Consider the following 144,179-nt stretch of genomic DNA (forward strand, 5'->3'; position numbering starts at 1 on the left):
TGGGGTGTGTTGTCTCGCTCCCCGGTTGTTCCTTTCAATTTATTCGAACACGAATATGGGACCATCCAGTCCACTGGACGCCACCTTGCAGCACGCCCTGTCCACTCCAGCTGCCTGCCTCCGCTCCTCCCACTGGTCTGCTCAAATGTTTCTACTTTAATTAACTTCTTGGTTGTCAGACTTCCATACAGTCTGATTTTTTAAAATAAGAAACTTTAAAACTACTTTGATAAACTTATGGGTAAATGTGGACGCTTAGGGCATAGATGAGAAAATTAATAAAAAAATGAAGACATAGCTAAATTGTTCCACATTTCAGGAATTTAGTGTATTTGATAAAGAATGAAGATAGGAAGGGATAGAAGGGAACTTTGAAGAACAGGAATAACTGATATGCACAATTAACTGTTTCCATTATTTAAATATAATACCCTCTAGTAGCCAGCAGAGTAATGGCCATCAAAGATGTCCACATAATAATCCAAGCACTTGAAAATAAATTACTTTCCATGGCAAAAGGAACTTAGTAGGTGTGATAAAGTTAAGAATTTTGAGATCGAGCGATTATCCTGGATTTCCAGGTAAGTCCAATGTAATCACAAGGCTTGTAAGTGAAAGGGGCAGGGGCAGGAGGGTCAGAGTCAGAGAAAGATTTGAATATGCCACGCTGTTGGTTCTGAAGACAGAGGAAAGGCCACCCTGTAGGAATGCAGGCAGCCTCTGGAAGCTGGAAAAGGCGAAGGAATAGATTCTCCCTAGAGCTTTCAAAAGGAATGCGCCTCTGCCGATACCTTGACTTGAGTCCAGTGAGACTCACGATAGACTTCTGACTTCCAGAATTCTAAAATAATAAATGTGAAAAAATAATAATAAATGTTTGTGGATATAAGCCACCAAGTTTGTGTCCATTTGTTGCAGTATCAATAGGAAACCAGGACACTCTCCATTCACATTATCTAAGTGACCAATGTCCTTAACAAGACTGTGAGTGGAAATCATGAAAAGAATTTGAGTCCTACAAGTAGGTCAATGGCTTTGAATACCTCAAAGTCACTTTTCATGACTTTCAGGGGTGGAAGAGGGACCTTTTCAGGAGGGTGAGGTGACCCATCGACTGAACTCGAAGTGGATCTTGGGAATGTCACACAGCCACCTCTGTCCCCTTGACATTTTCAGAAATCTTACAAGCCAGCACTTGCTTCATCGGTTTTGGAATGGAGAATTAAACCAATCTTGCCCAAATCTTAGGTGTCTTGGGTTGAGATTGAGAAGGAAGCCAAGCAGTACCTATCAGATTTTGATTCCATGCATGTGTAATGGGGCATTAAAGCAAACACTTTCTTTCTCTTATGAAATTCTAGTTTTAAATAATAATATACTTACATCTTAATATTCAAAACAAAATAAGAAACATTCAAAAGACTCTCACCCTGTTTACCTCCACCCCTTTCTCTTCTGATCAATTCGGAGCCATTTTCATTCATTCCTTGTTCTTATTCCAGTGTTTATGTAAAGCTGCATAAATATTTCCATTTCCCCTCTTTCTTACACAAAAGATAGCACACCATATGCATTATCCTCCACCTTGCTTTCCTCATTAAAACAGTACACCTTAGACAATTCTCTGTATCGATGTATAGAGGTCTCCCTCGTTCCTTTTTTACAGCTGCGTGGTATTCCACTGTGTGCATGGGAGTATCATAGTTTAACTTGTTTCCTCCTGAGAGGCATCTGAGTGGTGTTGGGAATTTTGCTATTATAAAGTATGTCCCAGTGAGTAACGCTGAACATGAGTCATTTGGGACATGCGCAGGGGGACCCTCAGACTAGGTCCCACAAGGGAGATTGCTGGTTTGAAGGACAAAGGCACCTTGACGAAGGCAATGTAAATATGGCCAGATTCCCCTCTACTGAAGTTAGGTCATTCTGTGCTCTCACTAACAATGACTGAGTGCCTGTGTCCCCACAGCCTCAAAAAAGGGCTGTGTCATTAAACTTCTAGATTTCCCCCACATTGACTGCTGAAAAATGATCTCTCCCTAATTTGCATTTTTCTTAAAAGCGAGGTTGAGCATCTTTTCTCACGTTTAAGAGCCATTTGCATTTCTTTCTGTGAACTCTATTTTCATATCCTTTGACCCCAAATTGGACCCATTTTGCTTTGTCTTGACCAATGTTCTAAAAAACCGAGAAGAAAATAATCGGTTGCAAATATTCCCATATTCTAAAATGACAGACCCTTAACCCAATACCCGGGATGTGGTTTACATTGAAAAGGCCGAAAGAAGTTCTTTAGAGAAAGCTGTTGGCATGCTGAGCCCTTTTTCCCTCCCCCCCCACCATGGTCAGGGTACAGGGTCTTCCTCAGTGCAATCCTGGAGAACGGAGCCCAAGGGGTCCTCCACTTAGAGAACTTGACTTGTGTCCCCTAAAGCTACAGCAGACATGGTGGCCTGACATCTGATTCCAGGACGAAGAAACTCACATGTCAAGAAGCTGAGGACGTCAGGCCAACAAAAAGTGGGAATCATGTTGTAGCCAGCCACACTTCCACCGAGGGAAGGACAAAGGGTGTGATGAGTAAGAAAACTGGTCTGTGACTGGAGCTATTCAGGAGGCAATTGGCCACTGGCATGGCAAGTGTCTGGGGGTTCCCATGGGTCAGGCAGATACCCTAGAAAATAGCACCATGAGAGGAGCCATCCTGGCGAGAAAACACCAGTAAGGACAGCAATAGAGGCTGTGGGATGCGTTTTCATGAGCAGAAGCTGAAGGAGTGACTGAGGATAACAAAATATAACACAGGGTAACGAAATATAAAATATAAGACATACACAACAAAAAGTAAGCATAAATTACCTTGCAAGTTGAAGACTAGAATATTCTGGACACACACACATGAAAACTGAAATGGAAACACATATCATGTTTTGGGATAGGAACACTCTTTATTCAACACACCCTCAAGAAATATATTAAGATTTTTTTAGGGAAACTTCACCAAACAATTCTTTAGTTTATGCGTAATAAATATGTACACATTAATAAATGCATGATAAAAGCTGAGAACACTCTGAGAGTTAACAGAAAAAAGAAATAACTTACTTTTACTTGGTATTAAAAAACTCTATTTCACAATTACAGCAGGTGTTACTGACACAGAAATAGATCAGTAAAACAGAAAGGAAAGCTCAGAAATAGACTCTAGTGTCTAATTTAGTATATGATTCAAATCACTAAGGGGAAAACTAAGTCAATGAATATTCATAGGACAACGGGCTGAGCTACTTAGCAATAATAATTCAAAAATTCCCACAACCCCATTCCTTATACTAAAATAAACTTCAGGTGGATTAAAGATTTACACTTCTTTTAAACCTCTGCATTTTATTTCTTACTTTGAGATTGGAAGTTCTGAGCATGGCACCAAGGACAAAAACCGTAAGGAAGAGACTGATACATCTGACAATGCAGATGTAAAGTGTTTATGTGGCAATGTATGATACAAACAAGGGGAGGGAAATGACACAGCTAAGAGTGAAAATTACTATGCCACCAAGGGCTTTTTCAAATCAGTAAAAGGCAAAAATGCCAAGTACTGAGAAAAAAAGGCAATTCACCAAGACAGAATTAGACACGACCAATCAACATGCAAAATCATCAGAGAAGTGCAAACAAGACACTGACACATCAGTTTTCACCTACCCGATTGGTGCAGATTAAAGATATCAGAAATACCCAGTTGGACTGGAGCTTTCTGCAGGTGAGAGTGTAAACTTGTACAAACTTCCCATGAGATTTCTGACAATAAACAGTAAATCTAAAATGTAAACAGTGGTTTTCATTATGACAGTTTCACCTCTAGGAGTTTAGCCTAAGTAATAACTTGCATGCGATTATGCAGAACTGTGTAAGGACAGTCAATGTCTGGAAACACTCTAAATGTACAATAGTGTGGTGATTAGATGAATTATGGTACAAACTTTCAATGCAATCATTATACCATGAAAAATGTGTCCAGGGTATGTTGATGAATCAGAGAAGCATAGCACACAACTATATGCATAGTTTGTCCCCATTTTGGAAAAAAAGGAAAGAAGGAAGGGGGGAGGAAAAGGTGTGCCAGAGTGTGGGTGTGGATACAGCTGCACACACGCGCATCACCAAGCGATTCACCCTCTTTCTTTCTGAAGGAATGAGCATGCACTCCTTTTTATTGGATATGCTTCATGGCGTCACCAGCCCACAAGCTTGGGGACAGGAAAAGCCACACCCCTGTTCCTCTCCCACTTCCTCTGGGTTTTTCTTAGACAAATACAGGGTCTGGCACAAATAATGCCTTTTTATTACAAAACCTTTTATTACAAAATCATAAGCATATAATTCTGTAACACGATAATATCACACTTAAGCACACCATATGACACTGTAGGTGAAATGTTCAATCAAAATCTAAAAATTATCACACCCACACTCAACCAGATGTTACTTCTGCTGGACCCTACAGAATGAAAACATAGAAGGAGGTTTAGAAAATCAGAATGTGAGCTTAGCAATAAAAAAGGAGCACTTCGAATTCTTAGATTTTTATTTATTTTCTTTAAAATTAACTTCATTCAAAGTTAGTATGGAATTTCAAGATCTTTACTTCGGCTCTGGTCTTAAGCACCCAGGTGCAAGTTCAGGTCTTGAGTCAGAGGGGGACTATGACCTATTTCCCCTAATTAACCTCCATCCGCTGTTTGGCGGTTTGTGATAGGGGGAAGTGCTTTATAGTGAAGAGACAGGTATAAAATGACATGTGCTATAGCACAGTAAAGGCACTAGTTAATATACATAGATAAATGGATAGGTAGATAGATAGACAGACAGACAGATAGACAGGATATGTAAAGGCCTGACGCTCGCAAGAACCAAAGGGCTGTCTAAACATCAGCTCAAGGCCTGTCAAATCCCAGGAACGGGAACTAGACTTGCAGCTAGAAGCCCTAGCCCCCGATTCAAGTCACGTATCTGTCTGAGCCCCTTTCCCCCCTCTAAAGTGGGGAAACGGCCACCCTGTCATTCCCACTGCACCCCACAGAACTGCTGTGAGAATGAAATGAAAGAACACGCACAAACAAAAACGGTGGTGGAGAGAAATAAAAACCATGGACACACACAATCACACCCACAACCGGCCAGGGAACAACCTGCTCCATATCTGGGCAACCCCCCCGATTTTGATTCCCCGCCGAGAAGGGAGCTAAGACTGGATCTTAGTCCTCACGTCTGCACACTGTCCCCAGGGCAGCTGTCTCCGTCCCCGCCTCAGGACCTGGCTTTAGTTTACTGGCACTCGCTGCCTGCCTCTGGGTGCAGCCTGACCTGTCCTCTGACAGAAGGACCCACGTGCTCCCAGGAAGACCACGGTTAGTCCCCCGACACGCCCTCCCCGCTTCACCAGAAATACACTTGGAAAGAAACAAAACGGTATGGTGGTAAAGCTACCAGGTAAATTTAGGAAAATTAAAGCTGCCTTTGTATTTACGAGAAAATCATTAGGACAGATGGCAGAAAACTAGCACATCCTTTTTGCAAATGCTCAGCCCCTGCTTCTGTTAAGGGTTAACACTGAGTGACTCTGTGTTACCGTTTGAAACACTCAGAAGAAGTGACAAAGACCATGTTTCTTCTATTTTAGTACTTTTGCATGAACTGTTTTGTATTTCCACACTGCATCCAAAAGTACATGTTACCTAATATTTTACTTAATAGTCAAGTTATTTTAACTAGACATTTTTGATGCTGAGCAAGTGGGATTTCTTTTCTCTTTTTTTAATGACAGTTATGCTAAGTTTCCATGTGGACAACTGTAGCTTATGTGGCAGTTAATCCCAGAGCTGCAAATTAGGGAGAGCACAGCTATGGAAACATCTGGTGTTTATGAACTGGTAAAAAAAAAAAATTAAAAAGGAGGAGGAGGAATAGCAGGAGGAGGGGAGGGGAAGGCCTAGAGTCTCTCCTGGGATGGAGGAGGCTTTGAGGAAAACCCTAGCTCATCAGAGATCCTGCCGTGCACTATTACCATAATGCAGAATGAGCCCAAATTTAACTCGAGCCGTGAAAATAGTATGAGTTGGAATTGTTGCACATAGACATGAAAGGTAGAAAGCTATTCGTAGTAGTCTTTTGTGAGCTCTACTCTATAATTCACTTGAGATGAGAGCAAGAATGGTTCTAAATGTCCATCCTAAGTGGTAGTCTGAGGTAGTGTACTTCAGAGGACAAAGGACAATTATTCCTTATACTGCCTAATAGGGACAGGGGCCAGGGCCTGACAGCTGGCGTTGAGCCCCCAAGTGGCAGGGTATTACTTCCACCTCTCTGACTCTTCCCAATTGAATGGATGTGTTTTGGGCTGAAACCCAAAGTTCATGGACAAGTTTCCGCCTGTTCCTATCGTCTCCTCCTCTGCTTAGGAGCCCAGGATCCTCAAATCAGCCCCTCCCCAGTGCCCCACCCACCATGGAGGAAAGGCTGTCCCTCTTCCTCAGGACCACAACATTGCCCGATCCTGGGACCACGTTCTTATATGTGCGCCCGGAGGTTGTACAATACGACTGTGCTCCTGTCGCCTCCCCCGAGCTTTTTCTTCTCCAGGCCTAGGAAGGGCGGGAGGAGGAGAAACTGTACTTAGAGAAATCACAAGCCTCTGCCTTTCTTTTTCATTTGCTACTGAGCCTTGCAGTTACACTGTCGGGTAGGAAGGAAAGTTCAAGAATACTCATTTGGGCTTTAAAAGTCAAAGCTACTGCACTGCATCTGCAAATGCAACACGGTGACAGGCGGCCCAGGACGGCTGACGACTAACGGGTCAGGGGTCATGAGAGGGCACAGTCATAGTTACCAAGGCTGCAGATGAAAGGACTGATCGTGTCACCCACATTGTTCTTCTGTCCCTGTAAACACTTGGGTTCTACAATGGGCTGAGATGGTTTCAGCCCCCTGTTACCACACGGCCACTGAATCTAATGGGAGGCATAGGGCGTTTTTTACCAGACCCTCATTAATAAGAAAATTAACCAAGGCTATTATAAATATTCATATGCCAGAGAAGAAGTGTCTAAATTCAAAGACAAGTTTTACTGGGATGAACACTTACAGCTTTTGAATACTTTAGGCTGGCGGAACTGTACCAAACAGATGTGGCAGGGAACCTACTGGAGTGACCAGGCTGGTATATTTTCTAACTAGCTGTCAAATAATTTTAGAAAAAGGGCTGCCTCTAAAGTGTTTGACAATTTTGCCTGTGTCAATGACCACTATCTTTTTCAATGCCCTCCTTCATAAAGTCAAATTTGAACCGAAACTTCAGTCTATCTCATTGCTTATTGTAAGAGAATAGATTCCAAAGTATTTAACAGAGATGCTACAAAGTAAGACTCAGAGACCCTCTTGCATTCAACGTCCAGAGGAGCTGTCTCTCAGGCATCACTCAGAAGACGATGCAGGCCCAGCCCACGTGATCAGCAGCCCACAGTCAATATTCCATTGTATATCAAGGGTCTCAAGTTCATAGGCACAGGACTGGTCATGCAGCAGGGAAGACATCAGCAATTCCTGAGTTTTCTCCTTTTGGGGGGTTCCACAGAGACAGCCCCATCTTGAATCCAGGAATAGGGCCAAGCGGGGAACAAGGAAAGTCTGCAGGCCCCGCCACACACCTGGGTAGAAGGTGCTATGTGCAGGCACCTGAGAAGCTGTCATACCATCTGCCCGACAGCAGTGCATCTGCCACACGTAGCAGCCTTTTGCAATCTAGACACGGAGGAGGAAAAGAGAGGCCATTGACACACTTTGGTTTTCCCGCAATGCATCCCTCAGAGTAACCTATGCCCATTCATGAGAAGCTGCACGAGAGATCAGCCATGATGACTCTGTGAGTGGCCAGGGCCGCCATCACCGACCCTGCTCCTCTCCCGAGACAGGAGTGCATCCCCCCAACCCTAAGGTGCAGTGACTCATGCCTTCACCTGCTGAGTGTCCGCTGAGCCCCCCACCCGCATCACTTTGACCCTCCTGGATCCCAGCTGTTCTTCCTGACTCCGACCCCATCCCCCACCGCTCCACTCACTTCTCAAAAACAGTCTCACATACCACACTGCTAAGAAGGAGAGGAATGCGAGGACAATCACAACGGCCATGGAGCCCAGCCCAACGCCTGCCATCTGCTGCAGCGTGAGCGGCGAATCTGTGGGACAAAACCACACACTGAGAGGTGCACAGCCACCTGGGCTCGCTCTGTTTTAACCCCGAGCTTGGCCCCATTCAACACACCACCCCCCAAATGCCCAGAGTGCCTCTTGCCCTCTGGGTTTGCCCTGAGGATGTAGGGCCTCAGTGCAACTCAGCTCCAGGCTATTTCTAAAAAAGGAAGCATAAGAGCAGGAAACATTCAGGGTGCATGGAGTGAAAAAACTGATCTTGCCCAATGTACAAACGCTGTACAAACGGTCTTCTCTCAAGTCAATTACACTTGATTGACTTTTATGGGCAGTTTTCCTTTGCACTGAGGGAGAAGTCATTCTGACATCACTTGAATTTTCTCCTTGAAAAATGACAGTTAGCTCTAGTAGGTGAATATAGCAAACAAACCCTCTCTGTTGGACAGTTATCTGTCATTTTCCCTACACATCAGCAAGAGTGGCACCTTCTAGCTCTGCCCAGCACGGTACCATGAGGATAAAATGCAAAAATTGATGGAAAAGACCTTTGAAAGACATAAATACTTCTATTTGGAATGCATCACATGCCAACTGCAGGAGATCCCTGGTTATAAATGTGAACATACCCACATGTGAGTTGCACATTTGGGCCCAGTGACTGAATCAGAGTATCATGCTCTAAACCAATGGTCTTGCTTTAATTTGCAAACACTTACTTAGCATGTACCATGTGTCAGGCACTGTTCTAATAACCTTTCTTAAGCACCCAGTGGGTACTCTAATGATAGGAACAGGTATAATAATAATAATATTACACCAAGTACCATTATTATTATTGCCACGTTCCAGTTAAGGAACTGAGGCATAGAATGGTTAAGCAACTTGCCCAGGGTCATCCAGCTAGCAAAGGACAAAGCCAGAATTCCAACCCAAACTGTCTGCCTCCAGAGTCTTTGCTTTTGACCACAGCACCATGCCTTCCCCCGGAGTATCTGACTGCTCTGTCTGCAGCAGAGTGGGCCCCTCCGGCCTACAAGTCAGGGATGCAGGCCCTGACCTTTGCTCCATAGGCCAACGGGGATGGGGCCTCGGGCTGCAGTTGTTCAAATTCCTCTTTGGAAGAATAAAAGTCTGTGTGACATGGTGTCTTCCCAGACACTGAAGAGATATTAAGAGCTGACTCTGTAGGCATAAAATTAAAAATAAAAATATCACCAAGGCCTGGAATAGATGTAAGAAAGTGACACCACATCCAAATTGGACAGATGATTTACTGGGCTGTCACTGTTGAAATATCCAATTATTGCATTATTGTGTACCTCCTTCTACTAATGCCCCAGGGATGTGCTTAGCCTAGCCCTTGAATAATCTAGCACTGCTTTGGAACAGCTGAAAACAGCAAGCAAGGATCTGTTCACCAGGAAAGGCAAGGGGCTTGAGAGGAAAAACAGTAGCCCCTTGACTGGAGATCCCCCAAACTCATCACATGACTTGTTTCCTGGCAGTGAATGAGGCACGCTTGAGAGTAGTTCAAGGTACGTAACGTTTTCATCATGTAATCTGCACTGTTCGATACGGAAGTCACTAACCATCGTGTGGATATTTAAATCTAATTAATCAAATTAATACGTTTCTTTGTCATACTATTTTAAACACTTAATTTCTAGTACACATTTAAGAAAAGACAAGTGGACTAGTGGCTCTAAAGTGTGGCAGAACGGTTAAAGAGAAGAAGAGATAGAAATCCTGTCCGTGGAGCAAATTTAAAAGCTTCAGGACAAAGGGGTGAGAGCTCCGGCCAAGATGGAGTGATAGGTAGAAACGTTTCGCTTCCTCGCACAACCAAAAGAAGGATAACAACCAATTTAAAATAAAAAAACCACCCAGAACAGCTAGAAAATCAAACTGCATGGAAGGCCCACAACCAAGGAGTTAAGGAAACATTCCTCCAGGCTGGTAGAAGGAGCAGGACTGGCAGCCGCATGGAGGAGAGGACCCGCAGCAAGGCGGCAGACCACGTGGGCCAGGCAGGGGTCGGTGGACCCCAGTGGTCCAACATTTGGGCGGGGATAAGTGAAGAAGAACAAGTGGGGAGTGAGACAGACCGCGAAACCCAGAGTTTCAGCACAGGAAATTAAAGACTCAAAACCTCTGGGTATAAGAACCTGTGGAAATTGCACTGGTGGAAGAAACTCCCAGTCTCGTAGAAGGGTCCACTAGAGAGACGCACAGGGTCCTAGAACCCACTTACCTGGGAATCAGCACTTGAGGACACAATCTGCTTGTGGTAAGTGAGGGAAGTGACGGAATGTGGGGTAAGAGCTGAACAAGCGCTTTGTTCCCTCTCGGACCCCTCCCCCCAACACAGCGCCACAACGTACTGACGTGGGTCGCCCAGCCCTAGTGAACACCTAAGGCTCCACCCCTTATAAAGTAACAGGTGTGCCCAGACAAAGAAAGATGATCTAAATGAAAGAACAGATCAAAACTCCAGAAAAAGAACTAAGCAATGAAGAGATGGACAACCTATAGGATCCAGAGTTCAAAAAACTGGTCATCAGATGCTCAAAAAAATGATTGAATTAGTCTTCAAAATAAAGGAAGAAACTAAGGCTATACAAAGTGAAATAAAGGAAAATACATAAGGAACCAATAGTGAAGGAAAGGAAATCTGGACTCAAATCAACAATTTGGAACAAAAGGAAGAAATAAACATTCAACCAGAACAGAATGAAGAAACAAGAATTCAAAAAAATGAGGAGAAGCTTAGGAACCTCGGGGACAGCTTTAAATATTTCAACAGCTGAAACACAGGGATGTCAGAAGATGAAAAAGAGCAAGAAATTGAAAACTTATTTGAAAAAATAATGAAGGAGAACTTCCCCAGTCTGGCAAAAGAAACAGACATGGAAGCCCAGGAAGCACAAAGAGTCCCAAAGAAGTTAGACCCAAGGAGGTCACACCAGGACATATCATAATTAAACACCCAAGATTAAAGAGAAGGAGAGAATCTTAAAAGCAGCAAGAGAAAAGGAGACGGTTACCTACAAAGGAGTTCCCATAAGGCTAGCAAATTATTTCTCAAAAGAAACCTTGCAGGTAAGAAGGGGCTAGAAAGTCATGAAAGTATTCAAAGTCATGAAAAGCATGGAACCTACATCCGAGAGGACTCTATGCAGCAAAGATATCATGTAGAATGGAAGGGCAGATAAAGTGCTTCCCAGATAAGGTAAAGAAAAGAAGTTCACCATCACCAAGGCTTTATCATATGAAATTTTAAAGGGACTTATCTAAGAAATAGAACATCAAAAATATGAATGTAAAATGACAACAAACTCACAAGTATCAACAACCAAACATAAAAAAACAAGCTAAGCAAACAACTAGAACAGGAACAGAATCACAGAAATGGAGACGACATAGAGGGTTATCAGTGTGCAGGGGTGTGGGGAGAATGGGTGGAAAAGCGACAGGAAATAAGAAGTATAATTGGTAGGTACAAAATAGACAGGGGGAGGTTAAAAATAGTATAGGAAATGGAGAAGCCAAAGAACTTATATGTATGACCCACGGACATGAACTGAGGTGGGTGGGGAATTCTGGAGGGTGGTGCAGGGGTGCAAGGAGGAGGAATATAAAGAGGAGAAAAAAATAGGACAGCCATAATAGCATAACCAATACAATATACTTTAAACCAATAAAATATTATCCACAAAGAAAAAAGAAAAGCTTCAGGAAGAAGATGGCACTTCATCTTGAAGAACAGGTGAGTTTTCAGTAAAGCACAGGGTAGTGCAGGTAGAAGTAAGCATGTCGTCATATGAGCAAAGACACTAAGGAGAAAAGGCAGAGGCCATGTCCAGCAAAGAGGTGGTGGACAAGTTTACTCGGACAAGAATGAGAGGTGCAGTTACAAAGGTACATTGGTGTCGTACTGAGGCCTCGAAACAGGATTAAAAAGTAATGCACAGCCCTGGCTGGTGTAGCTCAGTGAATTGAGCACAGGCCTGCGAACCAGAGGATCGCGGTTCAATTCCCAGTCAGGGCACATGCCTGGGTTGCAGGCCGGTTCCCTGCAGGCCAACTCCCAGCAGGGGACGCACAAAAGAAACATACATTGATGTTTCTCTCCCTTTCCCCTTCCCCTCTAAAGGTAAATAAATAAATAAATTTTAAAAAATTATTTTAAAAAAAAGTAATGCAGAATTGTGGAAAACGGTCACAGGAAATACTAAAATCAGAGAGGCATGCCCAAGGTCTAAAATGTGGGCTGAAAGAGAAAAAGTGGTCACTGACTCAGAGGTTTCCGCCTATGGCTGAAGAATGTTCCCTGATTATAGTTTATTATCATTTCACACGTATCAAATGACCTCACTTTGTGACTCAAGAAATCACAGGCTCATAGCACTTTGTGGCTGGAAGGGATCTCAGGGATCTCTGAAAAGGGCAGTGAGAATCAGCCAAGTTAAATACAATTTCAAAGATATTCGGCTGATTAGTAGCAGATCTCGGGCAAGAGAACCCAAACCTTTGCATTTCCCATCAAACTGACCACTGTTTCCCTGGTAATCACCACGAAGCTCGCTCAGGGTCACTTTGCAAAAGGTAAACACCACCATTCATGACAGGGCAAGGTCAAGAATGGGGCCGTTGCTTGGGGTGAGTGGAATGGAACAATTTCTCTTATTCATAGAAGAAACTGCCAGAGGTTCGTACACAGCCCAGGTTAATTATGTACATAGGAAAATACATGCTAGAATTCCCTTCAGAATTCTGACATAACCATGGGTGTTCTGTTACCTCCACAGCTTTCCAGGAGTTTGACTTCAAGGGCTCGAACTTGCTCTCAATGTTGGTTCTTAATTTGGAGGAAAAGACACTTAGATATTTCCAAGGCAAAATCCTTCCTGTTTAACTTAATCACAGTAGAATGTGGCCAGCTCTTTGGCCACTTCTGTCCAGTCTGAGTGTCTGTCAATCACGCCAAACCATTGCCAAAAGCAGTGAAACCTGGAAGCGACTGTTTCTGTGCCTGCCCGGGACACTCGCACAGCCCCATTCTTCTGAAAAAGCGACTCTTTTCTTTGTGGCAATTCCGTTCTCACCCTTTGAGCTTTGGGAAACAGACTGGCAGAAAAATTTCCCTACGCTGGAATGTATGGTTATTTCTTACGCCCTCATTAAACCCAAGAAAGGGCGCTTAGCCTGTGTGCACACGGAAAGGTAACAGCACACAGCTCTGTCAGGAGGGGTGCTCACATACTATGCCAAGTGAGTAAGTCAGACAAAGAAAGAAAAACACTATATGACCTCACTTATATGCGGAACCCAACAAGGGTGAACTCATCAAAATAGAGAAGAGAATGGTAGGGGCTAAGGGGTCAGGGAAATGGAGAGATGTTGATGTAAGGGGACAAACTTCCTCCTATAAGATGAATAAGTTCTGAGGATCTACTGACTACCATGAACAATCTTGTATTATAAACGGGAAGGTTGCTATTAGAGTAGATCTTAAATGTTCTCCCTCTCTCACACACACACTTACACACTCACATGCACATAAATATAATGAGATGTTGGTGGTGTTAAGTAACCTTATTGGGGTGATCATTTCACAATATACATGTATACCAAATGACCACAGTGTATATCTCAAACATACACAATGCCACCCTAACTATACGCCAGTTCTATCTCAATGGAGCTAGAAATACGAGAGAGGAGAGAAACCCTGGCAGCCTAACAATACGTCATCAAAGATGGCTGGTGGTCAGGTAATGCGCCTTCCCAACTAAAAAATCAAGTCCTCCACCCTTGATGAAATTGAAGTGAATAGAGATAAAAAAAGAGGGGAAATAGACTTAGGGCATACGCAGACAAAAGAAAGAAGCCTAATAACCCAGGTCCCTCTCAAACATTTCCTGCTAAGCACCCTGTACTCAAAAGGTAAGGAATCCCCCAAGGCAACATGCCATTTACTGGAATCCTCCTGGAAGCCAAGTTGTATCACGTCTTCCTCACCACCCCAGCCTATTGTTTCATGCTGCTCTGAGTAAGGGAAGGACTGTTAGGGGTTAAACTGAGACTGCAAGCTAAGGGCAGAATTCCTTGGGCTGTTGCTGGGACTCATAAACCACAAGGAAAAGGTCCAGATTCAAAGGTCATAAACTTGACAAGATTTCTGATGTTAGCTACACACTAACAGAATTCTGGGAATCAAATCCTCTGGCTGGCTGCCTTTTGGCTTAAAGAAAGGCACCGCTAGGGAAATCCCAGGCCGGAAACCAAGGATGGGCATTGCTCAATCCCCAAGGCAATTCCCCTGCGGGGAGAGCTGTGTGTGGTATGGGGAGCAGAAAGTTTAAACTGTACAGCCCTCACAAAGCTCCTCCTGGCTCAGGTGTGGCTTTGGGGGAAAGGGACAAGGGGACTCTCCCCTGCGGCAGAAAGACCAAGGCGGCTCGTCTGCCTGGCCAAGGGACCCAGTCTGCCAGGGAAGGGGAGGCTTGCTTTCCTTGGCCGGCATGATGTGGTCATTGTTACAGGATCCCTGACCAGTGCACTGTATTTTATCTCCCTCTTAATTATTATTTATTTATCTTTAGAGGGGAAGGGAAGGAGAGAGGGAGAGAAATATCAATGTGTGGTTGCCTCTTCTGCGTCCCCTGCCAGGAACTGGCCTGGGTGCAGGCATGTGCCCTGACTAGGAATCGAACCACGACCCTTTGGTTCGCAGGCCCACGCACAATCCACTGAGCTACACCAGCCAGGGCTCTTCCTCCTTTCTAAGTGAGAGCACTTAGTGTTTTTCTCTTCAGATTATGTACTGTGGTTTGAGAATGGCTGAAGTAGTCACGGATTACTCAACAGACCATGAGAAGCACATCTGGATTAGATCAAGAGGAATGGACCATGCCCAGGAATCTTGGTTTGGAACTAGGTGTAGTAACAGACCCATCTCTGAGTTATCTTCCACCGGGGTTCCATTTTTAGTTATATGGAGGGCAATTCCATTTTCTTACTGGACGGTATCTTTCTTAATAGTATATACGTATGTGCGTGCACATGCTAAGCAGCCAAATGGTGGAAAGTAGGGGAATGTTGCAGCTCTTTGTTTCGGCCTGCCAACATGTCTTTCTGTCCTCTTTTTCCTGGTGGGGATCATGTCCCCCGCTCACCAAGACCCTGGTGGGGCTGTCAGTCACATTGGCCAGCCTCCAACTGGCCATATGAATAAGCCCCAAACCCAAGGAGAGTAGGTCATAGTACCCCATCGCCTATTAACAGTGATGCATCCAACAGATAGTCACGGAACCTACGAGAAAAGACTCTTTCCCTGAATCGAAAACACTTTGTTTCTACTCAGGTTGCTAAGCTGGGGCAGCTGCTACGCTCCCTCCCCAAGATATGGCTTAGCATCAAAGAAAATGAGGCCCACTCACACTTAGAAGCAGAGCAGAGATAAGAAACAGAGAGGGAGAACCCCACTCATGGCGTCAAGTCCAAAGTCCCAGTTCCTGGGGCCCTGGGAATGCTGCTCTTGTAGGGATTCCATAAGCTCCCAGCCCCCAACCCCCATCCTTTTCAGCTGTGGCTTTGCTTAAGCTAATACGAGATGGGTTCCTGTCACCTGTGATCATCTCAAAAGAAATCTCATTAACATAACTTGAGGCTGCAGATTGGCCATAGAAATGAGGGTAGCACTTGAGGCAGAAAATGGTTTTACCTTTCACCTGAGCCCAAACTGCACAGGAGCATCTTCTCACCTACAAAGGAAAACAAAGGAACATGCTTAACTAGACGGCACATGCTGCCGGCTGACATAGCGCACGTCAGCCCCCCGAGTTTCAGGGGTTGAGCCCTTAATTTGGACAACATCTCCAACATCTCGTCTAGCTCCCACATGTTACGACTTAGCCATAGGATCACCAAGTGACCAGTGGACTGGCAAGGGACCCCAGGGCACTTCCACGGATCTCAGGATCACATGCTGCCGGGCACCAACACACAGCTCTGAGAAACTGGCATCTGCTGCCTGGAAAATGGTGTTGAAAAAAATTCTGAGGACCCATCCAGGTTCAGCAGGAAGCTTTGAGGCATGTGATAGACAAGGTTAATGAGAATGCCCGACACAGAGGAATACTTCACCTATCTAGGTAATACTTGGCTGGTTACCACATTTCCCAAAAATGTAGCCAAGAACCAGGAAGAAAGCAAAAAACACATACGAAAGCTCATCCGTGGTCGGAGAGACTCACGGGAATGGAATGCCTTCTCTTCTCCCCCACTGTTGTTATTTTACACACACTTGTCAGTTAGGAATGCTGAGATTACTGCCTATGATAAAACGCAGCAAAATATTCCCCAGAGGAAACTGAATAGCAGGGATTAGAAAACGATTTTCCAACTTCAGTTGAGATTCTCTTTCAAGTGACAACTTTGGGCATTTTTATTTTATTTAAAAAAATAACACAAAACATTGACACTGAAAAATTCTGGGGAAAGTTTAAAATGCCTATAAGGTTTTGACGGTGACAAAATTTTGCCCGATGCTAAGGGCATCGAGTCCATCTGATGAAAGATAAAATGTAAGAGTAACCAGTGAAGGACGTATTGCGGGACAATGGAGAAGGAAAAAAGGCCACAGCCAGCAAGGCAGTTACTNGGAAGGGAAGGAGAGAGGGAGAGAAATATCGATGTATGGTTGCCTTTCGTGTGTCCCCTGCTGGGAGTTGGCTTGCAGGGAACTGGCCTGCAACCCAGGCATGTGCCCTGACTGGGAATCGAACCACGATCGTCTGAGTCGCAGGCCCGCGCTCAATCCACTGAGCTACACCAGCCAGGGCTAAAATGCCTATAAGGTTTTGACGGTGACAAAATTTTGCCTGATGCTAAGGGCATCGAGTCCATCTGATGAAAGATAAAATGTAAGAGTAACCAGTGAAGGACGTATTGCGGGACAATGGAGAAGGCAAAAAGGCCACAGCCAGCAAGGCAGTTACTGGGGAACAGTGTGCATTAAAAGAGAGAAACTGGCAGGGACGGGTGAAGAAGAGAGCTCATGAAAATGAAGTGCCTTGATGAGACCTGTATTTTATAAAACCCAATCTGGCAGGAGTACGGAGAAAGGTGATAGGCAGAACAAGGGACAGGAAGATGAGTTAGAAAACTGACACTCAGACAAGAGAGGCCGAAGGCTAAACAATGCTAATGAAGAAAGGGAAGTGATTTTAAAGAGCATTAAGGTGATACAACTGGCATAATATGATGATGGACTGGATAAGAAGATAAGAAAAAGGGAGAGGACAATTATTCTCCCATTTCTGTCTTAGCAACTGGGAGCACGGTAATACTATTCATTGGGACAGAGGCACAAAGGCGGGGAATGAAGGACTTGGAAAACTCGCACTTCCTGTTTCAAATCTTACTTACAAAGCTACAGTAATCAAAACATTGTGGGTTCTTGGGAAGAAAACATAGAGGAAAAGCTTCATGAAATTGGCTTGGGCAGTGATTTCTTGGACACGACACCAAAGGCATGGGCCCCCCCAAAAATTGCACTTTATAAAAATCAAGAATTTCTGTGTCTCAAAACACAGTATCAAAACATTAAAAACTCGACCTACAGAGAGAACAAAAATATTTTCAAATCATATATCTCATAAGGGATTAATATCCAGAATATCGGAGCTCCTAACAACCCCATGAAGAAACAATTCAATTAAAAATGGATAAAAGACTTAACCATTTTTCCAAAGAAGATATACAAATTGTCAAAAGCATATGAAAAGATACTTAACATCACTAATCGTCAGGGAAATGCAAACCCAAACCACAATGAGACAGCACCTCGCATCCATTAGGACGGCACTATCAACCGCAAACAGCAAGTGTAGGAGACGGACAGGGAGAAAATGACAGCCGTGTGAACCCTTGGTGGGAATGTAAAAGGATGCAGCTGCTGTGGAAAACAGCAGGGCAGTTCCTCAAAAAAAATTTTTTTAATGGAAGTACCATATGATGCAAAAATTCCACTTCTGGGTATACACCAAAGTGTTCTGAAAGCAGGGACTCGAAAGCATATTCGCACACCCACGCTCATGGCAGTGTTATTCATAACAGCCAGTAAATGGAAGCAACCCAAGTGTCCATCCACAGAGGAGTGAGTAAGCAAGGTGCGGCTTTCTCATCCAATGGCATATTTTCAGCCTTAAAAAGGAAGGAAATTCTGACACATGCACACCATGGATGAACCTTGGAGACATTATGTTAAGTGAAATACGACAATCACACAAAAAGACAGATACGGTAGGATTCCACTTCTACGAGGAACCTGGAGAAGGCAGGTTCACAGAGACAGGAAACACAAGGGGAGGGCGTCGCTGGGGGACAGGGGTTGTTTACTGGCTAGAGAGTTTTGCAAGATGAAGAGAGTTCTAGAGATCGGCTGCAGAGCAATATAAATGTACTTACGACTACTGAAATGTGTACTTAACATTCTTAAGATGGTAAATCTTATGTTACGTGTATTTTACCACAACTAAAAATAAATCGCCACTCCAACGTTCTGGAATTGGATGGGTGTAATGGTTGCACAACCTCGTGAACACGCCACAAAGCCATAGACTTGTGCGCTTCAAATGGGTAAATGACATGGCGTGTGAATTGTATCTCAATAATGCCATTTTAAAAAGAAAAATAAATAAATCACTACTGATTTTAAGATGACTGTAACACTAATGTATCTGAAACCCAGGGGGGAACTAATTGCAATTCGAGTAGTACACAAGTCCACATAAACATTCTTTGCGAAGCCCCTCCATGCCCTTCGGCATCCCAAAGGACAAGCACACGCTCTACTCAGCCGTATGAAAAAGAGGGGACAGTGACGTCACAGGACAGTTTCCCATACGCTGGAATTTTTATCACGGCCTCCCATTTTATTCCCTCTGTCAGAGACTGAATGTTTAATGCCCCCCAGAATTCACAGGTGGAGCCCTAAGCCCAATGTGATGATACTTAGCGGCAGGGCCTTGAGAGGTAATTAAGTTGATGCGAGGGCATGAGTGTGGGGGCCCCACGATGGGATTAGCAGCCCCCTAAGACCAGGAAGCCCCCAGAGCTCACTCACTCCTCCTCACAGGAGGACACGGCAAGACGACAGCTGTCTGCAAGCCTGGAAGAGAGCCCTCATCAGGCAACCGAAGTGGCCTTAACCTTGGACTTCCCAGTCTCCAGAACCAGGAGAAATACGTGTCTGTTGTTGAAGCCACCCGGTCTATGGTAATGTCTAACGGCAGCCACGCCCAGTCTGAGACTCTTCCAGACCAAAGTCTCAACCTGCGACGGCAGCTCTCTGACAACCCCTAGGCGGTACTCAGACTGTACCTCCAGTGCTGTGTCTATGCCATCCAGGACCTCCAGGTGGTTCTCCAGCAAGAAGCCCTTGTCTCAGCCATAAACACCTTCTGAACAAGTTGAGGGCAATATATTCTGGGCTTTCCCCTTCTAATTCTTACTGCCTATAAACTGCCTTACTGCCTAAAAATTCTTCCTATATTACTGCCATAAAATACTATCGGACAGACCTTTTTGCTACTTGGACAAAGGGAAGGAGAGAGGGAGAGAAATATCAATGTGTGGTTGCCTCTCGTACGTCCCCTTCTGGGACCTGGCCTGCAACCCAGACATGTGCCCTGACTGGGAATCGAACCGCAATCGTGTGGTTCGCAGGCCCGCACTCAATCCACTGAGCTACACCAGCCAGGGCTACCTGGGCATTTTCTAAAAAGTAAACACTAGTTTAACATCAAACATGATAATGGCACATTAGACTGTGTCCTATACAGAATTTAATAGAGTGTTTCAGTTTTAAATATGTGATGAACCTCATACTCGAAATGGCTCGAATTCATCAGTCAAGAGATGCTTCTATTTTGTCAATACACTCTTTCTGGTTTCAATGACCAGTCCACACGAATTTCCACAAAACTCACAGAGTTCTCCTAGGGCAACCATCACAATGTTTATTCCAGAAGATCTTCCATCCCTGACTGACTGATCGAGCTCTTGCTAACCTACTTGTCCAGCTCATTATATTTACTTATTATGTGATGAGCATTAGGTTCAATGTTTCCGGAAAGGAAACTGCTGGAAGAACACAGCCCTGCTAAGGACAGCGGAGAGGGGGCCTATTCACCAACCACGGAAGTAATGGCAACTAGGGACTGAGCTGAATCTGCCCCTCTCCCCTGTTTTCGGGAGAATGAGGGGAGGCAGCAGCCTGGCTAGAGGACGGGGAAGTGACAGAGAGATCTAGAGATGCCTCTCCAACTTGGGTTTCAGCAGGATTCACTAGAATGAGGGCATCTGCGGAGCTCAAGAGGAAGAACCCAAACCAGGTCAGCCCCAGGGCAGGTCCATCCCGGTCCCCCAGAAGTTCAGACCATCACCCTCCAGGAAGGTGTCGTCTGTCTTTCCCCTCTCTATAAAGGCAAAGGACTCAACACATTCCTATGGTTATTGCATGCAGTGTCCACCTCGAATGATGGAAAAACAAATATTCAAATGTTTGAATTTCATGTGAAAACAGAGAATTTTAAGATCTTTTAAAGAAATGTACCTCGTTCCATTCGCTTATGATTCGTAATATAATGCAATAATCATGCCCTATTTTCAAGGGTGCATTATAATATTTCCCATAATACAGCCTGTCTCCAACAGATATCTCCATGGCCTCCTCTGGAACAGCTCTGGCCAGTAGTTCTGCAGCCACGTATCCATTGGCACCAGAAGCATTGCTAAAGAACGAGGCAGCCCCTTGAGAATCACAGGAAAACGTGCTTTGGAGAGCCAGGGGAACCACTAACACCTGATAGGAACTGGAAGGAAAAAGAAAATGTCTATCAGACTCTTGCACATGAGACTCATTCATTCACTTACTCATATTTATTGAGTGGTTACAATGAGATGAGCACTTTTCTAAGCACTGGAGATACAATACTGGACCAAAAGAAAAAAAAGCCCTTGACCATGTGGGATTGAATCTGACAGCTCCGGCAACAAGGAACTCCAGTTTGAAACCTACAGTGTTATTGTCAGATGACCAGGGGAGGGATGTCTTTGAGTTCTGGCTGCTGGTGCCAAAGACATCCTCTTCTCAACGTGCGTGAGAGAAGTTGTCACGCACGTTGCTGTCTGCCCTGGGCATGCATGCATGCCATGATGTTGGTCTAATCAGTGGTTTTCAGGTGGGCAAATAAAGCCCAGCTGTGGAAAGGGTTTAGCAGTCACATGGAGGCTGGCTGCCCACAGGAGTTAATGTACTAAGCCTACAGAAAGGTTCCAGGAGGTCACATGGTAGCCTAACACGGAACTCATGTGATTGACATTCCCCGCAGTTCACAGAGCGATACTGAAGTTCATGTGAGATCAATGAGAGGCAAGGAGTGCAAGGTCAATCCACTCTGACGACACTCTGAAATAGCCAGAAGGGCAAAATGTCACATGTATGTTGTGAAACTGTTCCCTAACTGCGGACACAGACACGCATTGGCAGTCGGGTATCATTTTGTCATGTGTTTTCTTATTTATCCCACCACACAGAAAACCTGTCAGTGAAAGGAAGCTGAAGAGTACAATTTCCCTTTTATCGAGCGTGAACCAAGCCTTCCTTTTTATCACCATCTACTCAGGACATTGCTCCTGCCTCTGGTACAGTCATTGTTTGGACATCTGCTTTCTCAATCAGGCTCGATAGCAGGAGTCTGAGTGATTCACTCCCATACCTTTGCAAGTCCTTACACAGGCCTTTGGCTGTGACCTACTCCCCACTAATGTTTCCTGAGTTAAAGCTTCAGCAAAGAGGAAAACTATGCATCAATACAAGGTGTGTTTAGGGGGATTTCCAAAGCTCATTCGGCCACATAACTCTGTTTTGCCAGCAAATGTACCTTTCCTGTTCCCCACACCTAATGTTTGCTAAAGGCCCACGAGTCACTGGGTTAAGCACAGGTTGCCCCCACAGCCTGTGTTGGACTCGGGACGTGTCCATTCTCAGCATCATAGGTGTGCTTGGGGCCCTGATTTCTACAAAGTCTGGGTTCACTTTCAGCAAAGGTTTTCTAGGAAAGGGACAAAGTAAAGCCTGCAGGACAATGAGTTGTCACTGCCACCACCAGTAAACATTTACTAAGCACCCACTGCCTATAAGGGATGACCTGTAACAACATACTTTCCTGGGGACTCGAAGGTGTCCCTATGATCCATGGCTGTGGAGAAGAAAGTAAACGTTGCCACAGCCCCATCCTGTCCATAAGAATGTCTTCAAACCCCTCTCATCTTTTCAGGTATGCGGTGGTGTTCAAGTGCAAAGCCAAGGCTCACCTGAACTATGTGACTATGTATATCACGCACAAAAGGCACTATTCACCTGGCAGGGAGCAGTCTCCCCAATTAGTGAGATAATCACCCGAACTGCTGGATGCTTATACAGATTTCTAGCCCCCATTCCAGACCCACTGAATCCAAACCTCTCAGAGTGGACTCTGAGACTTTGTTTTGCTGATAAAGCAGCCCAGTGAGTCCTGTCATCTTGCAAGTGTGGGAGACACCATCATTGAGAGAGCCCAGGAACAGGCCCTCATCCACCGAAGTTCACCAATCGAAGGACGAAAGCCTCGGTCCAGGGCCCCTGCTTCACTGTGTGCCCCAGGCCACTGTCCCTTATCAATAATGCACAAAGCCAGACTCATGCCTGCCTCACACACTGGCCACGCTGCTACCCCCAGTTCAAATCAGAGACAGTAGACAGGCCGAGAAAACCACCCCACCTGCCTGCTGGTAACTAGCCCTGATGATGTTTTAGGGAAGCAGAAGGATGTTCTAGAAGGACTTTTCCCCTCTTTCTCACCACCAGCCTCCCCTGAATGACTCACAGACGTCCACTTCCTGTTTTGGAGGCTCTGGTTCGCATAAGCCCCAAGGGCTGACAGTCATGGGGCTTTTCTTTTTGCCCTAGGTCATTACTTGGCCCAAGTAACCCCTGTGCGCTTGCAAATCCGCTCAGGAAGTGACATCACACCTTCTGTTCTCTTTATAGCAACAGAATCACAATGCATTCCAGACACTTGTCAGGAATCAAGAAACAACAATTTAGGCAATATTCATTCCTGGAAAAACCTTTGAGCATTTGCTGAACTTAAACTAATGGAAAGATCAAGAAACCCCCCCAAAAAAAACCCAAGTTTCATTATAAACGGACACACAGAGAATATCTCCACATGTTCTTTTTACAATATCTCACACTTGGTTCCACCTTGACTGCACTGAAGGGTTGTCAGACTGGTGGGGTCAAGAGAAACGAGGCAAGGGCAGTTAGGTCGCTGTTGCTGCCTCGACTTAACTCCCGTCAGCAAGCTGCTCGTCTCTACAGGCAAACCTCTCTTTTCCTCTCTAAAAAAGGGAATAATTCTGCTTTTGTAATTCCACCAGGACCTTTGTAAATAAAGTGCTTAAATTGAACAGGGCGTCATCCTCCAAAATACTACTCCCCACCCTGCTATCCTGCCCCTGTCTGGGATCCGAGGAGCAGTCATGAACTCCGTGGGATTTTGCCCAAAATTCAATATGTGAATGAAGTCAACGAATTATCCAAATGACCACTTCAGAAGCCACCTTCCCTTAAATAAAGGAAAATATATTCTGTGCTGGGGAAATGGGATGATGCTCCTGACCCACCGTCACTACCAGAAACATGTGGAGATAGATGGGAGCGTGAAGGATCACATCTGGCATGTCACAGACGCCAATGAGCAAAGACAAGGATTTGAGTTCCAGAGCTAAAGCCGCCCAAATGCTGGTCTCTGGTTCTTTAGAAGTCTCTCTCTTTGCTCAGAAAGGTGCTGGTTGGAATTAAGGGTTCGGTCTGTGCCCAACTCTCCAAGGGCTACCACCCAAAGATTCCAAACCACTCCATGAGGATTCTTGGGCAACCGTGGAAAAGGGGCAGTGACTGACCTGATAGGCCCATTGCTCTCCTTGGCCTTCCTCAATTTCAAGCGTGGGAGGGGCCCTCCATGTACGGTGAAAAAATCTACTTCCGGAAGGGGAGGCTCTGCAAACATGGAAAAGAAGAAAAGAGGATGATAGGATGAGTAAAAGCCCAAAGGTGGTCCTTGTGGGGCCATCAAAAGGAAGGTTTTCATGTAAGAAGTGATGAGCATATTCCGATACACACTGCACTGGAGACGGGTCTCGAAAACATGATGCTGAATGAAATAAGCCGGACACAAAAGAACAAATGTTGTATGATTCCACTTACATGAAATATCTATGATAGGCAAATTCATAGACACAGGAAATAGGTTCGAGGTTGCCAAGGATTGAGGGGGTGGGTAAGGAATATGGAATTACTGCTTAATGGTCAGCAGAGTTTCAGTTTGGGGTGGTCAAAACATCTTAGAAATAGATCATGGTGGTAACACTGTAAATGTACTTAATGCCAATAAATCATATACTGAAAAATAGATTAAATGCTGCCTTTTCAAAAAATACGTTTTATTAATTATGCTATTACAGTTGTCCCGATTTTTCCCCTTTGCCCTCCTTCCCCCAGTACCCACATTCCCACCAGCAATCCTCTCCCCCTTAATTCATGTCCATGGGTCATGCATTTAAGTTCTTTGGCTTCTCCATTTCCTATACTGTTCTTAACATCCCCCTGTCTATTTTGTACCTACCAGTTTGTACTTCTTAATCCCTGCACCTTTTCCCCAATTCTCCCCATTCCCCCTCCCAGCTGATAACTGTCTACACAATCTCCAATTCTGTGTTTCTGTTCCTGTTCTGCTTGTTTGCTTAGTTTGTTTTTTAGATTCAGTTGTTGATAGTTGTGAATTTGTTGCCATTTTCATATTCATAGTTTTGATCTTCTTCTTTTTCATATAGAATGCCCTTTAGCATTTCATATAATAATGGCTTGGTGAGGATGAACTCCTTTAGTTTTACCTTATCTGGGAAGCTTTTTTACACTTACCTGCTCTTCAATTCTAAATGGTAGCTTTGCTGGACACAGTAATCTATGCTTTTTGTCACTTTGAATACTTCTTGCCAGTCCCTTCTAGCCTGCAAAGTTTCTTTTCAGAAATCAGCTGAAAGTCTTATAGGAACTACTTTGTAGATAATGCTCTGCTTTTCTCTTGCTGCTTTTGAGATCTCTTTTCCCTTTGGTGTTTTAATGATGATACGTATCAGTGTGGTCCTCTTTGTTTGGGAATCTCTGTTTCCTGGACTTGCATGTCAATTTTCTTCACCAAATTAGGGAAGTTTTCTTTCATTATTTTTTCAAATAAGTTTTCAATTTCTTGCTCTTCCTCTTATCCTTCTGGCATCCCTATGATCTGGATGTTGGCATGTTTGGAGATGTCCCACACTCTTCTTATACTATCCTTCTTCTTTTTGAATTCTTGTTTCTTTTTTTTGTTCTGGTTGAATATTTAATTCTCTTTCTCAGGATCTAGGTGAGAAGAGCCCGGGTTCCGAGGCAAGTGTGGCCCTGAGGATGGAGGAGGCGCAGAGATGCGAGAGCCTCTTGGGACAGAGGCGGACCGGAACATGGAGGAAGACGAGGAAGGGGAAGGAATCTGGGCTTTGGTTTCAGCAACTGAGCCGGTGGTGATAACTTCTGTCAAGGTCTGGGGGACGAGTTCAGAAGCAGCGCACTACTAGGTGTGAGGTGTGAAGTGCTTGTTGACCTGTCTGATAGACAGCTGGAAATATTTTGTGCTGGCTGAAACATCTGTTTAGTTTTTTTCTATAAAGTAAAAGACACATTTTTCACTTTCACCAATAACTTTATTGATTCGGATATTTTGACTATGTGGACTATCTCCCTCTATTGGCTTCTAGTGGGTAGAGCCCAGGGGGTGCTGCTAAACGTCTTCCAGTGCATGAGACAGCCCCACAGCAGAGAATGGTTTGGCCAAAATGTTAACAGTACCAAGAAACTTCACAAACCACATCTGACATGTTAGATCCGTCACAGCACCTTGTCCCTATACTGCACAAATCTTTTTTAGTATTTCAGTTGCATTTGTACCTTTCTTGAAATAATAAAGCATAATATGCTGAAAATATTGTATATTTTCTTCCATGTTCACTATTAAAATGGCTGCAAAGAAATTTACCAATTGTGATTTTTTTAATACATACTGATATGACAGCTGTCACAATACAGTCCAACAAAGTTGATTCCAATGAAGTTAAAAACAGTTAAGTGTTACTAGAGCCACCTTATGGGGGGGAAAACATACAAACTTTTTGATCTTTGAAGCTAAGCAGGGTCGGCCCTGGTTAGTACTTGGATGGGAGACCAAATGAACTTTTTGGCCAACCCACTTCATGTGAACGCCTCTCAGCCTCTTGGCTAAGACCAAGTGTAGAAATACAGGTCCAGAGCTCAGGAGCACACTGCGGGTTGATGGGCGGTCAGTCATCAGGAGAAGAGGCTACGGTCGCTGGGGGACCACGTAAATGCCTCTGAGAAAAGTTGAGGGCCCGGAGCAAACCACTGAGCACTGCGGATGTCTAAGACAACGAGGGAGAGGGAGAGCCCCCTGTAGCTTTTGTTAAACAGCACAAATCTGGAATTTCTTCCAAAGTCACTCAGGTATAGTTGCACAGATTATACATTAAACCTATGGGATTGGCAGGGACCCTAGGAGGACCTGGAATGGCCCTTGCTTACGGTCAAGGCCTCACACAAAGGTGCTGAAGGTCTTTGCCATTTCCACAGGTGTGCACAAAGAGTCTGAACGGACACGCCTGAGTAGGAGCGACGCCAGGGTGCTGCGGTGAGGATGGGGAGAGGGAAGGGAGTTTGAGAAGCTCCTACCCCACGCCCAACAGGAATGTGCTCCTTCCAGTCTGCGTACTGCTGCCCCCAGCCCTCCACGCTGTCGCCAAAATGCCCTTTCCTTTGCGGTGTTGCGTTCATTTTGTTGTGACAGCAAAGTGGTTTTCATCGCGTGGTTCCTGTTTTCTGCCCAGAGGGAGATTAACTGTTCACTCTTTCTGTCTGTGTACCCTCTTCGGGCCCTTTCAAAGTATTCCGCTGTTGAATCTCTTCTCTGAGATGAACAACTCTAGCTCCACTAATCTCTTGGTTAACCTTCTAAAACCACTTCGTTTCTCAACACCCTCAATGGCGGCAGAAGAACGTGCTCTCCCAGCCCAGCGAGGGTGGCCCCATGGCCCCCGCGGGAAGCCACCCCGTGCTGGGCCGCTCTGTCCTGGAGGAGCTGCTCCATCTCCTGGGTTCTCCACGTGCCACTGCCAGCCGGTTGATCCAGTCGCCAGGCGACTTCTCCACTATTCTCTGCCCCGCCTGCTCCAGGCCTTCCCTACCTTAGATTTTAAACACTCTACTTTACCCCTCTACGGTAAAGCATGAACTTCATTAGGCTCATCTTAGCCACATGTCAAAGTTAAATAACTTTAACTGCTGTATTTTCCAAGGTCTTCTTTCCCGTCCCCCCAACCGCTGTCCTTGGCAGATCTCTCCTGCCTTCCCTTCACCTCATGGCTGATTCAAAACGCATCAGACTCAAGGCAAGAAGTAGGCCGTGTCAGGAGAGTGTAGTTCGTTCAGCCTGGGCATGGAAGATAAGGAAGACCCAGAAGGGGACCCTCCCTATCATTCTTGGGTGCTGGCAACATCCATACTCTCCTAGAAGCAAGTGACAAAGGAAGATATGGGGACTGCCATGTGAGAAAATTTTGAAGAGTGTGAAGAAAAAAAAAGAAAGGAGAACTTGTCCTAACAATATTAAATGTATTATAAAATTACAAAAATTGAGATTTCAGTCAAGACGGAGGCGTGAGTAAACATGCCTTGCCTCTGTGCACAACAACAGCAAAAAGTCCAACTAGACTACCAAACCAGTATCACCCAGAATTTCAGAAAATTGAGCCATGTGGAAGTCCAACGACCAAGGATTTAAAGAAGCCACATTCATCCAGATGAGTGGGAGGGGTGGAAGGGCGGGGAGGTGGAGAAGCATAAAGGGGCGTGGAGACAATCTCATGTGGTGGATAAAAATCAGGAGGGATACCTCAGGAGCGAGGGATCCTGGACCCAGACCATACCAACCAGCCCAGGGTTCCAGCACCAGGAAGATAAGCCCCATAACTTCCGGCTATAAAAACCAGTGGGGGCTGGGGCAATGGAAGAAACTGAGGGGTCCTCAAGAGACTCCTATTAAAGGGCCCGCAACAGACTTAGGACTCACGCACACCCACCCCCTCTAAGCTTCAGCACCAGGCAACAGCTGGAAGAACACCAGTGGCGTATGGGGAGAAAGGGCAAGTACCAGGAGACAGCTTCCTCCCGCACAAAACTCCAGAAGCCAGGCAGGGGCACTGTCCCCTCTGGGAGCACTCCCCTGCATAGAGCAACAGAGCAGTGACCTGGGTTGCCCCGTCCGGGATATTACCTAAGGCTCTGTCCCATACAACTTAACAGGCATGCTTTTCTACAATAGGCCATGCTACTAAGACAGGGAGTCAAAGCAGCTCTACCTTATACACAGAAACAAACACAGGGAGGCCGCCAAGTTGGGGAGACAAAGAAATATGGCCCAAATGAAAGAAAAGAATAAAACTCCAGAAAAAGAACTAAACAAAATGGAGATAAGCAACTTCGTAGATGTAGAGTTCAAAACAATGGTTATCAGGATGCTCCAGAAACTCATTGGGTGCTTCAATGGCATTAAAAAGACCCAGAGAGAAATGAAGGTTTCATTAAGTGAAATAAAGAAAAATATACAGGCAACCAATACTGGAGGGAATGAAGTTGAGAATCAAATCAACAATTTGGAACACAAGAAAGGAAAAAGCATTCAATCAGAACAGCAGGAAGAAAAAAAGAATTATATACATATATAAAAAAAACAAGGCTAGGCTTAGGAACCTTTGGGACATCTTTAAACATACCAACATTGGAATCATGGAGGTACTACAAGGAGAAGAGGAAGAGCAAGAAATTGGAAATCTATTTGAAAAAATAGTGAAAGAAAACTTCCCTAATTTGGTGAAGGAAACAGACATACAAGTCCAGGTAGCCCAGAGTGTCCCAAACAAGATGGACTCAAAGAGGACCACACCAATACACATCATAATTAAAATGCAAAAGGTTAAAGATAAACAGAGAATCTTAAAAGTAGCAAGAGAAAAGAGAATTACCTACAAAGGAGTTCCCATAAGACTCTCAGCTGACCTCAAAAGAAACTGCAGGCTAGAAGGGACTGGCAAGAAGTATTCAAAGTGATGAAAAGCAAGGACCTACAACCTAGATTACTGTATTACTATAGATTACTGCAAAGCTACCATTTAGAATTGAAGAGCAAGTAAAGTGCTTCCCAGATAAGGTAAAACTAAAGGAGTTCATCCTCACCAAGCCATTATTATATGAAATGCTAAAGGGCATTCTATATGAAAAAGAAGAAGATCAAAACTATGAATATGAAAATGGCAACAAATTCACAACTATCAACAACTGAATCTAAAAAACAAACTAAGCAAACAAGCAGAACAGGAACAGAAACACAGAATTGAAGATGGTGTGGACAGTTATCAGCTGGGAGAGGGAATGGGGAGAATTGGGGAAAAGGTGCAGGGATTAAGAAGTAAAAACTGGTAGGTACAAAATAGACAGGGGGATGTTAAGAACAATATAGGTAATAGAATAGCCAAAGAACATGCATGAACATCAACTACGGGAGGGAATGGGTGTAGCAGGTGGAGGGGGGCGAAGGGGAAAATTGGGACAACTGTAATAGCATAATCGATTAAAGATACTTTAAAAATTACAGTAATTGAAAGAGTAAGGTATAAGCACAGGACAGGCAAAGGTATGGAAGATGCTAGAACAATCTAGAAAGTGTCCCAAACAACTGAAAACTTGTTTTAAAACATAGAAAGAGACCCAAATAAATAAACGAACACATTGTATTTGACATGAACAGTCTTCCCAGAGGTGACCGTGAGCTGGCTGATCATTTTTGGAGAAAGGGGCTACTACCAGGTGAATATAGCCTTATACTGTACATCCGAACAAACTCCAAATGGATCTAAGATTACACACGAAAAACAAATCTATTAGGGAGCATCAGAAAATAAGAATTAAGTTGATTTCAGGGTGGGGCAGGCTTTTCTTGGCAGGGTCAGAGGCAGAAACCATAAAGGAATCAATAAAATTGATTACATCAAATTTTAAAATGTCTAAATGTCAAAAAGGATATTAAAAAGAAAATTAAAGTGTGAATATGCTGCAGGTTGTGACAGGTAGAAAAAAGATTAGTATCGCTGTGTAGGCAAACTGTTAACATCAGTAAGAAAAAAGAGGCAATGTAAATGCGAATGTGTTTAAAATTCCTCTAAAATCCTCCAAAAGGGACTAAAAGAACCAAAAACAGAAGAAAAATGTATCTGCACCAAAACCAAACCAGAGTCCCAATTTTATACTGTAAACTGCAAGTAAATGCAAGGAATTAATGCACTTAAATAAATATACCATGGTGGCTCTTTTCTAAGCCTGGGCACCATCCCCAGCAGATCCTGCCACCACTCAAGGCCAGTTCAGTAGACGCTGATGGCAGTAGGGAACACCAGTAGCTCAGGCTGCAAGTCATCAGCCGTCACAAGGCTGGCTACATCTCCCCCGTCGATAAGGTTAAGAGACTCGGCCTCCCAGGAAGAAGGGACGATCTTCTATTCATCGTTCTATCTCCTTCGGCACTTAGCCTGGCTCTCTGTCCATAAACAGTCAATAAACATTCGCTGAATTAAATACAGTTGCAGCATGCCCCTCCCCTCCCTCTACGCCACACACAAACCCTGGTTCGGGGTTTCTAGGACTTTCCATCGGTCAGATTTAGTTTCGTGTTAAGACATTCAGAGGGAAGATTCCATTCACTTTTCTTCGGGGAAATCAGTTCCTTCCTTTTCCAAGGCCAAATCCCATCCTTGCTCCACATGTCTAGTAAAACTCTCAAGTTCACCAGTTTTCGGGGACAAAGCCACATCTTCACAACCAGACACTCCCCTTCACAATGAATACTCTTCTGACATAAAGACACTTTCCAACCCTGGCCGGGTAGCTTAGTCAGTTAGAGCATCATCCTGATATGCCAAGGTTGAAGGTTCAGTCCCCAGTCATGCCACATACAAGAAGCAACCGATGAGTGAATAAATAAGAGTAACAACAAGTTGATGTTTCTCTCTCCCCCTCTCTCTCTCTCTTTCTCCCCCCAATTCCTCCCTGTCCCCTTTCTTTGTCTTTCTGAAAATCAAAATCAATCAATAAAAAAAAAACTTAGAAACAGGCTACTGGACAGATTTCCATCTCCCCGCCCCTCTCATGAGCACCCTCTTCCGTTTTCCCAGCAGCACTTGCCTCTGCCCTTCAACATTTCTAGAACTCCCCGTGGAAGTCAGCAATAGTGCAAAGGGCTCGTTTTCACCCGCTTCCCACAACTAAGATTTAGTTTAATGTGAGACCCTGAGAGGGAAAATTCATTCACTTTTCTTCTGGGAAATTAGCAGATGCATTTCCCGGCCCAAATCCCTTGCCTAACATTTCTGGTAAAATTCAGAAGTTCACAATTTAACTCAAATAAAGCTACCTCTCAGGCAGCCAGGTGTTCCTCCTCACGTCAACATATAGGATTGCCTTTTTTTCCTTTTCTATAAAAGGGAAGGCGCTTTTCATTTTACCCTTTCATGAGGTCTTAACTTGAATTTTTAGACTTTTTTTAAAACCGCAAATTCTTTACAGTAAGGTAAGATTTGGAAAATATGCTCTCACAAACTCAACGAATTTAAGCAGCTCAACAGTGCTCCCTGGTGGCCACAAGCACAAACAGATTGCTTAAGCTACAGAAAAGTAGAAATCGTCACACCAAGATGAAACTCTCTTCCCCCAACTCAAAGAGTATTAAATGCTCATTTGACTCAGCAGTTCAAACCATCCAAACACAACAAAGACCAGAGAGTAAGAGACTGCACAGCTATTCATTTGAGTAAGTCGCATGGGAAGGAATGCCCGAAAACTTAAACATTACTTTTCTTCCCAGCCCCCGAAATGTGCTGAATTTTTTTAGGAGGGTAGCTCTAAAACTTTCCTTAACCAACCACGCATCTCCTCAAGACCAGCACCACCCACTGGCCAGTTCTGGGTTGTCCCTCTATTCACGCATCACAAAAATACTTTAATGCTGTGCTGTGTTAGCATTGCCCTTGCATGTTGGGGATTCAAAGCAGGACACGGACTAAAACCTCTCCTATGTTGGTAGAGGAGAAAGAAGGTAAACATGTACATGTTAAGAAACAGTTTCTGGAAACACATTCTATGAAGAAATTCAAGCAGGGTAAACGGATAGAGAGTGATGGGGTGGTAATGGGGAGGTTAGTTACCAAAGGATGGGCAGGAGGTCTCTCCAAGGTTATAGCATTTTAGCGGAGTCCTGAATGACTACCCTGTAAAGAAACCATGCACAGAAAGTATCCACGAGGAGAAAGCAGACTTGGATTTTATGCTGTCCTAACAGAACAGAAACTCACTGGACAGTTTCAAGCTATCCAATGACACGTTCCATATACATTTTTTAAAAGATTGCTCTGACTCTGGTGAAATTTAAGACTAGGTGGAGCGGGGAGGTGATAGGCACCTGTGCAAGCAGAAAAGGCCGGTTAGAAGGCTACTGCAGAGTCCAAGCAAGAGGCTGCGGGCTTGGATTACGTTGCTAGTGATGAAGGCAAAAGTGAGGAGAACTGGTTGGATTCAGAACACATCTCAGAAACAAGCCAATGGGGCTTGTTGATGAACTAGAACTTGCTGGGAGGGGCAGAATCAATCATGACTCTCCTTTGGCCCGAGCAGTTGGTAAGTAAGAATGCCAATGACCAAGACAGGTCACTGGATGGGAGAGGAAGGAAGTGAGAAAGCAAAAGCTCTGTCGGATTTGCCTGTTAGACGCTCTATAGAATGTGTTTAGGAGAGGAGTGGAATACAAGACTGGAACTCAGAGGAGACATAGGGACTAAGATGCATATTTGAGAATACTCAGCATATGCTAATATTTATAGCCATGAGACTGGTAGAGATCACCTAGGCAGAAGGAGTTGATAACAAAGAGAAAGGAAGAGAAAAGGCTGGGGGGCTATAGAGCCAAGGGTTCGGGGTAAAGGGTGGTGCACCCATAAAAGTAGATGGAGCTAGTTTCTTCCTTCTCGTGACTTTGGGTGACATTGGTCTTCCCTTAATTTTTAAAAATGTAATGTTAGGTTGTTTAATGGGATTTTTCTTGCTTCTCGAGATAGGCCCTTGATGACTCAAACTTCCCTCTTATTATCACTGCTTTTGCCGCATCCCCAAAGCTTTCTTGTATCAAATTGCCATTCTCATTTGTCTCTATGCATCTTTTGAGTTCTCCTTTTATTTTTTTCTCTGACCCAGTCGTTCTTTAGTAGTCTATTGTTTATTCTCCACATATTTGTGTCCTTTCCTGCTTTCTTTTCACATTTGATTTCCAATTTCAAAGCACTGTGGTTGGAGGATGTGCTTGGTGTGATTTCCGTCTTCTTGAATTTGGTGAGTCTAGTTTCATGTCCCAGCACATACGATCTGCCCTTGAGACTGTTCCATGTGCACTGGGGAAGAATGAGTAACCTGGTATTCTGGGATGAGAAGGTCTATAAGTGCCGACCATGCCTATTTCGTCTAATGTGTCACTGAAGGCTGGTGTTTCCTTATTAATCTTCTGTTTAGATGAACTATCCACAGCTGTCAATGGGATTTAGGTCACCTACTATAACTGTGTCTTTGCCAGTTTCTCCTTTTCGTTCTTTAGGTAGTTGCTGTATATAGTCTGGTGCTCCCTGAGTGCATACCTATTGACGAGTGTTATGTCTTCTCGATGATTTGTCACCTTCATCATTATGGAATGTCCATCTTTGTCCCTTGTTACTTTTTAATCTTGACATCTATTTTTTCAGATATGAGTGCAGCTGCACTCACTTTTCTCTGGATGCCATTGGCTTGGAGAATCATTTTCTACCCTTTCACTTTAAGTCTGTATTTGTCTTTGCAGCTAAGATGTGTCTCGAAAGCAGCATAGGGTTGGGTTTTGTTTTTTGATCCAACCTGCTACTCAGTGCCTAATAGATGATTGGATAAAGAAGATATAGTATATATGCACCACAGAATACTACTAAGTCACAAGAAAAGATGAAATACTGCCAATTACAATAATATAGATGGATCGTAAGAGTATTGTGCTTAGCATAATCAGTCAGATATAATCAGTCAGATGGAAAAAGTCAAGAACCATGATTTCACTCATATTTGGGATATAAAACTGAAAGCTACAAGTGAACAAACAAGGCAGACAAACAAACAAACAAAATCTCCCAGACACAGACAATAGTATGGTAGTTAGCAGGGGCAAGAGGGGTGGGAGGGAGGTAGTGAAGGGTAAACGGGGTCAAATAGATGGTGACATAGGGAGTTTTGACTTTGGGTGGTAAATATACAATGCAATTTACAGATGATGTGTTACGGAATTGTACACTTGAAACCTATATACCCTGTTAACCAATGTCACCCCAGTAAATGTAATAATTTTTTGAAATTTTTTAAAAATTTAATTTTTTTATGTTTATGTTTATTTTTTTATTTAATTCTTATTCAAGTACAGTTTTCTGTTTTATATTCCCAGCCCTGCCCCCCCAGTGCTCCCCACCTCCCTCCCATTTCCACCCCCCACCTTAGTTATTATTGTCCATGTGTCCTTTATACTTATTCATGTGAGTCCTTCCCCTTTTCCCCTGTGATTCTCTCCCCTCTCCCCTCTGGACCCGGTCAGCCTGTTCCATATTTGAGTGTCATTGGTCATATTTTGCTTGTTTGTTTGTTTTGTTGTTGTTGTAAATGTAATAATTTTTTAAGTAGATGGAGCTACCAAAGAAGATTGAGAAGGAATAGCCAGACAGGTAGGAGAAACCAAATGCCAAGATAAAAGGTATTCTAAGGAGAGAAATGTCAGATGCTGTAGGGGAAAAAAAAAGGTAAGAATGAAATTGGCCAGTGGATTCTACAAGATGGAGACCCTTTCAGCAAACCAGTGAAGGGAAAAGCTTCCAAATCGGAGCCATTTAAAGGGAGAACAGAGGTAAGGATGTGGAGCCTGCACAATGGACATTTCTCTCTGTGAAGTGGGGCTGAGAGAAGACAAAGGAGCCGGAGAAAATAAGGGATCAAAGGAAGTGTGTTTATTTTTCTTTGCTTTCATTCGAAAGGGAGACCTTACAACCTTCTTGTGCAGTGTCAAGACTAACTATACTGGAAAGAAGTGATGATTAAGCGAGAAGGGACGGGATCCAAGGCACCCGTCTGGGGAGCAGGGCAAGCGAGAAGACCAAACGCATGGCTCCGCATACAGGGCGCAAAGGGAAACCTGGGAGCGGCGAGTCCTCGCCTGATCACTTCTAATTTACTTCTCGGTGAAATAAAAAAGAAGAAGCTAATGTTCTGCTCAGAGTATGTGGAAGGAAGGGTAGCCCAGATGTGAGAGAGACAAGAAAATGAGTGGAAAGGGAACCTGCTAGGGGCCGGAGTGAGACTGCCAAGAGTTTTTCCCTGACCTAAAACTATTTTTTATCCTCACCTGAGGATATGGTCATTGATATTAGACAGAGATGGAGAGAAAGAGAGAGAGACATCCGTGGGAAGAAAAAATCATCCATCAGTTGCCTCCCAAATTCCCCCCAACTGGGGGTCAAACCCGCAACCCAGATACGTGCCCTGAATGGGGCTAGAACCTACAACCTTTTGGTATACTGTGCAGGTGCCAAACACAAGGCCAGCAGGCCGAATCCGGCCCGGCACCTTGTTTCTACCTGGCAGCAGCACAGAGCTCCTTGCCCCTAGTTAAAGAGTAGTTACATGTATACAGTCCTAAAATTACATTTGGCCCTCTGAAGGCAACCACCAGGCTGATGGGGCCCCTGATGAAAATGAGTTTGTCGCCCCTGGCGTAGAGGATGATGGGGGATGATGCTCCAACCAACTGAGTCACCCAGCCAGGGCTGAGAAAACTAGTCTTAAGGCACTTGCAACAGAAACACAAATATGTTGCTGAGAAACAATAGGAACAGTAATAGGAAAAATTCTTTTTAAGTATGAAATTTTTTTTAAGATTTTATTTATTTATTTATCTTTAGAGGGGAAGGAGAGAGGGAGAGAAACATCAATGTATGGTTGCCTTTTGTGCATCCCCTGCTGGGAGTTGGCCTGCAGGGAACTGGCCTGCAACCCAGGCATGTGCCCTGACTGAGAATTGAACCGCGATCCTCTGGTTCGGCAGCCCGCGCTCAATCCACTGAGCTACACCAGCCAGGGCTTAAGTATGAAATATTTTTAATAGTCCAAATATCCAGAAGGAATTCAACCAAGGTTCATGTACACATTGCCCACAGTGTAACCGATGATAACATTTGGTTTCAGATATCTTTGTAAGAAATAAAACAGCCGCCATGGCAGGCCCCTTCCCATCCCTCTCCAATTCCATGGCCTTCTTCCTCTCTTTCTTAAAGTTCATTATAGAATGATAAAAAGGAACAGTGTTCCTCTTTCTCCAGCTCCATGGTGACTTCGTTCATCCAAGGGCCTTTATTTGAGCCTTACCTGTTATCTGGGTTGTCAGAGAGATGACCACGGGACGTGCAGAAGACAACGCCTGAATGCTGACGCTGTAGTTGGTACCTGGACGCAGGTCCAAGCACATCTCCGGAGCCTGGCTCCTGGTAGTGACATTAAAGGTGATTTCATGGGCAAATTCCTTCTGATACCACCTCTGGCCCTGAATGTGGAGCTGAAACACAGAAAAGTTCACGAGGTGAACTATTAGCTTGACAGACTTGGAACGCCTAGATCCTCACCTTTCTCATGAACTCTCTTGCTGTTGACTCTAAAGTGCCTTCAGAAAGTGAAATACAGCCCTGACTGATGTGGCTCAGTGGATAGAGCACTGGCCTGCAAACCAAAAGATCACTGGTTTGATTCCCAGTCAGGGCACATGCCTGGGTTGTGGGCAAGGTCCCTGGTTGAAGGCATGTGAGAGGCAACCCATGGATGTTTCTCTCCCTTCCTTTCCCTCTCTCTAAAAACAAATAAACAAAATCTTTAAAAAAAGAAAAAACAACATGGGCTTTGGGGGTCAGACCGACATGCCCTCTGACCCCTGCCCGACTACATCACCAGCTGGGTGACCTTGAGCAAGTCAGTTAAAAAACAAAAAGTGAAATACAACAGTAAGTAGAGATTAGAGTTACAATACCCTATACATTATAGTCATAATATTATCAGTATGCTAAATATAGTTTTATAACAAATGCACAAAAGATTGAGAACCCAATTATGGCAATATGCAGGCCCAATGTGAAAATCTATTGGCAAAATTTTAGGAGCAAGGCCAAAGGACAGTTTCCTAGGAAAAACAGTAAGATCTGAACCAAGGCTTCTCCAAAGCAGGCCGTGGATTAGAATACTCTAAACTGGTCTGGTGAAACCTGGACAGGGCTTTCCCCCTCTGCCCGTCCCCTTCTGACCTTCCTTACACCTTCCCGCAACATCCCAGTGCCTGGGCCAGTAAACGCGCACTTCTCTCTATTTAATTCCTTCTAATACCAGCTCACCCCATGGGATTTCCCTTTCTTGCTGACAACCACGTCTAGCCCCAGAGCTCCCCTAGACTCTCCAGACAATACGTCGAGACCCTCGTTGGGGACATTGGTGTGGAGAGACACAGACCAAAGCCTCTGGATCCCTCCACGGATCCTGCCGGGACACCAGGCCGTGCGCACCGAAAACCCTCTCCTGGCTTTCTCGCCAGTCCCCGGGGTCTCTGTTGTCAAAAATGCAGCAGAAGTGCCCCTTTGATTGCTTCTGGTTGTACCTGTCACTGTGATTCTTCTACGGATAATGGCAGCTATATACGTTGATGTTTAGGTATGTTGATATTTTTCAAACCTCCCGCACAGCCAATACCCATGAATAGAGAAACTGTCAGCAACTTACTAAATACATTTCCTCTATACCAGCTATCTTCATATTTCTCCATCGCAAGCAGGTCTCATTAAATACTGAAATGTTACTGATGGTCTGTTTCACTGCAGGGAGAAAAGAATGAGCAATCAATACAAATCTACTATCTTTTCATTAAAAGTTTTCCAAGGATAAGCATTTTCACCTGGGACAATGTTGGCGGTATTTTAATTTACAAATCAGTGGTGGGAGCACGGCTTCTACTTCTATCGTTACGTAAACTCGGTGCTAATGAAAGATTTAGGGTTACAAGATGCCCAACTGAAGCATCCCTCTTAAAAATCATTTCAGTCTATTTATGCACTACAAACTCCTTTGGTTTACTAAGTTCATTCCTTTGGTTTACCCCAAGTCAAGACGGCAACTCACTGTACCTGCCTTGGACAATGTCACTTATACAAATAAGCATCAGTCTGAAATTCTGAGTGGAGGGAAACGTTTTGGCACAAAGTTGAGAATCGCTCCACTCCAATCGCTCGGCGGGACTGAGTACTCCTGTCTCAGGCAGTCAGGCTATTCGTGACGGGAAGCGGGAAGGGTTACCTCTGTCTGTGCTTCCTCATCTCTTATGGCCGGAACCTCTGCTCCGTCTCATGGTAATCCAGCTAAAGGTTATTTCAGATCTGGTATGGTGTTATGTAGAGGCACAGCCCCCCCCCCCCAAAACACACACACAAGGTTTTTAAAATAAAGCCTATTTTCAAACCTCTGATATCAGAGGTTTACTGCCTTCCACAATTACCTTTGTCCCTAAACTGGAACTAGTAGGACGGGCTTGCTAAGAAGTGTCATAGGAACAGTGATGATTACTAAGTGAGAAATAACTTGAACAGCACGAAGGGAAAGAAGGGAGGGAGAAAGAAGAGGGGAGGGGAGGGGAAGAAAGATCGATTCATGGGAGCCAAGCCAGGCCTGACGGGTTCCTACAAACGAAGCCAAGTTGGTTGATGTGAGAGTCTTTTATGGATTGGGCAGCTCTGCCCAAATAAAACCTGTTCCGCAGGTTACTTGCTCGACTCTAACTGTTGTTAAGATAAAGTAAGAAAGCATGGATGAGTCAGGATAACCTGACCTCACTCCTGGGTACAGGTGGTTTTGGAGACCAGCGGCAGTGGTGCAAGGAACCCCACACCGATGAAACTTCATGAAAAGGAAGTAACTCCAATACTATTCAAATAGCTCCAGACCTTTCCGTATAAGAAGGTGAGTGTCCCAGTTCATTCAGTACGACGAGATACCCACATGCCCAAAGTGTACAAGGATGGCACAACCAATCATTAAACCACACTGGGCTAAACTCACTTATTAAATACAAGAAATCCAAAATAAAATATGAGCCAATAGAAGTCAGCAGTACATTCAAACAACAATACATCGTGATCAGGGGGCTTTCTTCCAGGAATACAGAGATGATCGTTATTGGGAAAGCTATTCATAGAGTGAAAGAGAAAAACCATGGGGTTATTTTTATCATTACAATGACTAGTAATATCCATTCTTGACTAACAATCTTAGTAAACTAGGATTTAATTTCATAGAAACACCTTAATTTTAAAGAGTGTTTATTAGAAACTACTAGGCTTATAAAACACACTCCATAAAACAACAGAAAAATTCCTAGTGAAGTTAAGAGCAATACAAGGATGCATGGTCTCATAGCTATCACTTAGCATTAGTCAGAGGACTTTAGACAATCAGAAAGAGGCAAGAAGAAAAAGAGCTCTAAATACCAGTAAGAAAAAGACCAAATGATGCAATTGCCAGTAAGTCTAAGAGAATCAACTGAAAAACAAATGTGAAATGGCTTGAAGACAGAAAAACAAATACAAATAATAGGAGTTTGGCAAGCTGTACCCACACACAAGAACACAGAAAAACTCATAGTTTTCTATGTAGCTGCAAGAACAAGCATGGAGAGCTGAATAATGTGCCCCCATGCCCAGGTGTCCTCATCCTGGCATCCTGGCCCCTGGCATCTGTGACCAGGCTGCATCGCAGGACAAAGGACTTTGTAAATGTAATTAAGACGGGGAGATGGTCTGGATTAGCCAGAGGAGCCCACGGTAGTACAAGCATCCTTGTCAGAGGCAGACAGTCAGGGTTAGAGATTTAAGGACAAAAGCAGAGGTTAAACTGACGAGCTTGAAAGAGAACAGGACCACCAGCCCAGGAATGCCCGCAGGCTCTAGAAGCTGCAAAGAGCAAAGAAACAGATTCTCCCCTCAAGCCCCCAGAATGAACATAAGCCTGCTGACATCTTAATTTTAACCCAGTGAAACTGATCCAGACTTCTGGCCTCCAGAATTATAAAATAATACATTCATCTTGTTGTAAGCCACTAAATCTGCAGTTAGTTGTCATACCAGCCACCGAAAAGTAACACACCAAATAAAGGACAATAGAAAAATTAAATGACCCATATTCATAAGAAAGGACACCGTGAACACACTTCCAATACCTAGAAATAAATCTAACTAGAAATGTCCAACACTTACATTAAGATTTAAAAACAATTTTTTCCCTGAAGGACATAAAGGAAAACAATAAAGAGAGAAATGCCACATGCATAAATGGGAAGACTCACAAATGAAAAGACATCAGTTCTCCACTAATTAATCTACAAATGTAATGCATTGTACTTCCAATGGCGGTGTGGCCCTCTTGGAATGTGATAAGTTTACACATCTATTCTTTGGATGCACAGGGAGGGGAATAAAACAACATGAAACCAATGTGGTCATCAGAACTGCAAGACAAAGAACACTACAAACTTTAAATTACTCTTTAAGGAAACAAAAATTAATGCCAAATTCCAGCAAAGCTCTCTCCCAATCTACCACATCCCATTCTAGAGAGTGAGGAGAGTTCTAGAAGAGACATGTGAAAGGGAAGAGACAAACAAAGGACCCCTGAATGGGCTGGAAATCTTATTCCAAGAAAGAGAAATTCTACCCTAACTGTGAAAGCACTGAAAAAGAGACCTGGTACAGCGAGGACTAATGGCAGACGGACAAGGAAGGAAAAGCCTGCGGGATCCCAGGCAGGAGTATGAGGCAGGCACTGCCTCTGGGAGAGAGGAGTGAACGGACCACTCAAGAGACTGAGTGGTTACAGGAAGAAGGGGGGGGAATGCAAGATCCCACAAAGCAAAAAAGAATGCCAAATAGGAGGAGAACACACAAATTCATCCCGCCCTCACCAAAAAGCAATACTATGGGAACTACAGAAACTAAAGAACTTGTGACACATGGACATGAATGAAACGGGGGGAATGGCGGCGGAGGGGTGTGCAAGGTGGAGGGGAGTGAAGGGGGGGAATGGGACAACTGTAATGGCAAAATCAATAAAATGTATATTTTTAAAAAGCAATAAACATATTCTTTAAAGGACGTGCACTTCATTCAAGAAGTGTCCAGAAGAGGGCACTCTTAACCTAGAAATCTTATTGATCCTCCTAAATTACCAACTCCGTCTGTGGAATTAACAGACATTAGAAAGAAAAAATATATATAATCAAAGCATTTCAGCTTGTGAAAAACTCCACATTGTTAAAAAAATAAACCCACATACTAGAAAAAATGTGTAACTGAAATAAATATCCCCAAACAAGCATTGGGGATATGAAGAAAACACCTTGAGTGAGAAATTCAAAAACTAAGAACAGAAATGGATAAAAAGTGGGGAAGAAAAAACCAAAAGTGACTGAATTCAGGAAAGAAACAAAAGGAAAAGACTAATTAATATCAGAAATAAAGTCGAAATGCCGTGGTGCCCAAAGTAGGGCAGATTAGAAGAAAATTTTAATAAGAGGCATTGGAGAAACACAGGAAGAAAAAACCAAAAAGACTTAAAATGAGAGTAAACAGAAGTAAAAACTATTTTAAAGTGCTTGAAATGGGACACAAAGATCCAACATGTGTATAATTAAAGTCTCTAAAGAAGAAAAACACTGAAATAGTTAACATTTCAAATTATAATCCAATATAACTTTACAAAAATTAGAAATATAAATACTAAAAGGGCCTACAAGATAACTGAGAAAACTCATCTAGAACAACCAATTCAAGTAAAACTATTAGACTCTAAAGATAAAGAAAAATCCTCAGCATCTTCATTCAAGTAAATAAATAAGATCCAACAGAAAAAAGGGGGGGGGGGCTGCATCAGACTTCTCAAAAGCTAAGTAAAAAGCAAGGTAATAATAGAACTGAATTTTAAGGAAACTCCAGTCAAGCAAGTGTGAACCAAGATTTTTATATCCAGCCACACTATCTCCCATGTGTTGAGGCCACAGGGAAGTGTGAAACACGCAAGAACTCAGGGAATGTTGTTCTCCAGAGGAGTCTATGAGCAGCTGAGCTTTGTCCAAGGGGCAACTTAGGGGAAGTACATAGAAAGAGAGAAAACTATAAATGAATATAACTTGTGAACATTGGAGCATAAATACTCTAAAGAAAGTATTAGGGAACAGAATCCAAACCATGACGAAACACCGTATGGCCACACAGGATTTAGTTCTGGAAGAGAGACAGGCAGGGAAGGCAGAAGAATGAGACAACAAGGGCGAGAACTCTGAAATTATACCAAATTAAAAAGTTACAAGGGAATACAATTTAAAAACAACACCTTGTAGTTAGCTTTTTTTAATGTCATATTAATGGATGGTTAAGACTAAGAAGTAGTCATCTTTCCTCCAATTTCAGCCTGGGAAATAGCCACTGGAGCCTCTCCGTCTGTGTACCTGAGACCCTGCCGGGGGGGATTCTACAGCAGGGATGGGTCTCAGGTTGAAGTAGATCGAGTGCAGTGGAATTATCACAGACTCAAACGCTAAGCAGTCACAAAGGTGTGTGCCTAGAACCCTCTGTTCCTGGAAAGATTTGCCCAGTCTCTGAAAAACGAATGAAATTCTTTCACATACCAGGTTTTAGTCTTGCAAAGAAGAAGAGATTAGGAGACAATAAAATAAAGGAAATAACATCAAAGAGAAGGAAATTTGAGCTCCTATTGGCCCTGCTCAGAAACCATGACAAGGAAAAGGGGGATATACCCAAATACGACCCCTCTAAAGAGACTAGAAAAGACAGGAATATTTACTGGGTCTGAGGAAGTGGCTCCAAATGGCCAAAGAGAAGAAGAATAGGACTATATTAAAAAACAGACTAAAATGACTCTCCTCCCAAAGGTGCCCAGGTTCAGGCATTATTCTATCAAGAAGGGTCCTCTTAAAGTTTTCGGTAGGGAACCCCAAATGAGCATTAATGGGGAATCCTCAAAGTGGCATTGTGACACTATGTAGTTACAGAAAATGTGGACATTTTAAAAAGAGAAATATTTGAAAAATCAGTGTAGACTTCTTGAAGCATCATCAAATTAGTTTCAAGGTGACATTGTTCTTTTTTTTTTTAATTGTTGTTCAAGTACAGTTGTCTCCACTACATTGTTCTTGTAGAGGGAAGAGCAGGTAGAGACGAGGCTAGAAGGAAGCCTGGGAAATGCAGGGAGGGAGACCTTGAAGAGAAAGTGCAGAAAAACCGAGCTGTATTAAAATAATAGGGAATCCGGGGAGGGATGGCAATTACCCGGCCCAGGCCTGGGTTAGAGGCTGAATGGAATAGAAATAGACACCTCCTAATGAAAGTAAAATGGGCGGGATTTATTCGAACACTGGATGATCTGGGTGGATCCAGAACTCTCTGGTATCGTTTTCTCTCTTTCTGCAGAGAGCTAGCTCACCAGCAGAATCCAAAGTAACACGCTAGGAGAACCAAAATCTAAGTGTGAAAACAAAAAGCAAATGTAGGGAAGGAAAGTATTACAGTCTAGCAAAACATATGAGCCAGGGACTAAAGAAGGAACAGAAACCACTAGGATGGAAGTTTGTGCGCTGAAAGCTCCGCCCACAGGACAGCAGAGGGAAGTGGACCACCGGTGCCCTATCTCTGCTGCAGAGAAGGACGCAGTGGCAGGAAGGAACGCTCCAGTTCTCTGCCAGTTCTCTGCCGAAGCACAGGCCCTTCAAGTCTTAGAAATGCAGTTCTTAGAAAAGGTGTGGCTTGGGCACTTCCTGATTCATTAGACCCGTGAAAGCAGAAGTTCCAGAAACTTAACAACAGCTCAAGGATCAGCTGGGGGTAATTGTCCAGGGGAGACAAATGGGAAACCTCCAAACCAGGCAGCAGGACTCACTGGCGAGGCGCTCCATAAAGTGATTCCTGGGGTCTTTCTGGAAACAGAGGAAAGAAGAGGAAAGAAGAGAAAATTGGGACTGTGACAGGGGCCTGTGAGGGGCCACGTCACTTGAAGAGATTCCTGCTCTTACTACTATATTGGGGGGTACCCTGCCCACAAAGGAAGGAGGCTCTTTCACTAAAGAGATAAAGATCACTCTGGCTGGAGTAGCTCAGTGGATTGAGCGCGGGCCTACGAACCAAAGGATCGTGGTTCGATTCCCAGTCAGGGCACATGCCTGGGTTGCAGGCCAGTTCCCAGCAGGGCACTCACAAGAGGCAACCATATACTGATATTTCTCTTCCCCTCTCCTTCCCTTCCCCTCTAAATTTAAATAAATAAAATCTTTTTTAAAAAAAGATAAAGATCATCTGCGATGGGGGAGGGTGGGTAGAAACAGGGTGCAAAGGAGAAAAGAAAATGAAAAGGTTCTAACGACTTGGGATGGGCACCAAGAAAGATCTGGAGCCAACACTGCCAAGTTCTAAAATTTCCAAGGAAAGTGAATTTCCCTCCTTTCTTTGTGGGTGGGGTACCCCACAATAAATGGGAAGCCAAGTGCCAGACTGAATCCAAGTAACCCCATTAAAAGAGATTTCCTGAATTAGGTCTCAATTCACAGGTGGTGGGCTCCAGACTGCTGGGTAACTTACAGAGGCTGAGATATCACAGGAGCCAGAACCCCTGTGGGGAAGGCGACAGGTCGTAAGTTTCAGGCACCCTGAACTCCAGACAAAGTCGGTAGTTTGTTAGAACTTAGAACTGAAGTCTCTTGGCTCCCAGCATTCCCTATGCTCCTCCACATTGCACAATTCACGTATCTCACTTGTTGTCCTGAGCTACAAAACAGAAGGGCACACACACCCACCTGCTGGTGCAGTTGTAATCGTCACCTGCACTGAGTGCGGTTCGGGAGATCCCCACAGGGTGATGTTTGCTGTATAATCGGCTGCTGGGTACAGGTCTAAACACACGACCGAAGCTCGTTCCCCCGTTGTGAAGTTAAATGATACTGCGTGATAAAAATCACTCAGATACCTTCTTCGGCCCACAATTTTAAACTGTCATGAGATTAAAAGAAATGGTTGCATTACATTTTCTGTTGGTTTGCAGATATCTAGATTAGAAGCAAAACAAAGATAGAGCAAGAAGGTTCCTTCTGTTTGTCCTCACACTTATATTTGAGTAGAGTATGTTATAGCAGAGTTCTATCTAATACAACAGCAAGCTAAACGGGGGAAGGACCTTACAAAGCTGCCCTACCTATTCTATGCAACTTCCCCCTCAAACAACTGCAGACTGAGCTTCACATGTATAACTTCATCCCAGACGAACAGATGGTAATCGGCATTGGGGCTACTGGGCAAGACTATTTTAAATTCTGTTCATTCCTAAGGATTTCTTAGATAAGCCTCAGGGAACAGTTTTTAAACTTTACGAGAACTACTGCAAACTGTGCATCCGAAGTAGCCGTGCCGTGGTCCGCACTTCACTTGCTCTTTCAGCTGAGCTCTGCTGTAAGAGAGCTTTTGGGCTGTGGAGTCATCATCCACTGTTAACTCGATCCATTGCTGACTCAAGTGGCCGGTACGATGTGGGGATTTATACGGGCAAATATATCTGCTGGTCCCAGAAGTAATATGAGCAGCCCTCGATTGATCGGTGTGCTTTTAGCTAAATGTCCGTGTGTTCACTGCTTCCTCTGATGCTTATGCCATCCGGTGTCCTGCCCCCTCCCTCCTCATCACGGGCATTGTCCCACAGTCACCCAGGACCCTGACACAGGACTCACTGGGAAACTCCACTCTCCCCCAATTTCTAGCATTTTCTCGGGTAATTTAAAGTACCCTAAACATAAGCCATCAGCACCTGGCCTCAGCGTCCCTTGAGCTCAATACTATGAAGTCCTTCCACTCCACTTAAATGGAGATCCATGGCCACACCCTAACTAGACTGTCATCAGCGGCGTTGGTCCACCAAGACCTCGCATCCCCTATTCTCACTCCCTTTAGACATGATCTTTCTCAAGAAAACCCCCAACTTTTCCTCACTTAAGATTTTCTACCAATATTCTTCCACCCCCATCCTCGTCTTCCCCACCTATCTCAGCCATCATCTTTTGTCACATCGACCATTTTCTTCCCCAATACCCTCAATGCCTTTGCCCTTTGTTCTCAATTTCACCCATTTGAAAAAACTGAAAATTCTGGGTCTGCCCAGACGTTGGACTTCCTCACATGTGCATTCAGACTGCTGACATCTGCCTGAGAAAATCTCACTACTCTGCAGCCTGCGTTTCTACAGCCGTTCTCATCCTCAACTTCATATGGTTCAGTCTACACATGACAACAGCAAACATGCCTCCTAGTTGTAGGCTTTGAATCTGCTCTATGTCTTATTTTACAATATAGTCCTTTTATTTAGCAATATATCATCTTTTTTTTCTGTCATCAATTCATTTGGTAGATATAGTGCCTATTACTTGCCAGCCAGAGTATACAGTGTTGGGTCTACAATGGCAAATACGTTCCTAACCTAAAGAAACTCACAAATAAGTATCCAGGCAAATAAAACACCCAGAGATGAGTGTGATGATACAGGCAGCTGTAGGAGCACCCAGGAGGGACACCTGACCCTCCTCTTTGGGGATCAGGGAAGCCTTCCCCATCTTAACTGGTGACTGAAGGAGAAATCAGCACTAACCAGGAGGGCTAGGGATGTAGAAGGTCAGAGCAGGAACAACGGTGTGGGGAGCAGGAACAGCGTCTCAGGGAGCAGGTCAGTGAAGGCTTTCCACTGGGCAATGGCTGCGCCGAGCCTCGAAGCACAGGTGGGAGTTGGCCCGGCGGGTTCAGGGAGGGAGGGAAGAGGACTGCAGGAAGGAGGGTCACACATGGGAAGACGCACATGAAAGAAAGTGCAAGGAGCTTGTCAGGCAGTCCCAAGATTATAGAACAGATGAGGCCTAAAGAAATGGATCTAGGAGTCTAAGCATAGAGATAATTAAGGAAGGCAAGAGCTTGGGTTAGATGCCCAAAGAGGGTACAGGATATAAAGAGAACAGGCAAGGGACAGCCCCAAGGGTCATCAGATTTAAGGGACAGGCAGAGAGGAAGGGAATCCTAGGAAGGAGACTGAGTGGAGTGAAGCCAGCAGGAGAAAGAATAATACTGGTCAAGAGCAGCACAATGGTGTCCGGTGTGAAGTAGATGTCTGTGTAGTGTTCTATCAGACGGAGGTATGAGTATTTATTTACACGAATTCCTATGGATGAACATTTGTTTCCAATTATTACTAATGATTCAGAGAACAGCTTAATTTCCCTGTACATGCCTGAACAATTCATTATAGTACACTTCTGAAAGTCATAGATAGACACTAACTAATACCGAATGCCTGTGCCAGAAGGGATGCCAATTCAAGCCCGACAGCTGTGTGTAACAGAGCTCTCTCCAAGTGTGTAGAGGAATCACAGCATCTCGTGGTTTAATTATTTTTGTTTACTAGTGAGACATAATGTGGTCATGTATGTTTTAGAAATATGTATATTCTCTTTGCAAACTGCCTTTGAATGTTCGATTTTTTTCTGGCTTTGTTAAGAGTGTTTCATGTTACTTAAATTTTTCTTTGTCTAATATGTTTTCTCTTTTTTAAAAGAGTTTATTTATTTTTAGAGAGGGGAAGGAAGGGAGAAAGAGAGGAAGAGAAAGGTCGAGAGCTCATACCTGCTGGGGACCTGGCCCACAACCCAGGCATGTGCCCTGACTGGGAATCGAACCGGCAATCTTTCAGTTTGCAGGCCAGCACTCAATCCACTGAGCCACATCAGCTGGGGCTTTTTTCCCCCTTTATCATGCTTTATTCATTGTAATACAAAAGCAATATTATCAATGTAACTCTTTAATCATTTTAGTGCAGAATGAACAATCATTTCTTTTTTACTTAAGTTTAACATTCATATTATATACATGAGAATTTTTAAGAAATGAGTAGAGAATATTGGAATACATTTTCCAATGAATGATGTCTATTTTTTGTTCTAGTTCTGGAGATTTATTGGTCTTCTATATGAAATCATTTACTGGCTTCTCTTGAGATCAACAGTCAGTAATCGGTCACCTAGTAAGTAAGAACTGCACTGAAATAACAGTAGGGAACTAGGAAGGAAAAGTGGACATTTGTAATTTTCAGCTGCCCTTCAGTCCTCCAGTACCTCTATACAGATGTCAAAATTAGATGAAAACTCAAAAGGACACAGGGCTTTTCATGATGTGGCCACTGCTTGTATTTTTGCCTCATCTCTTCCCACTTCTCTGTTCCCAGACAGTCACACTATCTATTACTCAGTTTGCGACTCTACATGCCCGCTGTGCCCTCCTTCACCCTCACCCCACCTCTTTTATCTGGTTAATTCCTACTAATTCTCTGTGATTGAACACTCACTTTACTTCCTATTTTTTAAAAACTGTACCTGGACATGCACACATACACATGATATCCTACTCTATTTATTTACTTTTTATCAAAGCGCTCATTGTACCATAGTGTAATTGTTTACTTGTATACCGATACTGGTTTGAATCAGAACTTCTATGTCCTAATACATGACACATTTTTGTCGGATGGTTACTTAATTACTTAATTTTAACTTAATACTTACTCAGTCTACTCTCTGACATGATTTGCTAGGCACTGAAAATAGGACACAAAAATAACAAATCTTGGTTCCTTCCTGAACTCACTCAAATTTGACTTGAGATTTGGGATGTTTAAAAAGTTGAGTTAAAAAAGAAAATTTTACCCTCTGTGGCAGTGTGGATGGACCTGGAGAACATTATGCTAAGTGAAATAAGCCAGTCAGAAAAAGACAAATACCATACGATTTCCCTCATATGTGGAATCTAATGAACAAACTGAACTAACAAGGAAAATGAGAACAGACTCATAGACGGAGAGCAGGCTGACAGCTGGGTGGGGAGAGAAGAGAGGGGAGGAGGGACTGAGCAAAAAGGAAAAAGGACTCATGGACCTGGGCAACAGGGTGGTGACTGCTGAGGGGAGGGTGACATAAGGGGACTAAATGGTAATGGGAAAAAATACAATAAAGAGTATATTTAACATATAAAAATAAAAAGTCAAGTTAAATGAGGACCAACAGCCATGCAATGAGTTTCTTAAAAACCCACATCCCACTGTGACTTTGATGACAAAATAAGCTGCAATTCCTAAATGCACTAATAAAATTATAACACGTGTGAAATACCAGACAGGGGAAACGATAGCGAGTCACCAAATACAGTGCCTTCCTTCAGTTCAGTCCCTCACTTGCATCCACCTCACATCTCACAGTCACCTCCAGAAACAAAAATTGAGCTGTCTAGAAGTTCACTGCAGAAGTGTTTCTACATACGTTGACTCCTCACTTGGAGAGCACAAATTTTTAAATGACACGATTCTTTAATAAATAACATAAGAGATCTTCTTACTTGGTACATTTGGTCTGATCCAACTTTCCTAGAATGCCTGTTTAATTTCAAGCAAGCTTCATTAAATATTGAGATATTGAAAATTCCATCGTCTTCTAAGAGATCGTCTTCTGCAAGACAAGAGAGGACACATGGGAAGGTGGCATCATCTTGGCAAACACGGCATGGCCAAGTACAATGGAAACGCTGACATCTCAAGAGTGCCAGTAGGGTGTTTCACAGCAAGGCCACTGCATCTGGCTTCAGGGCCTGGCTCAACAACCTCCTAACTGCATGACCTGAGCCACATCACTTAACCCTCTGAACCTCCATCTCCTAATCTGTGAAACCAAGTCATCCAGTTTGCCTTTCTGACATGACAGGCTGTTGAGAGTATCAAACGAAATAATGCATATTTAAAAAGTACTGTAAACTAATAAAGCTGTGATATTTTTGGAAAGTTAATCTCATCACTTCAGTAAAATGGCATGTTATCTATAGGGGTATAAATAGCCGGAAAACTCGGCAAACAGGAAAACAGTGGATGAAGGCAAAGACCACCGAGCAGAACTCTCAGAGCCAGTGCATTCACCTAGAAGACCACCAGCGAGTAGTCTGTCCTCACAGCAGAGAGCAGCCCAGGAGAGCTGCTCAGGCGGGCTCTAGGCAATGAAACAATCAGCAACAGACTGATTTCAACCACTGCGCAGCCAAAAGTAATTTCACGCCTCGTGTAGTCCAATGCATTCGTCAATGTTCTGTTTTATTAATGTAACCACAAAGACGAGGTTTGTGAGTAATGAGTAGAGAACTCGCAGAGTCCCTCAGTGCCACGGCTGGAATTTGAGGAGAAGCAAGTTCCCTAAACAAACAAGCTATATGTTTTCTACAGATGAGAAAAAGTTTCCACATCTATCGGAGGGAAGCTTTTTATAACTACCTTTTATGTCCGTTTCTCCCGCGGAGTCTCTGCTGCCTGAGGAGAAATAAGAACAACAGCAAATTACTCTGTTCAAAGTCAGAACTGCCCGCAGAATTGTAACTATTACTGACACATGCCGCACAAGGCAATGAGCTGGGGGAAAATAGCCTCGGCTAGACCTGGAAATGTAAAAATATGGTTACGGAAGAGAATCCAAAGGCCTGTCGCATGTGCTCTCCTCAACCTTCACAACTTTTATTTTAAAGATTTCATAAGGGCATCTGAAACAAAAACTGCCACATTATGCAAATGATTTTGAGGCGTGTCGAGCGTGCATGTGGTATTCAGGAACACCGCACATGGTCTGTGTACACAACAGAACGCGAAAGCAGGCCTACTGTCTGCACACTTCCCGTCTCCGTGATTTCCCCACTTACAGCCATTCTAACCTGAATTCAGGGGGTGACGGCAACGTGCAGGAGGGCATCTGGTCCCCACTTCCACCCCCAATCCAGACAGAAGTGCTGAGAATAGTAAAAATGGGTCAAAATTTGCATCTGAGTTGGAAAGGAGGGTCGGTTGCCACCCCCGAGGCAGAGACACAATGACGTTTCAGCTCAGCACCGTGTGGAAGGGAGCTGGGCAGGAAGGAGCAAGCCGAGAGCTCCTGGGCAGCATGTCTTCCAAGCAGAGGAGCATGGTCTCGGAGTCTTAAAGTTTCAAAGGACAGACCTAAAGGAGGGCTCGTGTCTACAGAGGTGGAGGCTGGAAGCCAGGACAGGCCACAGAGCAATAAAGTGACAAATACCCCATCTGCAGCCATTTACCCCAGTCGTTCCCAATCCCAACTGCACATCAGAATTACCCAGACACAGCAGATCTCAAGTAAAGCTTGGACATCTGTGTTTTGTTTAATGCACCAAGCAATCCGATAGGCAGCCAGGGTAAAAAGTGTATGTGCTACTACCAATAATAACAGTCCTATTTCAGCCCACTGGAGATCTTCTAAGGGGAGGCCGAAGGACCTGGAGGTTTCATCAGCCTGAGCTGGCAACAGGAGAGACTCGGTCCTTGTCTGTCTTCATAGGCTATAACACCACCGTGAAGCCAGGCAATGCCGAGCTGGCCTGGTAGCAACAATGTTGCTGATCAAGAGAGCAAAGTGCTCAGAAATAAAGCTCAGGCCAACAGCTTTCCCACCGCTGCTCTCCAAAAGACACTAGATCATCCAAGTTACACTAAATCCTTCAAGCTGAAATCTGAAGTAACTGTACTAATATTATCCAATAAAAAGAGCAAAGGTAACGGCGTCCATTTTGTTATAAAAAAAAATCACACCTAAATGAAAGCTTTATGTTCTAAGAATAAGTAATCTAGAAGGAGGGGAGGGGAGCCCATAAAATGATTCTACAAAGAACAAGAGGGAGATTATGCTTAGGAGGCAAAGAATGAACATACTTTTAGGAGAAAATACTGAGCAAAATCAGGCAATATGTATCATATACTTTCAGTTAAAAAAAAAAGAAGTAAGATGGATTCAAACAGATAAAGGGTGAGATGATAAGAGAAAGCAACAGCAGAGAGGAAATTGGTTCAGAGAGGCAGAAATAAAAAGGAAACCAAATGCAATAAAGAACCAACAGAAAATGAAAGTGCAACAAGGAAACGTAAAGTGCATTAGAAATGAGAGAGGTCAGACATGCCAGTGCATGTACGCACGAATGTGTACAGAGAGCAAACGTGCCACCTCCTCGTAGAAGACAGAGGAAGAGGACAAAGACATGAATACAAGACAAGAGAAAAGGAAAGACCAATGCCAAGAAGAAATCCCACACAGGGGTGTCTGAAGAGCCAGAAGAACACTTCTTACAAGACAATAATTAGAGATTTCATGAAGGGAAATGCCCCTAATGTATAGATAGACCAAATTCTGAAGATCAAAAAAATTCACAAAGTACTGAGACAACTTAGTAAAAAAAAAAACAAAAAAAACGTATCAGCCACGACTGAAGTTTCATGAGAGAAGGGATTTGTGTTTCATTCACTATTGAACTCCCAATACCTAAAACAATGTCAAATGTGGAGTTGGTGATCAATAAACATGTTTCATTGTTGGGAACCGCCCTGCCTGGTTTCAGGAGCTGTAACCCCCCCATGGCTAAGGCTGAGTGAGCGACCTTCGGACCAGAAGCCACTAAGGAGACAGAGCTTATCTCCCTGGCAGGGGTGCTGCTTCTGCTCCTTTTACTTCATTCATAACTGGCCCCCAATGCTTGGTCGGTTAGCCAATGATGCGTAAGATTCCCCAAGGAGGGAACAACCTAAGACAGGCATGATCATGGGGAGGCCCCAGGAAAGGACTAGGGGGGGCTATAGCAAAAGGGGGTGATGGACCCTGGCCCCTCAGCTTTGAGTCCTCATTCTGTCTGTGAGAAGCTCCTAATCTCTTGGCTGCCTTACTTCCCTTGCCTGACTTAAGCCTGAAACAATGCTGGAGGTAGGTGCTGGAAAGGGCGGGTTCCCTAGGGCCATCAGGCCTAAGAAAGAATCCTGTGGCCCTGGCTGGTGTAGCTCAGTGGATTGAGCGCGGGCCTGCGAACCACAGGATCTCGGTTCAATTTCCAGTCAGGGCACATGCCTGGGTTGCAGGACAGTTCCCAGTTCCCGGCAGTGGACGCATGAGAGGCAACCATACATTGATATTTCTCTCCCTCTCTCCTTCCCTTCCCCTCTTAAGATAAATAAAATTTGGAAAAAAAAAAGAAAGAATCATGTGAAAAAAACCCTGCATAAAATCCTGTGAAACTTGCTTTGTTTAGAATGCTCTTAATTAAATGATAAGGGTCTAAGCAGGAAGTGAGTTTGTTCCTCAAAGTTTTATGGCTCTTTAGCTCTCTGACCCTGATTCGAAACAGGCCCTCAGAGTTCTCTGTATGTTATCTATTGCTTGGTCCTTACTGCCTGGCAATGATTAATGAGCCTCAGCTGTATTCCTATGTAAAATGAACCCAATAAAAGCCCACTGAGGAGGAGGCTCTTGGCCCTTCTCCTTTGAGAGATCGGCCACCTTTCCTCTCCAAGCAGATCATGTCTTGGTAGACTTATTCTCATCCTCAGGGGACAGGGGGCTCTGTGGGCAAAGCTCCCCCACATCTCACATGTATGAATAAGTGATTAAAGGCTTGACTTTCACACATCCAGAAAGTCTCTATGATACCCAGGCTGAAAAAGCAGATTATCTACATGGGATTTTTAAAATCACAGCTTCTTCAAACTCCTCTTTCAAAACTTCAAAGTCCCACAGTCAATGTGAAATGCCTTCAGAATTCTGACAACAACAGTTATGGCCCAAGAATTTTATTTTTAGGCAAGCTCTCATGCACCTGTGAAGACAAAATAAAGACATTTTCCAAAAATCATGGGCTCAGAAAGTACCCCAATCCTCAGTGAGCAGATGACAAAAATCACAGGGCAGAGAGGGGAAAACTTCGGTATGAAACTTTGGCATGCAGGAAACATTGAGACTATTAAAATGAACACTTGTTTAAATAATGGTTAAAAATCTTGTTGTTAATCAAGATACAAATGAGCTCTTTAAAGATGTAATACATGTCAAAATTAATTAGAAATAAGCTGGCCATAAAATGCCCTGTTAAAACAATAAGAGAAGTGAGAGGGGCAGAAAGAAAAGGAAGGAAAGAACACTAATTCCCACATCTTATTGAAGGAGAGGTTAGCGCTGTTTCAGTCTTAACACTGGTAATCAGAGAAATACATATTCAGGCAGGATTATGTTTGTCTTTTAAAATGTATTGCAGAATAAAAACAAAATGTATACTGTCTGAATCACTGAAAAAGCAGCTCTGTGCAGCAAAAAGAAAGCAATGGACAAAATAAAGTAGCATGAAAACAAGTAAAAGAACATAGGATGACAGAAGGAAAATTGTATCACAAACAACACTAAGGTAAATTGCTTAATGGACCCACAAAAGAATAACACTTTTCTCCAACAGGCTTCTCAACATACAGTCCCCTGGCGTGCGTCTCCTGCACTGTTATCCAGGGAGCTTTTTAGGAGAACAAACTGGGGGGAAGGCATGTCATGCAAATGAAAACACAAAGAAATCAAGGAAGCCAGGATTACAAACCAAAGTATAACTCAGGGCAAAAAATATTAAAGAGGACAAAGCAAGTCATCTGTGACTAGCAAAAGTTACAATCTACAATTAAGGTATCAGTCGTGAACATGACTATCATAACACCAAAAGCTGTGCAACAAACCACTTAGAGTTTCTAAGAGAAATTGAGGAAAATGGCAATGCAAGTATGGAAAAAAAACAACAAAATAAAATTTTAAAAAACCCTCAGAGGTCCTAGAAAATCTTACCAGAGTTCATTGAAGACTAGATTGACTCTACCTATAATCTCTCTACTCTCCAGCACCAACCGTAAAATTACAAAAATTGGCCAAGAGTAAGCCCCCCTAAAATGTCAATAAATCCACCAAGAGAATACCAAAATGTAATTAAACTAGAAATAACAACAAAGTGTTAATGTCTAAAAAATGCGAGTTGTATAACACATAATTTATCCTTCCATCAATGGGAAAATCAAAATAGCAATTAGTTAATGCTTTGAAAGTAAGGATAAAGAGAACATGTATTAACACACTCATAAACAATTCTTCAATCAAAGGAAAGATCAGAATACCAATTACATCATGCCTTAAACGTGAGAACAAAGGGAACAGGTACCCATTCATACCTAAAGAATTCTGCCCATGCTCAAATTCAGAAGGAAAAAAGAAGCATTAAAGTCTTTTATTATTAAACAGGAAAGGCTGGAAATAAGTTGAATTACGCATTCAACTCAAGAGCTTAGTGATAGAACAATATAACCAACTTAAGAGAAACAGGAAGAATAAAATAATAAAAATAAGGGAGAAATTAGCCCTGGCTGGTGTGGCTCAGTGGATTGAGCACTGGCCTGCAAAACGAAGGGTTGTTGGTTCAATTCCCAGTCAGGGTGTGCAAAAGGCAACTGCACATTGATGTTTCTCTCCCTTTCTCCCTTCCTTCCTCTCTGTCTAAAATAAATAAGCAAAATCTTTAAAAAAAAATAAGGGATAAATTAATGAGGTACAAAAAAGAAAACCAATTAAAAAACCCATGAGTTTATTCTTTGGGGGAAAAGAACATTAGTAAAACAGACAACCTGAGATAAACTAATCAATTTTTAAGAGAGAAAACAACAAAATGAAGAATAAGAATACCCTGGGATGATAGGACCCATAACTCCAGAGGAGTTGTAAACAAATATTCCATATGACATTCTGGCAATATATTTTAAATCTCAACAAAATGGTCACTTTTTAAGGAAAATATAAATTATAAAAATTCACTCAAGAAAATGAAAGAAACATGAACAGACCAAAAGTAATCATAGAAGAAACTGACAAAGTTATTAAAAAATTATCTTCGCAAAGGGGTGAGATTTAAATGATCTCATGAGCAAATGTGTCCAACTTTAAAGGAAGGAAATAATTCAAAAATTATATAAATTCTCCAAGAGAGTTGATATAAAAAAAATGGGAAAGTTCCCAATTCATTTTTAAGAGAACTGGCATAATCCTGAAAATAAAATCAATAGTTAGGTATGCAGGACCCAGAAAAAAATGATTAATCTTTACAAAAGTGCATATATCAAGAGGGAAGACAAAACCCAAGGAGATAATGAGTAAATGTGGAAATGTACCTTGTTTCCCATTGGGGTGGCTCAGTCAAAATCCCCAATTCTCACTAGATTGATTTGCAAATTTAATCCAATTTCTCTTAAAATTTCAGACAGAAGAAAGCGGTCTGGAGACACTAAACATCTCAGCCATGGTCACCCACTCTTCATGGCTGAGTTAAGATGCAAAAACAGGTCTGTCTGACCCCAAAGGCTATGCTTTCCCCATGGAAATAAACTTGAAGTAATGAGATATTAATCAAAACAGCTGACCCTGAACAGCAAACTATCATTCTGACTGAACAGTGAAAGATGACTTTGAAGACCTGGGACGAGCTTTTTAAAAAGACAGAATCCTAATAAATCCATAGCAATTTATTATTCATTTTTTACAAGCTTCTCTAACTTAGTTTTAGTTTTAACTAAAGTTTTATAAGTTTTATAATGATAAAACTTACATTAGTTTTATAATGTCTTTCCTTACATAGTATTTACTTAGAAAAAAATCACTTGGTTTTGTTCATATACAAGTACCCAGGGACCTAATTCGTGTAATTTCGCAGTTGGCTTCACATTGTTCAGATTGGCAGTCTTTCCTGGGATCTCTACCCAATCTGCGTCACTTCCGGTTCCCAGAGGCAGCAGTAACTGAGGGTGGAGGTACATTCTCTTAAGTAAGAACTATCTCAACTCCCCTCCAATAAAAAATGACCCCAGTGGTTTCTTAAGGTTTGCTTATAAAATATTTAATTAGTCCTAACACTCTATAACCAGAACTATTTCTAAAAACATTATAATTCTCGCAATGTTATAAAAATCCATGTGATAACTATGTGCAATGAGGTTTATTACTGCTTCTCAAAGCTCCTTCCTGCCAATTCTTCTTAATTCACCTTCCTGCATCCTCGGACTGCCTACTCCTACCCACTCACCCCTTGTCAACTTGCTCTCTCAGCCCTGATCAGTCCTGGGGTCGCTTCCCATTCTAGATATGAAGCCGCTGGGTCACTGTCCCTGGCTCCTCCTCTCCTGGGCAAGAGCAAGAGATGCCTTTGGTGTTTCCTACAGAAGCTGAGTAGCTACCCTCTGGGGCACACCCTCAGAGACAGCTACACTCTCATCTAACATTGCTCTCTTTCAAATGTCTTCTTATCAGACGCCCTGGAGGAGAACCAATACATTCGGCCTGGCACCCAGAGGATAGGAATCTCACCTAGGCATTCTCCTTGCTGCAGATCTCAGAGAGCAACTATGAACACTCCTGCCCAGCTGATGCTGAAGCGCACTGCCGCTCCCCGCCCCCCCCCCCCCCAGCAGCCTGGGCGTAGCGTTTTCTAGAAGGGAAAGAGGCTTTGGCTCCACCCACCTGCTGTCTGGAACCCAATGCGGGCTGGCACAGAGCGTCTGGGAGGGGCAGTGGAAATGCTCACGGTGTAGTTGGTGCCTTGATACAGATCGAGGCACACTTCTGGGCTCCTGCTGTCTGTGGTCAGGTTGACTGTCTCCTCGTGAATGGATTCCACAGGGTCCACCTGGTGTCCTACTACATGTATCTGTGCCAGGGGAAAAGATAAGAGAATCCACCGGGACTACGGTTAAAACAACCAAGGGGTACTTTGTGGTGCTGGGTCCTCTTTTCCTACGATTCCCTTTACACTGCACTGCTTACCCAGGGAAGATTAATAAGGGAAACCTCTGCCATCGGGTGTTTGATGATGACGTGTGATCAGCCTATAGTGATCAATAAACCCTAAGAAGTGACATAAAACGAGGAGCCCCTCTGGGGAGTGACATACAAGTGCTTGGAAATAAGTCTGGATACCAAATGTAAAGACATCTCCACACATACACCCTGTCGAGTGACAAATATATTGAGCACAAAATGTAAAGTAAAAGACTCCAGATATCTTTATAAATCTGCTCATTTTTTAAAGGATGATGGGATTTGGAAAGCAATTACATTGAGAGGCTCTTCCGGAAGCGAGTCCCTCACCTGGTATTCCCCTGAGTCACCACTTCTGCCCTAGCAGGAAAATAGTAGATCATGTTACTCACCTCATACACAGTCGTGGAGTTTATTCTTCCTGGGTTTATTTGCCACCTCACACAGGTGTTATTAAACACTGACAGAGCATTAATTTCTGTAATTATTTCTAAAACAGAAAAAAGAGATAGTCCGCTCACAAGATGCATCGATGGGCTTTGGAAAAATCCTAACGGTGACCGCATTGCAGGGCAGGGCTTCCGTTACCCGCCCAGCTAGGATCTCTGCTGCTCACGGTTCATGCTCTAATTCAGAGACCGAGTCCGGCAATTCCAGCTACCCCAGGCCCATCACCACGTTTATCTTCATCACAAATGAGCCTGGCTTGCTGGGAAAGGAAAGAGTCCTGCCTGAGCACGTATGGCTAAGTCCGACCTGTGGTTGGTCTGACAGGCCACTGGATGCCACTGGCGTTCCACCATGTGGGAGGGAAGGAGGCCCCAGGCTGTGCCCTGAACCTCCCCTGCAGCCCAACAGCTAAGATCTGCTCTGGCCCCTCATGCCTCTGGCTGACAGAGTGCTCAGATTTTCAGGTCACTGCTCTTCCTCAGAGGGAAACCACGTGCATCACCCCTCTCGACCCTTCCTCAGGGCAGGTTGGAGTAAATAGAATGAATTTTCACAGGGTCCCTGGATACTCTAGGGACTCCTTGCACCAAAGCTACTTAATCTTGACCTAGCAGGAAGCTACTGATTTCTTCGAGTTGTTTGGCTTCTTTTAAATATTCTGCATGTTTCATGTAACAAATCCAGCAATGTGGGAAACTGTGTTAGGGTCTCGGTTCTCTGAGGTAACACAGTTTCCAATGGGCCCAGTTAACCACCTAGGAAGTTGTTCAGATGGGAAGAGAGCAAGGATTTAGCTTTTTAACCTCTTTAAAATCATACTCCCTGCGAATAAATAAAACTATCTCTATTAGTAGATGACCTAATCTTGTCTATGAATCAATCCTAAGGAATTCACACACAAAAATAACCATCCCTAAGAAAGGAATTCAGCAGGGCTGCAGGATAGGTCAGTGTATAGAAATCAATCATGTTTCTGGTCACTAACAAGGAATAATCCAAAAATAAAATCAAGAAAATCTTTCCCTGACTGGTGTGGCTCAGTGGGTTGAGTGTCATCCTGAAAACTGAAAGGTCACGGGTTCGATTCCCAGTCAGGGGGGCATGCCTGGGTTGTGGGCCGGGTCACCATTTGGGGGTGTGCAAGAGGCAACTGATTGATGGTTTTCTTGCACCTCAGTGTTTTTTCTCTCTTTCTCTCTCCCTTCCCCTCTCCCGAAAAGTAAATAAAAATAAAATATTTTAAGAAAAAAGAAATAAAACAATTTTATTTACAACGGCATCAAAAAAGAGTAAAATTTCCTACAGGTAGAAGCTTCCCTACTTTCATTTCTGGAGAAGGGAATCCTCATTTCGGCAAACAGGAATATTTCCCACCCAGTCAGGCACCCCTCACAGAGTCTTCAGAATCTCTTGGCCTCACCTGTTTCTGGTTCCATGCCTACACAGGCCTTGACTACGTGGGTGAGTGTTGTCTCTCACCTGGGGCTCCCCTGCTGGGGTACCCACACCCAAGCACCTGCTACCTGGAAGTGCAAGGGAATTAATGCCCCTTGGGGACAGGAGATGGGAGTCAATCTTCCCTTGTCTTTCTTTTCCCTGAAGGACAATCCTACAAAGACCTCTCAGGGTGCAAACAGAGCAATCACTTGCACTTAATGGACCCGATGCAACAAGGGTTGGCCCTTTACGTGGGCTCCTCTCCCTTCCCTGCTTCCTGAGACATCATTCCCTGTTGTATACACATAAACAGAAGCTCTCGGCCTCAGGCTCACTTTTCCGGAAATCCCAAGGAAAGACTGTCATCAAGAAGAATGAGAAACTGTAATTGAAAAAATGTTTTTCTTAATTAAGAAAGAAAATGGCTTTCCTCAACTCAGCTCCTATCCATCTCTTCTAATAAATCTCTTCTCAGTCTCCAAGCGGGAAAGGGGGCCTGCGCCCACAGGTGCCCGTAGGGTTGCCTTGTTCATCTTGTACTCAGAAGCAAAGCCGCCTTTAGATAAACCCTGGTCTACTGATCTCCTTGCCCACAGAAGATTCTACATCTTCACTCAATCAGCCCATCAGCAGCATTACAGACATTCTACGTCTCATGTCACCTGGTCTTGAATAAGCCCAGACCAGCTATAGGTAAGCGAGAACAAACGGAGGCAGAGACTAGAACGCAGGCAGAGTCATGGAGAGGCACTGGAGGACCACCCACGGCGGTCCAAAGCACTCCTGGGTCGCTACAGCAATCCTTCTCCCCAGAGCACAGGGAATGTGCAGTTATGGACATGGGCGCCCTAAGAGATGCAAAGATTCTACCCACTGACTCTCCTGGGGAGCACAAAGATGATGCTGCCACCAGTCTCGTGTCAGCCTAAGGAGGACCCAAACGTTCCTGGCCTCTTCCTTCTCCACCACCCTTCAAAACTCTGGAGCTCTGGACTCCTAGACTCACCCACGCATCCCTCTGACACCAACTCACCCCCTGGCCTAGAAGGAAAAGGAAACACCCCACCCTTCACCTTCTCTCTGAGTTGCCAGTAACGCAAATTTCCTTTTCACTCGGGACCTGTCTGCCACCCAAGCAGAGATTAGGAAGGAGACACAAACGTTGCCTGTCTTGTCTTTCCTTTCTGCTCACTCACTATGACTCTGCGAGTGACACCTCAGAAATGCCATCTGCCTCCAGCCTGTGTCATGCTCTCTGCACAGATGAGACCCAGATCTGACTATAGGGTGTCAGATCCTCCATCTCAAGGAGCAGCTCACAAAGTTTCATTACTTTTTTCTCCCAGGTGCCTACAGATGAGCTTGCAAGACTTTTTAATAAACATATCAGACATTAAACATTCACGTTCATAGTGCCTTTAAAAGAGAGATGAGTTGCCCCTGGGCCAGGGTGGCTCAGTTAGTTGGGCATCCTCCCACACGCCAAAAGGTCCCCGGTTTGATTCCTGATCGGGGCACGTGCCTGGGCTGGAGGTCGTTCCCCAGTCAGGGTGCCTATGGAAGGCAGCCAATCGATGTTTCTCGCTCACATCAATGTTTCTCTCCCTTCCCCTCTCCCTAAAATCAATCAATCAATCAATCAATTAAAAGAGATGGTTTGGGAGGCTATGTCCTAATTCCAATACCAAAACATGAAAACATTTCCAGCAGTTCTCTGGAATTTACTCCAGAGCTCTTTATTCACCATTAACTGAACGTCCACTGAATGCCAAGCAGCTCCCTGTGCGAGGCACTGGGCTGTGATGATGACCGGAACATAAGTCCTTTTCTCAGGAACGTGCCGCCTGATGGAGGGAGCACATATATATACAAGCAGGTAAATTACAGCTCAGTAAGTATAAAAGCAAAGCTACAAACAAGTACCGCAGGGTATAGCAAAAGAACTCATCAACGGTCCCCAAAGGACCCAGGGAAGCTGGCTTCACTGACAGCATGAACTTAATGCATGAATGGCTGAAGAGGAGGGAAGACGTCTACACAGACAGACCAGCAAGTCCAAGGCTTAGAATGGTAAAGGCTGGGGCATATCCGGAGTGGGTACAGAGCAGTGTCACGTGACTGAGGAAGGGGAAAAGTGGGAAGTGAGGTTGCAGAGAGAGAACAAAGTCAGACTGGGCAGGACCTTGATAATAGCTCAATATGTGAAGACTGATTAGTAGGTCTTTAGAGACTTGATCTCATCTTTACCGCAGTCATAAGAAGCAGTAACAAAATCAGTAATGAGAGAACATTTACAGAGTTATTACCACACACCAGTTACTATGTATAATGTATCATTTCTTGAATCTTCAAAATAGCCCCATGAGCTTGCTCCTACTGTGTCCATTTTTTGGACCTGAGGCTCAGAGAAGTTAAGTAACCTGCCAAGGGTCACACAGCTTAGTAAGCAGTCAAATCAGGACTCAAATCCAGACCTGCCTGACTCCAGAGCCTTTGCATTGAAGCGGTTATTCAGCAAACATGTGAAAAGATGAAATCAGGGCACTGCACTCAAAATCATAAAACAATTATGATGCAACAGGAATTGAGAAATAGAGGAGCAAGAGGAATTGAGAAATAAGGAACAGCGAGGGATCTCAGCTTACTGCTGGTCTTTGAACTTGAGAGTCTCAATGGATTGTCTTTTACTGCTCTCATAATAAATATAGGAGGAAGCTGACCAAGAAAGAGGCTAATGAATTGTGTGTAGGGCATGCTAAGTGTGAGTTCTCAACAGACTATCTATGTGAAAACAGTCTTGAAAGTCATGCATGCGTAGATAGCAGCTGGAGCCCTGGGTCCTGGTGTAAAATCCAGGATGTAAAGTGGCCCAATGACAGAACACCAGGAAACACAGGCAGCAAAAGGGAAACCAGAGGAGAGCGAGCGATGCAGAAGAGAGGTAAGAGGCGGGCTGAGGGAGCGTGATGCGTAGGGAGTCAAGGAAAGAAGATTTAAAGATGTGTCTGCTTCCCCCAAAGCTCTCCCCCTTCTTTCCCACCACAACCTCCTCCCCTTGCACGGGAGGGGGGCCTGGAGCGCCCCACAAAGGCCACGGGGGCAGGTTCTCTCTCTTTCTTCTTTCATACAGCTCCTTCCTCTCTGACAGAGTGATACAGTGTCATGACAACATCGGAAGTTGACTCTGGGTAGAGAGGTAGGGAGACCAGGCCTGTGGCCTGTCCGGTTGTAGGACATTCAGACATCTCCTGCCGAAAAAAAAAGGCCCCGCAGCACGCGCTTGGTCTCTGCACTCAAGGTGGGGGAACAAGGCCTCAGTGGGTGATAAAGTACCTTCACGTTGCTTCGATTCTGTCTGTGGGGGCGGGGGGGGACATAAATGTACATGTGTATAAAGTTATGCATTTTAGTATTCTATTAGCATCCAGTATTCTCTGGGTTACTTTTCACATTGGTAACTCATTAACTTTGTCATTGCTTATCGAATGCCTATCTTTCCTGAATGTAAGCTCAGTGACGACAAAGACTGGGTTTATCTCTTGGACCTAATACAGTGCCTTGGACATAGATATTTAAAAATATTTATTATTTGATTGATTGCTTGAATGGGTGGGGGAAGAGACAGATGACGAGCAATGCTGAGTGTTGTACCAAGGCGAAGGAGAGCGAGGAGTGAAAGTCCAACCTGAACTTGGCCACTGGGTGATCATTAGTAACCCTGGTGAAAAAGCTCATCCAGTGAAGTGGGGTTGTCAGACTCCTGGTTTTCCTCCAGGAAGCTGAGAACAACAGAAAGGGCAGGGAGGGAACGGAGACAGTGAGGAGAGGCTGCTCTTCCAGGAGCTCCACTGGGGGGGGGGGGGCTGGGCTAGTGGGGGGGGGGGGGTGGGGCTGGGCTAGTGCGCTCTCTCTGCTCCCAGTTTGAGATCCTTTTTCTTTATTCAGGACCCAAATTGTCAAGCTCCACAGCATTTCTGATTGAAAACAGTCTCTGATTTCAAATGGAACACACCTGATCTTCCAAGAAGACTCATAAACTACCTCCGAGGGCAATTCCCAAACAGGGGTCATAAAACAGACAGATTTTCACAAGGCATCATCATTACAATGAGAGTATGGCTTCCCGAGGTGACTACTTTGAATAAATGCATTTTTGAATAAATTAAATGGTAGCAGTTCTGCTGTGTTTACTTTCTTTTTTTTAAAGTCTTTAGAGTCACATAAAATAAGTAGAATGAGCACAGCTCAGAGTAGTGATTTCCTAAAATGCATTATATACGTCAGGATGATTTTTGGTTGGGTTGAAATAAATTTTTATGGTTGTTTTGTATTCACTTTTGTATATATTAGAAAACATTGACCTAGTTCAAAGTCATGCGATCACATATATTACAAAGTGCCCTTGATCAAAAATTTTTAATTTTAATTTTAAATATAAGTTGTTTTTAAAAATTATTGAACAAATAATAGTTCTGTCTGTCAGGTTGGTATTCAAATAACTCACACTTGGAAAACACTGGCATAGGAGAGACAGCACGGGCTTTCATGCCTCACAGACCTGAGTTCAAACCCCATCTCTGCCCCTTCCTAGTTACCGAAGGACCCTGTGAAAGCTGTTTTAACCTTCATGGGTCTCAGTTCACGCATCTATGAAATGAAAATAGCAACCCTTAACTTCACAGGGTTTTCGTGAGGACAAAATGAAATCAAGCAATAAGGCCTCAGCAGAACTCTGGGGGTGTAAGCTGGCGCGCCCTCAGTGGCGGCCATAATGCTCGAGGACCCAAACATTATTGCGCATATTTAAACAAACCCCAGCCACGTGGCTATTTATATAAATGAAGCCATTTATCCTGGCTGACCTTTCTTTTCCATCTGAAACGTGTGGGGCTGCAAGTGAGCATCACTGGGTCGAAGAGGAGAGAAGAGGACACGCAACAAAACAGAACAAAAACGAGGAGCAGAGGTAGCCACTAGGAGGCCTGGAGGACACGGTGCTGGGTCAGGTTAGGGGCTCAGCAAGGGTCGAAGTCTGTGTTCCAACAGAGACATTGCCCTTCTGAGAGCATCGAAGGGGCAAGCGTCAGCCTTATAATTATTAACTCAGACTCTAAACATAAAATGCCAAATGACCTGTGCAGAAAATGAAAGCCAGGGACACAGTCTTATCAAGAATGAATCAACCTCTTTGATCTTGAGGGAAACCAACTCGCTGAACACCAAGCGTCTACCTGGGTTTTTCCAGACACTAGTCACCTAATTCTCAGCTGTCTGGAGTTTCCAGTCCGAACCGGCCTTAAGAAAAAAAAAAAGTCTAATGCCTTGCTGGAGTTCACGCTCCATGAAAAACAGGCGCAGATGCATGTGACTATGCCAGAGAAACTGGGGCTCCCAGAGCATTTTTAACTAAAAAAACAACCCAGGTAAAATGAAAGTAAATGATTCCACCCAATTTGGAACTAAACGTTTATGGATAAAAAGGGGTAAATGGAATGAACACAGAAAACAGAGGTAGAAGGCATTTAGAGATTAGGCAGGAAAGTGGAAGATGTGGGGGGGCAGGGCAACCCAAACGTGGACACTGAGGAAGGTGAACACAAAATACACAAGAGGCAGCTATGGCAGAAGGGGAGGCGTGAAGAAGTGGGTGAAAACAAGGCAAAGAAAAGTAGGGGCAGCTGAGCAAGAGCCACGGTAATCGGCATCTCTCCCGGCCTCCCCACCCAGTGATCCTGTGCAGGGCGCTATGAATTAATCAGCATGGAAATGACCCCCTTTATCTGCGGAAATTGAATTTAGCTGCCAATCTTGATGGAGGGCCTAGAGGCCTCCTCACAGAAAGATAACAGCTCTCAGGGAGAATGCCTTGTCTCCCCTTAAATCAAAGCTTGCACAAGCCCATGGAAACAGCTGCAGCTGGAGCCACAGACTCTGTGAGAGGTGGCAGGCTGAGGACGGTAATTATAATTAGCAGTTACATAACATGTTTGTTCTTCAAAGTGCTCTACAAGCATCGGCTAATTAATAGCTTACTATGCCCCATGCAGATCCACTGGTTTTTCATGTAGTGACTAATCTCTGTACCTCCATTGAATGCTGAATGGTGGAGGCAGAACAGCTTGGGTGACGAAGCCAATGGCTGGGTCCAGAAGATATGTCCAGCTCTCTTACCACGTGACTGCCTACATAGCTCTGGCCCAGGAGCACGTCCCCCAATGTGCATCCAGCATCCCACGAGGCAGCTGCCTTACTTTCTCCAAATAACTCTCACAGGTGCTGTTAGAGATGCAGTAAGAGGTTGGAGTGACCACCCGTCTGGTCTGGTCCGACATGGCATTAGCTCTTCTCAATTTCCCCAGTTATTACGACTGGAAACCTGGGGCTCTTGTCATCAGTTACGGGTTTGTCTTTGCCTTCTGTGAAGGCTGGGAAAGTCAATGAGCCCTCTGTAGAGTCTCTGGCTTCCCTCTCCGCGTCTGCCCTTTGTTGTTCCTACGGTTGCAGTCTCCAGCCTGCATCTTCCTGCACTGGTGGCAGGGGTGACTGAATGGGGAACTGCAGGCACAAACAGGGCTTCAGCAGCAGAGCTGAGTTCTCCATCTACACCAGGCATGAATGTTTTACCCAAGGATTTCTAGGGGTCCATAAACACCTCGAATCTGTAAAACATTATATGTATGTGTTTGTGTGTGTGTGGGGGGGGTGCATTTCTTTGGAGAAAAGCCTATTTATCCAATTGCCCTGTAAATCCCAAGAAGGTAATGTCTAGCAAAGTACTTCATACACAATGTATGCTCCATAGATATCTACTGAATGAATTGATAGATTCCACCAAATTCATATCCACAAAGTACTTATGGACCATTGCTCTATGGACAATCACCAGCAGCCCACATGTTTTGCTTGCTCTGAGAACTTGGATTGGCAAGACCCAAGACATCCTACCATAATTCTGCCAGAAGTCAAACCAGACACCCAGACGGAAACTCCCCTGAGATTTCACTCTTCAGTGCTCTGTCTCTGGAGCCAAGATAGTCAACATCTAGAAATACACTCCCAGAGCCAGACAACCATTTGTCACACGGCCAACCAACCATCACCACGGATGCTAAGAACCATCGCCTTCTCCCACCTTGTTTCTTGGAGGCCCCGGTGTGAAGTAAGGTGCGTGGAAGTGCATGTTTCTTACTCACGAGATCGTCTTTGAGCAAGGTGAATAATTTCAGTCAAAGGCCTAACCCTTGCACAGTGCTTTCAACTTCCCAGAATGTTCCCCAAAGCTTATCTCATTTGATTCCCCCTCAATAACTCTTTAAAGTAGGGAAAGTAGACTTTATTTTTCTGCTTTTAGAGATGAGGAAACTGAGGTTTAGAGGGAATAATGCCTTACCAGATGACACACAGCTTAATATATGGCTTTGCTAGGATTTGAACCAAAGTCTCAAAACCCCTTTTCACCAGTAATTCTGTTTTGGGTTATACGAGTATGTCCCAAAGAACTGAAAGAAAGGTCTCGAAGAGACATTTTCACACCCACGTGTCTGCATAGCAGACTATTCGCAATAGCCACGAGATGGGAGCCACACCAGGGTCCCTCAGTGGGTGAGTGGGTAAACACACTGTAGTATATACATAAATGGCATACTGTTCAGCCTTTTAAAAAAAAGGCAAACCCACCATTATGACAGCATGGATGGACCCGGAGTACATTAAGCTACGTGAGAAAAGCCAGTCACAGAAGAACAAATATGACACAGTCTCACTTCTATGAGATAACTAAATTAGTCAAACTCAGAAACAGAAAGCAGGATGGTGGCGCCAGGGCCCGTAGGGAGGGGGAAGCAGGGGGTTATTGTTTAAGGGGTACAGAGTTTCCCTTCCAGCCGATGAAAAAGTTCTAGAGATCTGTTGCACAACATTGTGAACATACTTAATCCTTAAACATGGCTAAGTAAATTTTATGTTGTATGTACTTCGCCACATTTAAAAATGAAAATGAGTATTGTTTTTCACTACTGTATTCAAGTCCAGTGGAACACACCTCCCTTCTTCACGCCTCCCCTTCTGCCACTGAGTATTCGGTTTTTCACTACTCCAACATTTCTCTGAAAAGCTGCCAACACAGGTCGAGGTTAGGACTTTAAAGTACGGGGCCCCGAGAAAATGGCTCATAGAGAAAAATCCCTGGGCCAGCCAAGCAGAGGAGACAGGAATCACTGTGATTTAAGGTGAGCTTCAGAAGTTGGCAGCCTAAAATTCTCCATCCAACCTACTTTCCCAATCCACCCTATACATTTTCAGGATTCAGCTGACAAACTTAAAGCCAGGTGCCCACCCAGGGAGGTGGCACTGCCCGGTGCAGCCCTCGGAGCCTGAGGCAGCCATGGAACAGCCTCAGGTCATGGGCTCCCACGGGCTCTTTGCTGGCAGGAAACAGGAGCCCCGCAGAAAAAAATTCTCTACCTGTGCATGTCAGACTGCTCTCTCTCCAGCTGCCTTTGTCCATGCACATGGAAGTGACCTTTCCTCCAGGGCCCTCAAAGGCCCTCTGGGCAGACAGAGTGAGCCACCTGCTCAGGCTGGAGCTGTGGTCCCCACTGGAGCACGTGCTGCGCTCCTGGAGGGAGGCCACCACGGATCTGGAATCTGTGCGGGGGAGGCAGCGCAGCACTCGTGACCCCGCATTCTAGGTCTACAGTTCAGATTTTGGAAATAAACATAAAGTAATGATGGAAGCCACTCATGTGGGGAATGAGCAAACACTAATCCCCCCAAACCATCCAACTGCAGGTATAAAAAGTAAGATTGTTCAGAAGTGAAGACAGCAGGTATGTCTGACTTGAATGAAATGTACAAACGCCATACATAAACACATTCCAATTACGAGATTTACAGTATAAAGAATTCCTTGGTCAATAAAATCATCAATCTCGGGCTTCTTTTAAGTATTAAGACTTTCTGTTACATTTTACCAGGCACCTTCAGATCATTAACTCCTGAGTAGATTATAATGCAATTGTAGTTTTCTTGCCAAATGAATATTAAATGATATATATACAGAATCTCTGAACTTTTTAAAGCAAATTAACAGGGAAACTACATGAGAAGGATTATGCCATTACCATTTTAGGCCCAGACAAATGCTACTTAACATAAGAGTAAAAGAAAGTCTTTTTCAGATATTCTACAATTGAAAAAAATCCATGTGTATCTTTTCTGAGAAAACTTTCAAAGCTGACAATATAAAAAAGTTAATAACTTGAAAGTAAAATTCCAAATTATTTTAACAAAATCTGAGCAGTGAGGAGAGTGGGAGAAATAAAACATGCTACATTTCTCATGCAGTAGTGGGAAGCTCGTGATACAATTTTATTCAAGAAAGCATAATAAATACAAAATACAAAATATGATGGTCATAATAATTCCGAAGATAATCAAGAGTCCCACTTATATGTATATATAGAAAGAAAAAAATGACTTTTGGCATTCATCCTGAGTTTTAGTTTCCCCCTCCACATGAGTAAAGCCAAGAAAATTAAGCATTCTTGACATCTAGGATTTTAAAACATAAGTCCATTTATTGAAATAAAGCATTCAAAATAGAGAAATATGGTCTGTTTCTAACTCCTCATCCGTCATTTTTACCCTTAGAAATAGGTGGCTTCTCTCTCTCCCTCTCTCGGCTTCTCTTAAATGAACCTCTGACACAGAATTGGTGGGTGTAATGGAATCGCACTCTTCTCCATCCCACAGGGATACTTGGTCTGCTGCAGAACCCCAGAGCCATTTCCCTGAGGGAGGCAGGGTTTCATCTACTGTCATTGGAGTTATCGTAGGACCCTCAATACAAAAGCTCAACCCACCTGCCCAGGCGCTTGGCTCTGAGATTTTTAAGAAAAAGCTAGCCAGTGCAGATTCAAATCATCAGCAGTCACGGCACCAGAATGCTCATCTCATAAACCCTCCAACCCTATCTACCTCTCAAGTCCCTTTTCATAGATGTTTACCGGACACAAGACCCCTTGGCCATCACCGTGTTTTCCCAGCATCAAACCTTTAGAGATTCACTGGCCCCAAACATTCCAGGATAAGTATGTTTGTGTGTAAATGAGCAAGCAACAGAACAGGTGGTTAATGTTCCATAAGACTGCCCGGTCAATGTTGACATCTAAAACATCTCCTAGTTTAAGCCAGGGTTTAGTTACAGCGGGAAGTAGATGGAGCATCAGTGAAGAGATTAAGGGTATAGGTTTAAATAGGTTTATGGACCTCGAAGCTGCAATTCTAAACAGCACATTGGAGATGTGTGGGAGAAAACGCAGTGACAAATCATGGGACTAGGTGAGAAACACAGACACTAAAGGGATAATAAGAGTACAGAAGATAACTAAACTGACTTCCATCTTGGACATGACCAAGAATAATGGAAGGCACGGTGGCTTTAGTCGGGACTGCAAGATTTTTAAAAATTCATTACCAAAATATTGATTTGGGGGTTGACGAGAGACCAATGGCCTGGGCTCTCAGGACTAAGGTTCAGAGACTCGGGTAGGTGCCCAGTGGTCGGCGACCTGGACCCATGTCTGTGTGAGTCCTCATCACAGAGCGTTCCTAACTCGCAGCCCTTCGTTGGCAGGAGATACTTAGAGAAGATCCTGGTGTGGCTTGGATTAAACGCATGGCTCTAAACAATAGCCATGCATCTGAATCACCTGGGGAGCTTTCGTGAGACACAGGTTGGAGTCTCACTTCCCTCGCCTACAACCCCACCCCCACACAGATAACTCTTCTGCGTCTGCGGTACTGAGTTAAGTTCTCGGCAACCACATTCCTACGAAGCTCCATGTTTGAGAGTCTAAATTAAATACCGGTATAAATGACTACTATTTTTTATCACATGCCTCCCAGTAGGACCCTAAGTACAAATCACTACTACTCACAGTAACCCTCCATGCTGGGAATTATTTTCCCCATTTTACAGGTGAAATGGCTCAGCAAGGCTGAGTCACATGGAGAGTTACTTATGACCAGGAGGTCAATCCACATCTGTCAGTTCCTTCTCCTCCACCCACAGCCTCTAAAGAGCCATCCATCTGAGCAAACCCTGCAGCGTCTGCCCCCCTCACCTCAGCTTACTGCCCTCTGCCTTGCTCACACTCTTTCTCACCCAGGTAGTTTCAAATCTTAAGATTAAAAAAAAAAAAGAAGCCCTGGCTGGTGTAGCTCAGTGGATTGAGCATGGGCCTTGGAACCAAACCACCGCGGCTCGATTCCCAGTCAGGGCACATGCCTGGGTTGTGGGCCAGTTCCCAGCAGGGGATGCACGAGAGGCAACCATACACTGATATTTCTCTCCCTCTGTCCTTCCCTTCCCCTCTAAAGATAAATAAATAAAATATTTAAACAAATAAATTAAAGCAGCTGAATGCCCTTGGAGGACCTTAAGCAAGCAAGTAAGAGAATCAGATACAGGTTTTTTAAAGGCCATTTGGACTGTTGGGTGGAGAAGGATGGGAGTAGAAGGAGATCAGTTAGGGTCTGCAGCAACAGTCCAAACGAGAGAGGGCGGGGTCTCACGGGGCCTTGAGAGGCACTGGTGGGGATGGAAAGAGGATGCATTTGAGGCGTGTTCGGGAAGCAGAACAGCATCCTTGGCGATGGACTGGATGTGAGGAGGAAAGAAGAGATAGAATCAGGAATAATTATCCATCCCATTCATTTGATCTTTATTTCCTGCTTATGGCTTTAGTGTCTTTTTATAAACATAAAAAGATTTTTTGTCTTCCCAAATATACAGGCAGTTTGTAAAGCAGAGAATCTTATAATCTCTTGCACCCCACAATGTCTACTTAAAATAGTTTTTCACAATTAATTCACTGGCAGCTTGCTGCTACTTTATCACTGCTACTTTGTTATGACAGCAGCCCCTGACAAAGAAAATAGACATCAGATTTGTAACAATAAGAACGAGACACAGACACATTACCTTTACGTTAGTTATCCAACAGAGGGAACTCACACCTACCAAAAACCAAGTAGATGAAAGGTTAAAAAAAAAAAGACTCACGAAAACCAGTATCAGTCTTGTACCAGGTAATTTTGAGAAAGTTATTCAAAACCACACAATGTAGACGTATTTTTTCCTGTAGTTTACAGATATGAAAACTAGAGATCTTAAGCACTTAAGTCACATTGAAAAGTCACACTACAAATAGAACTAGGGTTTGCAGGACCCCAAAGTCCAGATCCATTAAATCGGGGCAGCCTCCGGAGGAAGGGGCCCACTCTAGGCCCTGACTAGGGCTGACCTGACCAGTGAGCTGATACCTCGGGAGAAAAGGCTGCAGGAAGGAACATTTGAATCAGTCTGGAAGGGTTCTGTGACAACTCCCTCGGCCCAATTTTGTCTCGAAGAAGCTGTCAAGAGCAACAGAGCTGTTGGAAGCGGACTTCCCCTGCAGTGGTGTGACCCCCTGAAGCTGTCTTGGTGCTGATGTCTAACCCCATAACAGGGGTGTGTGGCCTGTGTCTGGCCTGGAACAGAACCCCGTCCCAGATATTGCCAACACCCTTAAGAGAGATGGCAGACACTGCCGCTTTGTCTCAGGCCAGAAAGTACCCAAGAAAACAGGTGGCTCCTATTTAAAAAATCCTAAAAAACCCAACAGAGGCTGCATGAGGTAATGAAAATAGAGTTTGACATGAAAAGCCCAAAGCCCACATGATCACAAGGAAACAGACCATTTAAAAACAGTTTCCATCCAAAGGAAAGAAAAAAATAAGCAGCCCAAATTTTGTGCTGCATATGCATAGGAGTGTTCATTAAAGCACACATTTCTCTGGCTAATTACATTATTAAGTAACAAAGTTTGGGTCTGTGGCAGGAATACAGCCCACTAATTATCAGCATGGCTGGGATTTTTTTCCTTACTATCCTATTATCTGTGATTTTATTCAGATAATCAGCTTCAAAACAGGTCTCCCTGGGGGGGGAAAATGTGCTGTGCTGGTTTCAAGGACCACATTTATACTGTGCTTTTATTTCCTATCTCAAAGGTAAAAATGTGTTTGTCCACACTGGCAGCTTTAACATTCTACCCAAGAAAATGTCCCAAGCAGGAAATCTGTTGAGGGAAAGCTATAGGCGATGATGGGCACGTCTACCCCAAAACTCACTGTCACCAGATGTCATCCACATTGGCTGCCGCTTCTCATACACATCAGCCCAGTACGTGACTGGTGGCAGAACTAACGTGGTAATCAAAGGCTTGATCTCAGACTGTTTTAGAGACCAGTCAATGCCAGGCTGAGGAAGAAAAAGAAAAGAAAAAGGCCAGGAAGGTCTATGAATTGAGGCAGACATTTGCCACCTGCTGGGGGCATGAATGAGAGACCTATTCCACATGTTGATACTGACACCCCCCCCCCAAAAAAAAACAGAGAAATAAACTCCTACCAGATGAAAAGCTCTGGTGAAAGAAGAGAAACGAGTGTGAAGGCTGAAGAAAATCACATTAAAGTCAGTTTTCATCGTTAGGGCACAACGGTAGAAGTAGGTCTCGAACCTTCTCAAATCAGAAGCTCATGGATCTCCTGGGAGTTAGGGTAAAGTGTGGGGTGCGAGCGTCCGAGGAGCCCAGGCAGGAGGACTCCAGGATCCGCGGTTTACTTGCCTCCTGGATCGGACCATTCGGCGCTCACACCTACACTGCCTCCGTTTATTTCATTGGTAAAAATGTCCTCTTCTTGCACTCATGGCAAGCTCTTTGTGGGCCGTGTCTATATCTGATATTTTTTAAAAAGTCCCCTGTCATCATGTGAGTAATTAATATTATGATGAACATTAATCTTTACGATGTCTATATGTTAAAAATATGGCCCGTGGAGTGGGTCAAAGTGTAACTTTATGACACAGTTTCGTGCATTTTATAGCATGTCCCGAATTTGGCCAAATAGAGTTTGACTCTCATTCCAGGATCCCTTGTGCACTAAATTACATGTATGACCGGCCTGGGGGCCAAAGTCTAACATCTCGACCTGTGGCAAGTTGAATTTAGAAAATGTCATTGTAACTGTCACAGGAAAGCGGGAGGAGGGCTTCAGTAGTCCTCCAAGCACGTTCTCAAGAGTAGCTTATTAACCACTGAAACTAAGCTAATGAGCATCTTAGCACCAAAAAGCGCGCTTGCCTTAGGCAGTGAAAAGACATTTTTTTTGATGTACTTTGTATTCTAACGTCTCCCACAAACTTTAGTCTCCACGAACAATACATTTCCGCCAGCTAGAGAAAGCTCATTCTGAGAAAAAAAGAAAAATTTCCATGACACGTGACAATATTTTTTGTCAACAAATAGTACCTGGTATGGAAACAGCTAGAATCTCAACGCTCCAGACACCGCAGAGGAGGTGAGAGCAGCAGGTAAAAGCATGAATGCTGGGGAGAAAAAGTTTAGCAGCATGCCTCTCGTAAGGGGCTTGCGTTTGCAGGCGTGATCATGGGTTTTGATAACTGTGAACTGCATATGAACCTTCCTTTTAAAAAAACAATAAAGTTCTTCATTTTAATGTTCTACTTGTCAACGGACTATCTGAAGAAAAAAATAATTCATCAGGCAAGGTGAAAGCTGAAGAATGTTTGACCCTCCCACTTTATGGAAGGACACTGCAGAAAGATCTTAAATTTGGGGTAGAAACTTGATCGCCTGCCGCTCCTCGTTAGATTGGGACTCTCTCGTTGTGACAGCTGACCCCAACGCAGCGTCCGCAGCAGCATCTGAGCCAGGCAACGGGAGTGGCCCGTGCAGTGTAGCAGCCCAGTTAACCCCGTCTACAAACAGAAACTGGAGCTTAGAGGAGTGTAGACGCGGGCACGTGACTAGCAGGTGGCTCAGCCTAAATTCACACAAGTCGGTCTCATCGTCTTATAAACCAGTGTCATCATTCACGCTGCACACTCAGATGACTCCCTCCATTTGTAAATGACATAGTTTTATGGCCTGTACTTGGCAAGAAGGTAACACAAGAGAGCATGCAGCAAGTCGATAACAGGTTTCTTTTGAATGTTTTAAAAGATTGGTGTAGAGTAAGGTGTCAGAAAAATCTATTTCAAATAAGCAACCCCTCCCATCGCTTGGCACACAGAGGACACGGACCCGCCTCAACCACGGTGGAACCACGAGTCGATCGCTCTTCCCCGCTAAGCCCAGACACACCTCAGAGTGCTCTTCACGTTGCCAATACAAATTCAGAGGAAGCAGTGTGCGTGACGGACTCATCTGCCACACCTCGCCCGACCGCACTCACGTGCGTTCCTACTATGTCAAAAACTTGTCAAACCCTTCCCAACTCTGTAGAGACGAGATTGGGCTCCACTAAGAAAATCTCAAAAGACGAAGAGTTGACTGGGCGACAACAGATACCCTTCAGGGTGGATCCCAGGCTGCACTGCGCAGGAGGCCATGTCCGGACCAGTGTCCCCCTCCTTCCCAGACCCTCCAGCCTTTCACGGTTGCCTTCCGTCTCCAGGGCTCACCGGGGGCTGCTTCTGCATGGAACGTGCCTGCCAGGAATGGGCTTTGGGTCCTCATACTGAAACCTTAACTAGTGACTTAAGGTAAGTCACATCCCCGCTCTGGTTCTTAATGGAAAATAATATCCATTACTAGTCGTGAGTAGAATATTTGTAAAATGGGAAATAATAGCAACCTATGAACCACCTCAGAAGGCATTCCTAAAGATCAAAGGAGACAATGTTTATGGAAATCTTGTAAACCTTAAAGTGCTAGACACCTCTAGAAAATCAGGCTCTGCTACTAGTAATCTTCAGAAAGCACATCCCACCCTTGTTAACCAACTCAGAGGTGAAACTCTGCCTCTTCAAGTCAGCCCACAGTGCGCCCATCCCCTGAGGGCCGTGGGCATGGCTGCTGGGAACCAGGAGTTGGCCCCGAGGCCCTGTCCCCAGTTTACTGAACACAAAGATGCCCTGCCCTGTGAGCAGCAAGCATGGAGATCCAGAAGGCAAAGTACAACGGTACAGAATCAGGAAAGATGTGAAATTTGAGGGGGGAAACAAAATGAGAGGCCAGGGTTTCAGCGAGGCTCAGTGGCAGGATAAACCGAGGCGGCAGTTCAGGAGCCAGTACCACAATGTCTGCCTTTGCCCAGGGCACCTTCTGAGGGGGGGGGGGGCTCAGGATGTGTCCACAGGCCTCAGGTACGCCAGGCCCTGTGTGGGGCACTGGAAAGGTCATACTGAAGAAGACAACATCATCACTGAGCTGCCAGATGCCCAGTCCACATGTACGGGCGATGGATATAAACCACAAAAACAATTGTAATACGCTTACACCCTGCATACTAAGAAAGAGAACAATGTCAGAGGTAACATGTGGGCTGAAAACTGAAAGATGTGAAGGATGCCAAGAACAGAGAGACTGCATCAACAGATGAAGGAACAAACAGAATGTACAACAGAACATCGTTCAGCCTTAAAAAGGAATGAACCCCGAAGACAACGGTAAGCCGAATAAACCAGACATATTGTATGAGTCCCCATATACAAGGTACCTGAGCTATAAATTCATGGAGACAAGGAGTAGAATAGAAATCACCAGGGGCTAGAGGGAGACAGGAACCATGATACGTATTTAACGAGCAGCACGGAGTTTTGTTCAGGGTGACACAAACATTCTGAAAGTGGGTACTGGCCATCGCTGCCCAACACTGTGAATGCCCTTACTGCCACTGAACTGCACACTTCTAACTAGCTACAGTGTTACACTATGTGTATTCAACCACAATAAAACAGTTTTTAAGGGGGTTGGTAAGCATTTCAAGTAGAGGGGAAATCACATACAGCTAGGAAGAGCTCGAAGTGTCGGTTGAGAGTGATGGGAGATGGACCCGGTGGAGAAGCCAAAAAGGCTGAACCCCTGTTGGCTTCCATGGTCATGGTTAGGAGCCATTTCAATGTTTTTAGATGGGTTTTAAGCAAGGAGAGAAGATAATCCAATTTATGTTTCGAGAGGTTTTGTTCTGGCTGCCGTGGGGAGAATGGGCAGAGGAGGCAGGTGTCGAAGTGGATTCTGACAGGGACGGTCACATGAGTCACACCGCTGATAAGAATCCCCAGCTGCAAAGGAAGTTACAGCCCCATCCGGCAGGAGAGCATATCCAGAAAGCAGACGTTCCTGGAATCGGCCCACCGGTGTGCCCACACTGCAAACCGCTCCTCCTCACTGAACTCTCACCCAGGAGGCAAACGGCCCCTCTTCCAGGTGACCACCCCATGTCCCCATCGGAACTCTCTCAGTCTGTGCCTCTCTTCTCCCAGAAACGCCGGTGCTCACCCTTCTGTAATAGGGGCTGCCTTTTCTCTCCTCCCAGACACCAGGCTTTCTCAGTCACAGGACCTGCCCTACACAACATAAGACCCGGACTCTGGGTCAGTTGTTGACGATAACAATGTTCAAGTGATTCCCTCACCTTGCTCCTGGCTTGGTTAAATTTTCTAAAACTTGTAACTTGCATCTTTTGTGAAAATTAAAAAAAAACAATAATAACAATAACAAGATAATAGGAAATGCGAGGTAGAGATACTATGTTTTCCAGAGGGTTGATGGAAACGTGTGGCTGATACTTCTGCAAAGTCCTACCTACGTCGTCGGGAGAGGGGACTGCAGCAGCCTTTCGGCCCTGCTTCCAGCTCTGAGGCCCGCAGAGTTGGGGCGCCCACGTCACAGGCCCCCAGCAGAGCCATCAAGGTGACGGTAACTGGAAGAACGTGAACAGTACCTCCGCTGGCGGGGAAGTCTGTCCTAACACGCGTTGCCATCTGAAACTCACAGCTGCTCCCTTCACACGGACCTGCCCCTCCGCAGCATCCAAGTTCACAGTTTGCTTGTGTTCTTCGTGGAATTCCCAATTCCTGTGGCTTTATAACTCTGAGCTAAAAATACAGTGCTGGCTGGCACACAGCCCAGATTCTGGAGGCCCAAAGAAGACGGAAGGATAAATAAGAAGGGGTGTGCTTTTGAGAGGAGCAGGCACAGCCCTGGGAAGCGGTGGCCATGTGGTGCCGTGCGGGAGGTGGAGGCGGGTGTCAGCAGGCACAGAGCAGTTATTAGAGGAGGGAAGAAAGAAGTGAAGATCTTCGAAACAGCAGGTCTCTGGGGGGCATAACATGCACTCTCTAACCTTCACCACTCTCAGTCCAGAAATCCGGAGGGAAATCCAATTTTCCAAGTCATACAAACTGTCATCGATGGGGTTTCCTATGTCAATCCTCAGGGAGTTCTCTGAAATACGTTACGACACATTGTGATCTAACTTCTGAATTCTAACCGATCCACTGAAAGATAATGTTAGAACGAAAATATACTTTTAGAACTTCTTAGCCCCTGGGAGAATAATTAACTATTGAAATGTGTTTAGAGTTGGAAGTCATAAATCAGAATAGCAAAAGGATTAACTCAGCCAAGCACATCGCTGAGGTTTCTTAGTTATACAACAAATTCAATGAAAACCGAGTTTTTTTTTCTCCTTCGTTCAAAAAATGGAAACAGCTTTGTTATATGTTAAAAACCCCTTCAATACAGAAAGTATATAAAATATAAAACCCTTCCAGGACCCCTCCCAGTGACAATGACCACTGCTAACGTTTCGGTGTACAGCTCTCTACGCTGCTTCGTGAGCCTCCCTGAAGTACTTCCAAAGTCAGATAGTATCATCCATACTTTCAACTCAGCAATATACTATGAACACTTACCTGTGTCGAGAAATATTCTTTTTCAATGTAACTTTTATTGACTATCTAATATTCCGTGTTATGTATGTGCCGTAATTTATTTAACCAATCTCCTATTGATAAACGTTTGGGATTATTTCCAATATTTCACTATTATAAATAATGATAAAGAAATAGAACTTCATAAAAAATTAAAAGCATGAGTGCTTTATATTTCTCTCTACAAGTAAATTCAAAAATCTGGATAAAATAGATGATTTTTAAGAATATGTAAATTATCCAAATGAATGCCAAAAAAAGGATTACAAAACTTAAATGGCTATTAAGTGTAGAATTTATAAATTTCAAAAAAAAAATTGGCTACCTCTCCAAAAGTACCACATCCAGGTAGTTTTTCAGACGAAATCTCCCAAATCTTTTAAAATTCTATTCATATTATTTTAGAGAAAAGGAAAAGAAAGAAATTCTCTCACATTCTTTTTTTAATTCAGAATAACCTTAATACGAAACCCATATAGATGACAAAGAATAGAAAATAGCCTAATCTCATTTATGAATATCAGTATAAGAATTCTAAGTAAAATTTCACAAATATAATCTACATTAAAAAAATAAAACACAAAAAAAACCAGAAGAACCCATTCCAGCAGTTACTATGGATCATTCAAGAGATCTAATCACATAACTCCTCGTATGACTGCTTAAAAGGAGAGAAAATATATACAATCACCTTAATACATGCCTGAAAGACATGTAAAAAATAACATTTCTGATTTTTAAAAGCCCTAGTAAAATGAGAACAAATGAATGCTTCCTTTAGTTTATGTATATATAAGCAAAAACTAGTAAATATGGTAATAAGCGAAGAGGGAAAAAGCCAAAAGTAGAAAACAACTCCAATGGCCAAGACCTGGAAGCAACCAAACTGTTTCCTGCACAGAGAACTGGATAAAGAGTATGAGGTGCATACACACAGTGGACTACTTCTCGGCCATAAGAAAAGATGCAACACTGGCATTTGCAACGACATGGCTGGACCTTGAGAATATCACGCTAAGTGAAATAAGTCAGTTGGAAAGAGCTAAGAAGCATATGACTTCACTCATACGTAGGATGTTAAACAAACTCAAAGGCACAGACAACACAGTGGAAGCTACGGCGGCGAAGGAGCGTGGGGGCGGGGAAGGGTAAAGGAAGCCAAATACATGGTGATGGGAGATGATCTGACTTTGGATGGTGGACACATAATGCAATAGACAGGTCGTGTACCACAGACATGTACACTGCAAACCTACATAATCATGTTAACCAATGTCACCCCAATACATTTAATTTCTTAAAAGAGGACTTTTTTCCCAAACAACGACTAACTCTATAATTTCAAAAAGAGAAAACAAACCAAAACCCAACCTGATCATAAAAATAGAAGCAGTGCGCCAATGTGATGAAGAACACAACCTCTGAAACGAGAATGCCCGCACCACTCTTCGGACGACCTTGAACAAAGTAACGTCTGCGCACCTCAGTTTTCTCGCGCGGACCCTGTCAGGACTGAATGAGTCAATACATAAGTGCTGAGAACAGCGCCAGGCACTTGGTGCTGTGGCAGTGTACATAAGAACACAAGTAGATATATATATAACATCGAAAGCCAAGTTCATGAATGAATAATGAAACCCTGAAACCATTGCCATGAAAGTCGGGAATAAGACAAGAATATTCAAAGTCAGCACTGCTATTTAAATGTTTGTTCTGGAAAGCACCAGCCAAGTGATCGATCAAGAGAAAAACATAACTTTTATTAAGTGTTGAGAAACGAAAGATGGAACTATCATTATTTGTAGATGATAGAATCAACTGAAAACCTATTAGGGAAAAAATGGGTTTATTTAATTCATTCACCACCCCCAAAAGAAATTTAAGAGATAAATATGAAAATCTCAACATGGTATAAACTGTGAACCTGAACCTTTTGAAAACTCACCTTGGCAATTTAATCTGGGGGACTCCCATGTGCCCGAGGCTGTGCAGCTTGAAACTGTATCTTCCGGGCCACCGAAAAATCCTTCTTTGCAAGTGTAACGAACCTGGCTGCCAAACGTGGAAGTATAATTGCCTATGATATAGGCATCTGGGACCTCGGGAGGGGTGCCACAGTCTATTTCTGAAAATAAATTAATGTTGAACTCATTACCGTGTGAATATGAATTTTCAAAATTCGGAATCTCTCTCTCCCCTTGCCTACACGCACAGACCCCAGCCATGTTTTAAATAGAATGGTCCATTTTCACATGACTTCTGGGCACATTTCCAATGTCTACCTGTATTCCATCTTCTGGCTTTCTATCAGTAATAGCAGCTATACATGTGCAAAGCTGAAAGAATTTGGCCGACTTTCACTAACTTACACTAACTAAAGAGACGCTTAGTCCAATGCAGTGAAAAAGCTGCATTGCAAAGTCCCTTGAAACATATATGCCTTTATAATTTTCAGGGTCCCTTTTGAGAAGCTGGTCCTCACCAGATCAGCTGGGTTTACAAGCTCACATAACGATTAATATCGGAGTATCTGTGAACTGCTAGAAATCCCTCAAGCTTACTAATTTTAGCTTTTTAATATAGTCCCGTCCATCTTGATTATGTTGTCATTTATTTCACAGATGGAATAAATGTGCAAAGGAACTAATGATCCCCAACACAGACCCACAGACATAGGCTCAGGGCGAGAGAGTGTCACCACCAGCCGCAGCTCACTGTTCCCGGCTGCACTCTTCAGCAGAAACCCACCTGTGCATGCCGTGGCATCTCTGGTCGGGTGGAAGGGCTCGGGCCCACTCTTTGGCAAGTATCCATCCATACAGTAGCATTCAAAGCTCCCGTGCGTGTTCACACACCGTCCTCCTCGCCTACACAGGCCGGAAACCTCACACTCGTCTATGTCTGGAGACCCATCCCAAACATAAGAGGGAGAGAAAACACAGAAAAGGGGGAAAAATGTGTGTGTGGGTGGGGGGATACAACATTATGACAGCCATTTTTCACATCCTCAGTCTTTACTTACAAATGGGTGCCTTTATTTGCAATTGTATCATGAATTTAGTTCAGTCCCTAATGGGTCTTCTCGTATACCCTTCAGTAAGAGGTGCTCAGTGAGTACTTGTGACCGTGTTATGGGGATTTATAAAAGCCAACAACCATCACCAACTCTCTGACACTGAATTAGACGAACCAAAAAAGGATGCTGGAAAAATTCCATTACTATAAAGTAAGGATGGCCTCCACTTCACGCTAAAAATATCTGAAGAACTCCAAATACAAAACAATTTAGACAAGAGTGAATAATGCTTTCAAAAATGAACATAGGATGGCGAGACAGGTAGTAAGGGGATCATTCAGAAGGGTCTTACTAGTTTTAGCAAGAAAACAAGGGCTTCAAACAGGCTTCAAGAAGGGTAAGACGTGCTGCTTGGCAGACCTTTCCCCTCGACTAAAAATGATGAGAAGTAGCAGGGAAGAACCCAAGAAGAACGCACACTAACTCAGAGTCTGAAAAAGAACCCTCTCGGCTAGTTAGCAGCCCCTCACCCCCCAACTGGCTTAGGCAATGAAACTTAGAGCCACCCCCACCCATTTCACTCGGAGAATAAAAGTACCTTAAGTGAAGTGGGGCGTATCCCAGGACTTGGTGCGGGGACCTCCGTGGGACTTGCACAGGGCGCAGAGCAACTGCAGAAAGTCTGGCTGCTCCCAGACCCTGGGATTTCAAAGACCAGGGATTTTGGAAGGGCCGCCAAAGGTGGCCAATATTCCATTTTGCCAGCTAAAAACTTTTTTTCCAAAAAAATTACTAACACCATAATTTCATAAAAGAAGGAAGAAAATGATCTCTAGCCTTTTAAATTTAACATAATTTCATTGAAGTTCACTATTTTGTCCTTTTTCTTTGTTTTTATTATTTTTTTTTTGTTTTGGGGTTTTTGTTTTGCTTTGCTTTGCTTTGCTTCTGGTCTTGGACCAATGAAAACCTCGTCAATCACTGATCTTTGCTTGGGTGGTACTTCACTCAGTCGCTGAAGGAGCCCACACAAGCTACCCATTCTGAGTAACCTGCACTTGTAGTGCAGCTAACTTTGGGGAACTCTTTGTGGGGGACTGTCTTCAAAGGTGGCTGGCAACAATTCTTCCTCTCCCCTTCTCGCGTGCCACTCCTGTTAAGAGTGGAATCCACCCCCACTCCCCTTGGGCTGGGTTTGGCCCTCGCATCGGCCAATGGAATGGGGCAGAAGTAACACTGTGCCTGCTCTGGAGCTGACTTTTTTTTTTAATCGAAAACTTTTTATTTTAGTTTTGTTTATTCATTAATTCTTAACAATTCTCTGCAATTTGGAGCTGACTTTGAAGACACCTAGAAGCTTCCTCTTTCTGTCTCTTAGATGCCGGTTGGTGGTGGCCATGCTCAAAGGAAATCCAGGCTTGGGACTTGGGACAGAGGCCCGAAAAGATGAAACCCCACGTGAAGAGAGAGGCCCCGTGGAGAACTCACGTGCCTGGATGTTCATCTGCATCGGGGCCTAGACATGTGAAAGGGGCCTTCTTGGACCTGCCAGCCCCACCCAGCCCCAGCTGGATGTATGAGTACAAATGACAAAGCTACCCAGCCACGGAATTGTGACAAATAATTGCTGTTTTAAGCCACTAAATTTAAGAGGGTGGGGGTGGGGGGAGATTAGAGCCATGTAGTAATAGATAATTAAGACAGTTTCTAAAAGGAGATTTTATTCATTTTTAGAGAAAGGGGAAGTGAGGGAGAAAGAAAGGCAGAGAAAAATCAGTCCATCAGTTGCCTTTTGCGTGTCCCTAGTGGGAGACCTGGCCCGCAACCCAGGCACATGCCCCGTCTGAGAATCAAGTTGGTGATCCTTCAGTTCTCAGGGCAGCGCTCAATCCATTGAGCCACACCAGCCAGAGCTAATTAAGACAGTTTTGACATATAAAGAGACACAGAAGCCCAAACAAGATTAATAGAAAACTAGTAATTAAAAAACAAGAGGCCTTTTACATTAAAAACAAAATATGAGTGCCAAAAATAAAAACCTAATCAAAAGAGACAGTGAATAATAGGACCGATAATAATCAACCAATGCTGAAAAATAGACGTGCAGACTCCAACTCGAGGAGTTCTCCAAAAGCACATGAAGAAGAAGTTATATGAGACAGAATATAGGACAAAAAGTGATATGAGGACCAATCCCAAATACTCAATATCCATTTACTTTTTTTAGATTACACTTTTTACATTATACTCTTTTTTCCCATCCTCATTCCACTTGGCAACCATCCGTGTTCATTTTAGAGGAACTGCAGGAGAGAATAGAGTAAATGCACAACAATTAATATTAAGAAACCCCTCAGCTTATGTTTTTAAATCCAAGTAGCCGTTACCAGGGACAGGCATGAATACTGAAAAATGAAAGTCATTCTGAACTTCATGGAATAAGGGGAACTTTTATAAAGCCCCTGAGAGAAAGGGGTAGCAATCGATGAGGAAGAGAGAACCCGTCTGACCTGGGCTGTCTGTCTGTATCACACACGGACGGCTAGGCAGCCAGGGAGGGATGCAGACAGAGTTCTAAGAAAAACGAGGCAAAACATCGTGCTCTGTGTAAACAAAGGAATGACCTTTCAGAATGTGAATGGTCTCGGAACGCTTACTGCTGACATTTCTTTTCTGAAAAAAGATTTCCAGAAAACACTGAAGCCAGTGAAAAACGTCAGAATAAATAATGGCAAGCGGAAGACGTAATTAAACCCAGCAAAGAGGGTTGAGCAACGAAACCGGGTAAAACCGAAGGTTAAACAATTGCTGACAGTAAAATCATGACGCTTTGGGCAATTATTAGGAAAGGATGCTCAAAACAAAGACAGCGGAAAAGAAATGAGATCTCGGTCTAGGACCACCATCTCTGATCTCCATTCAGAGACGCTTTCAACACGGCAGAATGCATGTGCTTCTAGATTTGATCCATCCGTGTAAAAATCTTGATAAAAGCTTTGTCTCACTGAGCAATGTGTAAAATATGTGTGTATAGCTTTGACACAGCCTGTCCACCTGCTCCAGACTCCTGAAAAGACTGTGGGAACTAGTGGTGGTGTTGTCAGTAGAGTTCTAAAACTGAGCAGGACAAGTAACTCCAGGGCAAAAAGTGTGGCTACGCAGCAGTGGTCCGGAAAATACTTAAAGTTTCTAGATACTGATCAGTTCTGCATGGGTCACACAGTCCATATCAGTTAGCTGTGTGTTCATTCAACAACCTAATAAAAACAACTGTCACAAAGATTGTTAATAACTACTTCTGCACAGCATCTTGCACACACTGGGCACTGTTCTAAACCCTCGTTATTCATGGCTGGTTATTTCTCTCTCATTTTGTCCTCAGAATAACCTAGGAGGCAGAGGCTATGACTCTGCCCCCAAGCACAGAGTGGTTAGATAACTGGACGGAAGTCACAAAGGTGAGAAGTGGGACGCCAGGATCGGAAGCCGGGTGTCTGGCTTAGGAGACCACGTTCTCGACCACTACGCCCGCTGTCCCTCCCATGAAAATCTAATTGCACGAGCATCCAATCGATAACTCCCCATCCACAGAGAGTGTCAGAGGCATCATCAGTTGCCTTAATGACGTCTAAATCCATCTACTGTGTCTCATTGAAGTGATGAGTATGACACGACTTTGACTTTCAATCTCCTGCTACCTCTTAGGCTCGCAAACCGTCCCTTTTCTAACCCATTCCAGCATCTGAGCTGGATAAACCCATTAAGCTTATAGGAACAACTTCTCCACATACTGGTAAATTCCATGGGGTCTCCAAGGTTACACACATTTGATTGTGAAGGAAAAAATGCTCTCAGCAACCTTATTAACATACTTAACTAATCAAGGGGGGGAAATTCCCTGTGTCCTATTCAACACATTGAATTATTAAATTTTATTCGCAGCCAGAGCAATTTTTTGCTAGAAAGTAGCTAACCTGAGCAGGACACTCTGACCTGGCCCCAGGGGCCGGGTGTTCTACATTTAGCCCTTTCAACAAACAGCATGGATTTGAAAGTCAGGAGGACCCAGGTTTGAGAACTGATTCTGCTACTTACTAGATATACTGATGTCTGTTCCTTAACCCTTCTAAACCACTTCTGCAAAATGTAGCTAATAATAGCAGGGTTTTTTGGTGGGGATTAAATGAAACATGTGGAAAGCACTTAGCCCAGCGTCTGGCAGACCATGGGTCCTGAGAATGTTAGCTAACACTAACATTCTCACTAACATTAGTGTTAGCTAACACTAACAGAGAGACCAATGAGTCTCTCTACTGACTCATCTCTCCCTAGGGCACAAGCCACTCCTTCATACCTGAGCCTCAGCGTGGCCGTGAGCAACGCTGCCGGGGGCCTGGGGTGTGGCCACCTGCCTCGTTCCACTGGACCTGAATGCCCTGAGGCAGAAACAGAAAGACCATCTGGGGGACTGTGCACTGGAACAGGAAGGCCAAGGAGACCAAAGTTTAAAAAGAAGCTACCTGTGAATACCCCATTAAACACCAGCCCTTGTCTTGAGAAGTCTTTAAAATGTGAAGACTTAGAATAGACCCGACAAGAAAAGTACATTTAAGAACTTTCAAGCTCACGAAAATGCTCGCAGGGCCAACTTTTCTCCCTATTGCTGCTTATGAACTAGATCCTCCCAACTCCACCAAAGTACGATGAGACAAAAATTAATCCTCCACAACTTGGAGAGTAAATTTTTTTCCTGCCACCTTCCTTCCTCAAATGCCAAATGCAGCTAAGCCACAGTAGAGGAAAACACACACACCCATTTAAAGTCAGGATTGTTACACTCACATCATTTATTAACACCATCCAGTGTTGGCAAGGATGTGAAGAACCGCACACTTTCATGAAATGAGTAGTCAGGGAGAATACTGCTATGAACTTTCTGGAAGACGGTTGGACACTATGTGTCAAAATGTGTACCTTTGACACGGAGACCATTTTTTCCAAATGTGTAAAAGAAGATCATTATTCGTAAGGCTCTAAGATGTACCTGACAGCATTTCTTACAATAGCAAAAATTTTTTTTAAAAAACCAACCCTAGAGAAACTTCACAATAAGGAAAATCAGTTAAGTAGCATAGTACAGCCAAATAATAAATTCTGGATATTTCATTTAAAATGAAGCCCTGGCTGACATAGCTCAGTGGATTGAGTGTGCGCCTGTGAACCACACGATCGCGGTTCGATTCCCTGTCAGGGGACATGCCTGGGTTGCAGGCCGGTTCCCTGCAGGCCAACTCCCAGCAGGGGACGCACAAAAGGCAACCATACATTGATGTTTCTCTCCCTCTCTCCTTCCCCTCTAAAGATAAATAAATAAATAAAATCTTAAAAAAAAAAAAAAAGAAAAGAAAATAGATACTCAAGCCCTGGCTGGTGTGGCTCAGTGGATTTGGCCGCAGCTCAAGTCCGCTGATGGTTCTGTGGCAACCATGATTTTGAAAAACAAAAACAAAAACTCAGTATCATCAAGCAAAGTAATCCCTCAGCTTTCACAAAGTGAGAGAGGGAGATCTCCAGAGGAAAGGTCATGGGAATGAATGATCGCCAATGGACGTGGGGCTTCTTGCTGGGGGAATGGAGATGTTCTAACATCTGATAGTGGTGACTGCTGCTCGACTTTGTGAATACACTAAAAACCACGGAACTGTGTATTTCAAAAGGGTAAATGTTATGGCATGTAAACTACTTCTCAATTTTTTTTTAAAAAAAGAAAAGGTCACTAAATAATTACAAGTACAATAAATAGAAGCAAGGCCCAGATCAGGATTTTATTCCAGAAAGATTGGTTCTTATCAGGCAGACATCTAATAGGGGGACCCTTGTGCAAACTTTTTTCTTCATTCTAGCTCTTGAAAAGGAGAATGCATCCTTGAAAACTACAGTGACATCATGATAAACTGTTCCCTAGAAAACTCCCACAGCCTCGAAAACACAATTCCAGGTATCACGTCCTCCAGAAAGTTCCCCGACCCCTTTCCCACTCCCAAGGTAGGTGCCCTGCGGATTCTGGGTTCCCATAAGCCCCCTCTGCTGACCTACCACTAACACTTCATTCTGAAACTGACTGTCTGCATCGCCTTCTGTGTCCGCACCACAAGCACAGAAGGGCAGGGGGAATATGTACTGAGTGAACTGAACATCAGATCATCTTCTCGTAAGGCTTTTTTAAAAATGGTATCTTTAAAAAAATTACCTAATTTAATCCTGCGGCATTGTACTTCTGCAATTGTATGGCAAGTAATTTGCTGTCTAAAACAACAGGGTATTATTATAAAATGTCTTCTTGGAAGGGATGTGCTCATGCGTGCCAAGAATAAATCAAGTGGACCTGCGGAGGGGCCTGAACCGCGGTGCAGGTCAGGAGGGAGAAGGAAGCAGAGCGTCTTGCTGCGTAAGAAGACAGACCATGTTCTCCTCTCCCTTTCTTTTCCCTGAAAACCTTTAAATACAGCAAAGCTTTTAAGCAGAGTCATTAAGTCTGTATAAACCCATCTGAGAATCAGCAGTCTCTTCCTGCCTTTCCTCTTCATTAGTGTTCAAAGATTTTCTAAGAAAACCAAGAGCTATATTATCATGGCTGCAAGCAGAGTTCAGACAGTGCAGGGGCCACTGAAAATGAGGAGGGTTTTGCCCACCCCTTGATTTCAATCAACATATGCCCAGAAATCTGACCCTTTAAGCTACCATGGTCAGAAAAGTGACACTCGTCACTCAGCTTATTCCTTGAGGGAGGTGAACCCTCCTCTCTAACAAGAGTGGCTCTCAGACTCCCAGAGCCCACTTCACAGTGCCCGGCCCCAGGGGAACTTAGTGGGCAGTAGGCCCAGAGCTGGGGAGTGCTGGTCACCCCCAGAACAAACACCCCACCATTTCCAGGAACCTACAGACGGCCCACCGTCTCTGAGAATCCCTCCTTGCTATTTGCTATAAAAATGACCAAACACGCAGAACAAAGAAGAGAATATTACAGTGAACCCCCATAGACCCACACCCCTAAGATTCAACAACTGTTCACATTTTGCCATTTAAAGTGCTTTACAGATACAGTAACACTGGATACTTCGTAATAACACCCCTACATACCTCAAAATAGGACTATTTTCCTAAATACCTCAGTACCGTCATCCCATTTAACAACATTAACCATAATTCTCCAATAGTAACTAATGCTCAGGCCATGTCCGATTCTCCCGCATAGATATTCTTACAGGAGAATCACACCCTGCCCACACCGGCCCGGCCCCCACCCCCGCACCCCCAGACGCGCCCCCCACCCCACCAGGTAGCCATCACGGCGCCCCCTCCGCCGGTACCTGCGCAAAAGGTGCCGTCGTTGGGGATGAATGTCTTGTTGTTGTTTGTGGCTCGATATCCTTCGAGGCAAATGCAATAAAAGCCTCCGAGCGTGTTGTGGCAGGACGTGTGGTCCCCGCAGACCACCGCGGCCCCCAGCTGGCACTCGTTTTTATCTGCGGACACACGGACACAGGGCCTGGACAGGTCAGCCCGCGCGGGGTCGACCCCCGCCGTCCCCCCCGCCCTGCAGCCGACATTCTGTGACCTGTTTCCTGGGCCCCCTTCCCGCCACCGTGCCCCTCGGGGTTTCGGGCGTGGCGGGTGTGACGCCAGAGAGAAACCCGGCCTCTCCAGCTGCAAAGCCACCGTATTTGAAGACTGGGAGCAGGCGACTCTTCCTGAACTTTCCCACATTTGGAAAGGGCTTATCATGGGCCTGGGGGGACCTAACCCGCAGAAATCCCACTCTTCCGGCTCAGCTATCCTTCTTGCTGTTTTTCATGGAAGCCAGAGGAGGACGGTTTTCCACGTGGTGATTAACTGGGAAAATTGCTACTTCTGGGTCACCGGGAAACTATGGCACCAGCGCTTAAGCCTCATCCGGGAGCAGGGCTGATACGGCGGCAGGAACGGCTCCTCGATGGCCCACGTGAATAATATTATCACCCGGTGAGGCGGGACCGGGACATGGACTGCTTGATGAGTCCACAGAGGCTGGCCCTGAGTATTTTTAATTCAACAATTGGATAGAGATGCAAAATGAAAGTAACACCCCCCCTCCCCCCATCGTCAGGCCCAGGAGTCAGCAGACTTTTGCTGTGAAGGGCCAGCCATAGGTCTCTGGTTATCACAGCTAGAATAAGGCTTTTGTAGCCCCCAACAGCCACAGACGATAATAGGCTTAAAAAAGAGCACTGCTGCCCTGGCTGGTGTGGCTCAGTGGATTGAGCGCCAACTCACAAACCAAAGGGTCGCTGATTCGATTCCTAGTCAGGGCACATGCCTGGGTTGGGGGCCAGGTCCCCAGTAGGGGGTGCTTGAGAGGCAACCATGTATTGAATGCCATTTTGCTCTTTCTTCCTTCCCCTCTCTCTAAAAATAAATATATAAAATCTTTTTTCTTTTTAAAGAGCAATGCCGTGGTCTAATAAAATTCTATTTACAAAAACAGGCAGTGGCCAAATTCTCGCCTAGCCTCCACCATCAAAGGAAATTCCTGCGATCAATTTTTTATGCATCTTTTTAGAGCTGTTCTATCCAGGTGGTGGGTTGAAGTTTTTGGTTTTTGAGGTGGAGGGGGGGTGGAACCATTAACTTATGAATCACGTTTTTCCCATTTGTTGGTTATGTATTACAGCATTGGTTCCTTGAAGCAATTCTGTTGCCTCTCACAATAGCACTCAATCCCTGCTAACTGGAAAGGGCTCCCCCAAGCCCTGGCTGATGGCTCAGGTGGTGTGATGACCGTCCTGTACACCAACAGGCTGTGGGTTCAATCCCTGGTTCGGGCATGTGTGGGAGGCAATCAATCAATGTACACTGATGTTCCTCTCCTCTCCCTTCTTCTCTAAAAGAAATAAACATATCACCCTGGCTGGTGTAGCTCAGTGGATGTAGTGTGGGCCTTCGAACCAAAGGATCGAGGTTCGATTCCCAGTCAGGGTACGTGCCTGGGTTGCAAGCCAGTTCCCAGCAGGGGACGCATGAGAGGCAACCATACATTGATATTTCTCTTCCTCTCTCCTTCCCTTCCCCTCTAAAGATAAATAAATAAAATCTTTTAAAAAAAAAATTAAAAATAAATAAATAAACATGTCCTTGAAAATAAAAATAACCCCCCAAAAATCTGATGTTGGTATTTTCTTCCATTTTTCTTATATTGCCTTTGTTAAAATTTAATGGAACCTGGGCCGTGATTCATCATTGAAACTGCCTATGGTGAGGCCTGCCCGAGCACTTAGAGAGACAGAGGAGTCAAAGCCAGGCCAAGTGTCCAGCCCAGCTGACTGAGCACTGCGTGGGGTTTTCAAACACAAGTCCAGCTGCCCCCAGAATGGGTCATTCCTGTCCTTCACCATTTCTGCCATTGTCTCTGAGGCATGTCTCTCTCTCCCCCATTGCAGACTTCACCAGAAGAGCTTGAAGCAGATTTCCCAATTGTTAGGTCCCCTGGCATAAAACCATGTCATAGCGCCTCTGGCACAGGTATAACCTCACCTGCGATCTGTGGCGTGGTGTCAGCAGGCCACATACTGGAAGGTGCAGTGTCTAGTGTTTGGAAGCAAGCAGCACATAAATTCATAAGGCCTCCTCCTTCCATTGGGAGAAGTCTATATTGTTCGGAAGTCAAAAAGCAATCCAGGGGGTAGGGAGTTTTCCTGGGAGGAGGACCTCATTTGGGGAGGGAGGAGGAAAGGATGGATTATCCATGGTCCTCAATTCCAAAGGCATTGCCAAGCCCCTGCTAGCAATCAGTGGGGGAGGGGGACGAAAGAAGTTCCCTCGGGAACCTCCGACTGCTGGGCAGCCACACCTGTCATGGGCAGAATCCTAGAGAGCTACGCAAAGAAAGCACAAGTCCAGCCTGTGGGAACTGGCAACGGTGTGTGACTGTGAGAGCTTGTGTCTGTGAAGCAGAATGTGGCTTTCTCAACTCAAAACTGAGCTCGTGGTGGTGTTGTTTTTAACGAAGACAAAAAACACAAAGATATCACAAGAGCCCTGGTGGCGGGGCGGGGGGGGGGGGCGCGGGGGGCGGGGGAGCCTCAATTGGTTGGAGCATCTCCCGTACACCAAAAGGAATCAACCAACTGATGTTTCTAGTCACATCAATGTTTCTCTCTTTCTTTCAAATCAATAAACATGTCCTTGGGTGAGGATTGAAAAAAAAAAGATATCACAACAAAGTTATGTGCACTGGCAGTCCACAACCTGGCAAAACTATCAGTGTTTTTACTGTGTACGGCAAGGTTGCTGGGAGGAACTGGTTATTACAGTAACATTCGTTATTACAAAGTTGCTGTGAAACTCTCCCTCCCTCTGGATTGGCCGTGAACCTGGATATTATCTGGCTCTCATGGCATGGTAGGTACCAGGAGGCAAAAAATGATCTCAGATGCTTCTGGCCTAAAGGTCTTTATATTTTCTAAGTCACCCAAGACTCCAAAAGGTCATAACCACAAAAAAATTTGGAGGGTGGATTCTGGTAGACATAAGACTCAAAGCAACAGTGCTGCATCAATTAGCCAAAAAGTGTAGCAGACAATTGTGTTTTGTTTTTACTCATGATACTTTATCTTTAAAGATTTTTATTTATTTATTTCTAGAGAGAAGGGAAGGGAGGGAGAGAAACATCAATGTGTGGTTGCCTCTCGCGCGCCCCCTTCTGGGGACCTGGCCGGAAACCCAGGCATGTGCCTTTAACTTAGGTAGCTTTATATCCAAACAACCAGAGAAATTAAGAAACTCAATATTGACTTGAATCGCTCAGTTCCGCTCAAGATAAATTAGATTTCAAATCTGTGTTAGACCTAAGAATCTTCAGAGATTCAAGTTCAATGACCTCTAACAAGAGGAATACTTCCTTGGAAACACTAGAGACAGGAGATGTCCAAACACTAAAACAAAGACTTATTATAAATTGACAAAACTTCTTGTAATAAAAACAGGGGGGGACGCCCTGGCTGGCGTAGCTCAGTGGATTGAGCGTGGGCCTGGGAACCAAAGGATCACGGTTCAATTACCAGTCAGGGCACGTGCCTGGGTTGCAGGCCAGTTCCCAGCAGGGGACACATGTGAGGCAACCATACATTGATATTTCTCTCCCTCTCTCCCTTCCCCTCTAAAGATAAATAAATACAATCTTTAAAAAATAATAAAAGAAAAGAAAAGAAAAACAGGGAGGGAAACAGTGTTTTCTCCCCAAGGACATCAAATCTTATACACTAGAGAATCTTGTTTCTTGGTTCATTCAACTTTATCACGTAAGGCAGGATTCGGAACTCACCGATACACTGAGTCCGCCCATTGCCCACAAATCCATACTTGCAAATGCACATCTTCTTCCCTTCCCGTTGCTTGCAGGTGGCATGTTCGTGGCAAGTGGCACAGATGTCTAAACCTGAATCACAAATTGTACACGTCAGGAAAAGAGAATGTCAATCACCTCCTCCGGACAAATCGCAGTTTGGGTAGTAAACATGTATCACAGAGAACCAAAACTGAAATACCGCCATTAAAAAGGATCCGATGCCATCCTTAAAACCCTACAACGACTGCTCATTGTGAACAGAGTCAAGGGCAGATTCCTCTACCCGGAAATCGAGGCTCTTAGCCGTCTGACTTGAGGGTAACTTTTCCAGCTCCATTGTCCCCAAGTCCGAACCACATGTGGTGTCCTCTGGTCAGGAGGCCGCCTAGTCTTCCCCATGCGTGCTGTCCACTCATACTCCGTGCCATCGCCACGATGTTCCCTTCCATCCGAATGCTTCTCCCTCCACCTCTGACCAGCTGGCACCTATTCCGAGTTCAAGACCCAATTTAAACATCATCTTCTCCCTGACGCCTTCCCCATTTGTCCATTCTTGAAGACAGTTCAGTGTATCTTCCTCTGTGCTCCCCTAACACCGGTATATTCCCCTATCAACCATGTCAATGAGTCATTCTATTCTATTCCAGCTGTGTCTTCCCAGCTTGGGATTATGAATGAGCTTCTCAAGAACAGGGACTATGTCACTCGCCCATGTGTCATTATTTATACAGTGTAAACATTCCACCTGTTTTTATTAACCAGCTGCGTAAAGCAACCTGTGGCCCTACTTGCTACAACTCAAAGGGCAAATGGAGCGGGGGAAAAACTTCTCTCTTGCCTTATCCGTTTTCCTTTCAGGGAAAAAGTGAATGAGTTCCCAATGTCAGTGAGAAGACAGCCGGGTCCCAGCAGGAGGACCAGATCCCAGCTACTTAGATAAGCAGCAAAAGTGTTTGGAGCTAAAACTTCTAAAACACCCAAGTGACCAGATGGTGCTATAGGGCCCGAGATCAAAGAAGAATTTCTAGCAGAGGCTGGAGAGGATCGTGTTGCACTCTTGGCATCTGTAATTTCAGGAGTGGCCGGCAAGGAGAACCTTTCGGCATGGAATTTCATCTCCATCCTGGCCCCGCGGCTCCCCTGGCAACGCAGACGCAGCCCTCGGGCTGCTGCGGGCACAGGCCCAGCGGAGACCGGGGGACTTCTCAGTGCGCTTAACCAGGCTTGCTTTATGTCTTTATTTTTTTAAAGAAACGATAATACAGAAATGAGACAAACCTCTACTTATTCCTAATACCAAATTAACCATGGAACATTTTTAAAATTTATTATACCTAGACCATAAAGTAAAAGTAGAAATTGTTTAAGTCATACTCTCTGATATCTGACTACCTGTATTAATGCGGTAAAACTATAAAATAAAACATTAAGCCAGTGCCCCCAAAAGAAAACCAACTCAAAACTATGGAACACTTTCCTAAATAAGTCTTGGGAAAAGGGAATACAGAAATTGAAATGCTTACTAACAAATATAAGAACTTACCTACTTCAGAAAATTTGAGTTTTACATGTCTTTACGCTTTAAAAGAGAGAAAGAAAAGCAGGCAGCTGGGGGGAGAAGGGGGTAAAAACTAGAACTTTAATGCAGGAAGCTTAAAAAAAGATGAAAAAATAAAGGTTTATGGGGCGGTTAGGAATTAGTAAAAAAAATGTTTAATGTTAAAAGTTAGAAAATATATTCAAATTCATTTTTTAAAAAAACTGTCCCCAAAGTCAGTACATCATAAAGACCAGTAAAGTAGTCAAGACTCAAGTGAGGGGTTTTCAAAGAAAAAAAGAACATGTACAAACTTAGGAATAAGAAGGGCCTTATAACAAAAAATACATAAAACCTTTTTAAAAATACCTATGAAAGACTTCCAGTTACATACCACGGAATTAATATACTCTCAACTGCACCCCATCCCCCCAAATGCTATCGAGGACCAGGAAAGTAGAACTCCCAGGAGGGAAGATGAAAGCAGATGAGGGTGTCAACATGTTTCAGGAGATGGGAGAAGTGGACACATGGGGATTGCCTGAGAAAGAGGAAGAACTAAAAACCAGCCCCGAAAGACTCGGGAACAGCGGTCACCGAGTAACTCACAAGGCAAGGAGAGGGGATAGACCTGAAAGTTCAAGGCACTGCTTGAAAACAGGTCTAAGGAGCAGCTGGATGCCCAGATCCCTCACTAACCCCGGCGTCCGACAGACTTTTACCACGTGGGGAGGATGGACCAGAGATGCTCCCGATAAGAGGAGCAACAGACAAAGCTGAAGTGAGACTGAGCCCCTTACCTAAATGTTCAACAATATGGGTTAAATATATGTAAGCATTTTGACATTTTAACACATGGTATTTTTTAAAGATTTTATTTATTTTTAGAGAGGGGAAGGGTAGGAGAAAGAGAGGGCAACATCAGTGGGTGGTTGCCTCTCATGTGCCCCCTACTGGGGACCTGGCCCACAATCCAGGCATGCGCCCTGGCTGGGAATTGAACCTGCAACCCTCTAGTTCACAGGCTCGCATTCAATCCACTGAGCCACACCAGTCAGGGCTACACATGACATTTAAAACAGTTCTACAGGGACACTGTCAATTCACCATCACACACAACCCAAATTTTGGAAGTAATTTTAAAATAATGGATCCTTGGTCAAGTTCACAAATCCAGCTCTGGTCAACCACGAAATGACGAGCATTTTCTCTAGTGCATGTGTGCAGTACAACAATAGATACAAACAACATCTAATAAAATCAACCAAAAAATGGTAAAATGTTTGATTTTTTTCCTGATATAGAATGCTTGCCTTTATAAAGATGATGGCGTTTATATACCTCCAGTTCCAGAAACTTATATCATGTGGAAAATGATTGCTTCATATAACTGCTAAGTGAATCCAATAAACACACACAAGAAATTAAGAAGCAAAGGAGTATCGCCCTCTCAGAAAACTTAAAGGAAGCCCCATCTGAATTAGCGAAGGACTGAATCTAAAGCATTTTTAAATAAATTTAATTCAGTTCAAGCTCATTCAATAGATAGAACCAGACAGACAAAATGTGGCCCTGTAGGCAGGCAGCCAGGTACAGAGACAAGCTCTGGACTTGAGGGAAGGAACTGGATCCCAAATCTAGCTGAGTCCCATTCATGTGTGACCTTTAGCAAATCACTTAATCTCGCTGGGTCTCAGTTTTTTTCTTCTGTACAACAAGGGCTTTGGACTTCTCGGATTTTAAAAATGCATTCGAACTACCTGAGGGTCCTGTTAAACTGCACCCTCTGATCCAGTGGGTCTGGGGTGGGGCCCCATTAACTCGCGTTACATTTCTCCCCAGGTCCCAGGGGGGACACATTTGAGTAGTAGGGTTCAACAGCCCCCGGAGCGCTTTCGCTCCACCATTCTGACACTTCATCCTTAGGATACCTGTCTTAACAACCCACTAAGGATGATTTAGCATAGGTGTCACCCCAAGGACAGTGCATGGCGTGTCTGGCTCAGTAAATGTCTGCTCCTCGAGCTGGCAACAGGGATGTGCGCCCAGCTGCAGAAGACGTCTCAGACGGCCCACAGAAGGGAAAAGGGGTTTCCAAAGAAAGGCCTCGGCTGGCGCTCCTCATTCAGCCCTAATGCGTGTAGTCTGCAGGGTCCTGTGGGGCGGCCCTCTGAGTACTAAATGCTTGAAGGACCAAGTAGCCTCTTGTGGAAAAAATCGTGTCCTGAAGAAAAGGGCAGGGAGCTCAATCCCAATCCAAAGATAGAGAACAGGGAGGTAGGAGTGGGGAGGCGGCTGCTGCTGACCACAGACAGTGTCCATTGTTCAACCACCCGCAGCCAGGTTAAGAATCACCTGGAGATAGGGTGGCCAACAGGTCTCAGTTTTAATACTGAAAGTCCTGTGTCCTGGGAAACCCCTCATTTTGGTGCAAATCAAGAAGGTGGGTTGCCCTCCCTGGAGAGCCTGTTAAAGCAGAATCAATCCCCAGAGATTCAGATCAGCAGCGGTGGGGCAGGGTCTCGAACCTGCGTTTCTAACAAGCTCCCAGGTGGAGCACACTGGGAGTTGTGCTACGGGTCCAGCTCAGCCACAGGACCCCGGGGAAGGGGAGTGCAAAACTGAAGAAGCCTTTCACCAAGTCCAGATTGACTCAAGGCACAGCACTGGGGCCAGTGTGAGGGAGAGAATAATCCCGGGAGAGGAACTCTCCAGGCTGGCAGAAAGGTCTCTGGGCATTTGCTATAACCTGAGGGGGACTTTTGTCTGTACAGTTTCACATCCAGGTCAAGGATGACCTAGTTCCATCTTCAGCAGACTGCTCAGGAGAGCGAGGGAACTACTGCAGAGGTGAGGGACACCCCCCCCCCCGACTCCCACCCCCAGGGATGCCTAGAATCACTGGCAGAGAAACAGGAGAGTGGGTATTCCCAAATCAAGGAGGAAGCATCTGACGAGTATTGTATTATTATTATTGTATCCCCAGCCAGGGCCTCCCCCTCGACTCACTTCCCTTTTCCACTCTTCGGGGACTGAGACAGTTTGGGCCACACCCAGCACAGTGAGGATGAGACCCAGGTTGGCATCTTCCCTCTTGCTCCCTGGCTCTGTGATCCTAGATCGTCAGTCCTCCAGTTTAGTGTGAGAAGGAGGTCGTGTTGCGAGGATCTGGTGGGGATTATGAATGTCGTAGGAGCTCTAAAACACTGGACTGAGACCGTTCACGTGAATATTCGTATCTCTTCCCATAGACATTGTTATTATTGTCAGAAACAAGTCGCACAAGATGCAGTGCCAGGTACTGGTCAGAGGGGCGCGGAGAGAGGTTACCTGGGCTACAGACCTAGCCCGGCCACGTGCTGGCTGTGCAATCCTGGGCTGTCCCGGTGCCTCGGTTTCCTACAAATCAGTAAGGTGTGGACAGTGACAAACCTACTTTGTCTGCTGGTTGTGAGCATCAGAAAAAATGAGTTAGACCACGTAAAGCAAATGGGACATGTTAGACATTATTGTAACGACCACTCGACAAGCCTTTGTTAATGAATAACTATCAGCTAGCTGATGAAACCAATGAAAAGTGTGATAAAAAAAAAAAACTGCGCTGATGCAAAACCCCCCAAAAGCAACATTTTTGTGTGGACAGATGCCTACCTGTTCCTGGGGCTGACAGTCTAGGGACCATAATATCTTATTTGATGTAATCACTCCCTGCCTTCCCACATCCTGACTCAGAGGGTGGAAGTTCAGCAGCTTCCTTGGGGGTTCAGCGCTGCTCACCCCCCCACCCTCCTCTCCACCGCACACCATGTAAACCCACGCCTCGGATGGATGGAGGCTGTCAGCCTGAGCAAGCTCCTCTTGCTCCCAATTTCAATACCAGGCAACAAGTTAAAGGCACTCCTGAAACAACAGCAGGTGGACTTTGACAATACAATGAAGGGATTTTGTCCACTGCCAATGGAAGAAGGTAGTTCAAAAGCACAAATGGGGTGCTGAAGTCTGAATCTTAATCTAGTCCCCAGCCACTCACAATCCGACCAGCAAGTCCATAGCACAACCTTTGTGAGATCCTGGATCCCAAACTTACAGAGATATGTGGAAACGTGAAATGACCTGAGGAAATAAACAAAGGGGACACCAAACTCAGAAGAAAGCATCTCCAGTCTTCTACAATATGATGTAAAAGTGCATTGCTCATAAGAGACGGCCTCAAATTCCAGAGAGGGAAGGAACCTGAGAGGCTCATATACTCTCCTTTCCAGCATCCCTAACAGACACGAGCAAAAAAAAACGTAGCCTCTACACTTTAGAATCCTCCAAGACAAGAGAGCGCTCTATTCCTCCAAGCAACGGAACCCTTGCAGGGCAGTGTGGATCATCCCGTATTTCCCTTCCAGGCCCAACCCAACCCATGGCTGCCCGTCAAGAACCCATAACCTTTCCTCTCATAAACAGTTGTGGGGCCCTTGGCTTCCTTCCGCCTTTTTGCCCACTTCCGTCCACTTTCCCATTTGACTGAGGTCAACTCGCAGTGGAGCTGTAACGGTGCAGAAATGCCACTCCCTAAACACGACCCTTTCTCTTCCCTGTCCACGCGCTCCCTTCCTTAACCATTAAGTCCTGAGCATGTCAGATGCAGGTCAGTATCGCACTGTCTTCGTAACAAAGCCTGAAGTCTGTTAACCACAGAAACTGAGTTTCCGACAGGCAGTCAAGCAGATAACATCTCGACCTCAGCTGGGTTTCAGCCCCCAGGTCCATGAAAGCCGACCACACCCTCGTGAAACCAGACTGAGCCACAGCCGTGGCTGACATGGGGACCTGTCACAATGATCAGCTGACTACCCCCTACCCTGGCCCCAACCAAACAGTAGAGAGCACGCCCCCACCTCCTTCAGCCACTGTGATTCATGACTTTTCCTCTATATAACCCATCCCGTGGAAGCCATCGGGAAGCCAGATCTTTGCGCACTAGTCTACCTGTGACTCTGGGCTTGGTGCTATTTCCTCAGTTAATAAACCCTTGCTTTCTTGGCTGCAAACTCCCGTTTGAGTTTGACTGGGCTTTGATGCATCAAGGCAAGTGGACCCCTTTACTCTGTTAACAGGGCCCCCAACCCTGACCTCCAGACCAGGAACCAACCCCCACTAGATTAAGTGCCCCCATTTCAATGCTTTTGAGCTAAGCAGCCCTATATTCAGGCCACACCCCAGGTTCCTGTCCCACATGTCACCCACTAACAAGCTATCTCATTCTTGGGCAGGCTGCGTACTTTTTAAAAAGTCTGTCATTTCATTCACTCTGTCCCCTCTGCAGAGCTGAGGCCAATAGGCCATCTGCTATCTGAGGCTACAGAGACCTTAGGAACCCATTTTAGGATTTGACCAGAAATGGAGGACGTGCCCAGGGCCCACTCTCTGTAGGTGGAAGACAGGCCCCAGTGGCGATCTTTCTGGGCTCTGATGCTGTTCCCTTACTTTGAGCAACTGCAAATCACTCCAAAGCCATTCACTCCCTCTGTTTTTCCTCTTTCCTCCTCTTCCCCACTGTAAAGAGTGAAAATGCTGCTGTGACTCGTGGTAACAGAGTGAAGACCAAGCCTATGAAATGCATGATTAGTAAAGTCAGGTGCACTGTGTCCAGAACATCTTCCCCAGCCCTCTCCACCACTGATTGCTCCCAGATTCTCAAGACCTCTGCCCATCCTCCTTCTGGCCTTCCAAACCTCAGACAGGCCTGAGCCAACAAGTCTCCCAGCCACTCCCACACTCAGAGAAAGGGTAATAAACAGGACTGACTGGTTCTACCCATTCCTCCCCTTCCTAGCCTCTCTATTCCCTTAGGGCTCGACACCCCACCCAGCCACCAACCAACACCCTCCTGCTCAACCAACTATGCTTTCACACTTCCCTCACACTCAGGCCATCTAACTTTGGTTCCCCCATTCTCTCCTCCCTGAAACATCTTTGATAACAACTCAATGTAATTTAGTGAGAGACTGAATATACCAATGGACGGTGGCCAGACCATAGGTAAAAATAATCTGACCCATAGTCTATAGCAATCAGTCCAGGAAAGTCAAACCACAACCTCTGTAACAATCAATCCCAAATGGTCAGGGCTTAATTACTAATACCCAGCTTCCCTAGTTTCTGCTCCCTCACCCCACCTCCAGCATTCCAATTTAGGGCCAATCACACAAAGCCAAATACATTCCCCTAACCAATCATACAGGACTCCTGCTGCCTCCAGCTCCCTAAACCCAACATCCTCCAACTGGGGCCTTCCCTCTTGTTCTAACTAGGGCCTTCCCTCTTTTGTGCTCCCCTGCCCCCCCCCTCCCCGAGTCTCTGACAAACATAAGTGATGGTGGCTGACTCTCCTGCTATGGAATAAATTGCTGTGCCTGTTCTCATCTGCATGGTCTTCACTTAATTCCATACAGGGTTCTTAATACAAGCCACAGTCCCTACTCACGCAGAGCTCTTAGTCCAGTAAGCAATCGCACTAGTGGACATGTGTAGAGTAACAGAACTGCGTATGGAAATAGTAAGTGCGTATGTGTCCCATACAATACGATACGGAGGCACAGGCATGGTGTTGCTGGGGCTTCACAGGAACCAGAGAACTCCACGGGGCTTCCAGGGAGGGAAGACAACTGGGCTGGTGTGGAAATATGAACAGACTCACTGAGGAGATAGCTGTCAGGGAAGGAAAGGGCCATTCTCCATTCTTCTCCTTCTGCCCACTTCCAGAGACTAAGCTTTCTACTTGTAGGCCAACTTTGCCTTCGGACCTGCTCCGTGAAATAGCTCATTTATTTTTGCATCTGTATTTTCTCCCTTTCTACTGAACAATGCCCCTGAGTCTAAAATGTTCCGAGTCTTACCCCCTCACACACACACAAAAAAATCCTTGCACTGACTTGGCCAGCCCCCCCTGAATGCTACCTTCTGTTTTGTTCTAACTTTAAAGAGTACCCACTCTGTGGAAGAGGTCTTTGCACACTCTAGAACCTCCTGCACTTGACTCTGACCCTCACTGCCCTGCTGGTACTGGCTCACCACTGACCCAAGCCACTGAATCCGAAGCCTTCTCCTCCATCTCCACCCCCTCGACTTCTCTTCCTCTGGTTTCCTGGTTTGTTCCTAACCCAGTCTTTTTCCTGCCTTAGTGGCTGCTGCCATTTCTCCTCCGCCTGCATCTTCCCCAAGAATCTGTCCTTGGCCCTCTTACTCCTACTAACCACAGGCTCCAAGAGACGGTCAAGTTTACATCAGCGGCACACGTCTACTGTTCACAGTCTGAAGTCCCCATTGATTTCATCTGAAAGCCCTAACATCTCTTCCAGCTCAGGGTATCTAAAATAACCAGTCATCTTCCTTCCGAAATCTTTCTGCTCCTCCCTGGAACCACAGATCCAAGTCACCTCAACCCCAACCCTAACTGCCATCTTTCCTCTTCTGTTCCCTGCATCTTTATGTCTGTTATTAGGTCCTTGCAGTCTGACTTCCCCCTTATCATCTACATTCAGTCCGTCTGTCACAAGGCAGAGACAGTCCCCAGCACCTCTAGGCCAGCTACTGCAACAGCTTCCTGAATGGCTCTAAGCCTCCAGTCCTAACCCACATTGTCCACTGTAGGGAAAGCTGCCCATGATAAAATCAGATTCTCCAAGGTTGTAAAGGAAAGGGGAATGCCTATAAAAGGAGAGATGGCTCAACCAGGCAGTCCGGACTCCCCATTGCCCAACATTCACTGCACAGCCATTAAGTAGTTGCAGATGGATGACCTAGGGGAGTCACTTTGTCCAACCATCTTAGCCCAACAATCCAATGAGACTACACTGGGAAGTTTTCTAGGCTAGAGGGTCCTAACACAAAGATTCTGAGAGGTTAGGGGAGGTAGAAAAGAGAGGGAGTGATAAATGGTGATGGAAGAGACAACTTGGGGTGATGAACATACAATGCAATATACAGATGATATATTACGGAATTTACACCTGAAACCGATATAATTTTATTAACCAATATCACTTCAATAAATTTAAAAAATTATACATGTCCTGACTGGTGTGGCTCAGTTGGTTGGGCATCTTCCTGCAAAGCCAAAGGTTGCTGGTTCAGTCCCAGGTCAGGGCCTGTGCCAGGAGTGTGGGTTCGGTCCCCAGCTGGGGTGCGTGTGAGAGGCAACTGATCCATGCTTTTGTCACACATTGATGTCCTTTCTCCCTCTCTCTCACCCACCTTTCCCCTCTCTCTGAAAAGAAATCAATCAATTCTTTTTTAAAAGATTCTGAAATAGGCTCCAAGCACCCACAAGCTTTTCTGTACACTGCCATGGAAGACCAAACTGGGGGAGGAAGCTAGAAAGCGTACCAGAGCATCTGAAGTACACAAATGGCCTCCTCCGAAGATTGAGCCACCCACAGAACCACCCGCCAGTGACGGTAAAAGTCCCGAGATTAGGAAAGCTTGTGAGGGAGAAGAGTCTGAGCTGCAAAGTACCTCTCACTTTTCCTTACATAGAAGTTTGCCTCTGCTCCAGGATCAGTGTTTGGTTTTATTAAGGAAGTTGGAGGGTTTCCTTACGGCCACTCTTTACATCACTCTCTGCGCAAAAACCTGCAATGACTTCCGAGGGCTTGCCGTCTCCCAGCAACAACTACGTCTGAGTGCCTTGGTCTGCCAGTCAAGGCACTCTACCTCCTGGTTAAATCCAGTCTACCTTTCCACCCGCACTTTCCAGCCATCTCCTCCGTACCAGTCAATCTGAACCATAGGCCTCTTGCTCTTGTGCCCAGGTGTGCTGCCCACCCAGCCCCTCTGTCCTTCCACACACAGCGTCTGTGGAGCACCCACTGTGCCCTCTGCTGTGAGCTGAGACGCCTTCTCCTCACCTTCCCATATCCAAATATTACCAATCCTTGCCAGTCTGGTTAAAGGGTCACTTCATCCATGATGCCACACGATTCCCCCAGCCAGAAGTAATCTTTCCCTCCTCTGACCACCCACACCTTCCCCAAGTGCCTAGGGCATTGTCTTCTCTTAGTTATTTGGACAAAAGCCACCACCCTTCTATGCCTCAGTGTTATATTGATCCCTGCGTTGGAATGGGGTGGAGGGGTGGGGGTGGGGGGACTACTCCAATTGCCTGGAAATGGATTATTTTGCTTGTATGTCTCCTCCACAGTATGAACTCAGTGAGTTCCAGCACCCAGACGTCATCGCCTCCTGCACAGGGAAACGAGGACCCTCAACTACCGAATGAGTTGGGTTAATGAATACTTTCTTCCTGTAAAGGAAGTGTATCTTTCTTACACTTTTTTTCTCACCGTATTAGTGTCTAGTTCTTCATCAAGCTGAACAAATTAAGAAGTGGAAAGAAAATTGCTTCGGATCTAGAATTTGTCCTGCAAAAGCCACAGCAGGGCCAGCAGCTTGACCTTGCGGCCAGCCGGAACGCCCTGCCACGCCGGGCGGGGCTCACCCCGGGACGCTGCTAGTGCCCAGCCCCCACCTCGCCACAGGTCCCTCTGGGGCGCGAACAGGGCCACCCCAGAACAGGTTTCCCCCGGAGGCCCTGGGGCGGGGACGGGGAAGCCTAGGCGGGGAGCCCCTCCTGCTTCTTTGAGCCCCGCCTTCCCCATCCTCAACGGCCGGAGCTGCCCCACCTGCGCTCCTCCTTGGGGCCTCGCGCGTCCGGCCCAGGGGCGGGGAAGCTTCTCAGGCGCGCCCAGCCTCGCGGAGGCCCATCAAGGACCCGCGGGCCCGGTGCTGCACCCACTCCCACCAGTACTCACCGTCTGCCCCGTGCGCTCCAGTCGCGCCCCGGGCCAGGCCGAGCAGCAGCAGGAGCGGCAGCAGGCGGCCAGGCGGGCGGCCCGCGCCCCGGGGCCGGGGGCCCATGCCGCTGAGTCCTGCACGGAGCGCCCGCGTCTCCTCCTGGGGCCCCGAGACGCAGAGATAAGGCTGCGGGCGCAGCGCGGAGGGGGCCGGTCTGGCCGCTTCCGGGCCGCGCTGGGGAGCGGACGGCGCCCCGTGGTGCCGGAGAGGCGGCGGGCTCGGGCCGGCATAGCCGGCCTCGGCAGGCGCTTCTTCATTCATTCGCCCCTTCACTCTCTCCTTCACTCTCTCGTACACCTGCTGGGCCCGTGGTCCGGTGTCTGGCCCTCTCGGCGCGCACGTTCCGAAAGTGGGCACAGGCGCCCCGCAGAGAGTGACACAGCTGAACAGAGGGTCCCGGACTGTGCTAGAAGGAAACGCCCATTGTGGCCTGAGCGTGTGCAACCAACGTGACATCCAAGCCGGCGCGGGGCTCAGGGAGGCACCCCCGAGAGGGCAAAGGAAGAGTGGTGGGGGACAGAAAGGGCGGGAATCTTCCAGGAGGTTGAAGAGACCTGGGGCGAGGTGGCTGGAGCTTCGAGGGGAAGATGAGAGGGCGAGAAGCCGCAGGCCCAGGCCATCCAGGGCGACAGACTGGACCAGGTGACTCGGTCTCCCGTAAAGGGAGACCGAGTTTGGGGTGGGGGAGGGGCTGGCTGGGGTTCCCGCTGCTCCGAGGAGATAAGCTAAGCCCCCCAGGATGGAAAACACGTGGGAGAGGAAACAAAGCAGGTAAAGTCACGTTCAAAGAGACAGTGACGAAGGTGATATTTAGAGAGAGGCATTAAGATGCAGAAATAAGACTTCATGAGCCAAGTGGAGGGGGTTGTGGAGAAGCTGTAATGGGACCTGTCTTAAGCTTAGCCACATCATCAGGAAGGTCTCCAGAGTCTGCTCTGTGGGGCTGGGCCTGGGGCGAGGGAGGCAGGGAGACCGGCCTGGCCCTGCCGTGGGAACCCAGACAGGAGAGGACATGTCCAGGAGCAGGGCGCTGGCCATGAGCGCAGAGAGAAACCGCAAGTGAGAGGTGGGACTGGGCGGAATGCATTGGACTTTATGACCCGTAGAACGGAGGAGAAGGAAAGAGAAGTAACAGCTACCACCTAAATGTCTATTCTGGGCAACTGGGTTGGTGGCGGTGGGGGCCGCTGAGATGAGACCAAAAGGGAGTTGTTATGAGTCGGGGCAGGGGGAGAAGAAAGAAGTTTCAGTTTGAAGGCTTTGAACTCATGAAGTCTGTGGGTCTCCCTCCAAGAGCAGGACCCACCACTACTTCACCCATGTCCTCACTTACTTTCTCTCTCCCATGGGCCTGATCTAAATCTAACCCTCCAGGAACACACCCATATAAGGGCTAAACTTGTTGTGCAGCCTTAAAAAGAAGTAGTTAAAAATAAACTTCCTAGCCTGCTTTGCAGCAGGCTTTCTTACTAATTTTTTGTTGTTGTTGTTCAGCAAAGATAAGAGCCTGCATTGCAGAGTAGGAGATGGACAGTGTGGGTGTGGTGGCCTGTCTCCTGTAACCAAGACAGTTTTTGTTAAACTCAGCTCTCCATGAAGTTTGAAATCATGTCATTTTTCAATAAAAATACATTGATTTAATAAACTTTTAAACCAACTTATATCTTCTTTTCTGCCATGCCCCCATGCAGAATAAATTTAAATATATTTGTGTGTGTATATTTCATCTTATATACATATATATGCACATATATATATATTCAAAATTGGTGATGTTAGGAAAAATAGTCCAAATAGTAAATAGGTTTTCATTTTATATTCGCATGAATCACATTTTTAATATTTGGAAAATTTTATGTTAGCACAATCCATGTTACTCATATTCTACATTAGATTGTATGGTTTTCGTGAATTCTCTTTTGTTGGCTCATTTTTTGCTTTCAAGCAAATATTCAAAACAAACTTCTTACCCAATGGTGGGTTTATGGAATCACAGAATGAGAAATTATCTCCTCATCAGTATTTGTCACTAGAATTCAAAAAACACTAATGAGCCAGAATTAAGAGCTGTGGAATTATTATTGAGAAATTAAATATTTAGCTTAAGAAAAAGTTTCTTAAGAGAGTATGGCCAATATATCAACATCTTCTGAAGAATTTAGAGAGCGCTCTTTTTTTCCACGACATCTAGATATTAATGCCTTCATCAAAAATAATTTCCTTTTGGTTTCAAGACGGTGTTGTATGCCCTGAAAGTTCTCTCTCCCCTCCTCCCCAAACCGGGTGAAATGGCCAAAGATACACGCACACATACGCACGCACATGCACACACACGCCACACACATACAACTAAATGTGCAACGGTGTTTTCAAACAGGAAAGAATGTCATCAGTGGACTGGACGGCTTTGCGGACTGCACTGGGTTAGATCTGCCAGACGCCCTCCACAAAAATATCCCCCGAAAGAGATGGGGGGTGGGGGTGGGGGTGGGGGGTAAAATACATGCCATTTAAAACTTCTAAAATACGACACACGCACTTCAAATTATTCTCTGTACCTGGTAATATGATGTGCGGAATTTACAATCTTTTGACATTGAATCCAGAACCACTATGTAGGAATTGTTGAGAAAATACGAAGCACACTTCTGACCAGTTCACGGCATCTTCTGACCAGTTCACAGCCGCTCCCCCTGTGCACACGCCGTTGCACTCAGCCGGTCCTTCCTTGGGCTCTGCGCCCCCAAACACCAGTCGCCCGGCCCTGCACAGACACTGTCAGCCCCCCACTTTTAGGAAATCATTCTTAGCTTCATCTTGAAGAGTTCTTTTAAATAATAATTGGGTCATCAAAGGGCCTTTGTGTGGTTCGATAGAACACGGAACTCCCATTTCAAATATTGAGCTCACAGACCAATATCTGCAGTGATCGTAAAGGATCCCGAGCAGGTACACGTGACCGAGGGAGCTTCCGGTCTCCAGTCATGGAAGGTTAGTGAATACTGAAGCCTGTCTTAGGGCATCTTGCTACAAAATTAAAACATTCGATGATAACAAAGGAATATTTGCACTCCCATGTTCATCACAGCCTTATTCACAACAGGCGAAAGGTTGAAACAACCCAAACATCCATCACAGGGTGAGCAGATGAATGAAATGTGGCATATCCATGCACTACAGTATCATCCAGCCTTAAAACTCTGACACACATACACTGTGGGTGGAACTTTGAGGGCATTGTGCTAAGTGACATAAGCCAGTTTTTTTAAGGCAAATACTGTATGAGTCTACTCATATGAAGTGTTTAATGTAGTCAAATTCATAGACAGAAAGTAGAGGGCTGTGCGAGGGGCCGGGGGGAGCAGGGCATGGGGAGTCCGTGTTTCATGGGCAGAGAGTTCATTTTGCCCGATGGAAAGAATTCTGTGGATGGATGGTGTCGATGACGGCCAAACAGTGTGAACGTGCTCAGGGCCACTGAACTGTACACTTAAAATGGTTAAAAAAAAGGCCGAAAATTTAGGTGCCGATTTTTTATTTTTATTTTATCACACTGGCACTAACATATAGAATCTTCCAAATCAATTTTGGATCCTGGTCAATCAGAATAACAGGGAAATTCCCTTGGAAGGGCCCTTCCCCCAGCCCCTGGGTGGTACGTGGATTGGATTCTAAGAGACCCCTGAGTGGGCCATGGGGCAGCCCAAGGGGTGGGGAGGAGGAAAACACACCAACAGACGGAACACCCTAGTCCAGATTCTCTCGGATTTTCCCCAGGCTGCACTTCACTGTGTCTGCCTACAGTGTCAAGTTTGGGGTTGGCAAGGGAACAGGGAGGCTGGATGCCAAATATCATGGAACTTTCCTGGAAAAAGCCCTTGCTTGGTAATCACACTCATAACCGGAAATGATGTATCACTTTTCCCACTAGCAGGCCTACAAATGGTAAATAAATTGCTTACATGTGGTTTGAATATCTAATTGTAATGAGTTTGATATAGTCTGCTGTTGAACTCATTGTATGAACAGGTGATTCAAATACTTGAAACCTTTGAAAAAATAGTGCCTTGTTTTTCATTGGGAAAAAATTAAAAAATAAATGTTTGAAGCCTCTGAATTATGTTGTTTGAAAAATTGTGTGTTTGCTTAAAGTGACTTTCTCCATCATACCCCACTGCACGCTCACCCACGTCTATTCCCTAGTGGACAATAAAGGACCACACTGACACTCATCTCAAGTAGATTCACCACGACCGACACCGGGACTTGTCTCTATAGAGAATTGCCCTACTGGGACTGTCCCTGTCAGGCCAAGGCAGGCTTCTCATTCTCGGATGCTCGGTGACTCTCAGAGAAACCAGGGGATCACTCCATCTTTTCTAACACGCCTCTCCTACTCCCCGAACCCCCTGCCCAGGGCAGCAAAGACACACTCCTGGCCGTGGCACATTGCTGGGCCAGAAGCTGTCCGACACGTAGCCCATCCAAAACACCAGTGTTCTCAGGAGAGCAAAACAGACCTGGATGGGAAGTGGCCGCTCCGTAGAGCAGGGGCGGCCCCTCGCTCTCCCCATTTTCCCGGTGATGCCACCCCTCCTCACTTTGCACGGGCATGTGCACTCTAATGGGACCTGGACACGCTCTGATCCCACCAGCAGAAGCTGGAGGAGCAGCAGCTTCGGACTGGGGAGCCAACGTCAGACACTCCAACAGACTCAAGTTCAGGGAGCAGCTGTCATCGTACTCACCCGTCCACCCCCAGACCTCAGAAAGGGAACACCGAGGGAGACTAGGGCACTGTCACCCAGTCTGTCACACACACAGTGCACGCACATGCACAAGCACCTGCCTCGCTTGAGGAAACCTCAGCTGTTGGTCTGTTTGTTTCACAAACCCTAAAAGGAAGCCTTGCTGACAGCCCACTTCCGGCCCGCGATCAGCTCAGGGATCCTTGCAGCCACCCACAGGCCTGAGGAGAAGCGGGGCACACCCGGCCATGCCCCACACAATTGCTGAGGAAGCCCACGACAGCTGTGAAGGCCGACTGAGCTGGGCTTTCCTTGATAAATTCCAGCTGACAGCGAAGACCCCTAGCACCAACCTTGGCAAATAGTACAACCTTCATAGCAGACTTTATTCAATTGTTTCGCAATGGACTTAGCCGTAGGTTTTACTGGTTTCTTTGCTTTCAGTTATTTCTGTGTCTGTAACTTCCTCTTTCCCCCACCTCCTCTTTCTTTCTCTTCTCCTGGTACATCTTGGAGTCTCTCTATCAGAAAGTATTCCTGGATGGTAAACTTTCTGAATCTTTGCCTACCCACATATATCTTGATTTTGCTCTCCTAATGTAATGATAGGTTAACTGAGTATAGAATTCTGAATTCAAAATGATTAAAGGCTAAGTCAATGGAGTCGAGAATCCGGGGTTCAAAATCGTTCTCCCTGAATTTTGTCCTCCAGCCTTAGTGTCACAGACGAGACTCTCAGGCTAATTTGGGTATAAATTCCACCCCGGTGATGTGTCTCCCGCGAGTCCCACACCAGGCTTTGGGGGTTTTCTGTTTATCTTTGGAATTCAGAAATTCCACGAGGACAGAGTTTCCCCCATGTTTGCCCAGCACCCCGTGGTCCCCTTCAGCTCTTAGCTTCGCACTTGGGCTTCAGCAGATACATTTTTGTCATTCAGTTCTTTGATTATTTCATTCTCTCAATTCTTTCTGTTTATTCCCTTCTGGAATCGATGGTAGGCAAGTCCTAAAAACTTGCCTCTAGCATCTGTGACTCAGTGTTCATCTTATTTTCTTCATCTTCTTTGCCTTTATTCACGGAAGGTGGAGGCCTACCCTCACCTGGCCTTCCTGTTTGCTGATATGAACTCCGTCCATACCTCTTCTGCTCTTCAGTCCATTTGTCGAAATATTTTTTATCTTGGCAATCGCGCTCTTCATTTCCAAGAATCCTGTTTCTCCTACAGAATGTGTTTAATTTCTGTAGATGGGATAACTTCTTGAATTTCCCTGAGCGTACCAACTAGTGCATTTTAAAGTTCTTTCCACCTGGCCTCTGTTTCATCAGGAGGTTAACTATTCATTAATAGAATTTGAGGGGTTTGCTGCTGGTTCCCCTCAGGTGTTTCACGATGGTTGGCTGCCTGTTCTTACTCTCCATGGAGGTCTCATATGTTTAGAGTTAGTAGTTTGGATGCATGTCCCCAGCCCAGATGGAAATTGTTTTCTCAGGAGCAAATCCGGTGACAGGGTCCCAGCTCCAGTCCCTTCAGAAGTGGCAGGGGGAGCCGGGTGGCGGCTGCTTCTCCAGCTCCGGCTGCTTTTCCAGCTGCTTCTCCAGCTGCTGGTATCACGACTCTCATCTTATTGACAAGCAGTAAGCTTTACTTAAAAGTGTCACTCTAGGGGGAAAATTCACAACTAGCCATTTCTAAAGTAGAAGAGGGGTACAGATGTTTTTGCCCCTCGTGACTTAATTACCAGCTCGCTCTCATACCAGTTCCTTCTCCCAGCCCCTGTCTCTGAACTTGAGGTTATTCTGGAGTTCTAATTAGAAGGTTCACTTTTTCCGAGGTACTCTCTGCTTTTGTGGGGTTGTAGGTACGTTGGCTCTTTCACGTAATGTGATCACGTTTGCTGTGTATCTTCCACAAATCATCTCTATTTGGGTGCCCTGGTAATAATACCCTGCCTGGATTTCCAGTACTGTTTTCGAGGGATTCTCTTTTTTTCTTCCCATTAAAAAAAATCAAGGTATAATTTGTATGCGGTGAAATACATAAATATTAAGTGCACATCTCTACTTCCAAAGTCCTCCTGTATGTCACTTTTAGCTCTCACTTATCTGTCTGTCTCTCCTATTAGACTGTAAGTTGCTCATGGTCATGGTGAGTGCCATATTAACCAGCCATCCCTGCATCTGGCAAAACTGCAGGTACCTAATAAGTGTTCTGCATATTTGGAGAAGAAAGGAATGGGGTCAGTCATTGTCAGTCCCAGGTTGTCCGTGGGTGTTACTATTCAGCTCAGATGCACATCCTTGGAGCAAGCTGGTGCAGAAAAGCATCAGATTAGTCATCTCTCCGCATGTCTCATTTCCTGTTCATTCAAGGGCTCGGTGGTTACTGGATGATATGTCCCCAGATGACTGTCTCTCACACTGTCTCCAGGACTCTGACGATGCCCCACATTGTTCTGACTTGCTCCCTGGGTTGTTTTAAAATGGATATCAGTGAGAGACTTTGAGTCTGTGCCAAAGGGGGTCATGGAAAAGGAAGCACGTATTACCCAGTTCAGAAGGTTTCTTATGCTTTGATTTTTCTCTGGCAGGTTTGTAGAATAAACCTTAAGCCCTCACAGGTAATTTCTAAATCAAATTATTCTTTCGCATCTCCCATCATGGTAGCTACTTCTTAAATACGATTTGCCAATATCAGCCACACTCTCTGGCAGACAGGCCACAAACATTAGATGCTCACAAAACACAGGCTGTCACGTGTCATCTAAATCAAGCCCCCCTGCGCCCACCGAACAGCCTAGCTCTCCGTATTACCAACTCACCAGCTGCTCTCAACATCCCTCTCCTTCACAAGCCTGTCGTGTTCTATTTAGGAGACTTTCGGTTCAAGTGACTTACAATGAGCCAAAATGTCAAAAGCAAAACTGGAGTGTACTTATGGCTCCCGTAACTGAGAAGGTTCCCTGACAGCTCTGACTTCGGGCGTGGCATGCCCTAACACAAACGCTGTGGCTGGATGCCAGTTCCTTCCTCGCGGCTCTGCCTGCTCCTTTCTCAGATTTCCCCACACGATTGTAGGACGGCAGCATTCTCCTCTCAGCTTCACATCCAGAGGACGGGGGGGAGCATCTTTTCTCCAAGAGTGACATGAAACTCTGAGCCTATTTATCCCTGGGGACAAATGCCCACAGCTAAACCACCACACTGGAGAGAAGAGGATCGATCCATAATTAGCCTACAGCCGTGATTTTCAACTGGTGTGCCCCAAGGATTTTTAAAACAGGCAACACCTGACTCTTTCGTCAGGGGCACTGACCCCTTTTTCCTTAGATTGTCACATTAAAAAATGACAACAGCCTACACAATGATAGCCATCCACTGTGTGAATCACAAATCTGTTTGTCAGATTGGCAAAAAATTTTTTTTTGGTGTGCCGCAAAATTTTAGTAGTGAGTTTATGTGTTTCGTGAGATGCAAAAGGTTGAAAATTGCTGGCCTAGAGCCACCAGGGCGCACGCTCAGTGTGGTCAGCTTCACCCAAACCCCAGGGACTGAGCTGGAGAGAAGAGGTTCCCAACATCCTGCTAGAAGCGGAGAAGTGCTAGACAGCAAACCCAGCAGGTGTGACTGCAGCTGTGAACATGCTGGCTAGGCAGAAGCCCTCTGGTCTCCATTGAACTAGCAGGCCTTACACAAATCACACCTTGTTTGAGCTGGACCTGCTCTCCATGTGGCATTCTAGAACGTGGCTTGGAGTCTCTCATCATTCTGAGAAATGCCTTTTTGTGCGGTTGTTTTAAACTTCTTTCCCGAAAGAGTTTGTTTATGCCCCTAACTAAACACAATACTCTGGAAATCGTCTGATCGGTGTGGAATCAAGTGGATCTTTTCCTGCAGATCCTGATAGAAAACCCTTGCAATACCCTCCAATTTTGTCTCACTCGAGTGTAGGACCTTCCATGGATACCCAGCACATTTGACATTATTCAAGGCAGCCCATCGCAGGTGCCCTCCAGTCTTTCAGAACATGATAGCTCCAGAATGCACTGTAAATGGCTTTCTGGAAAGCAACTCTCCACCTCCCCCAGGAGTTGTAGGCCTGAGGTCTCCTTGGTCTGCCCCCAAGGGTGGTCTGAAAGGGCAAGGAGACTCCTTGGCTTCCGTAAACCATGTTCTGCATTTGGAGAAGAAAGTGCTGAGTGTACACTGCGCACTACACTTGTAGCCTCTGCAAAGACAGAGGATGGCTTACAGCTTCTAGGTCAACCTAGTGTGTAAGAAGCCTTTCCGTTTGGCTTCAACAAAGGCTGATGGGGCCTCGGCTGCCAAGAGAAGGAGAGTCATCATTAAGGATGAGGCCTTTCAACTAGAGCCTCAAAGATGGGTGGGTTTTCACAACAGGTGAAAACTGGGAACCAACAGGGAACATGAGATAGACAGAAGAAGTCTTTTCTCTGAAAAAAAAAACAACCCACAAAACTGCACATAAAGAAATTTGCTAAGGGATGGAGGTATCTGATTTGCTACAGACACTGTGGGAAAAGAGTCAGAAATTAAAAGGAAGCTAAAAGGAAAATTTTGCTGTGCCCTACGGCTCCATGCCTCCCGGAGCTTCCCCAGGAAAGGTCTCTAAGCCAGGTCTCTGGTCTCTAATGCTTTTCAACTGCAGTGAGAGGAGCCCCTTGCCTGAAGCCCACTTTTGAGAGGGCCCTGCCTATATATATATATATATATATATATATGTAATATTTATTGATGCCCAAAGTAGCCCTTTCTGGTTCATCATCTGATTATAAAAGAAATACAGGTGAATTATGGAACTCTTTTTTTGAGAAATAAACAAAAGGAGCCTGTTTTTATCGGGCTCAGACCGAGAGTCCGAGGGACCTGAGGACGTCTGTCAGTTTTCTTTTCCACGTTCTCTTGGGCCTGCTTCCACAGGCTCATGAGCTGTGCCCCCTTTCTGTAGCGGACCTTGGCCTTCCCCTTCCTCTTCTCCAGGCGACCATCAGTGCCTGGCTCTTCAGCCAACCTTGTGGTCCAGGGAGGACTTGCAGGCAGGCTTAGGGTGCACAGCCTGCAGGGCAGGTCTCTTCTTGCTGGGAGGTCTCATCATGTGCTTTGAGGCACTCAGGGTGGCCTCACCTGGCTTAGTCGTGGGGACAGCCTGCTGTGTACTATCCAGACGCTGCTGCTGGAGACTCAGAAGTGGAATGGTTAGCATTCATCCGCCTGCAGGAGGAAGGCCAGGTACTTTACCTCATTTCTTTAGAAGTTACCAGAAATGTTGGTGCCCTCACAGCATACATTCCCCCAGCTCCAGGCCAAGCAGTACCTGCTCAGCCACGATGGACTGCCAGGTGCATGATGGGTCTGAGCCACTGAGCATTGGGACCTGCCCCTCGGCCCAACCTGGCAGCTGCCTGGGCAAGTGGAATGTTTTCATACAGAAAATTATAAAGAAGATTTGGCATAGGCATGAAAACTAAATTATTAAAACCCACACAAGTGTCCTGACAGTCAGAATACTGCCCTTAGCATTGGCATAGCAACCTGTCACTCTGCACCACCACTCCCAGGCTCCGGCCCCTCCAGTCACAGGAGAGGTTCCTTCTCACCTGCTGCCCCACATTCTAGAAACAAGAGGTGGCTGCTTTCAAATGCAGGGGAAGTTTCTCAATGTATTGCTGCTCTGCTCGGGGCGGAGGTGGATGCTTTCAAATGCAGGAAGGATTGAGAAGTAAAAGCACAGGAGAAAAGAGAGAGAAGACACAAGAGAGAAGACAGGTCAATTGATTTATTCAACCCCTTCTCTTTGTCTATGGCCACACCGCCCTGAACGCCCCTGATCTCAGAAGCTAAGCAGGGTCGGGCCTGGTTAGTACTTGGGTGGGAGACCTCCTTCTCTCCGTACAGATCCAGCAGATCCTTGCTTGATGTAGCACCCCCCCCACCCAGTAGTGCTGAACATCCACTTTCTGTTTTCCTTCAGCTTCTAATTCATGGCCCTTGAGGTACTCACACATTTGGACAGTTTTTGCAACAGGTGCTCACAACAGCTGAGGAACATCTACAGCATTAACAATTCCTGTGACTTTAAAGTTTGTGAAATCATAGGTCTAGATCTAATGCAGATGAAGCATAATGCCAGTTCTTCACGCTGGCAACTACGGGAACATTAAAGGCTAGAGCTGTGAATAGGTTTATGTTTATAAAAATATTCAATAAGATTTAATCAGGTCTTCACAAAAATAAATTAAAATCAGTTTTCTTGAAGTGATTTTGACTGAACACGTTAATATTAACTGATTTCTACTTTACTCCTAATTTTAACAGAGTTTTGCATATTGTAGAAGACATCTTGAATATATATTTGTTCAGATTTTATTTTCAGAGAGAGGGAAGGGAGTGAGATAGAGAAGGGCCGAAACATCGGTCAGTTGCCTCTCCCATGCCCCCACTGGGGACCTGGCCCACAACCCAGGTGTGTGCCCTGACTGGGAGTTGAACCAGCAACTTTTTGGTTCGGAGGCTAGTGTTCAATTCACTGAGCCCCACCAGTCAGGGCTTGAAAACATATTTAAATAATTACATTTTTAATTTCAATTTTTATTTACGTTTTTTTTACAAAACACGTTCAAATTTTGTGCTCTGGGAACACAATTACATGTTATTTTTAATCCTTTATGATTAAATCTGGCCCACCACCTGTTTTTGTTTTATAAATAAAGTTTTATTTGAACACAGCTATGCTGCTCAACATTCATATGTTGTCTATAGCTGCTTTCGTGTTCTGGTGGCAGAGTCGAAGAGTTTTCACATTAACCATATGGCCCATAAAACCTAACATTTTTACTATCTGGTTCTTTATAGAAAAAGTTTGTCAACCTCTGATTTGGATAACTACAACCAAAAAGAATACAAATTTTGTGAAAAGCTCTCATGTCAACATCATTTTGCTAAAATAGATACAAAAACCCAACTGTTATGGAATATATGTGTATATAAATCCTACAAATTAGGTATGTCTTTATTACTCACCCATACACCACAGGCTTCACAACAGAACACTCAGACATGTGCATAATAATTAGGCTGAGTCATCTTTAAAAGTCTGTCAACTTTTAGTCATACAGAAGTTAGAGCTTTTCACCTATTTTTCCCCTTTGTGTTTGGGAAGGTGTATTTTCCATATGAGGTATGTTCACTCTGTCCCAGGCTCTGCAGATACAGGGGCAGGTGTGCCAGCATGTGCTCCGAAATGGGCCAATGTTCTGCCACACCGAGGGCTTCAGGTGGCCCCCTGTGTGGAGGGCACTGTCCCAGAACAACTAATACTCTCGCCCTGTGCCCTGATTCAGATTGGGTGGCCACAAGGATGTCTGGGAAGGCAGTGCCTGGACAGACTCCTCTCCTGTTCTGAGACTGACCGGTGGGAGCAGCTCTGACCCTTGAAGTCCAACATGAACTTCCAGGCCAGGTGTGTGGGAGGCGCTGGCCTTGGGACAAGCGCCTGAGGGGCTGCCAGTGCAGAAACAGCTCTCCTGGCCATGCCAGCAGTCTGGCATTTCCTCCACCAGCTGTGGTCTACTGGCCACAGCCTGGGCTCGGCTTGGCCCGGCCCACCCCAGCACAGCCTGGATGCCAGCAAGACTTGGTATCTCTGCAGCTCAGAATGTCAGGGCCCATCCATGTCTGCTGTTGGAGGTGGCACCCATTCACAAGATGTCAGATGAGTTGCCCTTAACTGTTGCCAGATTTGGCTGATAAAATACAGGATGCCCTATTATTAAATTTGAATTTCAGATGAACAACAAAGGCTGTTTCAGTATAAGCAATCATGCAATTTTATTGCATAATATGCCCCGTGTGTCACATTTCAGACAAGGCATTTAGTTACAGGGACAATCCAAGAGCCACGGCTCTTTCCCTGTTGCGGAGACTTTGGAGGTCACGTGTTTTAGATGACAAAGCTAAAAGGTGGACGACAGCTGCCCAGCCTGTAGAAATGAACTTTTATTCCTTGCTGGAAGCTGTGAAAATTAAGGGTTTATCTGGTCCCACAGCATCACCTACTCTCCCGACTCCACAGCGTCCTCCAGGACCCTGCCTAGACTTCGCTCTGGCCCCTTCCTCCCACTGTGCTCCTGGTGTTTTTATAATGCACCCCCCCCCTTACAATGCTTTGTAAATACTCAGTTCTACCTTTCTGCCTCTCACCAGGCACAGGGGCCTTGTCTTGTTTGACGCTGTGGCTGCAGGAACTTACGTAATAAGCACTGAATACTTGAGGATGTGCTGAATGGATGAATGAATGAGTGAATGGCCAGTGATTTCCCAAGTGCAGAGCCAGGAGTTAGCTGCACATTTGCCTTGGTCTCACCAAGGACGTCACCTCTCCAGGGTTTATGTCTGCTATTCTGTAAAGAAAGGATTACCTCTCTTGAACAGGTTTTCAATCTTGGGAAATTGGTTACATGTAGCTATGTCATTTATACAGTGGCTGGTCATCAGAAAAGTAAGAGATGGTGGGTGATGACAATCATTCTTAGTCACGAATTAAAAGAGGAACACGACAATGACATTTCCACTATGAGAGAAAAGGTAGCCTGGCACTCAGAGGCCCTAATTGCAAGGCTATGTCCGCATCCAATCATCTGTACTTCCCCGGGATGTCTTGCCGTGATGCGAAACGTCTGAGTCCACAGCCTACTTAGAAGAAAGAAGGAATTACCATTTCCCTAAAAGTTTACTCTTGATCAGTGATTCTCAACCAAAGGGTGGGAAGGGTGCATATCAGAATCTCACAGTGGGTGAAAACGTAGAAAATATTTATTTTAAAAACAAATTTTCCTAACAGAAAACACAGAGGTTCAAGTGTGACACACTAGGCTGATGAGCATGTGGAGAACACGGAACGAGAAAGCTTTCAGAACAAGCTGTCGAACCAACGTGGTGCCCAGTGCACGTTTGCCAAAGGGTGTTATTTGCACCGCATGTTTGGTACCATCTGTGCTGCAGTTCCTGCCGCAGACACAACACGAGTGTTCTTCGTTCTCGGGGGAGGGCAGGTTTTTATTTGAAAGCAAGTTCTGACTTTGGGTCCTTAAGATGTGGCGAAAAAGACGCGGCTTTGATGGGTGTAGGAAGGGGAAGCTGCAGACAGTTCTGTTCGGGAGTTTGGCAGTGAATGGGGAAGAGAAACAGAAAGTTAGGCAGAGCAGCACTGGGGATTTTATTCCTTGTCTGAAGATCGGAGGGTCTTGAGCATGTTTAAAAGACTGATGGGCAAGTCCAGTGGAGCTGACAAGGTGGAGGCAGCAGGAGAGAATGGACCAGGGAAAGAGGTGATGAAGCACGGAGAACACACAGGAGGGAAAGAGGAAAGAGGAACAAAGAATCCGTGTGGCCGCACTGGATGTTAGTCGCTGGCAGGCCTGCTGAGGACTGCGGCCCTCAGTCAATTAGGGGCTGAGTAACAAACCCGATATGCCTATTTTTGTGCCTATGTGAACGCCAATGCCAAATATGTAAAAATTTCTTCAGTTCCATACTGAAGTTTGTGGATGGCCAAAGAAATAGTCACTTGGCTGAATTTCCAAACTATCACTCTACCTTGAGTGGCTTTTTCAAACTTTTCAATAAAGCCTAACTTGAAATTGAGCTAGTTTTGTTTGGAATATAGAACCGAAGCTCAGTGGACGACTAAATCTGAAACTTCAAGGCAGTGCCCTGTGATTTGCAAATACCCATCTGGTTTCCTCTTTTAAGCATTTATAATGAAAATCCATTTCTAGATTCTTTGAGGTGGTATTAAAATGTCATTTTATTTTCTCATTTTGATGATGCTCTAAAGGACAGACTTCAAGATTGGTTTCCAAGAAAACCAAATTTCCACCTCATCTAGTTCAGCTGCAGGATGAATTCGGGCTAACTTTCCCTGCATCGGGGCAGACCTCAATTTCCACTGTGAAACTCTAGTGGGGGAAGTCTTCCTTCTTGATTGATAGTGTTTGCCAGGAAAAAAACAAACAAAACCAACCGCCTTCAAGAAGGGTTTAAGTGACACGACTTTGAGTCAGTTGCAAAAGAAAACATTTAGAAAATTCAAATCTGCCTCGGAGAATTTAGGGACGGAGCAGTGCCCTGTGATTCACAAGGAGAAAACGGACTTCACAGGCCTCGCTGTCGTTCCTGTTGGTGAGCGCTTGTGAAGCTGACTTGTCTGCACCTCTGGCTCTGTACCCTGAGCAGTGGTACACTTGCCTTTGAAAAAGCCATGCTAGCCACACTGCCTAAGCCGAAAGCCAATGTCACACTTAGTGTGACACCGATGCCATCTTCATAAGCTTGAAAGCACCGATTCTGAACAAAGATCAAAATACGTTGTTCTTAAAAATTGCCATTGCTTTGTTTTCACCACGATGTTTGCACTCTAAGGACCCTAACAAAGGGGCCTTGAGGTTTCTAAGTGGAGGAGAATAAGGAAGAGACCTGTAGGTGAAGAATAAAGAGGAGCTGTGAAAAACTGCTCTAAATGGACAAAAATAGTGCCGAGAATGAAGACACCGGTAAAGGGACGAAGAACAGCTGTCCGGGAAGAGGGGCTCCAGTCGCGCTGGCAGCGGCCCATTTAATTCCAATTCCTGGCTTCGCTGGAGGGGTGACTCGTTTTGTTTGCAGAGAGCGAAGAGGTAGTCAAGGCAAAATGAGGTCAGATGGGTGGGCCCTAATCCAATATGACTGGTGTCCTTATATGAAGAGATTAAGACACATACACACAGAGACTATACAAGGACACAGAAGGCAGCTACCTGCAAATCAAGGGGGGAAGAAACCAAAGCTGCCAACAGCTTGAACTTGGACATCTAGCTTCCAGAACTCAGAGGAAATACATTTCTGTTGTTGAAGCCACGCAGTTTGTGGTACTTGGTCATGGCAGCCCTAGATAACGAATACAGTGTACGAGGGAATATTTGGCTTCTTTGGAATGACAGCATCTGGGAAATCTGTGCTTTTGGGGGACATCGTGGAGGAAGTGATGGCCACCCTCAAAATGCACAGGTCAGGGCAATCGTTTCAGTAAGGGTAGAGATCTTGAAAATATACTCTAAAATATAGTTGTGCCATTGGGATTTGCCAGCAAATTCCCAGAGCCCTAAAGCAGAGTGGAAAGCAGGTGTTTTTGTAGATTAAGACAGAGCTGCTCTTTACTTCTGTGAGTGCTCACTCAGCTTTCTGTGCATGTGATTGGCTTGCAGCCTGGTTCGGACGAGATGTTGGTCTACAAGAACCAATTTGCTGCTCACAGTCACCAGAAGCCACCGCGTCCATCTATAACGGTCTCAGGGTTTTCACTGAAAGGGCGGAGGATGGGGCCTAGCGAGGGAAAATCCTGGTTCCACCAGCTCCTGCCAGCTGCAAGGGAACGGCAGACCTTTATTCCGCCAACAGCTGAGGTGCTGAACGCTGGTCTCTGTGTGAGCGCCTGATTTCTCGGGGAAAGACTGCCACTGCGTGAGCGGGGGCTACCATCAGAACCCTGTCATCCCTAGTCTTTACGCCTTTGTCAGACTTTAGAGCAGATGCGTTGAAAAGTGTCATGTACCAAGTACAGAAGCTAACAAGTAATTCTGTAGCTCTAGAAAAAGTTAGAAACATGATCTGAAAATATAAAGCCTGTTCAGGAAAACCTGGGCCTGAGAGCCACTGTTCTTGGACCATGCTGAGAGATGTTTGAGAGTAAGTTGGTGAGTGAGCATCAAGAAGGGATGCGCCAGCGCTTCACCCCGTTATCATGCTCCTTGACGGCACGGCAACGACCTGTACCACTTCAGACTCCCCAGGAAACGTGCCTGTCATCAAATCGCCTACAGGGAAGTGCAGCGGTGAGAGGTAGGCGGGTGAGAGAACCGCTGAGACAGCCCTCAACTCTGTTCTGGTTTATTTTTAAGTGTTTATTCCAACCTAAATAAAGAGCTGCCTTTTGCTCTCAAGCCACTATTTATTATTTTTGTCGTTAAGGGACAGATATGCAGTGGAAATCCTCAGGCTAAACAAGAAAGTCAAAGCAGATAGCTAGGATTAACATACCCTTTTGCAAAAGAACCACGAAATGAAACCAAAGACAGTATAAAACATTAATAAACTAAAATACAAACTTATTCAGGGAATCAAAACAAGTGAAAAGCAGGTATTTGAAAACACTTTTGGCAACACAGCTAAAAAGAAAACAGCAATTAAAAAGTAACTATACCAAAAAAAAAGTAACTATACCTATTAGGTAGAGATTTATAAATATCACAAACAACTTTTGACCAATCAGTCTGAAAACTATTAGATAAGATGAACTATCTTAATTCATTAATACTCTCCCAACTAGAAGAGGACAATGAACAGCATTTGAGAAGATTAAACACAGTATGAATTGTATAAATTAGGTGACAGGAACGAGAACTTTCACTATACTAGTCCTACTCTAACCAATGTTTAAAATTTTCCATAAACATGAGGTAAACAAATTTTTGGAGGATAGAAAACAAAATCATTTTGAAAACAGGCAAATAAAGGGAAAAAATCAAGAATTTATTGTGTTTTTCTATAGAGAGTGTACCTCAGGGTAACCAGATAATGAATATGGAGAAGTTTCTCTTATATAAAAGTAATCCAAACAATACATGCAAAAGGAATAGGGCTTCACTGTCTTGCAATCCCTAAAAATGAACGGATCTAAGCCATGATCATCAACTATTAACATCACAAGATACGTAAGTGCCCAGTGCCATCTATAAAGTATTCTTGCTCCTCCCTCCAAAAACATAAAGAGAAGTACAACCAGCCCGGCCAGGGCGGCTCAGCTGCCCGGAGCATTGTCCCGATAGGCCAAGGCTGTGGGTTCTATCTCAACCAGGATACATTCCAGAAGCAACGAATGTATAAACAAATGGAATAAATCGATGTTTTTTTCTCCTTTCCCTTCCTCCCTCTCTAAAATTGGTAAATAGTAATTTTTAAATAGTCCACAAAAAGAAAACCAGGAGGCAGGAAGAAGGTAAGGAAAGCAGCGGCTGCCAATTTACAGAAAATTTGAGGTGGGGAGACTATTATAATAAAGTAATCGCACCATGGGGGCATTACCGGCAAAATTGTGACTGTCGGGAATTTTTACAAAGCAAGTAGCTCAGTTTCTTGAACAAGTAAGTTGCAAGGGGGAAAAAAGATGGAAAGACTTCATCAACACTTGCACTGTATAAATTTAGACATACACACGTTTGTAGATGAAAGTATATGATTGGGATTTGTTTCAAAATAACTAGGCAGTGAGAACAGATGAAACAAGATTAGCCCCTAGCTGCAGCTGGGTATTGGGTATGTGGAGATCCATCACACTACACTAATTGGTATTTAAGAATCTTAGTGACAAGAAGGTTCACTAACCCTTTTATTTAAAGTCTTCTCTCAGGATGGTAGGTCTTCCTGGCTTTTCTTGATGAAAATATGTAAGAGGACAGATATCAAACAGACCACCACATCAGGCTTATAGCTGCAAAAACAATATAACAGGCACATTTGACCTTTGAACAATGCAGGGGTTGGGGGTACCAACCTCCACACAGTCAAAAGCCAGAGTATAGCTTTTGACTTGCCCCAAACTTTAACTACAGTTGTCCCTTGGTGTCTGGGGGATTGGTTCCAGGACCCCTTGCAAACACCAAAATCTGGGGATGCACAAGTCCCTTACATTAACAAAATGGTGTCCAGGGGTGCCCAACCTACGGCCCGTGGGCCAGATGGCTGTGAATGTGGCCCAACACAAAATCATAAATTTACTTAACATATAAGATTTGTTTTTAACATTTTTTAAAAGATTTTATTTATTTTTAGAGAGAGGGGAAGAGGAGAAAGAGAGGGAGAGAAACATCAATGTGTGGTTGCCTCTCACATGCCCCCACCCAGGGACCTGGCTTGTGACCCAGGCATGTGCCCTGACTGGGAATCGAACCTGCGACCATTTGGTTCACAGGTCCACGCTCAAACCACTGAGCCACACCAGCCGGGGATGAGATTTCTTTGTGATTGTGTGCCACAATGTATTTAATGTGTGGCCCAAGACAACAATTCTTCCAGTGTGGTGCAGAGATGCTAAAAGGTTGGACACCCCTGGTAAAACAAAGCATAGTGGGCGTTCCATATCCACGGATTCCCAGCCACGGACGGAAAATACCGTTTCCAACCTGCAGGTAGTTGAATCCACGAATCCACACGTAAATGGATCCACATAGTTTCAACCTGTGTTGTTCAAGGGCCAACTGTATAATAAAATCTTTTTTTTAATTTAGTGGGTATAAATGGTTCAAAAATGTAGAAATTACTTGAAGATAGTGTTTTTTCTGTTTTATCAGGGAAACATTTTTCCTATGAGCGCCATCATCAGAGAGATGCAATACCATGTACATTTGTGGGAGAGTTTCACAGTGAAACTCAGTCCATGGTACCTCAAGTACTTTATGACAAGGACTTGCTGTGTAGAAGAATCAGCTGATTGAAGAAGCAAAAAGAACAAATTATAGCACCTTGCTCAATTACAATCAGTTTTCAAAGTCCCTTTAAATGAAGTATAGCACACACATAAATGCACAAATCCTAAGTATACAAGCTCAAGGAATAAGCAGAAAATCTACAGCCACACCACCCTGAACGCACCCGATCTCGTCTGATCTCGGAAGGAACAAGCAGAAAGTAAATACTTAAAAAAAAAAAAAAAAAAAAGTAAGTAAATACTCTTGGTTAACTGGTACAAAGGTTAAGAAACGAAACATTTACCACACCAGAAACCTCTCCTCATCCCCTCTATTACCTCCTTCCCAAAGGTAACCTCTATCCTGTTTTTGAACTTAATGTCAATAAAATTAAACATTATGTATTCTTTTGTGTATGGCTTTCTTTGTTCAGTGTCACAACCGTGAGATTCTTCCACGTAGCTTTTGTACAGCTTTACCGTGTTCACTCGCACAATTATGAAGTATTCCACCACATGAATCTCACTATAAAATCTCTTTATCTAGTCCTTGAAAGGATACTGTGTCTAGCATTAATATAACTAGTACCAGCTTTCATTTGGTTAAAGACAATTGCTAACCAGGTCAGAATCTGATATTTACATCTGCAGGATCAAGGATTTAGCAGATAATTCCATAACCTTGGGCACAGTTTGCTTAATTCCAACAGAACCAGTGAATTTTTCCCATTACCCTGTCTGTATGGAGAACATAGGAACAAAAGAAGATAGATATACAAACCTCTATGAAACATCAGAATCATTAATTTTGTGGTTAATTATACTTCCTTTATAGTAGCAAAAGTGGGAGGTCTACATCCAAACCCAAGTTTATGAATGCAGTAACTCCAACACAACTGTTATTAGAATTTTATCGGTTCAGCATCAATTGTTTTGACAGAAGTACAATGACAAATTTCCACCAGAAGTTGAAATAAGACAACAGGAAAAAATCACTGATGTAGAAACAATCACACGAATTGTAAACAGAGTGGATTTAACACTTCTATTCCTAGCCCAGCACCCTAATTCAATTATGGACAAACTTGGAGCATTGCAAACTGGGCACAGCTTGTTTGATGGTGTCCTCCTACTGGCTTATTCCCACACTGTTCACGTCTGGCACGTCTTAGAAATGAGCACTGCTATGAAATAACTTGTTTCTGAGAGTGAGGAGCAGATAATTATGTAAGTATGTGTGTGTGTCCCTATGTATTCACAATAAGCTGCATGACAGCTTTAAGCCAAGTGTATTCTGACTAGAATTGCCTAGTGGCCTCAGGTTCCATTTTGGGGGCTTCCGAAATCAAAGCAAGAGTTCAAGACTACTTGATTTATGGATTTAGGCTGAAATTTCCACTATATTATTACATATCTCTAAAAGCTAAATCACCATATTCATAACTCTTATATGTTTCTCAGCACCTAGCTCAATTTCTTGGTCAGCTGAATGAACAATTTCTATTAAATAATCTTATGGGCTAAATTGTGTTCCCCCCAAATTCCCTTTGAAGTCCTAAACCCCCATATCTCAGATTGTGACTGTACCTGGGGACAGGGTCTTTAAAGAGGTAATTACGGTAAAATGAGGTCATACGGGTGGGCCCTAATCCAATATAACTGGCGTATTAATACCTTGTAAGCAGAGATGAGAACACAGATACAGACAACCACGTGAAGGCGCTGTAAGAAAGCAGCCATCTGTAAGCCCAGCAAAGAGGGCTCAGAAGAAATCAACCCTGCTGACGCCTTGATTTTGGACTTCTAGTCTCTAGGCCTGTAAAGAAAATAAATTCCTATTGTTTAAAACTACCTAGTATGGAACACTTCGTTACATCAGCCCTAGCAAACTAAGACAAACAGTAACTACATTTTTTAAAGAGTTAAGTTTTCTCAAATTTACAACTTGAAATTACATTTTTAATTTAAAAATGTTCATAAGTAGGTAGGCATTTTTATCCTTCAGCAGAAACACCGCTGTCACTTTCGCAGTCTTTAAGTTGTTTTGGTAAGGACAAGCACCTCAATTCCACGTAGAGACCTTCAGGATTATAATCCTCACAGCTCCTGGCAGGACAAAACTACAAGAGCTGGGTGCAATGGAGAGTAGCAGCCAACATCAGGAGGACCTGGTTTCTAGTCCAGAACCTGCAATTAACTGGCCTGTGGCCTTGGGTAAGTCACTTCCTTCTCTGTGTCGGTTTCTCTAAAAAGTGCAACTGAATTAGGTGATCTCTTAGATCCATTTATATGAAAATATTCATGATTCTTAATGACAGTTGTAAGCACTCTGCTGTGTAAATAAGCATTTCACAGTCAGGTTTTTATAAAAACCTCACTTGAACATAGGGTTATTTTCTCTTTTCCTGACAAAAATATCTTTTATATTTTTGTAAAAAAAATTGATCTGGTTACATTTATGGAGATTTTATATGTGATCCAGCAGAAATCAGTAGTGTTGACATTAATTTTACAATTTGTTACAAATAAATTCTGTCTTCCAAAAGATCCTAGAGTAAAAGATTAAAATAAATTACTGTTTAGACTCCTACGATCCAATATTTCTTTGAAAAAAGATCCCAGAAATAAAACACTTATCTAAGGAAAAGCAGTAATATAGGCAGCTGGTAACTGTACTACCCTTTAATTAAAAAGGACACAAACCGAGTTTGAGATCACGCCTCCTACCTCAAAATTTATGGATACTAATCCCACAGGGCAGCCAAAAACCGAACCAGACTAGATAAAGTGTTCCAACTCTTTTCTGGCATTTCACATATATCGTGCGCACACACACGTGTGTGTGTGTGAGAGAGAGAGAGAGAGAGAGAGAGACAGAGAGATAGAGAGAACTCAAACAGGCGCGCCAGTGTGCACTCACACTAAATGAGGAGTGTCACAGAAAAAGTCGCATTACAGGACCATTACAAAAGCAGTTTGCTCATCAACAAAATGAGAACTGTTCCTTAATTTAAAAAGAAGTGGTTAGTAGACTTAGGGATTTTCCAGTTTTTAAAGTTGTATAAATATGTGCTTGCTACTTACTCTCTATGACAAGTTTAGATGGATGGCTATGAAAAATAAAAGAAAATACGACATCATTAGAATTACAGGTAAGACAAGGGGAAACCCAAAGTACAGACAAGGACACAGAAAACCTGAAGAGCGTACAGATGTCATGACATTTATTAAAAGGCATGCTACAATGCTATACTGGTTAGGAAAAGAGATTAGAGATACCAAGTAATAGTCGGCAAATATACAAACTGAATGAAAATGGAATATAGTGTACAGAAGCTTGAATTAACCATGCACTACGCATTTAGAAAATATGTTTTTTAATATTTTGTCATCTCTTTGCATTTATAACAATTCACTCCAACAATCACAGAATCCTTTTCCCCCCCGCAATGCCACAAACTGTGTTACAAATGAGGCTGGTACTGCTGCTTATCAAAATATACAAGACAATCGATGTTTTATATAAAACCACTTTATATGTTAACTTGTTCCCAACCCCCCCTTTTTTTCTTTTTTGGCCTGGTTTAAAAAAATGTTGTTACAAATATTTACATCATCTTCTGTTAGATGAACATTCTTATAAACTGAAAAAGGGAATCCTATGAACAGACCATGTAAAACACAAGACAATGTCAGAGGCTCCTAGCTGTGCTATTTTTTCTTAAATACAGTACTGAAAATGCCCATTAAACCCTCGTCATCCTAATCCATTCTGTTCACATTTTAACTCCCATTTTCTCTAAGTAGTCTATTCACCAATAGGAAACAGAAAGTAAAGGCCGCTTTGCAATGGGTCTTCTTTCAGAAAGGAGCTTGAGAAAAGATGCTTACTAGAAGTTAAAACCAGAAGTCAGTCTTTGGTCAGAGCAATGAGGTGACATTTTGATGCAAAACTGTACTTGGTCAGTGATCTTTATAATTAGTACTTTCTGGATGCAGGATGAACTTTTAAAATATCTGGGTAAAAATGGTAAGAGGGGAAAAGGCCAGAGTATGACATCAAAAATAGCTATTAAAATATCTGTTATTACAACTACTATATAGATTCAAAAATTGAAAATAACAGAAGAACAAAAATCTGTTTACAGTGCTGAATTAAGCTTGCCATAAGCAGCTTTCAATTATGACTATTATCACCAAGGTCACTGGACCAGACAAATATCCCTGTTCTCTGGAACACATGCCTCAGGTTACAAAAACGAAGACGACCACAAAGAATTAGAGCAGCTCTGTTCTTGGACCTGCGCGGTGCTGTATAAGGAATATTATGCAATAAAGGCAAAAGTGTGACTGAGACTTCACTCCCTCAGCTACAGTTCTTTACTTGTATGAATAGTCTGTGGGATAACATTCCTTTAAAACTATATAGTACATATTTCCTGAAAACCAGAATACTGACACTACCTTAGTCTTGAATAGGAAGGATAGGTCAATTAAGACTACTAAAGAAGGCACATAAACTTTGGTCCCGTTTAGTTTGTCTCCCTCTATAAAACCCCCAAAACTAGTATTTTATTAGTTTACTATTTTTTAAAACAATTCACAACTGTTAGAATTTGCTCTGAAAAAAGACTGCAAATAAGTCTTGTAGGTAACAACACAGCTCTTTTAAAAGACAGCTGAATTCTATTTTCTTTAAAGGAAAAGTTTTGTGCAATCTGAATTGTATTTCTTTTAATACAATAGTAGAATATTTTAAGTCTGGCAGTTTTATTCTTGTACACAGATCAAGACAAAGGAAAAGCTAAGAAAAATGCTTTTACGCATAGTCACGCTGTCTTTTTGGTTTTAAAAATAGCAGTACACATTATGTTTTCTAAGAGATAGGCTAATAGTTTGGCAAACTTTGGGTTTTTATTAAGTGACTCATTGGGGGGGAGCACATACTTTTGCACTTGTTATCTTTTTTCCAAAAAAATATTTAGTGGGAACAGAAGAGCAATTACATGATCACGTACTCAATGTATGTATCAACTTTGTTGTCTTGAGGACACGGAGCTTTGAGAAGTTTACATGAAAATGAACAGACATTTATGCGAGTTACTTCCAGCCAACTGATGCACAATCTATGATTATGATTGTAGATAGAGACAAAGAAGGCATTACTCTGCTCCCAAAAGGAATTAGGTAGACAGAACAAGTCTGTCTCTAAAAACTGCGAGATCTGCATCTTTCAACAACAAAAAAAAAAAAAAAAAAACCCAAAACAAAAACCCCAAAACCAATGCCTATACAAATAAATGATCACCATATTTAGTCTTAAAGAATTTAATGAGCTACTGGATAAAATTCTGATACTGTTCAGTTATCGTTTAAGATAGTGGGTTATTTTTCTATTTGTACCTCTCACACAAAACACATTTTACTGCTCTGCAAGTTACTTAAACCTAAAAAATTTTTTTGGCATAAATTGCTACTGTTACACATGTACTGCTATTTTTTAAAAGTCCTGAATATATACACTTTGTGTAAAAGTGAAAACACTTCCAAAAGTGATAAGACAATACTCCTTAAAATAAAGTAAGCGAGCTTAAAAATAGAATACTATGTCAGCTGAACAGCAAAAACATGGCTTAGCAGATATCTAACAAATGCATGCCAAAAAGAAAAATACAAAGATCTAATTTCTCCACTACCCTGATAGTTTTTATCTTTTTACAGAAAACATGCCAACACAAATACTGCAGACTTCTGGCCTTGGAACAGCAAACAGCCCAGTACAGACAACACTGAGGTGCTACAGCTGATTTCAGACACAAACTGATGGTTTCCAACACATTATTTTAAATAAGAATACCTCACTTTTCCAAATCCTAATTTGACTTTCTTTGTCAATAAATTAAAAGGTATGTAATGTGTATATGTACGCACATCAGAAGAGTGCATGTGTATATCTATATACATATAGATACACACACACTTATCTATACACACACATACACAAATCCCTGAAAAGGATTCAAATGTTCTCTCAGATTTAAAGGCCCTGCCCCATTTCAAAATTACATTCAACACCATTAGGATCTCCCCCGTGCTACACTTTTGTTTACACACTGAATGTTATGAGAATCATGACTTTAAATTACACAGTAATTCTTAACTCAGAGCAAATGAAATAATCCAACTAAAAGCAAATGAAATAATCCAACACACCGCTGAAAATTTGAATAATGCCTATATAAAAGGAAAAAAAGAAGCAAACTTTGGGAGATTTCTCCAAGAAATTTTTTCCTCCCCGCTTACTCAGTGTTTCACTGAAAATACCTCTCATAAATGAAAAAAGAACTTGTTAAGTGATTACACCTATCTATTCAGCCAATGCTACACTGATCCACCCAAAAGGTCTCAATTTAGTGTCCTCCCTCCTATTCTACCCACCTACTATTGCTCAGTGTTGCATAAATTCTGCTTTTCAACAACCCATAATGTCCTCTGTCATCTCCATTTTTTTGTAGAATTTCTTTTACAGAATCCTTCCTGTGTCCAAACTAATGGCTCGAATATAGCAAAAAGACTGAGATATTCATTCTAAAGGTGAGATGAGCCACTCTGAGAATCTGAAAAGTGTAAAAGTGGGGGACAAAAATGTCCCTTTTGACAATTCCTGCTTTTAAAAAATCTGATTGAGCACTGAAGGAATAATGAACAAAAGCAAAGTTTCTCATTAATAAGAAACAATTGTACATTATACAATCACTGAAGCAACATTAAAATGTACTCTTACATTCAACCAAAAGAAAAACAGGACAGAGAATGAGAAGGAACCCACTCTGTCATACCCCGTATATGCGGGCACTCAGTTATGAAGGTTACAGTAACAAAGAAAACCAAGTTCTCACTTGAGTACTGAGAAAAACCAAGTAATCCTGAGACAAAATATGATGAATAATAAAGGTTAGACAAGATCCAGAAACTGAGATTGCATTTCATAGGTCCACATAGGTGCGCCATACTGGCAATGACCACTATTGGTCACAATGTGAAGAGGCCTACAGGTGTGCACTGAGTTATTCTCCAAACCATTTACCCTTCCCCACCCCATCTCTGCACCAAAGCACCATAAATTTGAATAAAAACTATTACTTATTGAAAACCACTTAACATAGCAATGAAAAAAACCTTAAAATCCTTACCAAAACAGGGAAAGAATAGACAAACACTCACCAAGCCCACAATATAGCTTTCAAGATACTTAGATAAAATTCTAACCTATTGTATCATAAGCACATAAGGCACATAATAAGAAATTAAGTAAATACACAGTAATTCTGAATAAGTATTACAGATTATAGTGGTACAAAAAACCCTTGAGATCAATTTATTTCTAAAAGAAGACCTTACCAAAAATAACTTTTAAAAATCTGTCAAACCATATGATAGACCTGAATATTTTCCTTAAGACTGTAAACTTTTTTCTGAAAACAATTATAAAAAAGTTTATAAGTAGAACTTTTTAAAATTTTCTAAGATCATATTATCTTACTCAGCAAATGTGTTATTTTTAAACTTAAAATATGATTTTTCCTAATAAAATTATTAATTATTCTAACACCTTAATTGATCCTGGCTGGAATTTCCTTGGGGACGGCTGAGACACTTCGTTTCTCCAATCTTCAAAAGTTAAAGATACGCAATATTCAAAGGAGTGTCTTACAGTGAAACAAACCACTGAAAGAAAACATGGAAGTTTATAAATCTGCTTCCAAAACAACCTAATTTATGTATAACTATCAATATAGGTAAAATAATTTATAAGTGAACATAATTCTGAATCATAAAGTTAAAAACTTGGTTGTAATAAACTGAAATCACTTACATCAAGTAATTTTTAAAAGTTGGTATGCTTAAATTTTTTTAAGTACAAAGGAATTTAGAAATGTGTAAGGCTGATCTGGATCCAAACTGAAAGAAAGTCTGTCCTCTTGAAATCCAATTTAATATGGGGAATGAAACTGCTGAAGAGTTTTTTTTCCTGAAGATCATTTTCATAGAAACTATGGGATAAAGGAAACACATCTTTGATCACCTATTAGCAGGGGGTCAGGGGGGTAATCATCCCTTAATTTTTTTAAATATACTTAAATAGCAAACTTGGAAAAAATTATTTGTGTAAAAGAGGCAGAATTGGTCTTGAGATGCTTCAGTCTATGTCTGAACGTTTCACTGAAATTATGGTCCAGTCTTAGGAGAAAAATTCACAGGAAAGTCAGATTGTAGATTTTGAGAAGGAAACTCTGAGGTGGTGATTTTCTCCAAGGTCATGGTTGTGAAGCTCAATGAGGGCCTGGATTGCTTCTTCCACAGATCCCAACTGAATAAGGGCCATTTTGCGATCTTTCCTAAAAATGGCATAAGAAATACAAAATGTACAGAATTAATTTTGCCTATAAACCTTCTCCCCAACCCTAGAAGACTTTACTGAACTACCTTAAAATTTGCATACCATATTTAAACATGGTTAATTTACTTCTTAAAAGCAAGGACTTACTGAAAGAATTTAAAAGCCTTCACTGTACATCCAGCTTCAGTGAAAAGGTTTTTCAGATCATCCATTGTAACAGAAGGTCTGTGAAAACAATCAGAGAATCAACCAAGTATCCTAGCCCTAATTCTCAAATGAAGCACAGAGAATAAAGCCATGCAATGAACACATGATTTGGAGCTGCCTTGAAAAATGTCTGAGGTTGACACATACATGTCCTTCAAACAATAGAATTTTGTCTCAAATCTTTTGCAAAAGATGTGGAAAGGTATATAAAGAGCAAGAAAATCTTTCTATACAGAGGTGGGCAAATGCAGGTTAACAGTTGTTAGTACATGAAAGTTTATTACTGTATTAATATTTATTAATTATTGTATTTTCTATTTGCATTACAACTGTAAACCTCCTTTTGCCCAGCCTTGTATTTATTCTTTTAAAGGATTAGTACCCATAATACTGGCTTCAGTAATTAACTTTATTACTTCCAAAACTACTTCCTTAGTTTTGACTTGTCTACTATAGTCCAGAGTTCTACATTTTAAACTGCTTCCAGGGTATTTATGAATATGAGTATGTGGTAGTCAGGCTCTAAGATGGTCCCCAGTTACTCTGGCTACCTAGAATTCACACCCTTGAATACAGCCTTGCCACACTGAACAGAGATGTCCTTTGTAAGCTTTAAGGGTATTGTAGAAATGATGCATGTGATTTCTGAGGCTGACAGACACTGTAGTCCCCACCTTACATCTTGAATCATTAGTTTTGGAGGAAACCAACTGCTATTTCATGGGGATACATAAGCAGCCATATAAAGAAGTTCTTGTGACAAGTGAGGGCCTTCTGTCAATAACCGGGCACATGAATGAGTCACTTACGAAGTGGCCCCAATTAAACATTCAGATTCAACCTTATGAGAGACTCTCAGCCAAAATCACCCAGCTAAGCAACTTCTGGATTCTCGACTCACAGTTATAGTATGTGATAATGAACATTTACTACTATGTTAAGTTTTGGGGTGATCTGTAGATAGCAGTAGATAATAACCAATACATTGGTCTATCACATGAGAGTCAACTAACTAAATGCAGATTCCTTACCTCACTGCCAGCAAGGTCAGTATAGCAGAAAAATGATTAGCTCTGCAAGGAGACAGAGCTGTGTTCATATTTTGTTTCTCATTCACTTGTTATGTACTTTAAGTAAGTCACTTAACCTGAGCCTCTCAGTTTCATTGATAAAATGAAACTCATGACCTAACCTCAAAGGTCATTATGGACAAATTGAAAGAGACAAAAAGTAGAATACAGCAGACCCCCATTAGTCATGGTTTTGTTTCTATAGTTTCAGCTACCTGCAGTTTGAAAACATTAGGTGGAAAACTCATGAAATAAACAATTCATAAGTTTTAAATTTGGTGCTGTTTTGAGTAGCATGAGGAAATTTCCTGCCATCCTGCCCCACTGAGCCTAAGAATCATCCCTTTGTCCAGTGTCTCCACACTGTATGTGCTACACAAGTTAGTGACTAGACACCTCAGCATTCAGATCACCTACAGTGGTGGTATTCTTGTGCTTGTGTTTAAGTCACCCTCGTTTCACTTACTAATGGCACCAAAGAGCAAGAGTAGTGATGCTGGCAATTTAGACATGCTGAAGAAAATCCATAAAGTGCTTCCTTTAAAAAGTGAGAAGGAGAAAGTCCTTAATAAGAGAGATCACATTTATGTAACTTTTATTACAGTATTTTGTTATAATTATGCTATCTTATTATTATTTTTTGTGCCTAATTTATAAATTAAACTTTACTATAGGTATTATATATGTACAGGGTCTTGAAACATATTTTCTGGAAATTAGTGGTTACCAGGGACTAGGGAGTAGAAGGAAATGTGGTTCTTGTTTAATGGGTATAAAGGTTCAGTTTGGGACCATGACAAAGATCCAGAGCTGAATAAAGGTGATGGCTACATAATATAAATGTACTTAATGTAAACATACACTGAACTGCACACTCAAAATTGATTAAAACAGTAAATTTCGAGTTGTATATAATTTTCTAAATTTAAAAATAAGTTTAGTAAGAAGACTAAGTGAGCCCTGGCTGGTGTGGCTCAGTGGATTGAGTGTTAGCCTTTGAACCAAAGGGTCACGGTTTGATTCCTGGTTGGGGCGCATGCCTGGGCTGCAGGACCAGTCAGTTACTCAGTGCAGGGCGTGGGGGCACATGAGAGGCAACCACCCACTGATGTTTCTCTCCCTCTCTTTCTTCCTCCTTTACCCTCTGTTTAAAATAAATACATAAAATATTTTTTAAAAAGATTAAAAGAGGTAATACCTGTAAACCACCACCATAGTGCCCAGAATTTGGTAGATGGTTCAGCATTATTAATGTTCTTTCCTACTTCTACCCACAAGTCTTGTGTATGTTGCAATCTGAGACCAGCTCCTGAATAATGTACTGTATTTAAGTAGGTAATAATGACAGTAACCTGCCTCTCGATCTAAGTATGTTGCCCCTCTACCTGACTCTATAGTGATGAGCTGCTGAATTTCTAGATTAACATAATCTCTATATTTTTTTTTCCTAAGTGGCTTCTCCAGCTTCCTAGCTGGCATGAGATTTGAGCTACTGCCCAATTCAGATTCAAGGTTTCCCCAAGCAGCTTAATTGGAGACTAGCTGGGAGTACAAGTAATCAACAGTTCTGAGTAATTATTTTCTATACCTATTCATCTCCTATTCTCATTCTCAATAATGTTCTAAAACTTCACCATTCTCCATTCCCTCAGCCTTTACATTTCCACATATATATAACCATACACCCCAGCTTTTTATCCACCCTTTCCAAAGCTTTCCCCTCTTCATGTAATAGATTAAATTATACAAAACTGCCATCTTTGTTGGTTAAGGATTTCAAGAATTAGAATGGGGTTGCCAGGTGTTTTCTCTAAAGGGCCGCACAGTAAATACTTTAGGTTTTGATGACCATACAATTTCTGTTGCAACTGTTCAGCTTTGCGGTTGTAGCTCAAAAGCAGCCCCAGGTAATACATAAATGAATGAATGTGGTTGTGTTCCATGCAACTTTATTTATGGAACATAAAATTTGAATTTTATATAATTATCTCAAATGACAAAATATTTTCCTTTTGTTTTCCCACCACCATTTGAAAATGTAGAAAGTTTTAGCTGGCTCATGGGCCATACCAAAACAGATGGTTCTGATCCACAGGCTGTAGTCCTACTGATCCTACACTTAGAAGATTACTGAAGAACAAGTCTGCCACAGTGCTGCTTAACACAGGATGCTCACCACAAAAATCATTTTTAGCTATAATTAATTATAATCCATGCTGATTATAATTAACAATGATATGTGGCTTTGCAGCTTATAGATAACAAAGAACTCTTTTTAAACAAATTCTTAAATACATAAATTATTTGATTTTAGTAAGCTGGTTACTTAAGAGTCTTCTATACAAAGGGAGAATATATACCAATGCAATATTTCTGCATAAACTTATTCTTATGTCCTTTTATAACCAATAAGTAACAGGTAACTAGTTGCTAATTTTCTTCTTGGAAAGAAAATTTTAAAAACACTGCTATCTTTTACTCTTGCCATGTAGGCTGAAGATACAATCTTCTTAAGACATAATGGCAAATGAATCATCTCACAAGAAATTAGTGGACAGGACAACTGCTACATTAGAATAACGTCAGAGTTTTTACCTCTCTTAAAACATATGCTATTTATAATAGTAATTATGAATTCCTAGTCAATAGTAGGTTAGTAACCATTTAAATGAACAATAACTAATCAAGTACATACGGGATGTTGGAAAGATGCAGAGTGGCCGATGGTGGAAAAATGTTCTGGAAGTTTTTAGAGCCAGGCTTTTTGAAGCGATGCAAAGGACTATTACTAAAATCCTTAGTCAGACCTTGGTCTTCTTGTCCCTCTCGAGGAAGCTGAACTGTTTGATGTTTGGACAGTGTAGCACGAAGCACTTTTCCGTAAAGTCTCTGACCGCTCAGATGATTCATCGCTGGTGCACAGGAAGAAAATTAGAAATAAGAATAAGCTAGGGTATTAAGATAGAGCCTCTGTAAAATTTGTCTAACTTATCAACAATTCTTTTTAGTCATTTAAAATTCTATTGTTAGATTGAGGGTAAAAATGGTTATAAATTTAAAAACTCTTACATATAGAAATGTACTAATGATTTAATTTTACTGTAAGGAAAGAAAAGCTGTCAAACTAAAAAGAACTATCTTCCCAGCACAATGCTAGGGAGTTCCAGAGTACCCGAAACGTAGGAAGTGCTCAAGAAATGATTATTGCAACAATCAGTTTAATCTCAAGCAAAGTATGTTTTATAAAAATTCTGAGTGCTAATATAATTGCCACTGCAACAGTGAACAGTAACACCACACAATGATACTTTGTTGTACAGTCATTATGAGGTTTGTCTAACTTTTATGTCATGCAACAGTTCTAGAAAACGTAATTTAGAACAAAAACAAGCAATCAAACAATAAAATTAAACAAGGCAAGTGATGTTTAGTGGTTTAAACTTAACAGAAAAACCTAGAGTCAAAGCTCTAAATAGCAATATGTTCAAGTAGATAAATGAACTTCAGAGAGTAATAAATATTTTTAATCTTTATAAAATACAAACATGTTCAAATAATTATAAAGACATTAGCACAAAGAGGTACTCTTCAGTAAAAGTATATTCCTACTAGTGGTAAGTTTATTTTATAGGAAAATCCACATACAAATGGGAAAGGCCACTTATTACTATTAACCATTAGCACCTAGCTGAGCTTGGTTTGCGTCTGCCATTTGAACCAAAGCGTTTTCTTTCTTATTAAACATAATCTTCACTCGATGCACATCACCATACACGCCTAATTAAAAAGACAAAAGAAAACAGTTCTTAATGCCTTACTGTGTAATATTCAATTAATTTTACTAATACATTAAAAGGTTTCTCATAGAGGTAGGGCAAAAGTGGGTTTAGATGTGAATATATGAAACAGAGTTTTATTCTTGTATTATTATATTTTTCAATACAAACAACTGTGAACCTACTTTTGCCCCACTCTGTATACATTCCCTGAGCAATTTCATACATATGTTCCCAAATTTGTATCTCTTCTATGTTCCACATATCGCCCTTCTCCCCTTCCTACTTCAATGTTCACAATCTCTGTTGATAAATATTACCATCATCCAAATACTTCCTCTAGTTAGACACTTGGAATTCATCTTTGACTTACTTTCTTTGAACTCTTACCTCCAATAATCACCAGCACCCAGTGACACTACGGCCCAAACATCTATCACACCTGTCTACTCCTTCTCATTGTCATTACCATCAAAGCTATCATCGTCGCCATTTCACATCTGCACTGTCACCAACAGCCTCCTAACTGATTTCATCACAACTAATTTTTCTGCATTGGTGTTCCCCGTGGTGAGTCCTACACCCCCAAAGGATAAACAAAATGATTTGTTTATACAAAACCAACATGAGAAATTACATATAACTACTTTTTAATATACAGATAAAATTCTAGGCAGAAGTTTCCATAATATACAAGGTATTTTCTCATTTTCTCCTATCTGGCATATTAAAATCTACTGCAGTTTATATGCCACAGGGTATCACCAATATTACAAAAATAAGGCCCTTAAGGAGTGTTGGTTACCTTGTGGGCAAGCACCTGAGGACAACTGAACTTAGAGATGAGTGATACTTTTAAAATTTAAAACAATACAAGTATTCTTGTACTTTTCACAAATATGCTGTCCTTTTCAGAAATAACAAGTGGCTGAAATAGATATTATTTTTTTAAAAATAACAACTTGTTCTTCAAGCTGAAGATGATTTTTTTAAATGAGAAATTAACTACTTTTAGAAAGAAATGTGCTTTGTTAAAGAGACATATGAAAATGTGCCATTAATACATGATTTCATTATTGAAAATTGATGGAACTGTGTCACCAATTAAAACTTCTACTACAAATAAGCATAAAGGATCTTTGTGGGATGATCAAAATGTTCTAAAATTGGACTTTGATAATAGTAATAGCTGCACAATTCTGTAAATTTACTAACAATCATGGTGCTGTGTTGTGTGGTATATTGTCTGGCTACAAATTACACTTCTAAAATGCTGTTTAAAAAGCCCATTACCCATTCAAAAAATTTAAAACTATTTTCTATAATAGTAAAAATTCTTCCAAATGGAAGTTTTAATCTCATCTGCTAAAAATATTTTAAAACAACACTTTTCAAGATCAACTAATTTAACAAGAAATGACATTTTTCTAACAACAAAAATTAGTGGAATAGACTGAAAAATTAGTAACATAATTAATTGGGTACAGCAGCAATGAAACACTTCCATTTATAATGCATATGCTTAAGAGGCATCTTTTTCAGTTACGACAACCATTAAGATCAAGTACTAAAATAAAGTGAATTTAAAATCAGTCCTTAGAATACTGAATCAAAATACAAAAGATTTCTGAAAATAATAAAGCATATCAAATCATATTTCTCACTAAATGTTAATAGCTTTTTATGAAAAGTTTTCATTAATAAAACCTTAAAATATTAAATATAGCCTATTTAATTGCTCATATATTTATATATATTATACCAACATAATGAATACCATATAAGATGGATGAAGTATATGAATAATTAAGCATATATGCCACTTTTTTGGCATATATGCTTAATAATTAAGTATATGAATAATTAAGCATATATGCCAATTAAGCATATATGCCAATTTTTTAAAACTGAGAAACACTATTAGTTTAAAGACTGTTAAAACCTGAATCTCATTATGCCTCTCTCTTCCTTAAAAGTATTCAATGGTTCCCTACTGTTCTTAAATGAAAACCAAGCTCCATAATCTAGCTTACAAAGCTTTTCACAATGTTGCCCCATCCATGTGGACAGCTTCAACATGCCTCTCGCTTACACCCTCCACTGGACTTGCTTCACTGCATGTTCCAGAAGCTCTCTCTCTCACTGCCAGTATCTGAAGAAGGCTATCTGCCCTTCTTTTTCTGTCAGTTAATACTTACTCATTTTTCACAAGTCAGCTTAACTATCATTTCTCTCGATATACCTTCTTTGATTCCCTCAGATAGGTTAGGACTCCCAGGTACATGCTCTCTATTCACAAAACTTTATCATAATTACTTACTAAGTCTTATTAACTGCTCTATTACCAGTCAAACATACTACTGGGCACACAGAGACAGTCAATAAATATTACTGGATCATAAAATGTGCTCAATCCACATCGCAGATACAGAAACAGCAAAAATAACCCCCCCAACAAAATATAAAGAAAAACTTACCAAATAAGATAAACAGTCCATGTGGTGTGATAAGCTGAAAAAGACAATACAAAATATAAGTGTCTAAGTAAAAATTTAAAATAAGTTTACTTGTAGTAACAATTGATTTTGCTTAAAGCATTTATTTATTTCCTCTATATATACTAGTGTTGAATTTTAATAAAAATCATTAAAATAAAAAATTTAATTTGAATACAACTTTACATCAGAAACCACTCCAGACCTCCTCCCAAAAGACTATTTTATACTTTGCAACTCACATCAGGATTGAGATTGGTGACAAGTAGAACGGAATTTCCTGGTATACCACTAGCCCCAGGAATGGCCATCCTTCCAGTGACAGCAGAGGAGGCGAGTGTGAGAGGCCCAAGAGCTCCAGGAACAGCTGGGACTGACAGGCCTTTTTAAAACATCAAGAGCATTTCATATTCTAGTTATCTAGAGATTACAACACTTAATAAGTAAATCAATGAAAACAAAGGCAAAAATAGGTAAGAAAATGTGTCAAAGCTACCATAAGGATATGGAAGGCCAGTTTTCTGCCCTACAGAGTCTGTCTGGAAGTCAAGTTCTTTGTTTTTTAATGTTATCATAGTCAGTATTCTATTATCAATACAGTAATTTGCAGAGCAATTTAATTCACTGGTCTTAAAAGCCATTAGACTTCTCAGAGAATCTATCAACTATAAACACTCCCTCATTTCTTGAAATAGGTGTATTCCAGCACATTTCTATAACACAGATAGAATTTTCATATTTACTTCTACCATAAAATAAGATATAAACAAGGTCTGTCTGAAAAGAGTCCAGCCATTGTTAACACAACAATGGTTTGCTTGACATGGATGTAACCTGGCAGCTAAGGAGAGTATGGACTGGGGCATGCGTGTGTAAATAATGACGACTTCACTGTACTAGTCGGTGGGGTTAGTAGACACCCGTGAGTCAGAATGTGCACTGCGTGGCTGTGGCGTGCAAAATGACTGAACAGAGCAAAAATCTGCATCAAATTTTGCATTAAGTTTAACATTCCTCCATGGAAACTTTTCAAATGATTCAGAAGGCTTTTGGGGATGATGCAATGAGTGCAGCACAAATAAAAAGTGCGGCACAAATGCTTCAAGATGGTCAAGAATTTGTTGAAAGTGATCCATGTTCTGGAAGGCCAGCAACAAGCAGAACACTTAAGAAGGTTGACTGTGTGGGGGCTGCAATCAACAAAGATCGGTGGCCAACAGTGTGAGAACTACAAGCTGATCTGGGGATTCCAAAAATCACTGAGATTTTGACACAAGATCTTAGCATGAAACATGTGGCCAAAATCATTACAAAGTTTCTGCTACTAGAGTAGAAGGAACACTGTGCTGCAGTTGCTAATGACTTGATTCAAGCTGCTACCAGTGAACTCCATTTAGCACCCTGTGACTTCTGGTTTTTCCCAAAACTAAAATCACCTCTGAAAGAGGACAGATTTCAGACCATTGATGATATTCATGAAAATGTGATGGGCCAGCTGATGGTGATTCCAACAAAGGACTTTGCAGTGTTTTGAACCGTGGAAAAGAGTCTGGGAGAATGTGTGAGGTCCCAAGGTGCCTGTTTTGAAGGAGAGTGAGGCATCATTGTCCTACGTACAATGTTTCTTCTATCTCCTTCAATAAATGTTTCCATTTTTAATAGTATATGGCTGGATATGTGCTGGACAGACCTATGTTTTAAAAATCTTTGAGCAGAAGTCACAAATATACATGCTAGGTGGTATTGCATGCTCTAAAATTGGATTGTGAAGATGCACAACTCTGTAAATTTACTAACAATCACTGAGTTGTATATCTAAGACAGGCATGCAGCCAGAAATATATGACATTCTGTATGGGAAAGCAGTATATAACCTTGTAAAGTGTTATTACCATCAACTATAGATTTATAGAATTCAATATTCTTTTGTATCAAAAATTTTCAAGCTCTCTATTTCCCTGGATATCTCAGAACTACTGAAATTTCTATTATACTGCAATTCTGTCACTACATACTATACTTAAAACAACACACTTTCTCTGAAGGCCCCACTATTTGGGTTCTCAGCTTAAAAATTATCTAAGGTAGCCCTGACTGATATGGCTTAGTGGGTTGGGCATTGTCCCACAAACTGAAAGGATGCCAGTTCAATTCCCTATCAAGGCACATGCTGGGGTTGGGGGCATGAGAGAGGTAACTGACCGACATTTTTCTCACACATCAATGTTTCTCTTTTTTCCTCCCTTCCCCCCTAAAAATAAATAATAAAATGTTTTTAAAAATTATGTAAGGTAAAATCTCTAGTTTATATACAATGAACCAATTCCTTAACTCACTGATTCTTAAAGCTCAAAATTCCTTGTAATAAACAGGACCTTGCCACTTTACCAGAAACCATGTAATTAAATTGCAATACAGTTTGTATTCATACTGGTATTTTGCTTGATGAATCTAATGTCATTACTACTATCCTGCTGAATTTTAAAACTGTGCAGAACAGTGGGCTCTGTGGCGCAATGGATAGCGCATTGGACTTCTAGTGATAAAATTGTGCAGAACACATCTCAGGCTGGACACCCTTCCATGAAATGGATAATCAATAGTTTTTTACATGACTTCTTATGTCCCTCTAATCCAACCCACGACTCTTGAATAACTTGTTTTTTCATTTAAATTTTTTTTCAATTATAGTTAACATTCAATTTTATTTTGTATTAGTTTCAGGTGTTCGGCATGTTGGTTAGACAACCATATATACCTTATAAAATGTTCCCCCTGATACTTCAAGTAAACACCTGGCACCATACACAGTCATTCAATATTATTGATTATATTCCCTATGCTGTATTTTTGTAGGCCTATCATATACTGCCAAAAGCACACCTTAGCTACACTGTGGGATGCCCATGTGTATGTGTGTGTAGTTGTATATACACAATCTTTCTTTGGTATCTATGGATGCCCACAAATATCAAACTATGAGGATGCTGAAATCCCTTACATAAAATGGCAAAGTATTTGCATATGACCTATGTACAGCTTCACATATACATCTCTAAATTACTTAAATTACTATAAGTAAATGTTGTGCTCTGTGAATGCTTGTTATACTGCACTGTTTATGGAATAATGACAAGAAAAAAGTCTGTATGTATTCAGTAAATACACAATCACTGTATGTATAACTATATATATAGTACACATCAGTAACATTTCTGTCTCCAAATAGTTTCATTCTACATTTGGTTGAATCCAAATGTACAGAGCCCATGGATATGGTGGACTGATTGTACATTCCACTGCAAGACCTTAAAAGTCTTATCAACTTCTCTTTCTTAACATCTACTACAGTATTTTATATGTAGTATTTCAAAGAGAAAGATCTAAAAATGACAAAAACCTACATCACTACTTTAAAATGTGTATCAATTTAACATTTGGGAGCTTCAAATAAATAAGAACAGCGTACAATGCCTGCATTTTAATGGAACAGGCAGAATATTCATTTAACATGTTAATATGTATTAAAACCTCCCCAAACCCTCAAACTTAAGCCCTGATCAATCTTCTTACTGCTCTTTCCTTTTTAATTAACTTCATCCTGTCCATCAAAGAAAAGTAGTTAAAATTCCCTGAATTAGAAGGGTACGATATAAAGATTATTGCCAGAAAGCAACTATATTGTGACTTAAGGTACAGTTATATTCACAAATCAACTGGAAGCCAGAAGTGTAATTAATATGTAGGCTAACTTAATATTAATGCCACTCTTCTAACTGTCAACCTCAAAATTTTCTTTAGGAACTAGAGATAAAACCACAAAGAAATTTTTTCATCTCCTTAAGTTACGATCAAACTTATTTGTTTACTATTTGGAAAAGAGTGAGAGTCACCTTGCCATGTATAATGCGCACCCACGTTTCTGGCCCAAACTTTCAGGAAGAAAATATTTCATTTTAATTTTTGAATTCAATTATTTATTTGTTTATATTTAGGTATTTGCTTTTTGTATTATAAAAGAATTTTAGCAGTTATTTTCACACATATTATGTGTAAGAAATTTTATGAAACAAATAATTACCAAACACAAGGTATTTCAGGTACTAACCATGTATAATTGTACATCCTTATT

The 144,179-nt window shown here is 43.5% G+C and overlaps 2 protein-coding genes across 5 annotated transcripts in view; both read right to left on the reverse strand.

Annotated features, from left to right (window-relative positions):
• Positions 1–5,819: 5,819 nt before the first annotated feature.
• Positions 5,820–105,900, reverse strand: SUSD1 (sushi domain containing 1). The gene is made up of 17 exons (XM_037035814.1): positions 104,792–105,900; positions 93,428–93,541; positions 89,439–89,594; positions 81,801–81,953; positions 80,998–81,177; positions 58,771–58,868; positions 58,082–58,268; positions 51,004–51,039; positions 50,085–50,194; positions 45,467–45,659; positions 38,341–38,432; positions 36,949–37,135; positions 24,225–24,321; positions 20,830–21,088; positions 15,934–15,973; positions 8,140–8,233; positions 5,820–7,800 (listed from the first exon to the last, which is right to left on the reverse strand). Coding segments are annotated over exons 1-17 (2,496 nt in total). The 5' UTR covers positions 105,291–105,900; the 3' UTR covers positions 5,820–7,799.
• Positions 105,901–127,302: 21,402 nt separating this feature from the next.
• Positions 127,303–144,179, reverse strand: part of PTBP3 (polypyrimidine tract binding protein 3) — a 105,087-nt gene continuing 88,210 nt past the window's right edge. For all 4 annotated transcript variants that reach the window (XM_037036042.1, XM_037036040.1, XM_037036039.1 and 1 more), the window contains 6 exons: positions 140,290–140,429; positions 140,030–140,063; positions 137,461–137,553; positions 136,472–136,688; positions 132,647–132,724; positions 127,303–132,497 (listed from right to left, as the gene is read on the reverse strand). In XM_037036042.1, coding sequence (XP_036891937.1) covers positions 132,365–132,497; positions 132,647–132,724; positions 136,472–136,688; positions 137,461–137,553; positions 140,030–140,063; positions 140,290–140,429 — 695 coding nt within the window. In that variant the 3' untranslated portion in view covers positions 127,303–132,364. The remainder of the gene's footprint in view (positions 132,498–132,646; positions 132,725–136,471; positions 136,689–137,460; positions 137,554–140,029; positions 140,064–140,289; positions 140,430–144,179) is intronic.

The sequence above is a fragment of the Sturnira hondurensis genome, unplaced genomic scaffold (genome assembly GCF_014824575.4).
Source record: "Sturnira hondurensis isolate 20B ecotype Veracruz unplaced genomic scaffold, ASM1482457v3 Scaffold0022566, whole genome shotgun sequence".
NCBI lineage: Eukaryota > Metazoa > Chordata > Mammalia > Chiroptera > Phyllostomidae > Sturnira > Sturnira hondurensis.

Coding starts and splice junctions, on each gene's coding strand:
- SUSD1 (XM_037035814.1), bottom strand. CDS start 105,290: ATGTCACGTTGGTTGCACACGCTCAGGCCACAATGGGCGTTTCCTTCT. Junction 51,040..58,081: donor CATTGGGTTCCAGACAGCAG/GTGGGTGGAGCC, acceptor ATTTCTCCTCAG/GCAGCAGAGACTCCGCGGGA. Junction 50,195..51,003: donor GGGAGAAACGGACATAAAAG/GTAGTTATAAAA, acceptor CTTGTCTTGCAG/AAGACGATCTCTTAGAAGAC.